Raw genomic sequence first — 144,179 nt, 5'->3', positions numbered from 1 at the left:
TACTTTTTTGTGACTATATTGAGCGCAATAGCAAAAGAGTGAAACATACAATTTAAGAATTTACAAGCTTTCAGTAAAGAAATGAAACAATTGTCTTTGAATGAGGTAGGGTTTTTGCTGTTTGACAATCACAACCATGGATGGTGGCTTTATACATGGAAAAAGATAAAGTACCTAGCGCTTGCTTTATATTGCCACCAGTTTTACAAGTACTACTGCTATCCTCTGATCAATGAAAGGGGCACTAGTTTGTTTTAATAAACTGTACTTTTATAAACTGTTATATACCTACCAGGGAGGGGCCATTTTGTGGTGGGTTAAAAGCATCAATTTGACCAAAGTGCTGGTGAATAAATAACTCCCAAGAACGTTATCTGACAAGATCTTGTATCCTCCGGCAGTTGTATTAAATTGTACAAATATAAATATGAGAGTACAGTACATGGGTTATTGTGTAAAAATAAATATTGCTTTATGTGGGTTAAGTGTGGTTATGCTTGGTCACAAATTTCTGCTATCTTCAAATGTCAGAACTAAATACCGCTGGTTTCTTTTATTAGGGGAAGAAGCTGTATTTCGTAGAACTTGCGGAAGTTTTGTGGCTAATGGTGGTTAGAAAATACCCGCCTTATCTTAAGAACACATCCTGTTAAAGGGTAAAATTCTTAGCTTTCTATATATGAACTTGGTGGGTAGAGGTGGTGATCATTAAAATTATTTCCTATGATGACACTTTGTATTGCTTGTGTGTAGCTATTTTTACAATAAATGGAAAGTCTAAAATGAGAAAATATATGTTCTTAAGAAATATCTAGCCACATCATAGGTTATATAAATAGAATTATGTCATTTCTATATGTAATGTTCTTGTTTTAATGATAACTCCGCTCAATGATTTTGTCTAATTAAAGAAAAAGCTACGCTTGTTATTATTATTATTATTATTATTATTATTATTATTATTATTATAATGTATATATTAATAGCAGTAGGATGACATTTATGAGTGACATTATTATATGATTCCATTATCTGAGGGTATAGCAATACGAACTTAAAGGTCTTGGTTCGTACATTTGCAGACAAATATTGACATTGTCATTGGTTGCTTTGTTTTGGAATTATGTAGCAAAATGTCCACTTGATGGACTCCACCTGCTGAGTGACCTGGAACATGTGACCTACTGGGTGGTCTGGAAAATGTCACAGTTATGTGCAGCCACCCACTAAGCAGGGATTTAAAAAAAAAAAAAAATTACTCATTAGTGGGTGAAAATTAGTCATTAGCCTAGAAAAACTTAGTCATGTTGAAACTGGGCATTTCAGGTGGTTATTATTATTTTCTGAGGCATGATAAACAAAGTAACATAAATATATATATATATATATATATATATATATATATATATATATATATATATGAGCACTTACCCCCTCTGTGTAGAAGGAATTGAAGCCAGCACTCAGCGACGTAAGTTAAAAAACATAATAGCTTTTATTGCAAACACATCATTGCAAAAAATGACAGCTGTAGAGACCTGACAGCCGTTTCAACTGCTACCAGGCAGTTTTCATCAGTCTAATGAAAACTGCCTGGGAGCAGTTGAAACGGCTGTCAGGTCTCTACAGCTGTCATTTTTTGCAATGATGTGTTTGCAATAAAAGCTATTATGTTTTTTCACTTACATCGCTGAGTGCTGGCTTCAATTCCTTCTACACAGAGGGGGTAAGTGCTTTTGTTCATGTACCTATGTGCCCTGCACCAGCTCAGTTATTTCTTGAACATTTAGGAGTGCCTAACCTGCAAAAACCTGCTATATATATATATATATATATATATATGCAGTGCTTAAAGTGGTCCTGGAGAGGTGGTGGAACTCACTTCATCCGCCTCCGCCCCCCCCCCCCCCCACCAGGGTGGGTGCTCTGGTGTTCGGCGCCCCCTTGCAAGTTTTACATTTCAGGCCTATCCCACACACCAATGAAAAGAATAGTGCGGGACACACACATAATACCACCCCTTATTCAAATTAAGCCCCATAGTGCAAAACAACCCAACCCCACCCTAAATAAAGTAGCCGTGCGCGCCGAAGGCGCGCTGCAAAAATTTAGGGCATGGCTTTATGGGATGAGATTGTGCAAACTGTAATGCCCATTACACATTATGCCACACACCTTAATGTCCATTACACAATATGCCACACATAGTAATGCTCATTACATATTATGCCACATAAGTGCCGCATACCTACATTGCTAGGGTTTTCTTGCTTGATGCCAGGGGTTACATGATCAGGGCCAGGGGTTACATGATCAGGGCCAGGGGTTACATGATCAGGGCCAGGGGTTACATGATCAGGGCCAGGGGTTACATGATCAGGGCCAGGGGTTACATGCGCAGGGCCAGGGGTTACATGCGCAGGGCCAGGGGTTACATGCGCAGGGCCAGGGGTTACATGCGCAGGGCCAGGGGTTACATGCTCAGGCCCAGGGGTTACATGCTCAGGCCCAGGGGTTACATGCTCAGGCCCAGGGGTTACGTGCTCAGGCCCAGGGGTTACATGATCAGGGCCAAGGATTACATACCAAGGGCCAGGGGTTACATGCTCAGTATCAGAGGGAGCAAGGAGACAGGGGGAAAGGATCACAGATCACCGCAGCAGGTAACCACAGCAGCAGCTACAGTATCACCCCTCACCCATAGCATTACTCATAAACAGAGCCATAAGTAGACATTTTGGTGGTCTGTGCCAGGAAGAGTATCAGCACCCCCATCCCGAATATTTTAAATATAGACAAAAATTAACATTGCATTGCTTGGAAGTGGTGTGGCCAAACAATAGTATCCCAAGTCAAATTATTCCAAACAACAGTTTCCTTTATACACATTATATGGATTCATTCAGGGTATTGGGTTAGGATATTAGGTTTGATAAGTGTGTGCAAGCTCATTAGCTTAATGTTATGACAGTGGAGTGTTATAGTGTTTTTAATAGGTGTTAAGAAAACATATGCTCAGCACCTATGTGTCAGTGTTAAGTGGGGAGAGGATTAGGTTTAGGCACTACTAGGGGGAAGTTAGTGTTTGGGGGGGTAAGGTTAGGCTGAGGGGGGAGTTAGGGTTAGACACTAAAATTGGGGGTATGATGAAGTTGCAGGTAGGAAAAGGGTTAGAAAATAATGGGGGAGAGGGTATGTATAGGGTAAAGTGAGTGCACATAAGTAGATATACACACCTGTATACCCATTACTGGCAGCATTTACAAAGTCAATAATAGAACAGCCACAGCATACTCACATACTGTATACTGGCCGCCTCTCCCAATGGTAAGATTCCTCCCCAGCTTCTGAATAACTCCCCAGCGGCTGCACTCGTGCGGAGGTCCTGCGGCTTCCATATCTCCTGGAAGTCCGACTCCACAGCCACTTGCAGCCCCACCTCCTCCCATGGGGAAAGGTCGTCAGCACCCTCATCATCGCTGCTACCCACTGACAAGGTAGCCGGGACCTGTCTCCTTGTCAACTGCGGACCGGGCCATCATCCTTCCGCATTAGGAGCTGCCGAGCTGGTCCCGTGAGGCTGAAAGCAGCGGCTTGTGGTCACAGTCGCAGCCGCGGAAGGGGGGGGCGCCCTGTTTTCACCCTGCACAGTGGGGAGCCGGGAGCGGGCGGTGAGCAGGCAGGGCTGGCGGTGCAGGGCTGGCAGGCGATGCAGACACAGCTCCGGCGCCATTTGATCTTCCCGCGCGCCGGAGGTGGTGCTCCGCCAGCGCCACCCTCGCTACGCCCCTGGCGTCCCCCCGTCCCCGCATTGAGAGTTCCAGATACAGGATTCTCGGCGGGGAGGCAGCAGCAGCAGGCTGGCTGAAGGAGGCGGAACTGAGTTCCGGCTTCAATTTGAACTGCCGGAACTCAGTTCCGGCGCGTTCCGGCCCACTTTAACCCCTGTATATATGTATATATATATAAATCATTGATGGTCTGTGACCAATGTCAATCAAAGCTTCCGGCCTGGCAGGGAATCAGGAGCCATCTTTGCCACTCCTGATTGGCTGCCGGATCGCAAGCTTCTATTGGCGGATGAGGCAACACTAAATTTCAAAATAGCCATGGAGCAGACCTGATCTGCTCCGAGTCTAACAGCCAGGCAGCACACAGCTCTCTGCCTGGCTGTCACCAAGCAGGATTTCAGTCCCCCATGGCAATGAGTGTTTAAGTCCCCCTTGGCAACAAATATGTAGTCCCCCTTAGCAATGAGCATGAAACTGATTGACAAAGGGCACGAAACTCCCTTGGCATCGAGTATGAAGCCACTGGCATCAAGCATGAAGCCCCTGGTATCAAACCTGTAACTCCTGGCATTGGGCATGTAGGTAAGTGGCACTTATGTGACATATGTAATGGGCATCACAGTATGTGGCATAATGTGTAATGGACATCACTGTGTGTGGCACAATGTGTAATGGGCATTACAGCTTGCGGAATAATGTGTAACAGGCATTATGGCATGCAGAATAATGTGTAACAGACATTACTGCATGCAGAAAAATGTGTAACGGGCATAATGGAGTGCGATATAATGTGTAATGGGCATTACAGCTTGCGTAATAATTTGTAACGGGCATTACAGCATGCAGAATAATGTTTAACAGGCATTATGGCATGCAGAATGTTTAAGGGGCATTATGAAGTGTGATATAATGTGTAATGGGCACTACGGCATTTGCTATAATGGAGAAAGCAGCAGCATTAATTCTACAGAATAATGTGTAACAGACATTACTGCATGCAGAAAAATGTGTAACGGGCATAATGGAGTGCGATATAATGTGTAATGGGCATTACAGCTTGCGTAATAATTTGTAACGGGCATTACAGCATGCAGAATAATGTTTAACAGGCATTATGGCATGCAGAATGTTTAAGGGGCATTATGAAGTGTGATATAATGTGTAATGGGCACTACGGCATTTGCTATAATGGAGAAAGCAGCAGCATTAATTCTACAGGTATTATCAGAGAACACTGGACAGGGCAGCAATCAGGGTGGTACTGTGGGAACTCCAGTCCTGGGCCCAGACAGAAAGGGGGCCCAGGACTGAAGCAGCATTAATTCTACAGGTATTATCAGAGAACACTGGACAGGGCAGCAATCAGGGTGGTACTGTGGGAACTCCAGTCCTGGGCCCAGACAGAAAGGGGGCCCAGGACTGACGTTTATAAAGTATCATTTACTTTAAATATAAAGTATCATTTACTTTATGCCCACAATTTCTGATGGCTGCCCTGACACTGGAGACAGTACACAGCCAGCCTCCAGACACAGAGGGACCCGATTCCTGACTGCTCACTTCCACTCTACTCGTAAGTACTGTCGATATTTAAAATTTAAAAGAGAGGATATCATAAATTAAAAGCCTAATCAAGGGGTATGGCAGAGAAAACAGTTTGGGAGCAGCTACTCTAAGTCATAGAATCGGAGGGGGGCCTGGGGCAATTAAGATAGGGGTGTGGGGAGGGGGTAGGGCTAAATGATGTGATTTGCATCTTTAGCCCTCCCCTCCCCCGTAAAGCCATGAATCATGGTAATTTACTGATTACCGATTCGGGGGGTTCCGGCGGTATCCGGGAGGGTTGATCAACTTTCCGGGAGCCTCCCGGACATTCAAGGAGGGTAGGTAATCCTGTGTCACAAACAAGAATAGCAGCAGTCTCTTTACTACTTACACATTGGATCAGGAATTAGGAGAGGTGATGTCAATGCACTCTGGCCAGGAGGCTCCCTGAGAGAGGGATCCAGGGAGCAGTAACCCCTGCGTCCCTGTTCCCCCCCAATTTGGCTATGATCACACCTACAGTATATTATACATCAGGACTTTAGAGTGCATCATGACATCACACACAGTATAGTGAGGCGATGTTTATAATTATAGAGAGCGCGAGTACAGCAATCAACGGACAGCAGCACTCTGAGACAAATGAAATGAGAAATCTGCATTCCCGATGGGGCAGAGGAGAATCCAGGGTTTAGTTTCAGCTTTGCCAGCAGCGGGAGACTCCACAGCCTGTGGGAGTATAAGCAACTATGCAATATACTAAATATCTATTAAGGTGAACCCAGCACACTTCATGAGTTTGTATACCTGTGGGGAAGGGGGGGGGGGGGGTTTGGGGAAAGGGATAGAACCTGAGCACAAGCGACACTGTAAGATTGTAAGGATTAGTCTAAAGTCAAGTTATAAGAATAGGTAATTTACCACAGTGTTTTTGTAGTCAAACAACCAATTGTCTGGTGTGTGGTGACGTGGCGGTGCTCCCCTGAGAGTAAGAATCATGTACCGAAGATTGAGAAGAAAAAGTACTCTCTTTTGTTTGGGGGCACTCTTTTAATTAAGTGTCTAGATATTTCGTGAAAAATAAAATTTAGCTTTTAATAGTTTTGTTAAAATATTTTGGTCAGACCGACACACAAACAAACAACACAAAACATAGAAAATACAGTTGAATGGTATTAACACTTTTATAGAATAAATTTGTAATCAACTGTTTGTAAGGTCCACATTTGTTTATCAGATAGCAATTTACACAGTGATCAGACAGTACAGCTTATTTTTGTATATCAGCCTATGTCTGAGTCAAGGTACACTGTGTCTATCTTTGTGGTAAGGAAGTAAAAAATTAGCGAAATATTACACAAAGATAATGACCAGGCAGAAATTGTTCTGCACTGGTGCAGTCCGGATATTTACACATATATCATTTGCAGTACTGCTCAATAAATATATATAATTGATCTATCAATTTTTGCAAATGCTGCTATTCAAAAATATATGCAGAGCCGTGCCTGGATACTGTTTTGCGAGGGTAATCGCTAAGATAGAGGGTGTCAAATATAGATTTGATATGAGAGAAAGTGACACTCACAGTTGAAAAGATTGCGGAGGCTGCTGCTGAGTCTCTCAACCGTCCTGGTATATTGAGAGTCAGTGAGCGTTCGGCAAATTTATGACTGTATGAACAGAGTGTCGGAAATCAGGGAATGGGGCATCTGCTTTCTCCAGTTAGTTGTACAAGTACCTTGATGTATTAAATACAGTGCAGGGTTAAATGTTATCGATACTGATTTGGAGATGAGAGTACCCCTAAAGGTAACGGTAGTATAAGTGGGGTATAGTAAATCAAACGTCTTACTTATGGGAGCAGGTGTGCTGCTTTCTGCTATGTGCTTATAGGGTAAAGCATTGATAGCCGATGAGCGGCACCTGCTTCCTGTCAGCGTGAAGGAGTATGTCAGTTTAGAAAAATGGAAAATATAGCCTGGCAGGCAGGAGAGAAGAGGCTGCTGTTAGAAATATACCATTTGTAAATTGCAGCAGTAATGAAAATAAAGGTAGCGATTACCGCCGCTTACCAAACAGATCCTGCTGGGTCTCTTGTAAGGATAGATCCGGATCTGCTGCAGCCGCAAGTGCGGCGGGGAGTAGGGGGGAGCCGCTAATACGGCTGGATCAGACGGCCGTTTTGCTGGGGGTGGAGCTTCCTCAGTGTCCGTGACCATGGTGGTCACAGGCAGGTTTATATAGGCTTATAATTGGCTCATTTGAAACAGTGCGTGTGCACGTAGGAATGGCTAATTAGTAGTAATAGCATTACTTATTTCAGCTGTGATCGGGAAAAGGTTTCTTGCCGGTAATTAGGAAACATTTTGTGTTATCTCTATTTCTGTAGGAAAATATGGTAGTTATACATTTCAATATTATCATTGCTAAATGGTGTTTTGAAGATTTAAGTATTGATTTATTCACAGGTATTAATTGTATGGTAAACATTGTATTTAACCGTATGTTTAAGGAGAGAGCCTGTTAACACCTATTAAAATATATATCTCCGGACTGCACCAGTGCAGAACAATTTCTGCCTGGTCATTATCTTTGTGTAATATTTCGCTAATTTTTTACTTCCTTACCACAAAGATAGACACAGTGTACCTTGACTCAGACATAGGCTGATATACAAAAATAAGCTGTACTGTCTGATCACTGTGTAAATTGCTATCTGATAAACAAATGTGGACCTTACAAACAGTTGATTACAAATTTATTCTATAAAAGTGTTAATACCATTCAACTGTATTTTCTATGTTTTGTGTTGTTTGTTTGTGTGTCGGTCTGACCAAAATATTTTAACAAAACTATTAAAAGCTAAATTTTATTTTTCACGAAATATCTAGACACTTAATTAAAAGAGTGCCCCCAAACAAAAGAGAGTACTTTTTCTTCTCAATCTTCGGTACACTTCATGAGTTGTTTGGTTCTGCTAGTTCTTATTGTTCATTGTCAGAAAGTTGCTCCTCTAAACTATGCTCTGAACAAGTGTTTAATCCAGTAATTTCTCTTGCTTTTCTGTAGTATACTAATGTGCCTTCATAGTATTTAATAACACACGACTGGCTTATGATTTCTGTATGAGTCATCACATGTCAAGAGATCTAAGCAAAGCTGTGCAGGTGAGTAACACAGGGCAACAAGAAAAAAGGATATAAAATATCCAAAAAAGGCGCTGGTGTATGAGTCTGTTTGGCTAATGGAGCAGCAGTCTAAAAAAGGGGGAGTCAGCCCCAATACAATGGTAGAAAAGAAAGTATGTAAATTGTTAACTATACACAATGAATAAAAAAAGGTCAGGTGTATGATGAAAAAAGGTTATACAATTTATTAAAATTTATCACATGTAATAAGACAATAAATAAAATAAAGGTAAAAAGTGACACTGATAGTTATATTCACCCTTCGGTCGGTCATAAGAGTCCAATCCAGTTGGTAAATTTGGTGATTTGTAATCCGTTTGGAAAATTGGATGGATGGATCCACACCTGGCAATTTCTTAAGGTGATGTAGCAAAGTGAGGGGCCAGTTCACTTTGTTTGTAGACCGCAGAATTGATAATTTTACCAGATGGATAGGGAGACACCGGATTTTGTGGGAAATGGTGGAACCTCTGCATTCAAACCGGGCTTTATTAAGGGGGTGGCGTACCTCCAGATGTTGTAGAGCCACGGATAGAAGTCCAGGGAACTAAGATGTTACATCCACTGTTGGTGCAAAGCGGTGGTATTAAAATGAACAGTTCTGCTGGGAGTAGAAATCTCCTATTGCAGGTGCTGGATCCAGAAAAGGTTGACACAGACCATGGGTGTCGATTGCTGAAGTGGTATCAGGTCACTGATGCTGCACCTACGCGTTTCACTGCTCTTGGCAGCTTTTTCAAGGAGGAGGAGTAACACAGGGCAGTGCAATATTTATTGTTGTTGCCAACCTTATTTAAATTATATTGCTTAATATATAGAGAAGCAAGAATAAAGCAGGGTTGCCCACCCCCCTGATCGCTGCTCCCCCCCCCCCCACACACACACCGACGCACTATTTAAATAACCTGATATGCTTATCTCTGATGAGGGGGCGGGGGCTAAAGTGTCATAATCGCGTCATTTTAGCCCCCCCACGGAGATATGCAAAATGGATAATTTTCAAGCATGGGGGCGGGGCTTAATGACGTCACGTTCAAGCCCCCCCCCCCCCCCGGATGACATGTCATGTCCGGATCCGCCCTCTACCCATTGCTCCCTGCGCCTGTCAGCTGTTAATCAAATGACGAACAGGCAGCAGCACCGCCTCCCCTTCCTTCCCTCTTCTCAGTGTGCTGTGCCAGTGCCGCTGCCAGTCCTCAACACTCGCCCCCTCTATCTCCTCCCCTCTTCTTCCATCTCCTCCTTCTCTCCCCTCCTTTCCCCCTCAGTCACGAGTGCTGCACATACTTTTTGTACTGCTTTCGGATCGCACACACATTGCATGCATGCCGTGCGATGGGATCTAGCCCATAATGTATGCGATTCTCGCAGCGTGTATGGGCACCTTTAGTGCCTGCAACATTTTGCGGACACAGCACTGCGATGGTGTATGCATACATGTACATGCACCCGAGATCCTCCATAGGATCGCATCTTGCATACACTCCCACAATCGAGCTGCAGCTTGTAATGGCAATGGCAATGTGAAAGGGCACAAAATGTATGGTTTGCAGGAGGGTGCCGGACACCCTAGCACCGGCCCTGCATGGGATGTTGCTATGGGCAACCAATCAGAATCTTCTTATTAATTTAGCACCCACTAGAAGATAATAGACAGGATCTGATTGGTTTCCCATAGCAACATCTCATGTGATATACAATTCCCATCTTAGTAAATTTCCCCCATAGTGCAAAATGTAATAATTAAAATTAAATAATTAAAAATGCATACAATCATTTGATTTATCGGGCAGATGTGGTCAAAATCAAATGATTGCATTCAATATCTCACAAGTGTATGGGCAGCATTACACTGGCTTGCCTTTCCTTTCAGAATATAGCCACATTAAGGTTGACATTTCTGAAAGGTGTGAGTAGTGATGTGGAGGAATGACCAGTGAATCTCTCTGATTGCCTGATCCCTCCATACTGTATGATCCTGAATGCCCCCTCAAAAGCTCACAGTCCCATAACACCTCACTGCTCCTCCTGCTCCTCAAACCATCCCCACAGTTTACAGTGATCCCCTCACACCGCACTGCTCACACTGCACGCAGCTCATACTGTATCATCACTCCTAGCCACACAGCTCATTTCACCCCATAGCTCAGCCACAGCTTATTCTCCCCTATAGCTCACAGTGCTCCCATCACACCTCAATGGTTCCCCTGCAACTCCCTTCCATCTACACCACCCTTCCTCCACAGCTCCCATATCACAACTCACCACAGAGCTGACTTCTCCCCATAGTGTCACACCTGTGGGTTGAGGCTGACCCAGACAAGCCTCTGGCATTGGGGCAGCATCGTAAATAAATCCTGGTACTCGCAGGGGAGATTACTGCATTACACCTCTGCTTCATGCCACAAATGAATCATACTTGCCTACTTCTGAAAACTAGTTTCAGGGATATTATAGTTGGTAGCAGAATATTGCACAGCACCCATTGAGGGGGCGTGTCATGCTCCAGCTAAAGGGCGTGTCTAGTTCCATATATGGAGAGATTGTGAAAAGAGATTGTGAACGTGGCACTTACAAGCGTGGGTGTGTACTGCTACATCTGAGAGGAATCTTTTAAACAGACTTATATACAAATGTAGATGAGCCCAATGCCGTTAGTAAGAGCTACTATACTTGGTAAAGTGCTGGGAAATGGTGCTGATTATTCAATGTAAATGTATCTATCTCTATCTATCAGTGTAATGTGGGCTAGGTGAACTGAAGGCGATTGCTAGACTAATGATGGAGAGTCTCCTGCAGAAGGCAGGAGGGAAGGAAACTATGAAATGAATGCTTCCTCCCACTCTCGCCTATCAGACTCTCCACCTGTAAAAAAAAAAACGTCAAATGGGCTTTGAAGACCCACTTCTTTATCAATTGATGTTATGTCAACATGGTCATTATGGTCATAATTTCATTGTTATGCTTGTCGACAATCTGCTTTTCTACTGTTACAGCGCCATACCTACCCTAAATGCTTACTTCTGCCCAACCCTAAACCTGTAATGCTGACATAATATAGCAGGGTTGCCTACCCTCCCAGAATGACCGGGAGGGTCCCGGAAATCGGGTCCCCCTCCCGGCCCCCCGAAAAGGAGGGCAACCCTCCTGCATTGCCCTGCAAGGCAAGCTGCAACCACTAGCAGACCTCCCCTCGGCGGGGGGGTCCGTGGGTCAAATGACGCGATCGCGTCATTTTAACCCTGCCGCCTGCAGTGCAATACATAATATACCGGCATTGCACGGGGGGGCGGGGCTAAAGACGCGATCACTCTACCCACGTCCCCAAACCAGGTCAGCCTGGCCGTGGCTCCGCCCCAGCACCGCCCCTATTTGCTCCCGATTTTGCCCCCCCGACCCCTGTCATGCTGAGCTGGCTGTCGGCAAGAAAGTCGGCAACCATGTAATATAGACATAATGACCATGTTGAAGTTTAGATTGACATACCGCTGAATCAGAATGCTTATTACATACTCTCTGTATACCAGTCTGTAAAATAATTAGCACCTCATAAACTATAGATAATAAGCTAGCAATAAACATAAAGTAGAAATTCAGACTGATTCAGACACAGTATATAGATGATGTAATGCCATATAAAACAGATTGCCTCCAGGCATAAAATAAATCTTAAATCGCAAGTATTAATGTTAAGAATACTTAATCCTATTGGGAACAGAATCAAATATGTAACATGAGCGGCTGGATGGCTTTATTTGTGCATTATTGTATTATTGTGGTTTATTTACAGTAGACTTACCAACAATGACTAAAACTAGTGACAATTAAATGTGAAGATTAAAGTTATAGAGTTGGCAAATTAAATGTAAAATAAAGCAGGCAAGGCCTTTATATCTGCTATTCATTGGTTGTACTGTTGTTATCCTACATCAGTATATTTGCCTGTAGAAGAACAGACTTTTTTATTTTAGCTAACACTGCCATCGCATGGTCATCAAAAACATTGCACCATGCTGATATAGTCACTTTTATCATATTGCTTGGTTAACAGTTGTTTGAGTTATTCATTACATTTAAAATGTATAATATAAGGATATTATTATAGAGCGATACAGCTGATTAAAGAATAAAAATGGTGTCTCAGAGTACTGGAATGCACCAAACGTGGTATTTCAATTCAGACAATTAGAAAAATTTACTAAAGATCTTATGGGTATGATACGATTCGAATGAATAGACCATCGATAGAACCAGTGGTGTAGCTATGTGCCATGGTGCCCGGAGCAAGGGCATATTTTGCGCCCTTGCTCATGGTGATGCCAGGCAGGGGCTGTGCCATGGAAACAGCTACAGGAGCAACAGACACTGCAACAGGGGCCATGGAGACTGGGGCAGGAGCCATTCCTGGAGCAATGGTTTGTGCCAGCGCAGCTGAAAGTGGAGATATTTCAGGATTTAAGGGAGAGAGGGAGAGAGAGAGAGAGAGAGAGAGAGAGGGGGAGAAGGAGAGGGAGAGGGGGAGAGAGAGAGGGAGAGGGGAGAGAGAGAGGGGAGGGAGAGAGAGGGGGAGGGGAGAGAGAGGGGGAGGGGAGAGAGAGGGGGAGGGGAAAGAGAGGGGGAGGGAGAGAGAGGGGAGAGAGAGGGAGGGAGAGAGAGGGAGGGAGGGAGAGAGAGGGAGGGAGGGAGAGGGAGAGAGGGGGGAGAGTGAGGGGGGGAGAGAGAGGGGGGGGAGAGAAAGAGGGGGTGAGAGAGAGGGGGGGAGAGAGAGGGGGTGAGAGAGAGGGGGGAGAGAGAGGGGGGGAGAGAGAGGGGGGGAGAGAAAGAGGGGGTGAGAGAGAGGGGGGGAGAGAGAGGGGGGCAGAGAGGGGGGAGAGAGAGAGGGGGGGGAGAGAGAGGGGGGGAGAGAGAGAGGGAGGGAGAGGGGGGGAGAGAGAGAGGGAGGGAGAGGGGGGGAGAGAGAGGGAGGGAGAGGGGGGGAGAGAGAGAGGGGGGGAGAGGGGGGGAGAGAGAGGGCATTGAAAGTTTGTGACAGCCATCACTTTGTCCCATCTAATCCACCCCACCTATCCTAAGTACAGGGAGACCCCTCAGTTCAAGTGGGCAGTGCAGGGCTCCCTTTCACAGGCAGTGTGTTAACTGCTAGTACTTAACTGCTCACCATGCTTCCTTCTCCCGTCCCCAGTGCAGTCAGTGTTTCGCGTTCCTCTCCCCAGCGTGGTGTCTCCTGTGTCATACCGCTCACAGCTTCTCCCCATGCCGCAGTCTCCTGTTGTCACGGCGCCGGGTGTTCCTCTCCCCGGTGCGACTTTTCTGGTGTCATACCGCTCACAGCTTCTCCCTCAACAGTCTCCTGGTGTCAGTCACAGTGTCCCCGCTGCAGGGTGTTCCTCTCCCCAGCGCCTTACTCTCCAGAGTCCACAGCGCAGTCACCGCGTTGGGTGTTCCTCTTCCCAGCGCAGCTACCAATGACTGGCGGCTTAGGACAGTCAGCTGCGGTTCCAGAAGTCAGGACACCGGAGGTGGGGGCGCTGAGCGTGCGGGGGAGCGGGTGGGGGAGCAGGCGTGCTTGGCAGGCGGCAGAGTTTGTGGAGCACGGCTCCGGCGCCATGTGAACTTCCTGCGCCCGGAGCACTTGCTCCACCGGCTCCGCCCTCGCTACGCCGCTGGATAGAACTCTATGGCCATATGCAGCCGACTTCTATCAGATCGTCAAATTTCTGCAGCAAATTCAACTCAAAATATGAATAGAAAATACGGCACTGTTTCCATTTGTATTTTCAGAAGCATGAACTGATCTCTGGATAAACTAACAATGCACAAATATACAGTAACTTTTGAACCATTTTAAAAGCAGTAAACATTTTTCTTGGTAGTAATGGAAGTATATCTGCTGTCCAATGCAGATCGTATGCAGATCGTATAGGTTTTTTACCTTTCGATCCCGATGGGCGCTCCTGTGACAGCACAAATCGAAACCCATTTAGACAGGGCAACAATGACTATATAGTGCAAATCTTAAGGTGATTGTATGTAAAAAGTACAGAGATAGCAAAGATTGTATAGCACTTGAATCGCTGCGATACGGGAGCGCGCATCGGGATCGCAAGGGTTAAAACCCATACAATCTGCATGCGATCCAGATGAGATTTTTACTATATAGTCAAAATCTCATGCACATTGTACAAGTGTGTACGCACCATTAAGTCGAATAGCAAGGGGATCTCACTGTGTGTACAAACCATAAAACCTTCACTTTGAGGTGAAGCTTGTAGGTTGAGAAGCCAGGCGGGTAGTGGACTGCTTCATCCATTTGCATCACTGAGTCCATAGACCTGTACTCCATTTCTACCTGTGTCTGGGCAGTACAGCGCAGTGCTGCCCGGACCTGTGACCTCCTCCCTGCACTGATCCTCTTCCGGGTGCAGGGAGGAGGAGAGCCCGGCGCAGCAGCAGCAGCGCTGGGTGTGTGAGGGAGGGGGGGAGCAGTAGTTCACGCAGGGGGGGTTTCCGAGTACCCAGAAACCCCCCCAGGAGTCTAAGGGCCCAAGGCTGAAAGCTGATGGTCCCCTCTTTCCATGAGTACAAGAATTTTTTTAATCAGACCTTGGGAACCGGAGATATCTGACTTCAAAGCAGTGGTCCCCATCCAAGCCTGTTAATTACTTTTCCCAGTCAGATATTTCATTTTCTGTCTGACAGAGTTTTTCTGAGGGTATATTCCAAAAGCTGGGACTCTCCCCCTTTGAGCGACAATAGTAGCTTGTCTCTACTGTTCCCAGAACCAGAGATATCAGCCTTCCAGCTGCTGGTTACTGCTCCAGCTCCACACACCTGGTATGTAGTTTTATATACTCGTTGGCAGATTGCTCTGCCTCCTGAACTCTGATCCCCTAGTCCCCAATACCATTTGGTAGGTGGGATTCTCTAGTTTTTAATTCCATTAAAATCGAAGAAATCTATTTCTGGGAACTGGAGATATCTGCAGTCAAGCAAACTGTCCTCCCACCAGAAAATTATGAATAATAAGCCCACTCCACTATACACCCCTCCTCTGCGTATTAAACATCCTCTACCACACCGGAAGTTATGTATCAGGGCCCCTTCAGTATATATATATATATATTTTTATTATTATTATTTATATACATTTGGTCTATCTATAATACTTTAGCTGACCCGGCATATACTGGGTCACTTAAGTGTCCATCTCCGTGCTTTGCTCCGCCCCTCTGGAAACCCCCTTCTGAAAATCCTGCGTTTGCCCCTGGGGAGCCGCCGGGACCTGCTGGGACCCGGCGACTCTCACCGCAAAGGACAGCTCTTAACGCAAGACCTGTCCTTTGCCTTAATTATCGCATATGTTACAACATATGCGATATTTATAAATGCAATGGGCGGCGAAGGGGGGCGGAGATTCTTAGAGAATCTCCCCCTCAGGATGGTAGCCTTGTTGTTCTTGGGGGTCGGAATGATGGCATCACTAAATACAGATTTGACCATTTTGGGTTTGGTCAGGACAAAATCCTGAATTAAGTTTTTAGGTATGTGTGGGAAACCTTTGTAAACCCAAACCAAGTCAATATCTCATCCTTCTCAAAAGATATTGAGGTATCCACTAAAACACATTGGGGCCGAATGTAATGGGTTGGGATAATTTGTTCTACAGCATGATGGTCGACAGTCATTAGGGCGACACCATTAAATCGACATGGAAAAGGTCAACATGGTTATAGGTCGATAGGTCATTAGTTCGAAAATGTCTAGGTCGACAGTCAAAAGGTTGACATGGGGTTTTTCAGGGGGGGGTTTCCTGAATGTCAACACAGTCGACATTTAATTCCTAAGAGCCTTTGAAATTATAAGGCAAACAGAACCTAAAATCGTCACAGCACTTTTCTGGCCATCAAACAACCTGAGCCATGGGATGGTAATATATTCGTCAGCTTTCAATTTACCCCCATACGGGACTGTTGCTACTTATACCTCTAAAACAAGAGTTACATTATAGCCCAATGATTCACAAAATACGAGATAAATTTTTTACTGTTATTTTATTTTTTATATATGTGTAAATGTATGTATTTTATATTTATTTTATAATTAAAAAATTATTTTAGAGAACCGTGTAACGAATTATTTAAACAGCAGGCGCTGGCACAAACCCATTTCTTTTTTACACAGTCGACATTTACACAGTTTAAATTGCCCTGCATCCCCTCTTATCGCCCGCAGCGCTCGCAACTATTTTATTCTCTCACCACACCCTAGTGCAGTGGTCAGGGATCTCGGTCCTCATTATCCCACGCAGTGCATGTTTTGCAGGTCTCCTCACAGAATCACAAGTGAAATAATTAACTCCACCTGCCGACCTTATAAAATGTGTCTGAGTAATTAGTACACCTGTGCACCTGCTGGGTTACCAGCAAAACATGCACTGTGTCGGGTAATGAGGACCCAGTTCCCTGACCACTGCCCTAGTGGATGTTAGAGCATGAAATAACACCTGTCGGCACAAAAAAACAGTGAAAAAAACCCATGTCGACCTTTTGACTGTCGAGTCGAACTAATGACCTGTCGATCTAATAACCTTTTGACCTAGAACCATGTCAACCTAGACCCATGTCAACCTTTTCCCATGTTGACCTAATGGTGTCAACCATCATGCTGTAGACCAAATGACCGCATCCCAATGTAATATAGTGTGAGAATCAGAAATTCAGATATTTTGGGAAACTTTTGCCATTTTCTTTAAAGCAGCAATCATTTACATGGCAAAACCAGTTTGAATTTGCCATGCACTTGATTGCCGCTTTAAAAAAAATGGAAAACTCTCCCAAAATCTCTCACTTTCTGATACTCACACCCTATTACATTTGGCGGATGGTACCCCTTTTCACCCCCCTAGTGGTCAAATGGTTTTGGTATTTTAGATCTACAATGTCTATGTCTACAGTCAAAAAGTCGACCACTATTGGTCGACAATCAAAAGGTCAACAGGGTCATAAGGTCGACATGGTCAAAGGGTCGACATTCGAAAGGTCAACATGAATATTTCATGTTTTTGGTGTCTATGTAAACATAGGTCGGTATGGACACCGTAAAAGTGTCGGCACATGTCCGCTCCAAAAATATGCGAATTATACTCACCGATAATTCCTTTTCTTCCTAGAGATCCCATGGCAGCCATGACAGCGGGATATTCCCCTCCTCCTACCTCCTGGACTTTTTTGATTTCAAGCCGCTGAGCATGTTTCTTCTATGTTCCATGGCTCTGATGTGGACAGTACGAGTAGTCCTGCCCACATACTGTTTGCCACAGCCGCAAGTGAGCAGATAGATTGTGTAGGTTGATCCACAATTAATGAAGCTCTCTATTTTAAAGCATTCTCCATTTGTTGTGGAGTTAAAGCTCTCAGTTTTTCTTGGGGCCATCTTGCAAACCATACATCTATCTTTACCACAGCGATGGTACCCTTTTGGTCTTTTTGGGAGCCATTGGGTTTCCTGTTTTGTTGTTTTGTTTTCCTTCGTTTCCATAAGACCTGGAAAGTGGCTCTGAGTAAGTTTCATTTTTAAATTCTCAGCCCTTCTAAATATCATATTGCCGTCTAAATTTAAAGTTGATTTCAGGAGGGGGTCTTGGGTCAGTAGCATTGTATTCTTTTTAATAATACCACGTATTTCCTTGCACAGCCATTATACTGTGTAGTGAACATATCTGACCTATTCTTAGATTCTTTAGGATTATCTTGTTTTGATATGTCTTTAGTTTTTCCTCTTTGATTTTCTAGCAATGAAGACCTATACATTTCACTAACCTGCTTGAATGCTTCTTTTAAGATGTTCTCTGGGTATTTCTGTTCTCTGAAAGCTTCTAATAAAGTCCCCGCTTGTCTCGCAAAACCTTCCTCACTTGAACAGTTTCTTTTCACCCGCACCAGTTGGCCCTTGGGTATATTTTTCTTCCACCCTGTGGCGTGTGAACTTTCGTAATTGAGGTATCGGTTTTGGTCAACCGGTTTTACATATGTCTCGGTACAAATGGAACCGCCAACAATCCGAAGCGCAACATCCAAAAAATTAATAGAAGAAGTGCTATTTGTGCTTGTAAATTTCAAACCAAATTTATTTAAATTAAGATTGTCTGTGAATTCATGCAGTGAGTTCAAATCCCCATCCCAAATAATAAACAAATCATCAATAAATCGGCCATAGAGGACCAGGTTCCCACCGAACCTCTCTGCCCACACATGTTCATCTTCAACAATGCCCATGTAGAGGTTGGCGAAGCTCGGCGCGAACCTGGTCCCCATGGCAGTACCCCGTGTTTGTAGATAGAATTGTGCAACAAACAGAAAATAATTGTGCTCTAAAATAAATCTAATAGCTTGTAATAGAAAAGCACGTAGAGAGTCTGTCACTTCGGTATCGTTCCGAAGATACTGATCTATTGCCTCTATTCCTAGGTCATGTGGAATATTAGAGTATAAGGCCTCTACGTCACATGTGACCAGGTGGTAGCCTTCTCTTCATTCAACTCAATTTATTATATTCAAGAAGTGTTTAGTGTCTTTTATATGTGCTGCCTGGCACCCGGGGAGCCCACCTCCCCCCCACATACGCTCTGGGGCAGGCAGAGAGACTTCCATCTCCCTGCCTGCCACCTTCCTCAGGCTCCCTGCGGCGTTCGCCGCAGGAGCTCATATTCGCCGGTCAGGGGCAGCGAGCCCCTGACTCGTTGAATACCGGAGCCGGCGAGGCTCCGGAACGTGGCGAATGTGCAGCGAATCCTAAACAGGATTCGCTGCACCTCGCCGGTATTTACATTGAATACCGCCCTTTGAGTGACAGATGTAGCCAAATATATGAGATGACTGCATACTGGTCAAATTTGGTGGGCTAATTCATGTTTCTAGTTGCAGAAGCTTGTGCAGGATGTTGCTGTGTGAGTCAAAACAGTATGTTTGTGTATGTATACAGAAGGAGCAGGATGCAGTCAGTATCCCGGCAGTCGAAATCCGGACACTTTGTCCCTCTATGGGTGTCCACGACACCCATAGAGGGAGAATAAATTAGTGTGCCGAGCATAGCGATCGACATACCCCCCTTGTCAGGATTCCGACCACCGGGGTTTCATACCGATCCCAATGGAGCAGCTCCTGGGGATAGAATTGTCATCCACCAGCAGCTGATGGAAGGGGGCACTCACCCCGTTTTATCGGAGCCACTGGCCCTCTGCACCTCCCCACCTCTCCCATTCCCTGCCCATCTTCATGAAGTGGAGATGGGCAGGGAAACTGCTCCCCGCTGCCATGCTGACGGTGATGTGCGTGCGAAATGATTGTGTGTCCTCGTCAGATGGAGCATCTCTCCACCAGCCTGCACGATTCCCAAATCTCAATGGAGTGACTCTCATTGATTTGGGAAGTCTGTGGGTGCCTTCGATTGGAGTGAAATTGTATTACTGCTTGAGCACCACAGCAGATGAGAAGTTGTAATGAGGGTGCTTATCCACTGGAGTGAAATATATATATATGGGGAAACAATCATCTGTCAGATCAGACTTAGGTCAACCCCGGAAGGTCGACTGGCCCCAAGGTCGACAGGGTTAATGGTCAACATGGGTCAAGGTCGACATGAGTTTTTCACTGTTTTTGTGAGCCGACAGCCAGTATTTCATGCCCTACCATCCACTAGGGTGTGGTGGGAGAATAAAATAGTGCCCAAAGCATTGCGAGCGAAGAGAGGGGCTGCAGTTCAACTTCAACTGTATCCATGTCAACTGTGTCGACATTCGGGTAAAAAAAAAAAACAGTTGACCTAAACCCATGTCAACCTTGGCCCATGTCAACCTTAAGTCATGTTGACCATGTCCCATCTAGACCTTTACGGGGTCAACCTAATGACTGTAGACCTAAGTATGGTCTGACAGATGTACTGATTCCACTGGGGTTTTTTGTAACCTGTTCATCATTTGTTCTGTTATCCTGAACAGAGCAGCGACCCCGAAAGCGCTTGATGTGCCATGCCATATACATGTTGTTTGAATTGATGACTGGTGTCAGTGTGCCTCTTTCCATGGAAGATTGATTATATATATATACATACATACATACATACATACATACACACACATACATACATACACACACACACTGCTATGTATAGAGACTATCCGCCGATCGTCCACACAGCCGCGCCGGTGATCGACAACTTGTGATGTCAGTACCAATAGATCAGGATGCATGAATGGTGAATGCTTCCTGATCTAGCTGTAGATATATATTTGCAGATCAATTGATCTGCAGACAGGTCTACTAGGGTGTACAGTTTTAGTCCATGCTGAAAGCATCTGAATTTTAGTGGAGTGTCAAATGTCTGATGGTAGGGGGGCAGCAGTCTTTAATAATCCTTCACAATTGTTGCACCATATCAGCTGACCATTGGGCAAGTCAGTTGGATTTAACCAAATCAATCATGGTCCATGTTCCAGAGTTTGGCCTGTTTCACAAGCTCCAGCTGACGAAACGCCACACAGAAGAAGCCGTGCGCAGACATTTACAATGGTCAGGATCATCACAGCCTGGCAGCAGTTCTTTTCAGTGGTGACATCCAGCTGCAACCAGGCAGTGACTGTTCCATGTGAATGGACACAATCCTGTCCATTAACTACTTTGTACAGCACAGCTTTTGTCCATTGTGTGTTGCCGGCCAGAGCATGTGAAAAAGGCCTTTGGGTGCAAAACCATTGAGTACTTGTTTCCTAGCACGGCACCCATCACATACCTTAATTAGTGGTATGCAATGGTACCCGATTTTCGAGTCCCAAGATCCACACTGTACAATTTTAATATTGCATGCCATTACAATGGCATGCGATTTGTACAGGCACCCTGATGGGTGATTACTATGTTAAATGCACCCCCATTGTTAACAAAACCCCCACTATCAACGCCGAAGCGTTGATAGTAGGGCAGTGGTACGCATCCTCTGACCTTTTCATATCCCCACTATCCACATCGGCGTGGAGTTGATTTTAGAGACCGAAGCGTGCCGAGCCCTGCGAGGGGATGTGGAATACATGTGAAGTTATCCGCTACACTCACCGCGCTTCGGTGGCTCGCCACACTATATAAAATAATTTATGACTGATTATATAATTCATAGCGACTTAAACCCAGCAGATAAATATATCTATGCGCACCCAGCTTGCATGTGCCTTGGTGATATAGTTTAAAGAAATATGGATCACTTATACCAGCATCCACAACCGAAGTTATTTTAGGTCAGCTCTTGTAAACCATAATATATATATTTTAATAGATCATATATGCACATGTTTAGGAGTTAAGCCATTTATTGTTTTGAACTATACCAGGTATTTTACAAATAGAGCAAGTCCCTGGGGATGCACTGTGCTATGGAGCTGTTGAGAAACCTGTGTTTGTTGGTGGCCAAGTACCAGAATAATGGCAGGTGCTGATGATCCCCCTCCAACACCTATCTCACCAGCCACCACCTTATTTCTTTCATTTTTTTGCCCTCTACCTGTACACAAGGTCTATGCATTCAACAAACCTTGTGGAAAAGCTTAAGAGCCATTTGATAAATGCAACATTAAGACAGGCCTATGTTTAAGCCTGGTAAGCAGAAGATGTGAAGGAGCACAAGACAAACCATAACACTTTAAGAGCTGTAATCATTAGACTGTTCAGAAGGACTAGTGATTTAGATTTGTTTAGATGTAGTTGTATGAAGTTTCCATACAATACAGAATTTAAGTATCTGCATAATTGTAGCATCACTATGTTCACTTAGTGCAGGAGTGTTCAGAAATCTTCCAGAATGGCAATTAGCACTACAGATTGGTCCACATGAGTGAGGACAGTGATCTGAGATATACCCTTTCAGACAGAAAGTCTGCAAATCCCAGGAAATGCTGTGTCATTTTGCTGGGAGCGGCCTGACCTCCCCTTTACACAGAACGCATTAATACCCCATTCTCACTGCTGCAAAAACACTAGTTTTTGCCAGGGCAAGCAGCAATTTCCCAAGTCCTGTCTCAGTGTGAAAGGGACTCTGTGAAATTCCCAGGTGTTATGCCCTGGGAATCACACACTGTTTTTTTGCAGGGTTTTTACTGGGTAATACACGGGTGTATGGCAGTGTGTACAGGGTAGACCTGTTTTTTCTCACAAAAAAAAAAAAACACAAGTTCATTGCATTGCTCAAAGCTGCTTTTAAACAGCCAAAGATACTTTTTAAACATCCAATCAAAAGCTGCTCTTCGATGCCACACTTGATGGCAGGCATACCAGAGGAAGCAGTGTGAACTGGAATTTCCAGAGTCTAAGGTGCAGTACGAATGGGGTCTGTAGAGCTGCGATGCTCTCTGCCCCGCCAAAAACACAGGATTTTGCAGGGGCGGCAATGAGAACACAGCATAACAGGTTGAAAATTTCTACCAGGTAATTTGCTGAACACAGGTATTTCTTTTGTGTGAGAGAGTCAACTATGGTCATAAATCCAGTGTCATCGACCCTGCTCAATTCCAGGGTTAGAGACACGAGATTTGCGACACGGGTGTGCTCTTCACAAGATTACCGGGTAGAATTGCTTCACCCGGTAATTTCATTCTATACAAAACACTGAAAAAACTAAGCTTTCACATTAGTTTACACTAGTGTTTACTAAGGACTTCAACAGAGCATGTTTTCCAGGTCACCGAGCAGGTGCACACATTACTGAACACATACACTCCAGCAGCAGTCATGTAATGCCAGCCCCAATTCCAGAAATAGACATTGCTGAATACACAATTGGCATCAAACTTGCTGATCTATGTGGTTTCAGATTGAAGTCAAAATCTGCACAAGCAATGAAGAGGGCAAATCCAATTCACACTAAAACCATCTGAATTGCAGATTTATCCTCCCCCATCCAGAGACTAACTGGAGGATAATGTTGCTTAAGAAACTCAGGTAAGATATTTAATAGACAAATTTAATACAGCCTGAAACCACATATTTGCCCAATGGTCATAGTTGGGCTATACACTCACACGCTGTCTGGGACAAATCTCCAAATACATGAGTTATTGAGGAAACTGGTCTTCAGGCTGATGTCTGGGCTTGCTTTGCCTACCTGAAGCATAATCCATAACAAGCTTCAAAGGTAAAACAGAACTTACTGCAGCTCATTGGATATCGCCCTCAGGCATTGTGCCATAGGACACCTTTCGTTTACCCTTTATCTACAAGTCACCCATATTGACCATCAGTTAACCGAGCCAACATGGGTAGCATACTTAAAGGTTAATGTTAAACTATTGCAAAGTCTGCTCTGTACCAAGGAGAACTTCATATAAAAATCAAGACTAGAGTGGTCCAAAGAATATTTATTGGAGACTTTAAAAGTGCAACATAACCCAGATGGCAGATTGCTTTAGGCTTCTTCCTTTGGCAGACGGTCTTTCTTGAGTGGACCCTGTGGGAAACAAGTGTAAACACAAGCTTTATATGCAATGCAAGTTACCTGATCATTAAGAAACATAGCTTTATTTAATCCTATGCTAAAATTGAACACATTTCAGATTTCATAAGAAAACTTTGTTAACAGGCACATTTAAACATTCACACCCGTGAGGCATAGGTAAAGCACTCTGCAATTGCAACCATTTACACCTGGGTGCATATAACTGGTGCCACCATGCATGACCACATTGCAGTGACTGTTAGCTTTGCTACATCAGGGACTGGATGTTTTAAAGTACAAAAACTTTAAAATCTAGTACAGCTTTAGTATTTGATTCAGTTATCAATTGGCCCAGATGCGGTCATATTCTGCCAGCCTCTGGCAAGTGGGGAAAAAAAACCCACACAACTCTGTAGTCTACAAGTTCCATGACCCTTTTAAAAACAGGAAATGGAACTGAGGATTCCATGTTTTGACATACCTAGAGTTCATGCTAGGGTATTCTCGCAGTGCAAATTTGAAACAAGATACACCCTGCTCCTCTAGCAGCACCCTTCTAGAACAGCTTGGCCATCTGTCCCTGCAGATGTGAAATGCCACTGCTCCCCTGCGGGGACTTCAGCACTTCCTGCCCACCCCAATGGTGAAGTTGCAGGCTGTACTGCCCACATCATGTTGACTGCTGTCCCCTGATCCTAGAAGGATCACTAGATACCCGTTAACCGGTATGAACAAATGTCTTGGAGGAAGACTAATGGAATAGCCTTTCCAGCTCAATACCCATGGTTCCAGTAACGCCTTATTGTAGTGGTTCCCAAACTGTGCCGTGGCACCCTGGGGCGCCTCGGAACACTTGCAGGGGTTCCCTGGGATGGTGGCCCAGGACCAAATAAAATTTTGGGCGCTGTTATGAACAAAACGAGTGCTTGTGGCTGCCAATCATAGAAGGTATACAAAAAGAAGCAGTCCTGTCCAAATAACTAACCCCAAGGATTACATAAAAAAAATCCTCTTTTTTTTTAACTTAAGGGTGCCGTGAAATAATTCTGATACTCTAGGGTGCCGTAATTCAAAAAAAGTTTAGAAACCACTGCCTTATTAAAAAAAAGGCTGACACACACACACACACTATTCCTTACCATGAAAGCCTTCTTTTCCTCTGCAGTTTGGAAACGTCCATGTCCAAATTTGGAGGTGGTGTCAATGAATTTGAGGTCAATCTTCTCTAGAGCACGACGACTGGTCTGGACAAGGAGGGACTGGAAAGAGAAAATTGACAGTAAGATGCTTTAAGATCTATATCACTCAGGGAACTTATTTCACAAAGCCAGTGAGCAGGTACACACCTTGCGCAGAGTGAGCACTCTCTTCTTGGTCCCAATAACACAGCCCTTCAGCATGATGAAGTCATTTTTTACTTCTCCATAATGAACAAAGCCACCCTAAGGGAACATTATAAATCAGAGATAGCATATATTAAAGTCAGAACATTTAATTTAAATCACAAGTGTTAAGTGGAAATTACACATACAGATGCTAGTAAATTTTCAGCTACTGTGCAAAGCAAATCTAGGACAGCACCTACTTGCAGCTTTCACTACATCCATATACTAAGCTTGATATAATGCAGTTTAACCAAATACAGAAACATCCAAGTTAATTAAGGTGGACATTTGTTTTAGGGCCAACACCACTCAAGACATTTGTAGGTGAAGGTGCCCAAGCCAGCTTTGCATGACAGCTATTTTGAAGTTACTTGTACTACAACCTATATTTAATTTGTCTTAGCATATTGGTGCTACAATGTACATTTTAGACTAATCAAATTTGAAATTAAACTGATCATAAAGTCTAATGTAGGGTGCAAGCCAGAATGATTTGGCCCAAAATGACCCAATTTAGATACAATTTATACCGACTATGTAAATTGGCCATTTCAGATCCTGATCTGAGCCTCATGGGTAGTTATTCATACCCTACCCGCAGCAGGAAGGATCTTAAAAAAAAATAATAATAATAATTCAAGTGGGTACGCATTGCGATCAGAATCAGATCCAGTTTGTGAGCAGGCAGTAAGATAGTCTTATGACCCATTCACAATGTGCATGGTTCTGGTGTGTACTAGGCATAATGGTCACAATTTACCCTTAGCCATGCCACCCCAATGTTCAGTCACACTTGATATGGGACAAATGTATTAAGCCTTAGAACAAAGTGAAGTGTAAAAGATAGCCGGCTCCTGACGTTTATCAAACCCAGCCTGTAACCCTGTTTGGCTAGTCCTTCCCACTACACATCATCACTTAAGGCTTAATACATAGGGCAATATGTATCAACGCAACATCCATGTATAGCCAACTATCAAAAGACTCAACTGCAAAATCAGGAACTTACCAGAGGGTTGATACTCTTATCTGACAGATCATAGTCAGTTGAAGCATTGTTCTTTACAAGCTTGCCATCCTTTGAATGGTAGCCTTGCCCAATCTTGTATATCTGGGAGAAAAAAAGAAAAAAAAATTTTTTAGAACAGAAGCTGGCCATACATCAGAAATACTGGTCTTATGATGATTCAACTTCCCGGCAGTCCTTGGATTTTATGACATAGTATGTTCAAAAACCACCATCTGCTGCATTATTGTATGATCGAAGCTTCATTTAAATAGGGCTGGCCTACTAGGATCAAAGGGATAGGACTACCAAAAATCTATTTTATTTATTTAATTTACAGGTTGCCAGCAACTGCCAATCTGCGTTATGCCATTATTAAATAGCCCGAATGCAGCAATACTCTGAAAACAGAGTTCAGAGTAGTGACAGAATTGTGCAAAAGGGTCGTTCACCGCTCTCTTCAGCGGTTTCTAAACCTCTGTGGCTCCCAGTGTCTTCACTGCCATAGGCAATCTGTAAGCTGCACCTCTCTTCTCTGCTAGTCAGGGAGGGAGTGTCACATGACCCTGGTTGTATGAGCCATCTAATGACAGATTGAATGTGCTTAACAGCACATGCAATCTGCTCCCAATCCCAACTGATTGGACGTGCAGCATGTCAGAACAGAGGACCAATCCTCCAATCTCCAGGGGCCAGAATTGTACAATTGTGTGCACACAATCCATTAAGATTGTGTGAAAGGTCTTTCTGATGTATGGCCACCTTTACAATCACGAATGTGACCAATTTTCCCTTCAACTCCCCAGCAGTCGTTGATGGTTTTTGGACACAATCTGTCAACCAGTTGAGATTGTAGGGTTGGGTACAATATCCTTCTGATGTATGGGGGCCTTTAGTTAAGTACCAAGCAAACCAAGAGAATTCATGAACCTACCTTCTTATTGATCTCAGTGCGATGATGGTAACCTTTCTGGCCAGCACGAGCCACGGAGAAGGCCACACGGGCAGGATGCCATGCTCCAATACAGGCTACCTTTCGTAAACCTCTGTGAGTCTTACGTGGCAACTTCTTTGTGTGCCAACGGCTAGTCACACCTGGAAGGACAGAACAGTAGTCAAATAGGGAAAATACACATACTTCCATATACAGTTTACACACATGTTCTCAGAAGGAAGGCAGCATGGAATTAATCCTCACGGGTGATCGGGCACTGGAACCAGTGCTTATTCCATGTCCTCATCACTGAACAGATAGTCTAACTTGTCACATTTGAAATGTAGAAAACCTTTGATTAGGTGTATGCATTGGCCAATAAGGCTTGGTCTCTAATTCTTAAGTCTCACCTTTGTATCCTTTGCCCTTTGTGACACCAATGACATCAATCATTTCATCCTGGCCAAAGATTCCTGACACTGCAACCTGCTGCTCCAGCTTCTCACGGGCCCAGTCCACCTTCTCTGCCACTTTACCACCATTCACCTGAATCTCCATGAGATGGGACTTTTTCTGGCGCAAGGGGAGTAGGCGCATCTGGGGAAAAAAGGGATCATTTACAATAGCAGTAATTGTAATTCATGCCATACATTAAAGGTCAACTAGACGTTAACCTTCAATTCTCCTTAATTTTATAGACCAGCAAAGGATTGAGGCAGGTGGCCAAACCACTCAATCTACAGACTATCCATGTTTCCCAAATCACCTAGCTGGTGCACAGGTGTAGCAATTGCTAACTAGCACATTCTCATTTCTACTATAATGGTTTAGGACTTCTCATACAAAGTAAATCTAATCGATCTTCCAGTGTGGCCAACCCTGGACTAAAGTGTAGCATGACCAGGTATTATAGGGCACATTAGCACCAATACTACTTCTCCCTAATGTACAAAAGTGGATATTACCAGCAAAGGCTACAAGACAGCATGCTGATGTACCAGCGGCAACTGGTTCAATACCTGCTGCAGGTGTCATGACACAATAACATCCACTTCAGTGGCTGCTTGGCTCCATTGGAGATTTTTCACTGCTTGAGAGATCACATGCCAGGTTGATGCATGGTGGGATGAGTTTTCACTCCCCAATCCAGCAAACAGCATTAGGAACTAGCTTGTCAAAGCTCTTAACGGAACACTGTTTAACTTAAGTTGACCTTAAAATGAAGCCCACATTCTAAGATTTGTTGGGACTACAGTCATCCCAAAGTCTGTCCTTGACAGACACCAGTCCCTGACCACTTCCTTTGCTGTATACTCATTGCAGCCACCACTGCCCAGCATCGAAATACTCTCCACCCATATTCAGTAAGGTTATTAACAAGACTAAAGCAGCCCATACACGCGGCTATGAGGGCGTGCTTTCCGTGCTGTACTAGCACGGACCACATTGCATTGCCTGTGCATGCAATTCAATGAAACCCAAGTACAAAAAGTATGTGCAAACACACTTGTACTTGGGTTTCATCGCATTGCATGCACAACACATGCACAGGCAATGCGTGCTAGTACAGCACGGAAAGCACGCCCTCATAGCAGCGTGTATGGGCTGCTTAAAGGTGGTATTAATTGTGTGCCAATTTAATGACAGGGGAAAGCTCAGCACGCACACCTTTTAGTGCTGTTAAGTACCTTATTGAATAGGTAAGATCTTCATTTTTAAAAAGGTTGAATCATTTTGTTGGAGGCTGTACTGTTAAATCCAGATGTTCAAACTCTACAGCTGGAACATTGCATTCTGACAGTCGATGAGCTATTGGACTGGAGAAGAACGACCCCATCCTCTATGTACATTCAATAGAAATTCTGAAGCCAAACAGCTTATTTGACTGAACACATACCTGTGTATGGGCAATGACCCTGATGACCTGGCAGTATTTTTTCATGCTAGCGAAGTCTTTCTCCAGCTGCTTCTTGCCTTCTTCATCTTGCCACTTCTTGCAGTACTTGGTGAAAGCCTTCTTCTTAGATTTGTACCTTTAATGGCAGATCATGAGAGTTGGAGTGGACCTTCATCATGCCCCACACAAGGACATGAGAGGAAGGACCCAGACCATTAAGGGTTTGGCTCATTGCATGGCGTCAAAGGAGCTTTTCAGCCAGCAAGCGGAGCCTGGAGCTCATCAGACAGAGGCTTGCAAGGCCAAAGCTGAGAGGAGCTGCCAATGGTCATTCCAGGTGCATTTAATATCAGTACTTCCAGATTAGAATTATGCAGAATAGACAAGGTAACATTACAAAACTAATGTTGTGTATTCCTAATGCAATAAAGGCAAGATCACCATGCCATAAGTAATTATCGGACCACCACTATTCTTTACCCAAGAATGTGCACAGTAATACTCACCAGTTCTTATAGAAACGCCTCTTGCATTCGTCACTGACATGTTCAGCAAAGATGGTCTTGAAGCTACGGAGGCCACGTGGAGTCTGGACATAGCCTACAATGCCAACAATGACCATAGGTGGAGTTTCCACAACAGTCACCGCCTCCACAACTTCTTTCTTATTCACCTCTGAAAGATTGAGACATAACAAAAGGTTATCAAGCTTAAAGTTGACTTCAATTGGTACTCTACAAAAAGGATGAACCCTAACATTTATGGCAAGACTCACTGGCCAGGGACATAGGAGAATACCTAGAAAGTCACTGCAAAGCAATCTAGAGTGGCGAGTATTCAATATACCTGGCAACAACTAGCACACTGGACAAGCTAAGCCACTAACCTGAGGAGGTTATTGCACAACAAACTTTAAGGGAGATACAGGATTTGATGCAATGCTACATAATTATAGTTGGAAAAGTTTAACGCCAATACCCATTATAATCAGGGCCTTTCCTTCACTGGTAAGATGTAGGTCTTTCAGCCAACTGCTTCATTATTGCTATAGGGTCTCCTCTGCACTAAAGCCCCATGCACACTTGCCAATCAATCGATCATATCCAGTTTGCACACAATATATCTCAAACTACATGCACTCCTACAGGTAGTGCATGATATCTGTCTGTACATGCAGGTCAATGCTAACTATAGTCAATTACTGCATGTTCAAGAGGTGATGTCCCTGAACTATATTTGCCTTGGTGACATACCACTGACATTAACAAGATCTTTTGTTGATTATTTTGTCTGTATGGGCTTATCCTTTACTCTGGCACTTAATGCAACAGTTAAAGCCATCACAATTCAGGAGCTTACTAAATGCTACAGTCAGCACTCGACATTCAGCAGAGACAGCCATAGGCTGTCAATCAGTCCGCCCGTCGAAGACATTTCATCATGTGTAGCCTCCCTAAGTAGCAAATGCAAGACTATGGGCCTTAAACACAAGTTGTGATCAAGGCCTTGCTGTATAGCAATAGAAAGTTAGACCTTATAACCAATAGGATTCAGTTCACTTACTTGATCCAGGCCTGTCAACTTCTCTGACAATGTGTGTCATGCCAGCCTTGTAACCCAAGAAGGCAGTAAGATGGATTGGTTTGCTCGGGTCATCTTTGGGGAAGCTCTTAACCTTGCCCCTATGTCTCTTGCTGCGCTTGCGGGGCAGGAAGCCCAGGGAACCGTGCCTGGGAGCGGAGAACTTTCTGTGAGACTGTAGAACAAGATCAAATTAGAAGTTACAGGTTTGGTCTGAGCAGATACTTAAGAGCTGAACGTTTAACAAGCATGTTCAGGTATACAGTTTATGCCTCTAAAGTTGCACTGTTTCTGATGTAGTGTATAGGTAACACCTACAGCTGTCAATAGTAATATGCATTTCACACTGCTGTGAGCATGCCATATTGTGGCTCAAAACTCCCTTGTCAGCACTTAATACATACCACTTCCAACCCCTATATCTTCAAATCACACTTATCCCTTGGTATTGTTCCCGCTAAGCTTTTTTGCCCTACCCTGGCCATTGTTTTTAAAGCCTCAAAATGCACCCTGCCCTTTGTGTTGCACTGGCCGTCCTTACATTGCCACTGAGAACTTTGTGTGCCATGATGTGTAATGGGCATTATGGTGTGTGGTATAATGTGCAAGGCATTACAGAGGGTGCTATAATGTGTAATTGTCATTACAACAAATTATGTAACGGGCATAGCAGAGACAGGCAGTGTTAATGGTGTAATCCTAATTCAAGGTGACATATTTTATTTCGAATGTATAGTTTCTCATTTAAAAATATGCCCTCCCAATTGATGAAATTGCACAGCCCTAAAGAATTCCTAGAGTGGGACTGCCACTTCACATTAAAAACATTTCCTAAAAACCCAGCACATGTCAACATATACAACGTGAACTAGACAAAGATAATTACAAACTCTCAGCAACATTTTAAGTTAACTAAAAATAGCAAGTTCACTAAATGCTACAGTCAGTATTCGACATTCAGCAGAGACAACCATAGGATGCCAGTCAGTCCGCCCGTCGAAGACATTTCATCATGTGTAGCTTTCTCAATAGCAAATGCAAGAATCTGGGCCTTAAAAGTCATACAGTACTTGTTTTACAGCAAGTTAGTAAACAGCCCAATCTACTTAAACCTTAAAATAGACAGCCATGGCGTGTGCTAGATGGGCAAGCAGCTGATATTACCAATGGCTTTGCCTAAGACTACAAGCCTGCGAGGTGCCCGGCTATCAGCGACTATAGCCCGGGTGCCGGGTATAAACATAGCGGCCTAGCGGGGACAGCTGTAGACATGCTATCGGCCTACGTGAACGATGCAGACAGTTCCTTAACACCGGAGCGGGGTGATGGCCAAGCAACACGTTATGGGACAGCACCCCAAAGCGCAGCGACCTCGCACCATGCGTCCCGAATCCGATCCGCAACATTCCGGCCTACAGGGCAAGGCTGCGTTAAGACAAAGTTCCGTCACCAGCTAGTGCGGGCAGCAGCATGACCATATACCGGGCGTGATATCGCGGTCACTTAGCAGAGAGCAGGCGCGTATGTTGCAGGCTGATCCGGGACAGGATGGCTGTGCTAACCGATAGATCGCAATTCTAGGCCGAGGCGCTCACTCACCATGGCGTCCCCTCACTGAGCCGGAAAGAGAACGTCTTGTACACGTCTACAGCTTTTATACACACGCAAGGAAATCTCCGCCCATTTTTTTCTCCGTTCTGCACAGCTTTATCAATACCGCACAGTCGCACACTGCCTGACACTGTAATTTTTCATCAACGACTACTGTGTACAGCATGGTAATGGTTGCCTGCTTGACCCTCTCCTTCAGGGAGAAAATGCTCTGTTCCTGGGCTTCCCTGATAATGTATGATTGTCATCACCTGTGGTGAAACACCTTTCTTATCAATGACCTAGCTCCCCACATGTGCTGGCAATCCTACATTACCAGGGAAGTCCAGGAACAGAGCATTTTCTCCCTGAAGGAGACGGTCATAGGCAGCTGTGGTGTACTAATAGATAAAAGTCCTATACTGACAACAAGCCTTTCTTTATACTTGTGATGCTACATTCAGTATTTGCAGTTTTCTGGAAGACTAGACTAGAGACTGAATTCAAGGACTCCGTGCCCAGGAACTGTCTTTCATACCTTTTGGTATTGTATGGACTATTCCCGGGCACCCACACATATGGGGCGACCCAGGAAGCCTGGCGCCTTATAAACTGTGTTAAGGACGCTTTGCGGTTTGCCAGAAATCGACTCATATTGAGGAGGGAGAGAATGTCCGTTCAGGACTGCCGCAGGCTGGTTCACAGCCTGCTCAGAGACTATTCCATTCGGGATAGCCCTGAGGAGGAAGAGGACTAAACCCCTTTTCTTCTGGTCCTTTCCCCTTGTTTGGACTGTTTTATAAGACTTTGGGACCGTGGCCCCTTCCCCCTCACTTCACAATGTCTGTTGTTTTGTTGATGTATTTCTATTTATTGCCCTCCCCTTATATGTGTCTGTCTGGTCAATAAAGCTTCGGGCATGTGATTCCTCCTCCCTCACCCCCTACCCTCCACACCCATAGTCTTGTATACTGTTGTGTAAATGTTACCGTTAGAATGCATAGTGCATAGTATAGTCTATAGTGTAAGTTTATCTTGTACTGTATTTTATAATATGTACTATACTGTTTGCATGTGTACTGTGTTTTGGCTGTGCTGCGACACGGTATATGTGTGATATTTGTTATCGTCTGTTTTTGCATTCTTTATGTACAATAAAGACCTGCTTTTTCAATCAAAAATTTGCAGTTTTCTGGTCCTAACAATTTATTTTAAACAGAAGCGGTAGAATTGGTTGCCTACCTGACCCTCTCCTTCAGGGAGAAAATGTTCTTTTCCTGGACTTCCCTGGTAATGTACGATTGCCGTCCAGTGGCGTAGCTAAGTTTTGGGCGCCCCCCCGCCATTAGGGGGGGCACACCCCCCCCCCCCGCGCCGCCAAGCACCCCCTCGCCCCGCCGCCCATGCAAACCCCCCCCCCCCAATCCCCCGCAGCCTTACCTATCTCGCTGGTCCCGGCGGCTCCGTTCTTCTGCTGAGGACCACCACAAAATGGCCGCCCCCATACAGCAGACAGTTTCAGAGAACAGTGTGCTATATGGGGCGGCCATTTTGTGGTGGTCTCAGCAGAAGAACGGAGCCGCCGGGACCAGCGAGATAGGTAATGCTGTGTACACACAGGGGCGATAGGGGCTATAATCGCTGGGAATAAGGTCGCAGGTGACCATATTGCCAGTGATGGAAGTGTGCCCCGGCGATAAATCGCCGTGTGCGCGCTCCCGTTTTCTGCTCCATTGTAATAGCTGGTAATTACCTCTGCAACTCCCCCAGTAGAGGTTCCTTTTCATCAGCGACCATCTCTGGTCGCTGTTGAAAAGGAGACACTGAGCAATATATTGCTCAGCAATATATTGCAAGCAATATATTGCTAGCAATATAACTCCCCCCATTTGTACGCACCTTTACAAATGACATATGACATCGCCGGATGTCAGTTGCCCGCCCAGATCCCTGCTTTTGCACGGAGAAATGTCCGTGTGGTCTGAGGTTGCGGGAGCTGGTGGAGCACTCGGTCCTGCAGCCGATGGTCTGCGACCATCGAATGATGGGGGAGGTTCCCTTAGATGGAGGAGGCGTATTCCGTGTAAAATACACGTGCGGTCCGTTCGGCCAGCTTCTTGCCGCGTACGGACGGAGTTGGCGATCCGTATGGAAGGCGGGGTTTCGCACGCACGGTCCTGGCCGCATAATCGGATCCGGCCGCACCGACCAGAATAAGGCCCTTAGAGACAGAAAGGGCAGCACCAATAGTGAGCTTTTGTGGGAGCAGACAAAAATACAGACAATAAGTTAGGGCACCCCAAATTCTGATAAAAAATAGTCTCCTGCAGCGTCTCTATAACGGAATGCTCAAACCCCTATAACAACAGTATACAAAATAAACACATAAGAATCGCGCTAGAAACAAAATGACGACAAATTACATTTATTTAATCAAATTCATTAATAACACTGGCCAGAGAAAATATAAAAAAATCAAGTTTCACCGAAAAATATTTAATAACGAAATCAGGTACATATACAGACTGGCAAACTACGACCAATTATTATCTGATTAAAAATAGTCTGTGTTAAGGTGCCTTAGTTCAATGTTAGTAATCCATCATAATTTGTCCTGTTAGTAAAACAGATATGCCATGTATGGTGATTTATTAAAAAAGGTTCTTTAAGTAAAAAAAATATATATAAAAAAATAATAATTTTTAGTCTCTTACTGTGTCTGGCCAGACATAAAAAAGGTACCTCTCTAGGATATCAGCGGTGACCCACTGTTTAGAGTGCTGGGGTAGGCTTAGATTGCCTTAAGTGCAGGTTCCTGGCAGGAGCCTCCTTGTATTACAGTTAGGTATGGCCAGGGGCATAACTAACTATTTGGCGCCCCCCCGCCGCACGTTTATTCGGCGCCCACCACCCCCCACACACCCCCACACACCTAACCTGCCCCCCCTTCTTACCCGCGGTCTGCGTCTCGCCCGGCTCTCTGTCGGGACCTTCCTGACGTCACGGTCCCGGCCGGCTCCTGCTGCTACAATGAAAACGGACTCTTAGAAAATGGCTGCCCCCATACTGCAGACAGAAAACTGTCTGCAGTATGGGGGCAGCCATTTTCTAATTGTCAGTTTCATTGCAGCAGGAGCCGGCCGGGACCGTGACGTCAGGAAGGTCCCGACAGAGAGCCGGGCGAGACGCAGACCATGGGTAACTATAGCCCCGCAGCCCCCCCGGCGGCGCCCAGAATTTCTCTGCGCCCCCCCTGCCACCGCGGGGGCTGCGGAGCTATAGTTACGCCACTGGGTATGGCGATGGCACGTTTCCCTGCCTCCTCTACAGTATCAGCTGCTTCCTCAGATAAAAGAATTTGTTGCAATTTTGTTTCTAGCGCGATTCTTATGTGTTTGTTTTGTATACTTTTGCGGGAGCAGCTTGACAATATGGTATGCAAGAAGTGTTCATCAACCCAATCCAACATGTGGGAGGGGCTTCAGGAAGTGTGGCGTGAAATTTATTCAGATTACCTCAACAAATTAACAGCTAGAATGCCAAAGGTCTGCAATGCTGTAATTGTTGCAAAAGGAGCATTTTTTGATGAAAACAAAGTTTAAAGATTGATCATTTCAGATAAAAACCATTATTCATAACCTTGCCAATGTCTTGACTATACGTTCTATACATTTTGCAACTCATTTGATAAATAAAAGTCAGTCTTCATGTAAAACACAAAATTGTCTGGTTGACCCCAAACTTCTGAATGGCAGTGTAAGTATTGGAAAAATGGGTTCAGTGTGCGTGTTATGGGCCCCCTGGGACACACACAGCGCCCATTATAGATACGCCACTGGACTCCAACATTGTCACCTTGTCAACTTCCAGGCCAGTGGGGTCTGTATGTATGTAGGCCCCAAGCAGAGAGAGCAGTAAGAGAAGTGGTGCTAGAAGGAGAGATCCAGCTTTCTGTAATGGCTCAGAGATTCAGGGAGTTGGAGGTCGTGGGTAGGGACCAATTTGTTGCAAACAGATCTGGCATTCCCAAGAGCACAGAATAGAGGGAGAGCATTTTTTGGGAGAGATGTGGATGAGATTATCTGGGTTGCTGTATTGTTGAGGTGAGATTAACTTGGAGGGCAGGGATTATAAGAGAGTGATGAAATTTACTAAACTGCCATATTCTCCTGAGTCCCATGCCGAAGCCATTAATTTTTGGCTATATTTACGGCAGCCAAATAAGTAGAATCTGCCAGCATCGCATTGATCAGTCAGATCCGTGCAATGCTTCTCAGTGTAAAATTTTTTTAAAAATAAATGAATAACTATGCTTATAGAATGGAGACGAACGATGACACAGTAAACATCAAGACACTAAAAAAATGGGAAATATGGAAACAATATCTCGAATGTGAAGGAGACGCCTTCTGGGAGGCCATAGACACCTCAGATATAAAAGAAACAGAATAATATATTGTTGGAAAAACTGACCAAATAATGCTGGGGAAACCCCCCCGAAAATTAGCAAACCCTGAATCTTAAACCCTGGATCTTAAAGTATGAATGGAAGTAGAATGAGGAATATTAGTTATGTGAGCGATAACTATGCCCAGATGTAAATGTAAAAAGGTGGCGTTAGGTGAGAGATAACAAAACCTGAAATTGTATGTATGTAAGTTCTGATATATTGTATGGAATGTATTGTAAGTATTATATGTATTGTATGGCTTTTATGTAGACATGTATGATATATGATCATGTCTGATGTATGTTGTCTTGAAAAATGGTAAATAAATATAAAAAAAAATAAATAAAATGAATAAGTTACATTTAAAAAATGACTTGCTGTCCCCCACCTGGCAATTACCAGCCCTGAGCTCATTGAGCTGGTCCTGGTTGCAGAAATACAGGGGGGGGGGGGGGAAGCTGGGGTCCCCCTGTATGTTATAAACCAGCACCGGGCTCAAACAGCTAGTGCTGTCATATCATACACATTATATAAGGTCCCGTGGCCGTAACATGATCATTCTGACTGGTCAGTCCAGACCGGGTCCCTGGGGAGTGGAAACCCCCAATAAAGGCCCCCGTCCAGGGGAACCCCGGCCCAGGCTGAAGCGTGGGGCTGTCCCGGTGCCCCTGGGTGGTGGGCACCGGCTGATGACATAAAAGTGTAAAATAAAAGAAAAAACGATTGGGTTATGTTGTGGAACTACAAGTCCCAGCAAGCCTCCCCCTCATGCAGGGACTTGGAGAATCACAAAGTCCCAGCATGCGTGGCATTAATAAGCCCGCTGGTTCTTGTAGTTCTACAACATAACCAATAGCAAAATAAAACACAGACACACAAATAAAGTACAACTTTAATACATAATACAATTACACATACATACTTACCTATAGGGTCCACCGTAGACCTGTGCTCTTCTCGTCGAAATCCATAGGGGTCCCTGTAAAAGGAAATTATACTCACCAGCTCCTCCAGCATAGATCAGTCTGCTTTGTTCCCTGTAGGCAGCCACAAGTGTTCAAAAATACAAACCGAGTAGCCCGACACCATAGGAACATAAGGAGCAGCAAGCACAGAGGCAAAACTACCGGCAATGCAGCTGGTGCATTGCACCGGAGCCCGTGGCAATGGTAGGACCCACAACCGTAGACACTTCTAGTACAAATAATTGCACTGCCGCACTGCACTGCCGCTTTGCCATTGCATTTACTTGTTGACTTGAGGCTGCAGGCCAGCCCCTGCAACGATGTTCCTGCCCCGTATGTGGAGTGTATTCTGCGGCGTACGTGTATCACAGCAGGTGCAGGCCAGATCTTTAGTGTGACCCTTGCAAGTAACGCATAGAGGGGTAGATTTATTAATAGACGATCAGGGGAATCTGCGCTATCCCCGTGCGTTATAGCAGGGGATAGCGCTTCCCCTGATCTATCACACCCGCCGAGCGTTTACTCTAACGCTGGCGGTGTGGGAAAGGAGGCATAGCGCAGGGGCGATGTTTTGCACTGCGCCCCTGCCTCCTGCCAGATTTATGAACGATCAGCATCGCTGACCGTTCCGCCGCCTGCAGCTGTCGACTTCGCCAGTTGCAGGCGGCGATGCCCTATACCTAACAGCAGGGACAGCGCTGTCCCTGCTGCTGGAGCTGAGCTGCGCTGGGATCTCGCGAGACTAGCGAGATCCCGCGCATGCGCAGTCCAGCCGGCCGGGGGGAAAGGAGACGGCGCATCAGTATTAACTGATGCGCTGTCTCCAGGAGGGACATCGCTGGAGGGGGGAGTTAGCGCTCCCCCACTCCGGCGGCAAGATCTTAATAGATCTTGTCGGTGTCCCCTCCTGCTTCGCCTCGCTAATGAGGCGAAGCAGGAACTGTTATAGCGGCGCGATAGGCGCCGCTATAATAAATCTACCCCAGAAGACGCTGCCCTCTACTGTGTGTGAGAACTGAGGGGTAGATTTACGAAGTGGCGTTGATGTGTAAATGCGCTATCCCCGTGCGCTGAAGCAGGGGATAGCGCATCGCCTAATCTATGAAACCTGCGTTGCCGGTGTCCTAACGGCGGCGATGGGAGGGCGGGGACATAGCGCAAGTACTATTACAAGTACGGCGCTTAGCGGTCAAACCTGATTTACGATTCGCCGCTATCCTCCTCCCGGCGGCTTAGCGCTGCTGTCTGCTACGCCAGTCAGATCTGGCGTTGTTCACTTCATTTTTAACTTTTTTTTTTTTTTTCAATCCAAACAAGCTTTATTGGTCATAATGTTTTGGTCAGTCCGGCAGCAGCCGTGTCAGTTTCCTCGGCAGCACTACTCTTCACTGTCTCCTGTCATTGCAAAGTGTGTTGCCGGGGTTAAAGGGTTATGGTCATATTTATGTGTTTGTGTTTAATCTAATTTTCTTGTTGTATTATTTTTTATTTTTTTGGGGAATTTGTTTAATGTATATTATGGTGCACATACATATCTATATTATTGTTTATTTTAGAGTTTATTGTTTTTGTGTATGTAGGTGACGCGCGCGCACCACTGACTTCCCCACGTCTGCCTTTGTAAACTGCGCATGCGCCGGATACCAACGCGAGACCAAGATATCCGGCGCATGCGCAGAAGACGCCGCCGGATGCCTGCGCGTCATTCGTTATGGGAGGGAGCGTATCCCCGGCAGGAGGGGATAACGCACTCCCATAACGTGCGGCCAGACAATAATGAATACGGGCGAAAGGCAGGTTCTCTTCACCACGATAAAGTGGTGAAGCGAACCTGCGCCCTTAAGGAACGATACAGGACTATTAATAAATCTACCCCTGAGCGCTGTGTGTGAGCACACACACACACACATCCCGCCCTAGCCACACTGCTAGGTGTGTGCAGGATGGCAAACATGCACCAAGCGTCTGCACGTGCGCATAACTGTGCATGCACATGCGCAGATGCTAGAAATCGGTCCCACATGCGAAATTGGAATAACCCCCATAATTTCCTTTTTCCTACTATTCACTATTCACACTTTTCCTCCATGCTAGCCTGGACCAGGAACATTCAAATAGTTTCAGTAAAAGGCTCCATAATTGCAGACAGGTTTAAAAAAGAAAAGTATCATTTCTAAAGGAAAAAAAGTTAGGCTGCAAAAAAGAACATTTTATAAAGCAACTGACTGTAAAGGCTGCAGCTCCCTGAATTCCCAAGATAAGAGTAATGGTGTGTACACACGGTACAATCCATAGTCAAAATCGCATTGGGATCGCATGCAGATCGCACAGGTTGTTTACCTTGCGATCCAGATGCGCGCTCCGGGGACAGCAAAAATCAAAACCCAGATAGACAGGGCAGCAATGACTATATAGCGCACTATGGGCCTTATTCAGATCTGAGCTCAGTACAAATTTGTTTGGAAAATGGGCAAAACCATGTGCACTGCAGGTGGGGAAGATGTAACCTGTGCAAAGAGAGTTAGATTTGTGTGAGTTATTTTGTTTCTGTGCAGGGTAAATATTGGCTGCATTATTTTTACACTGCAATTTAGATTTCAGGTTCAGCACACCCCACTCAAATTTAACTCTCTTTGCACAGGTTACATCTGCCCCACCTGCAGTGCACATGGTTTTGCCCATTCGCCAAACAAATTTGTTCTGAGTTCAGATCTAAATAAGGGCCTATATAATCAAAATCGCATACATGTCATGTGGCTTGCCGTGCGATTCAATCCCGATGTGATCTGATCGCATCGGGATCGAATAGCAAGCTGAATCAAAGGTGTGTACACACCCTAACAATTTCCTGCTAAAGGGGATCATTGGTAAAAAAAAAGTGTATAATCGTTAAATATAAATGCATGTCAGGATTGTATTTTTTCATTACTGTGTGTCAGAAAACCCCCTAGAGAAAATAAGCAATAACCTATAGTGCAGGTAATGAATAATAAGTATGCACACAGTTATTTTTACTTTTTACCACCTGAAAGTATGTAAAATGAAATGTGCAAAAAATAGGAGCCAAAAACTTTCCACAGATCTGCAATTGAATAGGTGACCCTTTTCAACTATTGTTGAATTTCAACTTGTGAAAACCTTATCACAAAAAACTTTACATTTACTGTCAAAAGGTTTTCATTAATAATTGAGCTCTGAAAAGTATTTTTTTCGGGGGGAGAAAGCTGGGGTTTTTTTTGGTGGTAATTCATTTCACCCCAAACACAAAGGCTGGGATGCCATCACCTGCTGCCTGGCCAAAGACCCAAACATTGAGGGCAAAGGGGACGAATCATGCTGCAACATTTAAATACCCCAGGAACTACAACCCCCTTAGAGTTTTCGTGCAGGATAATGTGAGAAATTGCCCCTGCTGTGAAGAGTATACACACATTGGGGTGTATTCAATGATTTTTGCAAGTTGTGACAACGAGCAGTGCTGCCTGCTCACTGTCACAGCTCGCAGGGTCAGTATTCAACTGACTCCCTGCACACGCAGTTTCCCCCTCACTAGGTTTTTGTAGCAAGGGGTAAACGGCGTATGCGGCCGCTAAAACAGCGAGGCTTGCAGCTAAATGCAGCGGTCTCCCTGCATTAGCCACAAGCCTTACTGTTTGGGGGAATCCTCGCCGTCCTCTGACAGCGAGGATTTCCCTGGTACATTGAATAGGGTGAGCGGCCGGCGCGGTGGCCGGCCGCATTGAATATGGCACAATATTTAACAATCTAAAGCCATGTACATACTGGCTCTTATTCTGGTTGACTCACTCTGCCGTGAATTCGCAAGGGGGACCAATGTCTTGCGCATGTACATGCGCAGAAGCATTTCTGCGCATGTGTATACACTGGGTGCATGTGAACTCTGTGAAAAATCGCTTTGCTGGGCGCGTGGGGTGCCGGGCAGGGCCATTAGCATATGTGAACATCCATTCACATGCTGGGCAAATTAACCCAGCGTTCGAAGGGGGGTGGGCATACCACCATTTGCAGGGCGGGTTCTGGTTGACTCACAAGGGTGCGAATTCGTGCCCGAGCAAGTCAACCAGAATAGAGGCCACAGTGCGATTTGGCCAGGCAATTTTGACTAGATATTCAAAATCGCCTAGAATGTTAGCCAAAATAACCCAATCCAACTTGTGGGAGGGGCATCAGGAAGTGTGGCGTGAAAGTTCTGCAGCTCGCGGCCGCAGCCTGGACACATAGAAGGGCAGCATAGCCCAAAATAAATATGGCCGCCGCATATAGGATGACGCCAGCACCGGCACTGATAGCACCGGCCCTGGCAGCATGGTCGGCGGCCCAGGCAGGTCAAAATCTCGACCAGCCCACCGGGTAATGGCCTGGTTTCCCGGTAGGCCAATCAGCCCCTGCCCATGCGTACACCTCTTAAGAGGGGCAAAGACCAAGCCATCTGTCTCCTGGCTCAGACCTTTCATAATTATCTGTCAGCCAACTCTTCTGCTATGGACTGCATTCAACAAACTAGGAGCAGGGGAAGGGAGCTATGCCGTGACTCGTGTGGAGAAGGCGGAGGGAGCTGGGCAGCGGTAGCATGATCCATAGTGAGCAGGGCGGGGGAGCAGGGGGAGGCAGTGGGGCGGTCTGGGCTGAAAGTGGTTAATCTTTCAGCCCGGCGGCTCATACACTGAGCGATGATGGATGGAAACCATCGGTACTTGTGTATTATCACGGTGCCCGACTACGCTACACTGACAACGTAGCCTAAGCTACATTGTCAGCGTAGCCGACGCTGTGATAATACAGTTGTTGATTGTGTGTGTGTGTGTTGTTGTGCTTTATACTTCCCCTCCTCCGGGCCAGCCACTGCGTCCATCGTCCATCACGATCGCTGCTGACTACCCGCGATCCAACGATGCACGGCCACTCCCCGGCGGCAGCGTTCAGTCCCCCTCCTCTGGCAGTCACTCTCCAGCGCCAGCAATGTACGTAATGTACAATGTACGTAATTCAGCGTAGTGCCACTGGGGGAGCATCACATGGTTTCCCTGCTCCCCCAGTGGCAATACGCTAATTGCGTACATTGGGCCTTATTCAGATCTGAGCTCAGTACAAATTTGTTTGGAAAATGGGCAAAACCATGTGCACTGCAGGTGTGGCAGATGTAACATGTCTAACGCAGAGTTAGATTTGGGTGAGTTATTTTTTTTCTGTGCAGGGTAAATACTGGCTGCATTACTTTTACACTGCAATTTAGATTTCAGTTTCAGCGCACCCCACCCAAATGTAACTCTATTACATCTGCCCCACCTGCAGTGCACATGGTTTTGCCCATTTTCCAAACAAATTTGTACTGAGCTGAAATCTGAATAAGGCCCATTGTCCGCTGCGAGTGCCGGAGAAGGGGGACTGAATGCTGGCGCCGGGGAGTGACTGCCGGAGGAGGGGGACTGAACGCTGCTGCTGGTGAGTGACAGCGCATCTGTGGATCGCGGGGAGTCAGCGGGGATCGCGATGGACGCAGTGGCCGGGCTGGAGGATTGTAAGTATAAAGCACAACACACACACACACAACATGCATTTCCCCCTCTAACAACGCCATATCCCTACTATCCACGTCATACCCCCAGTATCCAGGTGCAGGGAGCACAGCGCTCCATGCACCTCCCCGCCTGCCCAGTCTCCTCAGGGAGGCAGCTTCTGCTGCCTGTGTCCCCGCTGCCCCTCCTTCCCCGCTAGCCCTCCTTCTCCCCCCTGCTGCTGTGTGCAGTGTGCGCTGCAGGCAGGGAGACTTCCATCTCCCTGCCTTCCACGGTTCTCCCGGCTCCCTGCGGCAGTGAGCCCCCGACGCATTGAATAGGGGGGTAGGGGTGGCTGGCTGGGAATCCTCCAGCCCTCCGAATGCCGGCAAATGTGCAGTGAATCCCAAACAGGATTCGCTGCACAGGGTGAATACTAGCATTGAATGCTAGCCTATGTTAGAAAAATGTCAGGCAGGAGCTGAATGGTTGTTTATCATTCTCCATTTTATCACTTTTGAAGCTTAGTGCATCTGGCCCCCTGTGTGATCCAGAGGTGTTTTTTTTTTGCAGACTGAACGGCTCTGGAATCGTATGTAAGACCCAGCCAATAGTGAGCACAAGCCGGATCTCGTTCTGTGCATATCTAACCCCGCTCATTCCATATGCAGGGGGCGGGGACCTGTTCATTAAATATTCACTCCGCTGGGTTCCGCTCATTAGATATGAAAAGAGCGGGACCTCAGTGGCAGTGCTCAACATGCGATGTGAAAGGGGTTTGCTTTCACACCGCAAAACCTGCTTAGACCCGGTATAATATCGGGTAATATGTGCGGTCTGAAAGGGGCATAACCTGCTTTGACCCGTTTTAAGAAACGTTTTTAAATACCGGGTCTAAGCAGGTTTTGTGGTGAGAAAACAGAATTAGTGCACCAGATGACCAGAGCTCATAGTTTACTCAGTTATGTGTGTTTTCCAAGTGTCATAGCACCAGATTGAGGCTGAGTTTATGTAGATTATTGCTCCAGAATGAATTATAAATACTTGGCACAGCAATGTATCATATTAAATAGGGAATACCGCCAAGTCACACTGCCTAAGGAGCTAACCTGAGAGAAACACCATTCCTTGTCAATTGCATGACTTGGCAGTTTACATTTTGTTTTTGGGTTAGGGCTGGACAGGGCAGGTTTTATTAATGTTTTATTATTATTACTAGTTGTCCAAAACTGCAGGATTTCCAGATCTTTTGCTCACTGTTTTTGTTAATATGTGCCACCTTCTGCTCCAGATGGCATCAGCTCTCTGTTCCTGTCACAGTGTACACAAATCTGTTAAAAGACAAATACTGAACTTGTGCGTGATCAAATAATATTTAGTGTTGTTTATGACTTGGTTGCTGATACTTCAATAAGTGCAGCGCACGTGTGGTCACACAGTTTCTGGTTAAAAGTGCTGCCTTGTACTACATATAGAGTGAGATTTGAACAAAATGCCTGATGCAGATCTGATGGGACCGGTGCTTATTTTCAGAGGGGTGCATTTATCATTAAGAAGTGATGGTGGAATGGTGACATTGCCGCCAATCGCATTGCGGTATTTTGCTGGGATGTATCTAAGCAGGGGGTGCCAGGACAGCGGGTGCGAAAAAAGTCTGTCCCGGCGATTAGCAGCTACAGTAGGAGAAGCGACTTCTCACATTGACACTCCCCTAAATTCAGCCGGCCAATCAGTGTTTTGAAGATGGGCAAATGCAAGTGCTTCTCCGCTGATCTGGAGTACAGGGGTGAGAGAATTTATTTATTTACAGTTTCTTATATAGCGCAGCATATTCTGTTGCACTTTACAATTGGAAACAACAGTGATTATACAAACTGGGTAGATACAAACCGACATGGAGGTAGGAGGGCCCTGCTCGCAAGTTTACAATCTATAGGGATAATAGGAGGGATACATAAGGATAGAATTCCATAGCATGGCAATCCCATCAGATTACAAATCAGTCCTTATGGGATGCAATTAGATAAGAATGCTACTGTAGGTTGTGTGGGAGTCCTGAATAGGATAAGCTTGCCTGCAGAGGTGAGTTTTCAGAGAGAAGCAACAATAACCAGCCCGAAGACGTGCATCATTTTGCTTTCTGAAAAATATTTTTGCAATTCCCCTCTCCAAGTTATTATTTCAAATAATTGTTACATTTAAAGATTTTTTTTTTTTTTAATATGCAAGGGCAGGGGAGTCCGTGCAGCCAGTGCAGTGGTTGTCGGTGTCCAGCTCCACTGGTTGTGAGCGATGGCATGGCATCAATGTGCCAGGAGAAGAGACAGCAGTGCAGGGGAGGGATCGGCAACTTTTTTATGTTAACGCGGCCTCAGCATTGCGATACCTTTGATGTACAGGATCCGAAAGTAAAATACTTATGGATCTTGATACATTTGCAAAGATCACAGTTCCCATAATTAACCTGGTAATGGCGGAAACAGAGTTGAGGCGAAAGCAGTCACGATGATTTATGCGGTAGTATCTTGATACATTTCAAGCATACTGTACCTAAAAATGTTGATAACGGACAGTTATCGCATTTTTAAGGCATGTTACTCCTGAGAAATGGGCGATCATATAGCCGCCTCCCTGCGAGAGTGAAATCCTGCCCTCTGCATAGCTGCAAATTGTTCAGCAGGACTTAGAAATTAAAATTAAAATATTAAAGTTAAAATATTGCATTCATGCAATTTGATGCAAATCCATTCACAAGACACTCACCAGTTAATGATTTTTCAACTATGTGCAGTCTGTGCATAGCCCAGGGACTTACCCTGCGGCTGCGATAAAAACAGGCTGATAGGGGTCTGAGCCTGCATCACACCACTTCCCCTCAAACACCGGGGCACGTCTGCGTTTTCCCTGACACTCCAAGAAAATGGCCACCCATAAATGCTGACCGATAAGTGTGCCTCCCAAAAAAGTGTGTAAGCAGGATAAAATGGACAAAAAAAGGCCATTAAATATAATTGCAAAAGTGACAATAGAGTGAAACTAGCACAAAAGTGCTTCATTGACAGGAGCTGGATAGCAGATCCAGCTGCTATCCAATCACAGCAGCCCATGTCGAATTAAGCTTCTGTAAGTGCCGCTGCTGTGCCCTGTCCCCATGTCCTGGCTTCCTGTCCTCTGCACCAAGGATCTCACTCTCTTGAGTTTTGGAGTATTTTTTTTTTTCAGCGGTGGAGGGCGTGTGGTTGGGGAGCGGATTGCGGCGGCGGCCGGAGGGGGGATGGAAGTTGGCGGCGGCTGCCGAGTGGAGGGGGTGGCAGTGCCAGTTCTTCTCTGTGCTCAGCCGCCACCGCATGTCACTGATAGAGATACAATTCATTACTGGTCATGTGGAGGTCGCAGCAATGCCTTGCTGTTTTCACTTTATAATTTTCCCCTTTTTTTTTACATCATTGTTCTGCTTTCTCAAGACATAATGAAGAATGAGTTATCCCCTCAATCTTCTTTACTGTGCTGCTTGCCGTCTGCACTGCGATGCCTCAAAGCCAGCATAGCTGCACTGACCCACAAATGGAGTACTGATTAGCTGCTATGGAAACAGACCCCAGGGTACCAACATCAGAGAGGGAAGGTAAGGGGAAAGAGTACATTCAAAAATAAAACTAAACATTTGGAAAATGTTGAACATATGTGGAATCTCTTTCTAAAATATATTATTTCTTCTAGATAATGTGTCATGAATAATACCTATTTTTGAATTGTTTTACAGTTCTCCCATTTGCTGCTCTAAAGCAGTGGAGTATTTGTTGGCTTGTGTCTGTTTCTGTTGGTTAGCTGGTATGTACAGTATGCGTGGTCACACTAGGGGTCTTTATACTTATTTAGAAGAGATAATTGCGTATCGTGGCAAAAACTAATTATCTATCGGGGTTATTTAGGAATACTTTCATTTTCATGGCTAAACGGCCATATTTAGACCTTATGGCTGCTGTGCAAATTTGCAAATCCCTGCAATTATATAATCACCACCCAAACAGAGTAAAAAAACGACCCTGTGCAAGTCTGCGAATGACAAATCCATACGCACCTCACTCACCATCAAATGATTATCACAGTCTGTGCAGCTGTGTGTAGCTTTGACCCTTCCCCAACTCTGTGACAGAAACATCGACCTTGTGTCAGTCAAATTGTGAGGGGATTGGGAAAAAAGTAATCACTGATTTTTGGTGCTGTTTTGCCTGACGCATGCATGCTAAGATCCGTAAGCATGAGCACTCATTCAATAATTGAATACCTTGCGCGAAATCACACAACAGCTATCAGCTTCAAACAACCCCCAAAGCAGGGTACACACTAAACAATGTGTGTGTCCAGCGACCTCATTATTGGCGGGACCTGATGGGGGGGAGGGGGGCCTGCATGGCTCTCTCTAACAATATCCTCTATTGTCCTGCACGTCCAGATGACGAGGATGTTGCTGACAACGGGCTGGAGCACGCATCATCAGCGACATTGTGACTCCAAACTGGACGATATTTCGATTTTGATGACCCAACCCACCGGAATTGGCAAAATTGTTTAAAATGTTGTCCAGTGTGTATCCAGCGCAAGACACAATATCTTTACTTCCAGATTTGGACCAAGCTAAGTACTGGAGAGAGGAGATTCAATAGTTTCCAAAGATTTGTAAAGACCTTCAGAGCCAGATCCGAATCGGTCTAGGCTGCTAGGCATGACTCCATAGCTATTACCTACAGTGGCGTGTGGTGAGCGACATTTACACCCTATGGCCCTGGTTCTGGTTGACTTGTTAAGCTGCAAAGCTCGCCGCTTACCGAGACCCAGAGGGCCTGTCCCATCGCCCGCCAAATCGCCGACCAAGTATCCCTCGCAACCATTTAAGGGGATGTGTCACGGAGACACATCACCTCACATGTGCCTGCAGTAGAAGAAATCATTCAATTGTTACCCACCATTGAATGATTTCTCCAGGGCAGGCAAATATGAGTCAGTGGAGACTGACTTATATTTGCAGGCTTCCGGCTGAAGACAGCGCGGGCGGCTGATGTCATGTGACATTAGTCTCCCGCCCACTGCACACCTCCTCCCGCTCAGCATTCCCATGGGCGACACCCGACTCCATTGCCCCACATCGGTCCATGCAAGTCGCCAAGTCCTTTCTCCCAGGGACCCTGCACATGCGCATAAATCATTATGCACTGATAAAAAACATTGGTCCCCTGTGCAAACATTGGTCCCCTTGATGTGATCAAGCCGTAGGAAGGCGAAACGCGCGTCATCCAATCATACTACCCGCCGGCGGTGTAGTAGCACATTGACTGCACAGCAATCCTAGCTGTACACGGACGGCTCCAATAGCAGGGACTCCTGGACACCACTCAGACTGGCAAACCTTTTTCCCTACCCGAGCAGCCTCTCCAGGACAGGTATTTCCAACCGCCCCCTCACTGCTGATTTATACAGACTGTGCATGCTCTGTTCCATACGAACATCATGACAGCTGTTATCTAACGGCAGCAATAGGAGCGGTTCTCTTCCCCTTTCTTACTGCCACAACTGCGAATCTGTGCTCCACTCTCATTTCTGAAGTCCTCTGTAGGAACATGACTTTCTAAAAGCAGAAGGTAACACAGATTTTGCGTGTGCTTCCTTAACCCTTTCAATTTAACTTGAGTGACAATACGCTCTCTTTATCTCTCTCTTTCTGACACTCTCTCATTGCGGACATCAGGCAAACCCGTTGTATTGCAATGCTGGCATAGCACCAATGCAAATGGGCCACCAGGTCCCCCAATAGCAGAAGTGACACTATCTCTCTCTGACCCTACAGCACAGGATAAGGCTCTCTCATCCTGAGTCCTATACACGTTTGCAAGACTCGGTGAAAGCAGCAGGTCTTCCCCGTCTTGCTGAAAGGTCACCTTAACCTCAGCTAGAACAACATAGAAACAGTGCTACCTAAACAGTAACCATATGGTACAATTGTCTTGTTTTTGCATAAAGTGAATGGACACAAAGTGAACTTTGACACAATCAACTGTTAAGTAGCTCTTTCTTTGGACATAAATCACTGGCAAACCTAATTATAATCTTCCAGTGTCAACTGAGACAATCTATCTGACACAAATTGACACTACTCATGTATTCTTCAAATTGATCCAATCAATGGTGTGTACGGCGCAAGTCGGCGCAATCTACTGTTAAATCAATCTGACCAAACAAGGTGACACATTTTATTTTTTATTGTTGAACCAATCTGACCTACCATCTAACATATATTTCGTATTTGTATTTCATGATTGTTGAATCCTCTGAGTTGAGTCAGACGACGAACCTCCTCAAACCAGCAGTGATTTTGATTTAAATTTTGTACACCCATTTTTGACCGTTGAAGACAATTGGATGCAACCTGTCTTTCTCTTTTATACTCCTCTCTCTGACCTCTGGCAGCGCTGATTCTTGTGCTACCGAGGACGTTAATGTTTGTGTCTGCATAGAGCTTATGAGTGAATTAATCCACTGTACAACTCTTGTCCAATTTGATTGGTGTCAGTATGTGGCCATCATACCTGCATAGAGCCACAAGTTACACAATCCACTGTTTATCCTCTGTTTATTCTCTGTCTAGCCAAAAAATTGTGTCAGCAAGCAAACATACGGTGAATTTTTATGCAATCCATTGCACAACCATCTGAGATACAGTAATTGATACACAAATCAAAATATTGGTACAAGTCACTGTTCAAACCCTCTGTCTTGCACAGAGGAGTTATTGGTAGCACAGTTAAAACGGGGGCATAATATACTGTATATGTTATTTGAACATAATTTTTGTTCACTCACAATCCACGTTAAGATTATATATTAATACCTGTCCTAGGTGTCTTTAATACACCGCAGTCAAATAAGGGAACACCACCCTTTTACCATTATATTTCCCTTCAAACGATCCCTAGTCAAAAGAGCTAACTGCCAGACTAGGCACATCCTTATAATTTGAGTTCTAGTGGAAAAAAAACTCTATATCAAATATATTGAACCCCACGAGTCAGTTCCACTTTACTAGAACTCATCCTTTTTATTCGCATTGCATAGCATATATTTTGCCAAGCTCACTGCAATCTATGTTTGTTTTGTTTTGTTTGTATCTGTCTTCATTGTTTGTTGGACATCCACCTGTGTGTCAGTCCAAGAATATCTTATGGAATAAAGTTAATAAAAGTTAAGTTTTAATAATTTATCATATCTCAAAGAGTGCCCCACAAAAAGAGTCCACTTTCCCTCTCCTCCCTTTTTTTCTAAGTGAAAGGCTCTCTACAGGACAGATGTATTAAGCCTGGTAAAGAGATAAAGCACAAGCCAATCAACTCCCAACTGTAATTTTTCAAACACAGTTGATCGGCTGGTAAGTTATCTCCTTCCTCTTTATCTCTTCACCAGGCTTAATACATCTGTCCCAGTGTGTGGCTAATACTACTGGCACTTCTGCCAGTAGCATGTTCAGGTTTGGAATGGTCAGCAGCACAGATATGAATCACAAATGATATACCCCTTTATTTACATATATCAATAATTATTATTAATAATAATAATAATAATAATAACAACAACACTTTGAGGCATGCTACCACTGGACCCTGTTTAATGCAGAGTTTCTAGAAGAGGAATAATGTCTCTGTGTGGTACACTTTATTGGGTATGGGTAAAAACTGGACCCGGACAAGACCCTAGGTCACTGGACCGGACATCAAACTCTTCATTCCTGAGCTTGTGACGTCCGGTCCGGGGGGTGCTTCATTTGACAGCTGTCACCAAGGAGAGGTGTGAAAGCCTCTCTGTATGGACCGGACCACATGGGGAGGCTGTAATCTCCCCTTCCCCATGTCCCTGGTGAAAGATATCACAGGCATCCCCCCCAGACCAGACACTACATGCTTCGGAATGCAGATTTTTACGTCTGGTCCGGGGTCTTGTCCGTGTCCGGTTTTTACAGTCCCCACTTTATTAACTTTTATTGGAAATTACTGTATTAAAAAACTGCAATATGTGAAATAGACAGACTGTGTTTGACTAGTGCTAGTGTTCTAAAAAACACAGGGCGTGATCCCAGTGTGTGTTACACCCCTTTCACACTGCAGCTCTTAAACGGTATATTGCCGATTTTTTAGCCTTTTAAAACGGTTAGAGCTGCAGTGTGAAAACACCAGTCTGCATTTACCGGTTACAAATAACCAGTATTTGCAATCGGGTAAAAAGCAGAGTCCTACATGGTTCAGGGTAGATTTTTCTGCAGTGTGAACGGCTCTGAACCAGTATATAGGACTCAGTCAGTAGCTATGAGCCGATCATTACATATGCGCATATGTAATGAATGCAGTGCATATGTAATGAGCGGCTCATTACATATGCACTACGCTGTCTTATAGCTACTGTCTGTCCTGCTTTCACACTGCAAACCTGCTTGAGACCTGGGGCCAAATGTAATAGGGTGAAAGTTTCAGAAAGTTTGAGATCTTGGGAGTTTTCCCATTTTTTTTAAAGCAGCAATCAATCACATGGCAAAATCAACCTGGTTAATTGATTGCTGCTTTAAAAAAAAAAAAGTGAAAACTCTCCCAAAATCTCTCACCCTATTACATTTGGCCCCGGTATTTATGTGCGGTGTGAAAGGGGTTTAAAATGGTAAATACCATTTCAAAATACCGGGTCTCAGACGTTTAGGCAATGTGAGAGCAGCATTACTATATATTCAAATACAATATAGTATTGTATGTAAACACACGTTGTGGTCTGGTGCATACACCCATACACCAGACCACAACGTGTAGATATATCTGTGATAAGCTAGTGCAGCTCTGCTGTCAACAAAGTTGCTAAAATGTTACTGGATGGAATTTTGGTGAGGGGGGGGGGGGAGGGGGGCCGGTGCAAATTTGCATCCACGGGTGATAAAGGGGGAGCCGGGAGCAGCCACGGGAAATAACGGGGAGGGGGCGGTGTAGCTGTCGGGTGGGTGAGATGTGTACCATTATCATATCACCGGGGCACACTGGCAGCTGGCTCTGCAGCAGGATAGTGAAACTGCTGTGCTGTGGTCGGTGACTCCTCCCCCTGATGTGGGTTTCAGGTCACATGGAGGATGACATCATCAAAGGTCCTTACCACGAAGGGGAAATAGCTGCTACTGTGCAGGTAGTTGCCTGTAGCTGTCGCACTGGATCCATCTGATCAAGGGGTTGGCTGCTTCTTATCACATCAGCTGCTTCCAACCCCTCTCATACACACTGAGCCGCTTCCCCGCCTCTCCCCAGAGATCCGAATCTGTACGCCAGTACACAGCCCCTGTCGGTACCGGCTGTCACCCCCTCTCTAGTATATATATATAGATGTATGCTGCCTAGTTGCACCCTTATTCTGATCTTCCCGGCTCACCAGCAGAGAGCCTTCCCATGCCCTTGAGCTGTGTAGCCATTATTTGATCTCTCTCTCGTTCCTCAATCAGCATCCCTGCAAGGACATCTGTGCTGGGCTGGAGATTTGCACCTACAGATAAAGGGTTTTTTGGAGGCTTTCAGTATGGAGGGAGGTGCTTATGGAGCTGGTAAGGCTGGTGGAGCCTTTGACCCCCAGACTTTCATCAGACAACCTCACACTGTCCTTCGGATGGTGTCCTGGGTAAGTGCTGCTTTTGTATATTTGTGGAGCATCTTCATAATTCCAAATGATTTCTGATAGAGGTATCTCCTAGCTCTCCTGCTTTATTATAATTCTGTATAATCCTTCTGTCTGCGTCTTTGGGATTCCAGTCGTGATCTTGCTGCAAGTAGGCTGGATTGGCTGCACCACGACATTTAACCAAGAGGTTCCTTGCAGGAGCTAATACTGAGCCTTCTCAGTGTGTGTGTTGCGTGCACTTCCATGTTGTCACAAGCATCAGGGTTACAATGTAATGAATCTGTCATGGTGTCACCTTTCACCAGTTTTTAGTTACAATTACAAGTAAATAAACAAAAGTGCTTACATATTCCCTATATCCTAACTGCAAATATCTTATTTATGGTTGGTAATGTGCTCTTTCCTTCACATCTGGGAAGTATATTGTAGCATATTATTGTGTTTTTTGCAATTAGCCATCCAATGGAGAAGAAATGTTTTCCTGAACACTATTGTACGGTTTGTGTAATTGCTTCAACTTCTAAATAACTGTCCACATGAATAGTTAGCATTTGCTCTAACAGAATATGGCACAGCACGTGCAAGTGTACATTCACATCATTCTTTACTTTGGCCTTTAACAAATTGTGTTGCATGCTAAAAATAACAGCCCTTAAGCTATGTTGCAGTGTATCACAGTACAACTTTTGTTTTAAGTAGGATGCAAATGAAGAAAAGACTATATGTCCTATTAAAGCGCAAAACATCCAGTCCTCTATATGCAAGCAAACAGATCGAGCGTAACGTATGTGTGGCAATTTTAGTTTATTCTTTAACGGATAAAGAATCTGGCAAGTCCATCATGCTGCACATTACTGTTATCAGGCCTTACTGATCAAGTGACTGGTCATGTGAGGCAGAAATATGGCAGCAGTCAGTGAGTAGCTTCTGGCATAGGGCCTGATCGCTGTTGTAAGAATTTGCAGAGGGCGGCTGACAGATAGCCGCCACCCAGAGTGAAATCCCGCCTTGTGCGAGTCTGCGAATGACTTGCTAATGGATCGCTGAGCTACAAATCAATTTGCGACTCATTCACCATCAAATGATTTTCTTAGCCTGTGGAGATGGACGTAACTGACCATTCCACAAATCTGCCCGAGGCAGGCTGATTACACACACTCCCTGAAAACACATAAGCATGTCTGTGTTTTTTCCTGACACTCCTAGAAAATGGCCAGTTACCACCAACAAACAGCGACTTCCTATCAATCAAACAGTTTGGGGTCGCACATGTGCAATCATTCGATAATCAATTGGCATGCAAATTTGTGCAACAGTAATCGGGTCTGAATAACCCCCATAGTATGGTGTGTATATTTTGTTGACGTTCAGCATGCCCATGTGTTCATAATGTTGACATTAACCATGTCAGCAATGGGCTATTAGTCTATTTCAATGACTAACCCTAATAAAATGTTGACATTAATCATGTAAACACTTAAGATATGTTGACATCATCAATGTCAACCTATTGCTGTTGACATTGTAGTAGGATACATGTTGGTAGTGAGATAATTGCAGATCCATGCTCAGTGTGCAACTGCCATTTGGATGTTCGTGTGACTGCACCCTTTCCCATGTGAGGATGAATTGGATTTGCCCAGTTGCTGGCCGGCCTGCTACAGTCACACTGCAATCAGTCCCTTCACGCTTTTTTTTTTTTTTTTTGCTGATATCTCGGGAGGATGGGAGCAGAAATTTGCAATACATTTGTTCTAGTCATGCAAGCCTCAGAATAGCTCACAGGGTGTTTATACGGGAGCTACAAACAATTGAATCGCCCACTCTGACTGCATGCTGATAGTACAACTACCCGTCTTCTGGAACATATCAAACTTTCTTTTTGTTTTAAAATGTAAAACATGTAGCATGTACGAGATTGGGGATACTTGCTAGAACATTATGGGGCACATATCTAATGGGCCCCATACAATAAGCGATTTGTATGCATGTTTTAAGGTGCATACACACGGGGGATATATATTGCTCAGCATCTCCCTTTCATCAGCGACCAGAGACGCTGATGAAAAGGAACCTCTGCCAGCGTTGCCGCAGAGGTAATCAGCTGGTCGCATCGATTTGAACGGGTCTGAAAACGGGAGTGCGCACCCGGCGATTTATCGCTTGGGCACACTCCTATCACTGGCAATATGGTCGCCAGATTTCAGCCCCTATTGCGGCCACGTGTACACGGCTTTAGGGCCTGACTATCCCTTAATATAACTGCTGCTTGATTTGAAAAGGGCCCTTTGCAGTGCCTGGCTGATACCCCAATACAATAAGTGAAAAGCGCAGGTTACGTAATGTGTCCGCAACCTGCTTACCCTTTATACCTAACTACGTGCGAACAAAACGTAGCGCAGCGTAGCGTACCTTTTATTGTATATTAAACACCAAGAACCAATACCTTAATCAGAGATTCCTTCGCAGTACTTTGTCTCTAATCTGCGAATATACCTTAAAGGACAGTGTCCGTAATATACCTTATCGCTATTATGCGAATAAAACAGACACGACCACTGTATAGAAATAAGGAGATAAGAACTCCGTAAAAAGGTTGTATTTAAGTCCCTAATGGACAAAAGGGGGTTACAGAAATAAGAAAATGCAGGTATAACAAGTAATACAAGATGCTAACAATGAATACTAAACAGGTTCTGCTAAGGGGAAAGAATACAGATACAAGACACAACCAGCCAACTATACAATAAGTATAAATACCGTTAATGCAACTGTTACCGTTCTCATCAAATATGCGAAGCGCAGTCCGGTCAGAGCTCACTATCGTTCAGGGATGAACTATAGTCCGGTGGTAAGTCAGGGAAAGGTAGATGTGCCGAAGAGACTTTGGCTGCTCTGCGTCGCCTATCTTATAGGGTCAGAAAGGGGAGGTCAGAGGCCGTTCTCATTGGTCAGAGGTCGAATGTCAGGTCAGCTGTGATTGGGGGGTTAGATGATACACCTGGTTTGGCTAGGTCCAGGGGAGTGAACTTTAAGAGTCCTTTGTTTGGTGGTTTCGGCGTCAGCAGTGATAAGAACTGGTTTCATCTAGTTTCCTTTGTTACCTACTTTCAACAGAAACTGTCTCTGGAATATGGATTATGTCCATAACTATCGGGCAGTGTATATTGCGAAATATTCGCAATGACCGGAATACTTCGCATAATGAACTGAACGGAACGGTACTAAACACGATACAGACAGGTGGGTGCAGGGCTAACTAAGCTATGTGTGGCGTTCTAAACCTTTAACTATATTTCATTTCGTGTAAGTGTGTTATTATGAATTTATGTGTGATAGTATGTCTACTCTTCTGGTCCACTTTGTCACACATACTCGGGTATGGAAACTTTATTTGCGCAACTCTGCGAACCAAAATGGCGGCCATACTATCACAAAATGGCGTGTGTGCACCTAGACTTCCACAGTTCATGTGTGTGACATCTGATTCGATGCATGGTCCCATGCATATCGGCTTGGAGCCAGAGATCATACGTGCTACACGTAAAGGACCCCATACACCAATCCCCTTTGTGCCGCCCAGGACCTTCCCAGGTGGCAGGATAGCATGCTGTACTTCTGCATGTGATGTATCTCATTCAATCCACATTCCCTGCAGCCACGAGGGGGTCTGACCGGCTATCTTATGTGCAGCACATATGATCTCCATCTCTGATGTGCACAGGACACACACATGCTATTTGGACCGATTTCACCTGATTTCTCTGCCCGATCCACCAGAGTCTTGTAAAATCCGGCCCATATTGCATAGTGTCTGGTGGTCTTAAGGTCTCCTCCCAGTGGCAGGGGACGGGGATCGTATGCGATACATCACCTGCAGAGGTACAGCATGCGATCCTGCCATAGGTGAAGGTCCCGGGCGGCTATAGGGGGATTGTATGCAACTTATCTGAGGGGAGAAGTCTCATAGTGTATGGGCACCATAAGGGTTGGTGTATGGAGAAATAAGTGTACACATGCCTTACTCCTATGGTAATAAGGCCTTTATGTAGGATTAAGTCACTGCTGCTGATTATTTATATAAATCAAACATCTGTGACTGGATGAATGCCATTTATACCCCTTTTACACCCATTTGAAACACGGTTCCAAGCCAGGTCGGATCCAGGATTTGCACCGTTCACACTGTGGTGCCAACCCAGTGTAAATGGGGGGCAGTGCTTCCAGTTGACATAAGGTAAGCTGCTGGGGTACACACAGGGCCGGCACCACCACTACGCAGCTCTAGGCATTTGCCTAGGGCGCCAGCCACTGGAGGGCGGCACTTTGCAGCCTGGAAGTGGCAGCCACTGTAATCTGCAGCCCCCGTGGAGCCAGGTAAGCATAGCCCGCTCCCGCGTCCCCCCTCCCCCTCCAGGGTTTGTGGATGAATTAAGATGTTTGTGCTACGGGGAGGAGGGGGGATGTCAGGACTCGTGTGAAGCTTCTCAGTGCTGCCGGGGGGAGGATGGCTGTCCGCCACCACTGCAGTGCTGTGGGGAGGAGGGGGGGTGTCGGGAGTAGCTGCCCAGTGCCGCCCCCCCTCCCCCATGGATCGCGGTAAATGGCTGCAGGATTCTGCAGTCCAGAGGTTGGGCTTCCCCAACTGCTGTAAACGGGAGCCAGGTGGAATAACCCGGCGTACCATTTTACACTGCCATCTACCCAGGTCCTGCCCATGTTCCTCCCTGGCCAGGACCTGGGTAGAAGTCCTGTGTAAATGGACACGGTTAACCCCTTTTACACTGATGCTGACCCGGGTCCACGAGGGAAAACCCTGTGTTTTTGTGGCGGTGTAAAAGGGGCATTAGTGAGTGATAGAGATGCGTGTATCTCTATCAAAATAATTACTGATTTACAAATCTTTCCATTATTTTTCTGTGCAAAAGAAGTTTAACAAAAAAAAAATACAAATCTTCCTGACTGTGGAATTGGAATGCCAATGTCCCCACATATTGGCCCTATAAGGGTGAATGGCCTCGGGAGTCCTCCTATAAAAGTTGCCTTGATATACAGTATATTGAATACTATTTTGTACAAATTAAAGTTTATATTATCTGTAGAATGAAAACTATATCGGTGCAACCTTCATTGGTGTGTGTGTGTGTGTGTGTGTGTGTGTGTGTGTGTGTGTGCTCCATACATACATACATACATAGCACAGGTTTTTAAGTGTTGTATAAGCTAAATGGAGCCATATCATGAAACAAAACACCATTGACTGATTGGACGCAAACAAAGGATCATCTGGATTATAATAACCACAAGTGCGGATGCTAGGCCTGGAACGTGATTAACTTAGTAAATGTCATGTATTTCTACACAATGCATTCATTCCCATACTATTACCAGCATGCTACAGGCCAATGGGAGGAAATCATGTGCTTTGGAGGCAATGACTTAATGTAGATCTTCTGTTTCACATACGCCAGAAAGAAAGATCATTGTAATTACATGTGGTGGGAAGTCAAGGTCACCTACAGCATGAGGCAATAGAATGACTGAGCTTCTTCAGGCATGTGCTTGGATTTACTAAATATCCTTTCAGCTTTACAGTCCTGCCTTTTTTTTGTTAGTATTTTTTTGTTGTTTGTAAGTTTCTTTAACATATAATTTCCCCTCCTGTTTATGCATGCTTTTATTTTTGCCATCAGTTAGAATTTGTACCATTTACTGTTTCCCCTGTTATACATACAGTAAGAGCAGTATAGAATTATCAGTATCATTTATGCTCCGTCATACCTAAAAGTTGTAATGCCCTTTCTTGGAGATATGTTATTCATTTGTAGGTCAAATACACAATTTAATTCTGTAAATGGAGGATCACTGCTCAGTACATGAAAAATTCATTGACTTAATGTAGGGGTGCACTCACAGGGGCCCACCAAGGGGCATGGTCTTTTTGAAGGGGTGTGGCCACCCGACCAGAGATGAGTGGCTATACACTATGCCAGAGGTTCCCAAACGCGGTCCTCAAGGCACCCCAACGGTCCAGGTATTAAGTATATCCATGCTTGGCCACAGGTGACTTAATTAGTAACTCAGTTAGTCTGATTAAACCAAGTCACCTGTGGCCAAGCATGGATATACTTAATACCTGGACCGTTGGGTTGCCCTGAGGGACCGCATTTGGGAACCTATGCACTATGCAATTTTGGACCAATTTTATCTGATTTCGGTACTTTGGGCTGATAATCGGGCGAAATCGGCCCAAAATCTAATTTGTGTGACATCTGATCCGTAAATCCCCCACCCTGATTATAATGCACATAGGTCCCCCATACAGCAAATAGCCCCCCCATAGATAGATGGATGGGTGGGGGTTATAGACAGATGGGGGCAGAGCACTGTATATAGAAAGATGGATCGGTGGTGGAAATAGACCACATGTTCTCAAACTCGGTCCTCAGGACCCCACACAGTGCATGTTTTGCAGGTCTCCTCACAGAATCACGAGTGAAATAATTAGCTCCACCTGTGGATCTTTTAAAATGTCAGTGAGTAATGAGTGCACCTGGGCACCTGCTGGGTGACCTGGAAAACGTGAACTGTGTGGGGTCCTGAGGACCGAGTTTGAGAACCCCTGGCATAGACAGAGTACCATAGACAGAAAAATAGATGGGTGTGTATAGGGGGGGGGGGGGGGGGGGGTGCCGACACATGGATGGGAGGCATAGACAGATGGGGGCAGAGCACCATAGATAAAAAAAATGTTTTGTGGGCACAGATAGATGAGCAGGGGGCATAGATGTAGGGCATAGACATAGGGTAGGATGGGGGCAAAGATAGACAGGGAGGACAGTCTGACAAACAGACTGAAGGATGCTCACGATCAAACGGACTGCTTCAGCTGGCTACATCTTCCCCCATGCTGCGGCTCCAGTCAGCGGCTCTTCCTGTACCTGCAGAGCAGCGGCAGAAGTGGATCCTCTTCTCCCCCTCCTCATGGTGCAGCTCATGTCAGCGGCGGCTTCTGTCAGCGGCAGCAGCGGGCCCTCGCTCTCTCTGCCTACCCCCTATGCTGCTGCTCCAGGCATCAGCGGCTCCTCATCCTTTCCTCTGCCCCCCCCCCTGCTGTGGCGCGTCTTGGGCATCAGCGGGCCCTCATCCTCACTATGTAGTACGTATGAGATAGTATAGTCTGAACTTGCATTTACTGGGCATTGTTCCACATCCACCCTTTCATTCATATTTATATTTCTTTAGCTTCTACACCTTGCTTCTTGGGTAAATGCAGCATACCCAACACGTTTCATCACAAAGACTTCATCAGGGGTAAACGATCTCTTGGAACCATCTATTTTAAGTAGCAAGAGAAATCCTCTATAACAATGGGAGGACTGTGTCCTGAAGGCTCCCTTATTAGATTGGTGAGGGAGTTGTCTCGGGTGTCACATCAATAGTATAGAGATAATTTCATTAGGTGGATATTCTTTTAAGACCTCTAACAAATTTTGTACCAGATGACCATATAATTTGGGTAGAGTAAAATAAGATATTCAGACTTGGTAATTTATTAACAATTCAAGGCCTTATAGTTACCATTTTAGAGGAAACACTGCATATATACCACCAATCCTCTTATTCCATAAAAAGAGATGGGATGAGGGTAGTTCCTATTCCTAGGTGCAAAACTTGTGTGTGTCCTCTAGTGAATCCAGCTCTTCAGTCTTTGTTCAGCATATTAAAAACTTTGAGGCTTGTTTTCTGTTGTATGATAGATCTATCATTTGAAAAACTGAAGTATTTTCATTTGATAAATATTCTCTAGTACTTCTATTTCCATATGGACTGTAATTTTGCAGCAGGGTCCTTCTGTTTCATACTGCTTTAAGTTTTTAAAATACAGGTATGGGTAAAAACCGGGGGGGGCGGCGGGGAGTTGCCTCTGGCACCGCTCACCTCCATCCGGGGGGTCCTGCTCCCAACTGCCATGCTCCAGTGGCTGGCACCCCAGGCAAATGCCTAAAGCTGCCAAGTGGTGGCGCCGGCCCTGACTATAGTATATGTTCACGCAATTGTGCATCTTAATTGGGATGAGAAAAAAACCTCTTCACCGCACTGCACTGATTAAATTGATCAGTGACACCTGTATTACTGTGTATGTCTGAATACAAAGCACAATGGAACTTGGCATTAAAAACCTGTGGCCGCTGCTTGGTAGCACATCGTATACAGATATACACTCTGTCGCACAGTACAGAATCATGAAGTTGGTTTGTCCTATTGTGATTAATAGAGACAGGATTATATATATTTGCATATTTTGCCCATTCTCACTGGTTATTGCATATTTTACCTAAAATCTAGTGATGGTGCATATTTTAGGCTTAGCCCTTTTCCCACCCGCCAGTCACAGCACTGCTTTGCCCTTTTGCTGCTGGCCAGGTAGTGGTAGAGTGTGCAGCCTGGGGAAATATGTGCGCAGAGTGGGGAACCTTGGATGTACGCTATGTCTGATCCATGTATGCTGCCAATCCATGTTGATAAAAGGCAGTCGGGGCAGATGCCATTACGAAGCTTGTGAAACTTTGCCTGCCCCTGGCCTGGGACTTTACACTAAGAGACAGACTTCTGCAGCAGAGGAGGCGGGCAGAAGGGTTGTGACATCACGCAGCGTGGAGAAAATGCTGTGTCACAGTAAGTATGCGGTGCAGGGAGGAAGCCTTCTACTGCGCCGCCCTCACACGCTATGCTGACATTTGATCCATCTGCGCTGGAGATGAGGGTCCGTGTAGTTGATGCAAGAAGAGCTGCGGACGCTGCAGTATGCTGTAGCAGCCAGCATACTGACATCTGCAGATGCCGTGGGCCTATTTTTGAGGATTATTTGCAACTAATTGTATGCTGATTTTTAAAATAAATAAGTTAAAATTTACTTTGTTTTATTATTTAATGTAGCATATTTTAACACTTTTCATGCATATTTTAAGTATTTTTCATGCATATTGGCATGCATATTTCAAGCTTTTTTTGTTGCATATAATCCTGTCTCTAGTGATTAAAATGCAGATTTGGGAGAAATCAAGTTGCCAAGACCTAATGTGTGACGCGCTCAGTGATAATGAGGACACAACTACATGGTTAATATCGGTCCACAAGTAAAGCAGTGGGTTAATTTTCATCTAGGGCTCTCTCTACATGTAGATGGTTTTATTGTCCCAGTTTTTAAAAGCGGTTCCTTAGGTTCTTACGTTTTTTTGTTCCCACATTACAGACCTACTGGTAGGTTAAACTGTGAGCAAAAGTCACTGCTATATGTACTGTTGTGGGTTATGCAATACACGGTCAGGTCCAAAGTATGGCCCTCCAGCTGTTGTGAAACTACAAGTCCCATCAGGCCTTTCCGCAGTTTTGCTATTAGAGAATGTAATGGCAAGGCATGCTGGGATGTGTGGTTTCACAACAGCTGGAGGGCCCCAGTTTGGACTTGCCTGCAATACGGGTGTAGTATAGGGTTCTGTCAGTCGTTATCCCGAGTGGCCGGACAAAGACAGCATGGTGAGCGCAACAAAGCCCCTTGCAGGCTCGCCACGCTGCGGGCACGGTGGCTCGCTATGCTCGCCACGAGGGAGAATAGACGGTGGCTGTCCAGCCCCCGTGTGTCTGGGTTTTGACTGTCAGGATCCCGACGTCAGGTAAATTACTGTCGGGACCCCGTCCGACACCCTTGCAAAACACGGTCAGGCCGACATCATAAAAAGGGGCGTGCCTGGGCCGCCGCCATCATCAAAGGGGGCGAGCCCGACCACCACCGTCAAAGGGGGCGGGCCCGGCCCCTCCGAAGCCACTGTTCTGCCGGGGAAGCGCCGGGCGGCGATGCTGGGCTTCCCCGTGAGGCTTTTTTAGCGGGGCGCTGCGAGAGGGGCAGGGTGCAGCACCCCGCTAAAACAGCCTAGCGGGAACAAAATATATACACATATACACATACACACATACACACACACACACACACACACACACACACACACACACACACACACACATTTATGCAAGATAGCCGGCACTCAGCTCCAATGCTTTGTTAATGGCCCCGTGCCTTCAGTTACCGGCTCAGCCTTAGCTGACCGGGCAACACATACACCAACTGGACTGCGGCACTTGGGACTTGCTGCGGGAAAGTAACCACACGTAGCCTCTCGAGGACATTTCAGCCGCAGGACGGCTTTTATCAAAAAACAGCTTACATGAAATAACAAGGTGTGCTTACCTCTATAAGTAGTGCAGAACCATTGTGTGTGTGCAGAGACTGCAGTCACGTGCCGACGCCGTGGGCGCTGGGATAGTGACGTCATCGTCATAGGGACCGTTGCCGCGGCAACCTGTCATTGTGTGTGTTTATCTATAAAGTTTTGTTGAGGAGAAAAAAAATACAAAGTGAGTGGTTTGCGTGATTTGAATGCTAAAACGACTGCTGCCACTGTAACAACCAATGGTGCCACTGCAAACAAAATACATACATACTTGGTGAATAAAGCAATGATAAAACATAATGGCGGCAGTAGATATGTGACAATGAATAATTGAAAAAACAAGACGAAAATGGAGAAGCATATATACAAAAATTAATTAAAGACTATAAATAATATTCAATAAATGCTGCAGCTCGAGTTAATCCAACCGACATATTGGTAAGCTAATGTCTTAATTGTCTGTATATGGCCGAAGCTCTATAGTGCACATAACAACATGATGACGGCTACACTTCTTATTGGTGATGCATGAGCTCTCCTTGAAACTGTATTAACTGAATATTTTATATTTAAGACCCCCCAAAAAACTGCAACTTAGAACGGGGGCTCCTCATTCCAGTTATTTGCGGTCAAGACTGGCCTGTGGAAATGCTGACATTACCAAAAATTATTCTAAATTTGGCGATCACAAGAACCAATTCAGGCCCAACTGTTCGTTGAGACCTTTAGGTGAAAGGGTCCCGCTTGTAGATCCACCTAGTCTCAAGCTGGATAAGCTTTCTACCTCTATCTCCACCTCTTGCCAGTGGAGGAACATGGTCCAAAATCATATATTTTTAGAGGACAGGGGATGTCGGGCTTGGGCATAATGACGGGCAAGTGGTTGATCACTTGTGCCCTTTGTTATGGCAGCCCGTATGGCTGAGCCATCCACTCTTTAAATTGCCTCTCAGTTTTGCCTACGTAGGCCAAGGAGCAGGGGCAAAAAATAATATATACCACAAATTTTGTTGTGCAGGTAAGGAAATGGTTCATTGGGATTTTCTTGCCAGTGTAGGGATGAGATATAAAAGACCCTGTTTGCATGAAACTGCATGATGTACAATTAGGACAACGAAAACACCCTTTCCTGGTTTTACCCAAAAAGGTGGTTGTGGGTGTCTTGCCCATTTTGGTGATATCAGTTTTTACAAGGAAATCCCTAAGGTCTTTCCCTTTTGCGATAGGCAGGCATCAGGGTTTTGTTACCTAAGTTTAACTCAGGGTCTGTCTTAACGATAGGCCAGAGTTTCTTAATTTCATGTACCTGTCCATATTAAGTGCACAGGAGTGCTTATACAATGAAATATTGTATAGGATCGCATGGCACCAAATGTGATTCAATGCGATATTTCATTGTATAAGCACCCATGCCATGTGTTGTGATTGGTGCTTACTATGCCATTGCATTACCCCCAGTATCTACGCCACCCCGAAGCGTGGCGAGGGGCGGCGGAACGCGTCCTCCGACCTTTTCATACCCCCACTATCCAGGTCGGCGTCTAATTGATTTTATATAGTGTGGCGAGCCACCGAGCCCAAAGTGTGGCGAGCGGACGTGGAATACATGTAAAGTAATGCGTGGGGCTCGCTGCTCTTGCCACGCTTCGGGGTCGGTGGCTCACTGCACTCGCCACACTATATAAAATCAACTCCACGCTGACGTGGATAGTGGGGGGTATGAAAAGGTTGGAGGACGTGTTCGCATGCGGTTTTGCGGGACATGCGATGCGATATTGTGGTGTAAAATAAAAAAAATACATTAAAAAAATCGGTACTTGTGAGTTATCCGGGCTGCCGATTTTGTCCTTAAGTTTGGTTAACTTAAGGACACCCGACCGACGCGATGCCCACGATTTAGCTCCAAATCGGGGGCATCGCGTCGGTCGTGGCCGTTATAAGGGGCCGCGACGCGATGCCCCCGATTTCCCATAGACAGTAATGTTAAAAGACACGATATCGGGGGCATCGCGTCGGTCGTGGCCGTTATAAGGGGCCGCGACGCGATGCCCACGATTTCCCATAGACAGTAATGTTAAAATAAAATTACAATGTGAAATTGGGCAATATGTTTTTAAATAAAATGTTTCATGGCCCCCCACCACCGTTAACGCCACCCCGCTATTGACGCCAACCCGAAGCGTGGCGAGCGCAGCGAGCCCGCGAGGGGCGGCGGTACGCGTCCTCCGACCTTTTCATGCCCTACTATCCACTAGGGCGTGGAGTGAGAATAGAATAGTGTGGCGAGCGCAGCGAGCCCGAAGCGTGGCGAGCGCAGCGGACACCTGTGAAGCCCGCAAGGGCACGCGGATACCTGTGAAGGTGTCCGCGTCCCCTCGCGGGGCTCGCCACGCTTCGGGCTCGGTGGCTCGCTGCGCTCGCCACACTATTCTATTCTCACTCCACGCCCTAGTGGATAGTAGGGCATGAAAAGGTCGGAGGACGCGTATCGCCGCCCCTCGCGGGCTCGCTGCGCTCGCCACGCTTCGGGTTGGCGTCAATAGCGGGGTGGCGTTAACGGTGGTGGGGGGCCATGAAACATTTTTTTTAAAAACATATTGGCCAATTTCACATTGTAATTTTATTTTAACATTGCTGTCTATGGGAAATCGGGTCCATCGCGTCTTTTAACATTACTGTCTATGGGAAATCGTGTCGGAAATCGGGTCCATCGTGTCTTTTAACATTACTGTCTATGGGAAATCGTGGGCATCGCGTCGCGGCTCCTTATAACGGCCACGACCGACGCGATGCCCACGATTTCGGGCGCGATGAAAAAATCGGCAGCCCGGATAACTCACAAGTACCAAAAAATCGCATCGCATGCCGCTATAATGGCCCATGCGATGCGATTTCCCAATGGTGCTGTACGTAGAAAATATGGGCGCCGTGCTAGGAAACAAGGACCAAACAAGTTTCTAGCCCCCCCCCCCACCCCAAAAAATATATTGCACACACCAGAGATGTTCGCTGATGAAAGGGAACCTCTACCGGCGGTGCCGCAGAGGTAATCAGCTGGTCGCAGGAGCAAGCTCCTGCGACCAGCGATTTAGCATGGGGCTGAAAACGGGAGCGCGCACACTCCCATCACTGGCAATATGGTCGCTGGCGACCATATTCCCAGCAATTTCAGCCCCTATCGCCCCCGTGTGTACCCAGCTTTATGCTGGGTACACACCAGGACGACTAGGGCCCAATCCCCACAATCTAGATCCAATTCCGATCAATTGGATGTAGATTGTGTGCTGATTGGGCCCTTTTCTGACCTGGTATATACCGATCCGATGCGCAGTCCCGCGGGTCGGTCGTTATTGAGATCCTACCTGCTGCAGGTAGGATCTCAATGACGACCATACAGCCGGGTGCGGGTTGCCATCGGATCGGACCCGCTCACGGTGCACATCGTGAGCGGGTCGTGCCCCCCCGCGTCACCGTGAGCGGGTCGGACGAGACACTGACGACCCGCTCACGATGTGCATCGTGAGCGGGTCGTCCTGGTGTGTACCCTACATTAGAGTTGAAGTCGGAGCACTGTGCGGGCCAGACAAGTTATTCTACACTGAAATCCTAAAAACCAAAGGCCAAATGTAATAGCTTCCAAGTTCAACGGCCATGTGGGATCCCGGACAATCTCTGAGATTTTTAAAGAGGCAATCATTTACAAGGCAAAAACCATACCTTGTAAATGATTGCCCCTTTAAAAAATCTCAGATTTTGTCCGACATCCTGCACGGCCGCCGAACTCGCAAGCCATTACATTTGGCCTATGGTTTGAGGATTTCAATGTAGAAGAACTTGTCATCCATTTTTGTATTATGGGTGGTGCTTGGAGCTATTTAGTTGGTTGCATCATGTCTGGCACTTAACCCAGAAGGTGTACCTTAAGGCCCATACACACTAGAAGATTTTCATTTCAAAAGACTTTGGCAAAATCTTTGATAGATATATCTTTCACCAAAGTAGTGTGTACACACTGAGCTATTTTCCCAAAGAGCAAAAGATTTTCAGGATGCGAAAGACTTTGCTGAAAATCTTTCATTAAAAGGCGATTTACATAATGGGCTGGGTTTGAATTCCAAGGGCGGGAGCAGGGGGACATTGTATTTAATGCATTTCTGTTTTTGGGGCCTGATTCAGAACTAATGTAAACCCCACCCTATGCTGCTAACTAGGGCTTTCTTTATCTTTGCCAAGGGTTACATGCTCTTTGCAAGGGGTTTCATGCTCTTTGCCAGGGGAAGTTACTCTGTGCACTGCACTCCGTGTTAAAGGAATAAGACGGGGCAGAGCGGTGGAAAACCCAGATGTCTCAGAACAGGTCTATCTGTCCATGGCGCAGCTATTTGAAATGATGTGCCGGCTCGTGACTCACAAGCTAATCGAAGCTCACAGCGTGGCAGCGCCTGATTGGTTGCCTGGCCGCTAGCTCCGATTGGCTAAGGAGTCGCGAGCCGGTGCGTCATTTGAAATAGCCGTGCCACAGATGGATGGACCTGCTCTGAGACAGCCGGGTATATATTACTGGCTAATAAATTCAGTAAATAATCATTGGTGGGTAGTGGTGCCAGTAGTATATACATTGCTGACATGTGCCAGCAATCTATATATTACTGGCTTAAGAATGTCATTGGTGCCCAGTGGTGCCAGTGATATATAGATTGCTAGCACGTGCCAGCAATCTATAGATTACTGGCTTATGAAACTCATTGGTGCCCAGCGGTGCCAGTAATATATAGATTGCTGGCACGTGCCAGCAATCTATATATTACTGGCACCGCTGGGCACCAATGAAAAAAAAACCACGTGGACTTGACGATGATCTGATGCGGGTACCCCCAGTTTGATCATTGAGCCCGCTGATCCCTCCAGCAGGTGGAAAGATGAATGTTCCATCTTGCAGGATCATAGCCACATTGTTTCATGTGTAGGCATGATAAAAGATGTGGCCATGTCATGGAAACACCCCCCCCCCCCCCCACCTCGCTGAACACTAGAAATCGTACTGTGTGTGGCCATGATTTGTGGTGTTCTGGATTTCAAAGAAAGTTGGATAGATATCGGATTGGATCCAATATCTATCCTTGTGTGGGCACCTTAAGATAAGCTTTGCTGTCTGCTTTTTATAATTTGCTCTAAAAGTTTATGATCTTGGATCTCCTACAGACTGTTTGTACATGTACAGAAACCGGGGCGGATCCATAAATAAAAATGACCGCGGTGGGGTAGGTGCCCACTACTTCAACCCAATGCAGTTTGGCATATTGTGATGTTGGGTTGAAGTGGAGAAGGTGGACATAAATTATATTTTATATGTATTGAAACTCCTTAGAGGGCCAGAAATAATAACTGTCCCTACTTGTTAGAAATACTGACTGCCCCTACAAATAGTACTGTATGTGGCTGCATGTCTTGCTTAATTTCCGATGTCTTGAAAATGAAGTGTCAACACTGCAATTATTGACATGTAATGGTCCATAAAAGCTGTTGTTGTTTTTTTCGATATTTTTTTTTTTACATTTATGAAAAGCTTGTAATTTTACTTCAGGATATCATAGTAACGTCTGACAAAAGGTCTTTAAAATGCTGAAGCAGCAAACTTTGTGAAAACCAATACTAACATCATTCTCAAAACTTTTGGCCATGGCTGTACAGCTCTGTAAAGATAGTAAGTCATTGATGTCAACACTCAGAACAGCATTTGCGTGAAGCCGAAGCTGCCAACCTGTGAGTGTCAACATTTTATTGTTGAACTGCATACCCTGCTAGATAATTCATGCAATGTCTTCGTCTAGAGGCCCTCATCCAGGGGCAGATCCAGGAGAAAATGATAGGGGGGGGGGGGCACCATGATAAGAGAGGGTTTGGGAGGGGGAAGGGGGTGTTAGTGGTGCCAGTGTACATGCTAAGAGAGAGAGGAGAGCAGAGAGAGGGCTGGAATGGGCTTAGAAATAGGCCCTGGCATTTAAAGTACACAGGCCCACCTTAGTGACAAAAGTGAAGGATGTAGTTGTGTGCGCGCCCTGTAAAAAAGGGAGTGGCCACTCAAAAGTGGGTGTGGCATTGAGTGTAGTGTACCACACCATATACAACTTCTACACATTATGCAACAAAATACTAGATCCCATTATACATGCCCCTTACGCATGATGCCACATGGATTTAGCCAAAATTCACATAATGCCACATGGATTGAGCCAAAATTCACATAATGCCACATGGATTGTGTCAAAATTCACATAATGCCACATGGATTGAGCCAAATTTCATAAAATGCCACATGGATTGAGCCAAAATTCACATAATGCCACATGGATTGTGTCAAAATTCACATAATGCCACATGGATTGTGTCAAAATTCACATAATGCCACATGGATTGTGTCAAAATTCACATAATGCCACATGGCTTGTGTCAAAATTCACATAATGCCACATGGATTGAGACAAATTTCATAAAATGCCACATGGATTGAGCCAAAATTCACAATATGCTTCATAGGCATTACAAATTTACACCATAATGTCCATTACATGTTAAGATACACGCCATTATGTCCATTACATATTATGTCAAACACCATACCCTCCAACTGTACCGGATTTGCCGGTACAGTACCGTTTTTTAACGGTCTGTACCGGCAAATGAAGACCCTACCGAATGTACCGATTTTTCAGTCAGGGAGTATCTTCTCCATTCCGGACACCAGTAGCCACCGCAAATCACCATCATAGTGACACCTTACACTTGCAAAAGGTCAAATATGCACAGCTGCAGGACGCCCCAGTACTGATAGCGTGTATGTGGCTCGGCGATTGTTTGCTTTAGCCTGGCGACAGCAGCCTGCATGCCGGATCTTGCTACTCAGAGTGCATTGCGAGGCAGCTTTCACAGCTATGGCCGGCGTACTGAAAAAGGTGAGATGGTGGAGGTACCGTGCCTCTGCCCCTGATGACAACAATGTCCTGCCCCCGGTCTTGACTATGGTGTTATCAGTGTTTAGACCACAAACAAAAAACCCGACATGACCCAGGAGGGACACATGAAGCTCTGAAGGTTGGCTTCACTTTTTATTTTATTTTAAATGCCAAGCGCACATTCGGAAAGGGGATGCCACGCCCCCTTTACCAGTGGTCACGCCCCTTTCTGGAAGTGTACCGATTTTTACCCTTGAAATGTTGGAGGGTATGAAACACCATAATGCCTATTAAAAATTGTGCTGCTTATCTACATGCTCATTGCCAGGAGTTCCATGCTTATTGCCAAGGGGGAATACATGCTCGCGGTAAACGGGGGACAGCCACCACCAGGCGGGCAGAGAATGGGAGGCTGCTCGGCTGTATTCAGAGTACTGCAGCTATTTGAAATAATACCCCTTTCACCCCAGAAAATGCATTCCCGGGTTGGCCCCTTTTACACCAGCCTAGTCCCTGTGTTTTCTTGTGTGAGGGGGAAAGAGGCATTGAGCCAATTAATCTGATGAAAAGGGCCCAAATTGAATGCATTTAACCTCCAATTCTGATCCAATACGCGGTCAAGTGCACATTGGATCGGAGCCGGAGATTGTGACTGCTGCACCAAGTATCCATTGGATCCCGCAGCCAGGAAAAGTTTGTATATATCGTATGCAAAATTACTACATGCAATATATTGCATGCAAGGTACGGCATGGGATGCCTCGCTGTAGTGGATGGGGGCCTTAACCAGGTTTGATATAACTAGCTAGCTACTGTCCTTTTTTTAAAAAAAAATGTTTTCATTTTGGTGCATATTTAGTTTATGTTCATTCATTCTTTGAAGCTCTGAATGCCTGCTTTAAAAACTGCCTTTACTTAATTATAGTTTTCATGTATCTACGAAGATAGTTTGATTACTAGTAATGTGCATTTTAGCTAACTGGAACAGAGGCCCTAGCACATAATATATTTCTATATAGCTTTATGTACTTTTCCGCACATTTCCATTGGCTATTGTTTGCATTTCACTCCTCCTGATATTATAATACAAAAAAGGTCAGGCTAGTGGGCAGCAAAAGATGTCAAATGAAGAACAGGACGGAGATTAAGACGAAAGGGTAATGAGAGGGAAGGATTAGCACAGCAGAGGAGAGCAGCGTCCATCTGTCCCTCTCGCCAGCCTGCTGTGAAACTGGACTGCGGGTGTGATATTTCCTTATTATTTTATTAAGGTTTATGACTGTTGATATGCATTGTGTTAATTTGGAAGGATAGTAAATCATTTCCATATTTGAGTCCTATTGAATTCTCGGTACTTGTAAATCTGGGAATCTCTATCTAACGTTTATGAGCATTTTAGGTTTGATTTGAGCAGCGGTTTCAAATAAAATTCCAGTCTCTCCCATGCCTCATTTACGACACAAATTCTTAGGGGGTTATTCAATTATTGCCGGATTGTTCACCTGGTGAAAACGTAGCAATTTTTTGCTGTTTTTTAGGCTGAATTCGATTCGCCTATTCAATGGCTATTTCTCTGTAGGTAAATACCATTATGACAGTTCTTCATATGTGTCTGTAGGAAGCTATGCTAGAGTCTTAAGGTGCCCACACACAGAAAGATTTTTTTTCTTTTTAAATGCAATAAAATGTTTTATTTGTTTTCTTTCAAAAGTACAGATGGAGCTTCCCTCTTCCAGCCTGCCAGCGTCTCATTCCTGGCGGTTGCAAATGGGGAGCGTGTGAGGGGAAGGCTGAATAAAAAAAGAGGCTCAATCTGTAGTTTACATACAAAACCTTACACCGTAGTAGTGTGTGAATTTGTCATGTTCATCAGTAAATATGAAATCATACCTTGGTGCAATATTGCGTAACACAGGGGTTCCCAATCTTTTTTGAATCACGGCACCCTAGAGTATCAGAATTTTTTTGCACGGCACCCCTAGGCCCAAAAAACTATATAGAAAATTAAGTAGATTGTGTTTATGTGCTTCTTATGGTCAGTTATATGTTTAAAGGTCATGATTTGCTTCTGTGTGTACACCTATTTTATGATTGGCAGCAACCAGCACTGGTTTTGTCCATAAATAATGATCATAAATAATTTGATTTGGTACTGGACCACCAACCCTTGGCACCCCTGCAAGTGTCCCGAGGCACACCAGGGAGCTAGGGCACATAGTTTGGGAACCACTGGCATAATATATCAGCAGTATTTATTAGTCATTGCAATAGATTAGGCACAATTTCACAAACAGCGGCAATTGTGGTCTTCGGCAGGTACTAAAGCAATATTCAAAAGGTACAGAGCAGGAAAATTGCTGTCACTGTGGTTGGTGTGCAAGTAAAACAATATACAATATACCATCTGTATACGTAGTGAGTAGGGCTATTTAAGACCATCCTCTGCACAAGGTTACTATAATAGGCTAGTGGGTCAAAGAACCCTTTATTGTATACAGCAGGACTCCATTAGCTCCCCATACATTTTGTAGTAGGTTAATTGTAGCCATCTGTCCCAGACCTTGAGGAATTTGGCATTCCTGGACAGATTTTTTCGTACCCAACAGTTTAGTTGACCATTGTTGCCCAAGCCTCAACAGTAGGGCCAAGAGGTGTCAACCAGAGCCTAGCCATGCATACCTTGGCCAGGGTGCAAAGATTAATAACCTACCATTGTGTGGAGGAATCAATAGCCTCCACGTCAAAGGCTGCCAAAGTGCAGACCAAAGGAGAGCTGGCATCTATGGGAATCCCGGTCAGTGAAATAGTTACAATAATGTCATCTCGGCATTCTGGAGGGACAGGGCAAGACCAGAGCATATGACAGAATGTGCCATCAAGAATCACATTTTGGACATTCTGCAGTCTGCCTGGCCCCTATTCTAACCAGGCACTCCAGTGTAATATATATACACTATGTAGCACAAATCGCTGGATCTGTTGAAGCTGCACTGTGATGGTAGATATGCGAGGGCTATTCAAGGCTGCTGACCATACATCATCAGACAAGGGACCCAAGTTCATCTTCCTTGTCCGTTTAAGGAGCGTCAAGTCAGTACCGTGGTGTGCTTTAAGAAGTGTAGAATAAATCATGGAAATCCAACGTCTAAGACCGAGAGAGGTAATAAGTGTCTTAACAGCGGAGTTTTGTCTGCTTATAGAAGCCAACTGAAATTGGGACCAGTTGTGTGTGTGTGTGTATGTATGTGTGTATATATGTATATGTGTGTGTGTGTGTGTGTATATATATATATATATATATATATATATATATATATATATATATATATATATATATATCTCAATCTCCGGTGTCCGGCACTCCGTGTTGCTGATGAATGATACTTTAGGGTGCCTTCCTCTGGTGTAGGATGACTCCTGCCCAATATTATATACAGAAACGGGGCGGCACTCCAATAGATGCAATAAACCAAAAAACTTTTTAGTTTTTAATGGTGCAGGTGATGCCATCACCTGCACCATTAAAAACTAAAAAGTTTTTGGGTTTATTGCATCTATTGGAGTGCCGCCCCGTCTCTGTATGTATGTATGTATGTATGTATGTATGTATGTATGTATGTATTGTAAGACAGTGGCAGGGAAAGTCATAGACGGCAGGTACTTTTCCCCTAGAATCCTGTCTTATGGCATATAGACTGCAGGCTATTTCAATCTGTGTGGTAAGCTCCAGCTTACAAAGGGTGTTCTGTCCTGGGCTGGTAATCAGGAGAACACCTGATTCTTTAAAAAGGAGTCAGCCCTCTCCTTAGTGCTCTCTCTCTCTCCCTGGGTGTTGGAGGCAGTAAGCTGCTGCTAGAGAGAGACAAGGCTGTAAGTACTGCATTACTTGGTCTATATCTGCTGTGTGTGTCCAGTGTCACATAGTGTGGCCCTGGTATAGAGAGGGATGTTAATTCTGTTTAGTTAGAGCTCAGACGAGCAGGTTTTTGTTTTCTGTTTTGCCTGAAGTGTAAAGGCTGTTGTTAGTTTCTGGCTCTGAGTGCTGCAATAAAACTCAGGCAAGCCCTGTTTTGGACCCAAGCCGTGATGTCACTGTCTAAGTCTGTGCCAAATCCTCACCTGTGCCTACCCGTTTGATGCTAAAACCCCACATATGGTGGAGAATGCGAGCAAGCATCTCACTTAAAGAGACATACATCGAACTATAGGACTTTTGCTACAGCAAGCTGGAAGTTGTTTCTAAAGGCAACCAGCCACAAGTGAGTGTCTGGAGTGCACTGATACTTGCATGTCCTGGCTGAAGGCTGCTGTAACACTGCAACAGGAGACTGTTAAAATGGAGGACCTTTTAAAACACTTGGTGCAGGCAAACGCATGTCAGCAAAAGGTGCATGAGGAGGCCATGCGTGCCCAGGCTGAAACCAATGTTTTGCTGCTTGAATCCAACAGACTAGCCTTAAAGGAACAGCAGCAAATTAATCTGCAATTACAAGAGCAAATACAGAATGTGGCTAAGAGTGTGGCGCAGAGTGTGCAAACACCCCAACCCTTGCTTCCAACCACACGGGCTGCAGTACAGAAATCTCTGCAAAAGATGACTCTCACGGATGATGTAGAGGCCTTTCTTGCGGTGTTTGAACGTGTAGCAGAGCGTGAACAGTTACCCGTGGATCAATGGGCAGGTGTGGTAGCACCTTTTCTAACTGGAGAACCACAAAAGGCGTATTTTGATCTGAGTGAGCAGGATGCTAACGACTACGCGAAACTCAAGGGAGAGATCCTTGCTCGCTTAGGCGTAAACATGAGTGTGCGTGCCCGGAAGGTGCATAACTGGACTTTTTCTGAACAGTTACCTGCGCGGTCCCAAATGTATGACCTGGTCCACCTGGTAAAGAAATGGCTACAGCCAGAGGAGTCTACACCAGCGCAGATCGTGGAGAGAGTCGTGCTGGACAAGTATCGTTGTTCCTTACCTCCAAAGGTTCAGCGCTGGGTCGGTCAGGGCGACCCTAATGATGCCGAGGGGCTTGTCAACTTGGTTGAGAGGTACAGAGCTACTGAAAATCTACTCCAAGAAGTGCCTCCTGGACATTCCACCCTCAAGAACAGCAAAGCGGCCGGATCATCTGGTAAGACTGTTCCGTTTACTAGAGGGGTGAATAATGTTGTAAAGGAAGGTGGCCTAGATGGGGAACAAACAGTGGAGAGGCGTTCCCAAGGGACAGTGGGGTCCAAACCTGGGTCGCAAAAAGACTGGGGCCGCATACAGTGTTGGCGTTGTCATGGACCTGGGCATATTGCTGCCAATTGTCCTCTTACTTCTGAGCCAATGGAGTGTGATACAGCCTGGCGAAGCTCCTTATATGCACGTTCTGTTTTCTCTGCTGAGACTGTGTCAGAAACTGGACAGCAAATATGTCATGTAAAGGTGGATGGTTATCCCGGGAGGGCTCTACTGGACTCTGGGAGTTTAGTTACTCTCATCCATGCCAGCTTGGTAGACCCTGGGACACTCACAGGACGTTACATAGGGGTCTTCTGCATACATGGGGACACCAAGGAGTATCCCACAGCTTTAGTCCAGCTAAAGAGTACTTGTGGAACTGTGTCCCATGAAGTGGGCGTGGTAGAGACCCTGATGCATAGTGTGATCCTGGGAAGAGACTTCCCATTGTTCTGGGACTTGTGGAAACAGAATGTACACTGCACTAGAAATGCTGTTAATAATGAGAATGTGTGCCCTGTGATTAGTCCTGAGCCTTTTGATCAGGATACTGAGGTTCAAACGGTAGGGGTGACCACTATTGAATCTGACCGTTTTCCCCTAGCTGTTCTTGCAGGTGAAGCTGAGGAGCAGGAAGAAGCGTGTGACATGCCTGAGCTAGAGATGTCACGTGATCATTTTGGGACTGCTCAACTTAGAGATCCCACCTTATTAAGAGCAAGGGAAAATCCTAAAGTCATAAATGGTGAGCCCCAATACCCCAATGCTGACAAAGAGTTCCCAAATATGGCCATTAACCAGGATCTACGGTATCGGGTAGATAAAAAAGTGGGAAGTGTAAATTATAAAGTGTATCAACCAGGTAAACGGAAGCCAGAACAGTTGTACTTTGTGAACTTAATTAAACCCTGGAAAGACAGAGAGACTCTGACAGCTGTAAGTGCCCCCTCTAGTGATAGCCCAGAGGTGCGGGTGTCAGAGACCCTGTACAAATCCCAGAAGCAGGAAACTAAAGAGTTAGTACAAAGGAATTATGATGTGTTCTCAGAACTTCCAGGGCGCACCACAGCCATAAAACATGACATTGTCACCGAACCTGGAGTTCGGGTACGCTTAAAACCCTATAGAGTACCAGAAGCGCGTAGACAGGCCATATCTGGGGAGGTCCAAAAACGTTACCTGGGGTATGTTATCGGGAGAGGTATAATAAAGCCACAAATAAATAAAGTGGAGGCTATTCAAGACTGGCCTCGTCCTTCGACAAAAAAACAAGTCAGGGCTTTTTTGGGAATTCTGGGGTATTACCGTAGGTTCATTCCCCAGTTTGCAACCATAGCAGCGCCCCTAACCGATCTTACCAAAGGAGGTAGGGCAGTTAGGGTCAGCTGGAACCCAGAGGCTGAAAGGGCATTCCAAGAATTAAAAGTGGCCCTTTGTAATCAACCAGTCCTGATCACTCCAGATTTTAAAAAAGAGTTTGTCGTACAGACTGATGCTTCTGATGTGGGACTAGGTGCTGTCCTCTCCCAAGAAGTTGGTGGAGAGGAACACCCGGTAACATATTTGAGCAGGAAGCTCACACCTACGGAGAGAAACTACAGTATAGTCGAGCGGGAGTGCTTAGCAATCAAGTGGGCCCTTGAATCCCTAAAGTACTATCTCTTAGGACGCTCCTTTAGATTAATCACTGACCACTCCCCTCTTACATGGATGTACCAAGCCAAAGAGAGAAATGCAAGGGTCATGAGATGGTTTCTCAATTTGCAAAATTTCAAATTTACAGTGGAACACAGAGCAGGAAGGCTTCAGGGTAATGCCGATGCCCTATCCCGAACATACTGCCAGTTGGCAGACAGTGTCCGACCCCACAGGTTCGAACAGAGGGGGAGGGTATGTAAGACAGTGGCAGGGAAAGTCATAGACGGCAGGTACTTTTCCCCTAGAATCCTGTCTTATGGCATATAGACTGCAGGCTATTTCAATCTGTGTGGTAAGCTCCAGCTTACAAAGGGTGTTCTGTCCTGGGCTGGTAATCAGGAGAACACCTGATTCTTTAAAAAGGAGTCAGCCCTCTCCTTAGTGCTCTCTCTCTCTCCCTGGGTGTTGGAGGCAGTAAGCTGCTGCTAGAGAGAGACAAGGCTGTAAGTACTGCATTACTTGGTCTATATCTGCTGTGTGTGTCCAGTGTCACATAGTGTGGCCCTGGTATAGAGAGGGATGTTTATTCTGTTTAGTTAGAGCTCAGACGAGCAGGTTTTTGTTTTCTGTTTTGCCTGAAGTGTAAAGGCTGTTGTTAGTTTCTGGCTCTGAGTGCTGCAATAAAACTCAGGCAAGCCCTGTTTTGGACCCAAGCCGTGATGTCACTGTCTAAGTCTGTGCCAAATCCTCACCTGTGCCTACCCGTTTGATGCTAAAACCCCACAGTATATATATATATATATATATTATTTTTTTTTTTTTTTTTTTTAGGGAGACACAAATCTCCATCACAAGCAGCAGCTGGGATGAACATACATTTTGTATAAAGAACCCCTTCACCCTCCCTCCTCATTAAAAAAAAGTCTTCTTTTGTGTGGCATAATATGATTTTTGTCTCATTCTGGGCAGCATAGTGTTATTTTTGGCTCATACCGTGTGACATGATGTATAAAGGACATATTGCACTGGGAGGGGAATATTTGGTACTTGTTTCCTAGCACGGCCACAATCGCGGGCATCGTGTGCCTTAACTTTAAGGCACACGATGCCCGCGATTTCCATTGAAAAAAGCACAACTCAGATACATTGCGTCGGTCGTGTGCCTTAAGAAGGCACACGACGCGATGCCCACGATTTTCCCATAGGCTTCAATGTTAAAATATTTAACATTGAAGCCTATGTGCGCCCGACGCGATGCCCCCGATTTCTCCATAGGCTTCAATGTTAAAATATTTAACATTGAAGCCTATGCGATGGACCCGATTTTGTCCATAGGCTTCAATGTTAAATTATTTTAACATTGAAACTGAGTCCATTTAACATAGTTAAAAATGGGAAAAGGCCAAATATGGGCCATTTCTCATTGGGTATGGCCCCGTCATGTGTGTAAAAAATAATGGCCCCCCATTGTGGCCGCCACCCCCACGATTGCCGCGAACCCGTGGCGAGCGAAGCGAGTCCGCGAGGGGCGGCGGTGCGCGTCCTCCGACCTTTTCATTCCCCTACTATCCACGTCGGCGTGAAGTTGAGAATAGATTAGTGTGGCGAGCGCATGACGGGGCCATACCCAATGAGAAAATGGCCCATATTGGCCCTTTTCCCATTTTTAACTATGTTAAATGGACTCAGTTTCAATGTTAAAATAATTTAACATTGAAGCCTATGGACACGATGGACCCGATTTTCTCCATAGGCTTCAATGTTAAATTATTTTAACATTGAAGCCTATGGAGAAATCGGGTACATCGCGTCGGTCGCGTCGTGTGCGTTTTGGTATGCACCCGACGCGACCGACACGATCACCACGATAGAAATCGTGGTGGCCGTGCTAGGAAACAAGTACCGAATATTTTTTGCACAGGAGGAAACGCCAGTAGATTGCTTGTCAGTAAGTGTACAAAAAGTAGATCCCAGATTACAAAAGTCCCTTCTATACTCTGCGGTTTGCAATACTTTATCTGCTTTGTTCCACTTATTAAATAATAAAAAAAAAAATTCCAGCTATTCTTTATACTTGGAATCCAAAGCACTGCATATTATGTGTTTACAGTCTAAGCTCAAGGCAACAGCCATATTATGTGGGAGATATGCCTGGTGTAACATCATTTCCTGCAGGTCACATGCCAAATTAATGCAGTTTTCTTCAATTGAGTTATAACCGGCAACGTGACTGATGCCTTGTGATACTCAGGAGATCCTGAGTTCTGTGCCGAATATCTCCATTTTAACCCTCGCTTGCTAGAACGCTGCAAGCTACCTTTGTGTTAAACAAGTGTCCATACTTCTGATTTCAATATTTGCATTCCGGATCTAACTAGAGAAACATCTGGCAAGTTCATCAATTATTCTATAGTCCCTTAAAAATAAGTATAGTGGTGGATACTATTCATGTCTCTTATCATGTATTTAAAGTACAGAGAAGTGAATGAATATTTTACAGTCTTGTGTAAAGAAATTCTATGCCAAGCTTTTTACACATCTAATACTTGCCGCTTGCTTCCCTTTAGTACGGGTGAGGTGGAGGTATTTGCGGAATACACAACACATTTTCTGGATTAAAATTGGAATTTTCAACATTTCGTCATTACCCGCAAACCGTGTTCATTGTTCTATTGACCTCTTAAGGTTTTTTTTCTTTTTTTTTTTTTTCTTCCTAATATTTTTTTCTCCTCAAATAAGAACAGAAGTTGACGGTTTATGAATTAGGTCAAAAACTTTTATATATAAAACTTATCCAAATTATTTTATTTAAAACTCGTTTTGTAAAATACCAATTTTTTTTTCAAGCATGGGACATTGTGGCCATTATCTGAGCAGCTGTCAAGAATACACTGGGGAGCGCTACGTAAAAGGCTGACAAGAGAGCGGGGGCGACCCAGTCGGCATCATTCTTGGGGGGCATCCCTAGCCGTTACGGAGGGGCTGGGCTTCCTTAAGCTCTCCCCTCAGTGTGAATGCACATGGCAATATGCAGGGTGCCACAATAAGGAAATAGTGCATTTTGCCACTTTAGATCAAGCAGGACGCAATGCCCAGCTAAAACCGCATAGTATAAACTCTACATATATATGGCCATATAACACCTCAGTGACTTATAACTGCCATATAATTTACATTAGGAAATTCTTCATCCGATACTGAACGGAAGGTGTCTGCTTCACTATTGCTTTTTTCTTTCCACTTGCCACATGGGCAGTGACATAACTTGTCCGGGTGGGCAGGTCAGGTCATCATGATGTCCCTTCTGTAGTGAGCAATAAAGGCATCATGAAACGTTGGCAGCAACTGTTTTTTTTTCCCCCATATTGCACAGAGTTCCCTAGTGTGAGATATGAAAAGTGAGGGAGTAGGACTGCAATCATGGGTCCAGGACACATAACACAATGTACCTTAGGCAAGCCACAAAACAGATACATATATTTCTGTCCGGAGGCTTTTATTTTTCATGGGTGTTCACCAGTGCATGGCTCTCCTGCAGCTGGCTTTCTTGTGTCCCTGCGAGTCTCCATCTCCAAGCGCCGGGTACCGCTGTAGGTGTCCCTCTCTCCGGTGTCGTTGCAGGTTTCCGCCACTGTAGTTGTGCTCTCCCCATCTGCCCCTGAAGTTTTTCTCTCCCTGATGCTGCTACAGGTGTCCCGGCAGCCGCTGAAGTTCTCCCTCAACCCGATGCTGCTGCAGTTTTAGCTCTAATTACACATAACACAGCAGTTGTCAACCGTAGTAGCGCTGCGTACACCAAATGCCCATGCCAGTTGCCAACACTAGTAGCACTAATTACTCAGAATGCACACGCCAGTTGCTGACAGTAGTAGCACTGCTTACACGTAAAGCCCAAGCCAGTTTCTGACAGTAGTTGCGCTGCATACATGTAACGCCCACGCCAGTTGCTGACCGTATTTTAGTCACCCCCTTCTTTACATCAGTCCTGTGCAGCTCCGCCCCTCATGCACATTTAGCTCCGATATTGACATGTTTAGTTCCACCCATATATCCCTGTCCCCTGCTGTCCATGTAGCCCTATCCCCTCCCATGAGTGAGATTGAGCTGCATGTCCGGAAGATACCAATGGTCGTTAACTATGCACATTGTCAACGATATAAGGCATACGCACCAGAAGATAGTTGCATCAATATCGTTCAGAAGCATCTTTTCATGAAAGATATTGATGCCAATATCTTCTAATGTGTATGGGCCTTAATAAGTTACAGCTTTCTTACTGTATGGTTGATGCTCCAGTTCCACATCTCCCTGGTCTGTACAAGATGTAACCGCACAGCACCATGTACAGTTATGCGTTGTACACATACAGTAGGATAAAATAAAAAAATTGACTCCAATATTGTAATATCTGCTTTCTCATGTGTACTTTCAATGGTTATTAAATTAGGGATCTACCCTCTACATTGCAGTCTATCAATTCATTCAGTACCTGTCACAAAGCTGTGTGTTTTTTTTTTCCTGTGTGTGTGTGGCAGGGAAGAAGAGTCCCACAGCATTTTCATGTTAATATCCTCTCCCACATGATGATTATACAGTGTTCCCTGGCACCAGACATCTTCTGCTAATCACAAGCAAGCTTTCTCATTCCTAAACTTACTTCAAGAGTATCAGGATTGGGGTGGAGGCTTGTAGCTGGTGCTATTTCCCTTTGATATAATCTCTGTGTGACCAGAGCATGACTGAAAGCACCTCTTACAAGGATCCGATTCAATACTTGCTAATGAGTATGAAAGAGGAAGCATACTGTCAAAGCAACATGGTGATTATTTATATAGATATATATATATATATATATATATATATATATATATATATATATATATATATATATATATATATATATATATCATTTACGTTAGATTCCATGGAGTTGGACAGTCGCTTTAACAACTTAATGACAGAAGACTTTAAACATTTTCTCTTTTTTTAGGGGATATATTTATCACAATCCACGTTTTTAATGCAGAAGGGCTGTGATACTTGGACTAAATTTGCAAAATGAAAATTTTTACACAAATTTAGCAAAATTCTTTCCAAAAGAGCCTGTCTAAGCAAAGAGCTAGAAGCAGAGTGTTGGCTTAAGACAGCGGTTCCAAACATTTCTCGCCCATATCCCTTAATTGGGCTTTTCATTTTGGGAGTTACTCCCTCCTCACAATTTGAAATATCCACAGTACATACGAGTGGAGTCTAAGTTGGCCTTTTGCGTGGCCTTATGCGCGGCCTTATATTTAGGAGTAGCAGAGGAGTAGTGTGCGGTCAGGAATTTTGTCTGGCTGCTGGTTGTGCACTGTTTCCAGGGTTCCTGCTAATGCCTGTAGGATTCATTCTGCTGCTTCCTCCACCCGTATCAGCGCAGGGCAGATGATCGCTGAAGTCTGAGGGCAGCACGGGTAGCTCCCAGTGGATTGCTGGTTGGGTAAAAAGCACAAGATGACGCTGCTGGCGAAACCGGAAGTGATGCAGCATGGTTAGTTTTCATGGCAATGTGAGACTTCTCCCATTGGTAGATTTCTTCTTCCGCCATTACCAATATTATTTCCAAGTACCCCCAACTGACCTGCAGAGTACCTCGGGGCTTACATGATCACTCTGCTTACTGCTTTGGATCTCGTGTGATTTACTGCTTGTGCTTGTAGCCTTTATCCTTTGCATACATCAGTGGTGGCAAACAGAAGAAATATTTGTTCAATAAGTAGATCCCGCATAGCAACCTTACCCCATCTTCACATTGCGGAGAGTTTTAAAAACAGATATTATTAACACTGTGGAGCTGCTTTTGCAGTTGGAAATGGAGGTGCCACAGAGGTTTCATTGGCTGTCCCTCTTATATGATGGGGATTCTTAAGGCCCCCATACACTATGCGATTTTGGGCCGATTTCATCCGATTTCGGCACTTTGGTCCGATAACCGTGTGAAATCGGCTAAAAATCGCAGGTGTGTGACATCTGATCCGATGCTCGGTCCCGTGCGAATCAGACTGGATCAGGGAGGTCTGACGGTCAGCACATAAGATCACATCCGACCTCCATGCATATATGCCTGACCGGGGGAGCAGTGGGGTGGGCGGGTGGTCGGGCGGCCATTATCTGCAGGACACCAGGGCGGGCGGCGAGTCCTGACCTGGCCAGGTGGTGAAGGCAGATATCATCAGAGGGACGGGCAGTGCAGTGGCGGGCATTAGATTTTTAAAATAACCTGTCAAATGACTGACCGTTTTTCTGATTGGCTGAGAGAGATCAGAGATTAGCTGCCCTTAGCAACATCACATGTGAAGTAGAATTCACATCTTAGTAAATTTTCCACTGTATGTCTTATTGGAAGAAACTGCTAATTTGGGTAGAACTTCAAATTGTAAACTTTTTTTTTTTTTTTTTTTTAGATTACATTTTTATTAGAATTTCCAAAATTTTATTGGGAGGGGGTACAGAAAAGAAATAGAGGGGGAAGGGCAGAAGGGGAACTGAGGAAAACCAACAGCAAGTTAGTTGAAATGATAGTTAAAACCAGTGGTTCTCGACTCCGGTCCTAAAGTACCCCAACAGTGCATGTTTTCCATGTCTCCACACAGAATCACAGGTGAAATAATTAGCTCCACCTGTGATCTTTTAAAATGTGTCAGTGCGTAATGACTGCACCTGCCAGGTGATCTGGAAAACGTGCACGGTTGGGGGTACTTGAGGACCGAGGTTGAGAACCACTGGTTTAAACCAACAATGGGGAAAGTGTACAGGTAGAACTCTTCTTTTTGTTCTCTGTGACAGGTGGATTAATGCCAAACCAAGAACAGCTGTGTGTAGTGCCACGTGAATTTGTAAAAACGTGTGTGAAAATTGTCAAGCAAACATTTTTGTTCATCCCAATGACCTCTACTGTTTTTTTTTCCGGCGGGGGTTTTTTTTATTTTTTTACACAACATTTTTTGTATTTAAATGTGAGCGACACTGGCATTTTTAGCCGCTATTTTGCAAAATCTCTCACAGATGTTGGCACTCAAAGGGTTAAGTGGACAAAACCTCCAGCTTTAAGGGAAGTACAGATGTGTCCTCATACATTATTGCTGCAGTCACATCAAACCTCTCTTATCGGCGCACCAGATACTGTGCAACTCGACGATCTTTTGTGACAACCACTATGAAGGAAGGCACCAATTTAATGTGTAATCTTGTTATGCCCTTGGAAGTTATTTATTTCTGTTGTGATTGCAAAATAAATGAATATATTTTGTTTGTATAATATACAGTATTGCTGGGCTGGCCAAACCAGTCCTCAAGCTCTACCCACACTTCACGTTTTCTAAACCACCTAGCTGGATCACATGTGCAGTGATTTCTAACTGGCACATTTTCAAACGTGCTACATTCATTCCTAATGGGCCCCATACATCAGCAATCACAATTTATGGATTTCCAGATACAGGGATTTTTTGGCCAGATAAATGGATTTTACAATCTATCTGACTTTGCCCACACAATACAGATTTATTTCCGTGATCGGCAGATTTTTCCATCTAAAGATTGCATCTTCATATCTGGAAATTGCCCCATCGATTGTCATTTCAGCTGTTCATAATGTAAATAGATTAAGACGACGAATTGGGAATGCCCACACATATAAAAAAGATCCGCAGATAATACCAGATCATTAAACATGTTTAAAAACCTGATTAAGCAATCGATTGGCGATTTTGATTGGGATTGCCAAAAGGGGGAGCCCACACATCTAAAATTAATTGTGGCAATCATCTCCATATCTGAAAATTGTCACAATTATTTGCTGATGTATAGGGCCCTTAACAGACACATTTTACAGATCCACTGGCGGTCTGGAGAACATGAAATTTTGAGGATCAGTTAGCTACCCCTGCTGTACTGCATCTGATTGTATTGAACATTTTTATTGATTTTTAAATCCTAAGAATTTTAAGGACCCAAGCTACAAATATATTTGGTAATTTTAAGTTCCAATCACTGACTTAATTTTCTGTTCTTTCAGGTCTTTTCCATTGTGGTTTTTGGGTGTATAGTTAATGAGGGATACATTAATCTCCCAAATGAGGAAGAGGAGCATTGCATTTTCAACAAAAACCGAAGTGCCTGCACCTATGGAGTGACTGTAGGAGTGCTGGCGTTCCTCACTTGCCTTCTGTACCTGGCAGTTGATGTCCACTTTCCGCAGATCAGCAGTGTTAAAGACCGCAAGAAAACTGTAATATGTGATATTGCCGTGTCTGGTAAGCTTAGGTCTTATACCAACTGCCTGTCACATCTAGCAACTGTTTATCTGTATGTGTACACACACACACACACACACACACACACACACACACTCAGGTGTTTTCTTTTGAAGTGACTAATAAAACCATAGAAAACTGTTTGAGTCAAAATTAGACCAAGACCGCCAAAAGGCGGGCATTTGCCCCGATAACTGCCCTGCGGGCCAACGATATCACCTACCGCTGGGGATTCCCAGTGAAGCTAATTGTGTCATATGAAGATTCCTCCTTTACCATCTCGTCACTAGACGCCGGAATTAAGATGCTGATGGACTGGGATATTACGGTCAAGCCTCCTCCAGGCCCCAAACGGCCTACTATTCCATCTTCCGATTGGTCAACCACCTGAAGACTTTACGGCACAATATATTCCTTCTCTTCATGGCCAGGTGCCGAACTAAACTGTGTCACATGCTTCCAGTCACCACATACTGGACAAGCGGATAAGTATTCACAGTTATGTTCCCCCATGGCCTCGATTCTAAAATGTTAGAGTTCTTATTAGGGTTTTTTTACACTATAGCTTATAAGCTATTATTATATTTCAATGTTTCAATTAATCTCATATTTTTTGTTTGCAATATACTATTACATGTTTTCCTGTGCCTAATATACTGAGGTATAGGTTTGGTTTCAATTTATACTGTTTACTGTTATTGGAGCGTTCCTGCTACGTGGGTGGTGGCGCCAAGCCACATACAACCCCACTCCCCTTTCAGATACTACTGCATAGTAGTTTAATCTTTGCAGTAGTTATGCAGGCCCGATACACTGGGCTGTTTTGTTTTTTTCCCTTCCTTTGGTTTCCCCTTTTTCCTATCACCTTCCTTTCTAAACCTGCTCACTCCCTCCCTTTACTGTCCATGTTTTGTTATTTCATGTTGTGTTCTTTCGCTAGAAGATATATACCCACTGACTCCCTCCCTGAAATGTATAGTCTACATTGGTTATCGTCTAACCCCACCGATACACTATGGCAAAGGTCCTATCACTGAATGTTAAAGGTCTTAATTCACCAAATAAGCGTAGACTGGCTCTCTCCTTCTTTGCTAAGCAGAAAGCTGGGGTCGTGATGCTACAGGAAACACACTTCTCTTCCCTACGGCCCCCTATGTTAAAAGACAACAAGTATCCCCTTGGATACTTCGCTAATGGCCCTTTCAAACGCAACGGAGTGGCTATTCTTTTTCACAGAGATACGTCATTTGTTCTCCATTCCCAGGTTTCAGACAAAAATGGCCGCTACTTGATCCTAACAGGTCTCTTAAATGACAAACTGGTCACTTTGGTATCCGTTTACGCCCCAAATTCGAACCAAATCCCCTTCCTCCGTAAACTTTTCCTATTGATCCGGAAGTCCGCCAGGGGCTCACTAATGGTCCTGGGTGATTTTAACTTAGTCTTGAATCCCAAAATTGACAAGTCCCTTAAAACAACTTCGTCGAAACCCTCTACTACCACCACTAACTCTGGCCCTTCCGCCGCATTTCGTAATCTACTGACGGAATTCGATTTATATGATGTCTGGCGAATACAAAATCCATCTGGACTAGATTACACATACTACTCACCAGTACACAATACATATTCTAGGATAGACCTGATACTTAGTGACAAATGGACGCTACAACACTCAAAATCCCTCGATATCCTCCCTATAACATGGTCTGACCATGCACCATTACTGTGGTATTGGGATCCTAACCCTCGCCATATCCCTCAGAGACCGTGGCGCCTATCCCCTCACCTATTATCTGATGCCATGACGAAAAAAATTATCTCAGATAGTATCGACTCTTACATAGCCACAAATGCCCCTCATGACACATCAGTATTGAACCATTGGTGCGCATTTAAATCGGTGACCCGTGGTGCCGCTATCCAAGCGGGGGCCACCCTTAAAAAACTAAATATGGAGCGCCAACGCGATCTAGAGTCTAAGCTGACTGAACTTGAAGACAGAAACAAAGCCTCCCCTAGCACACTTTTGCGCAAAGAACTGTCCAACATCCGTAGCCAACTTCAAAAACTCCTTGTGGCCCAAACCCAAACAGCATTAAACAAATTACGCCAGAAATTTTACTTATTTGGTAATAAGTCAGGAAAGATGCTTGCCCGCAAACTTAGAATGCAACAAGCTAGGAATAGAATAAAGCATATCTACTCTAATAATAATGCTAAGATTTTAAATCCCAAAGATATCTCGAACCATTTTGCTAAATACTATGCACAACTATACAACCTCTCCCAGGATTCCTCAACCTTTCAACCATCCAACGCATCTATCACCTCCTTTTTAAATGACTTAAATTTACCGTCCCTTACTGATGAGCATCTAGCCTCATTAAATGCCCCATGGACTACTTCGGAGGTCGATGCTGCTATAAAATCCTTGCCCAAAGGTAAAGCCCCTGGCCCTGATGGCTTCATCAATGACTTCTACATTTCATTCCGAGAAATTTAAACTCCTACATTGACGGAACAATTTAACACGATCTCTACACTGGGATCTCCCCCTTCAGAAATGTTAGAGTCTCAAATAATAACCCTCCCAAAACCTGGCAAGGACCCCGCATACTGCCAGAACTATCGCCCCATCGCTTTATTAAATGGGGACATTAAACTATATGCAAAACTTATAGCTACCCGTATAAACTCGTTCTTGCCATTGTTGGTTCACGCGGACCAAGCGGGGTTTGTCCCTGGCAGACAAGCTTCGGACAACACCCGGAGAGTTTTTAATTTACTGGACTCCTTGTCCAGCGACCAGGACCTACTCCTGCTGTCACTCGACGCAGAGAAAGCCTTTGACCGCCTAAACTGGTCATATATGAAGGAAGTTCTGTGTAGATTTGGCTTCCGCGGTCAAATTCTACAGTCAATTCTCTCTCTGTACTCAGCTCCATCGGCCCGCGTGTTCAGCAATGGCTTTCTATCCGACACTTTTCCAATTTCTAACGGAACTAGGCAGGGTTGCCCCCTGTCCCCTTTGATCTTTGTTTTGGCCATTGAACCCCTAGCAATAAAGATCTGCAATGACGACAACTTTCCAGGAATGAAAGTAGGGGATCTAAACCATAAACTTTGCCTATTTGCTGATGATGTTCTTGTGTTTGTCTCGAACCCCTCTTCTACCCTCCCACATCTCCACGCGATCCTAGACTCTTACAGTAGGGCCTCCTACTAACTAAATACAACAAAGACGGACGCCCTCCCTATAAAGGGCACCAACATCCCAACATCCCTTAAGACTTGCTACCCCTACAACTGGCAATCAGAATTCATAAAATATCTTGGTGTTAACATCCCGGCATATACATCAAAAACTTTTGAGGTTAATTTTCCACCCCTGATCATGACCCTCTCTTCCCTCACTAAATCCTGGGTTAACTATGAGATATCCTGGCTGGGCCGCATAGCTGCATTCAAAATGACTCTGTTACCCAAGTTAATGTATATATTCCGCACTATCCCCTACTCTGTCCCAACTAAATACTTAAATGAATGTAATCGCATCTTGACCAAATATGTCTGGCCAACTGGACCCCCAAAAATCGCAAAATAAAAAATGACCCCACCTAAAGCTAAGGGAGGTCTAGGTCTCCCCGATCTGACAATGTACCATGAAGCCTGTGTTTTAGCCCAAATTAAACATATCATATCTGCGCTACAGACTCAGTTACAGAATGGGCTATCCTAGAGAGAGCAGCCTGTACCGACTTCCCGCTTGCAGATGCAGTGTTCGTACCTAAGCCTCTAAGACCAGCCCTTCCTTCTTTATTACCGTCTACCCAGTCTTCATTGAAAATATGGGACAAACTCGCTGATAAACTACATACCTCTTCCACTCTCCCCCACATCACATTAAAATCCCTTGCCAAACTTATACCTAACCTGAATCTTGTAAAGTGGGTCTCCTGCGGTGCGAAAACATTTGGCGATCTGTTAAATGGCACACTACTACTACCATTCCCTATATTACAAAATAAATATCAAATCCCTGACTCAGAATTACTAGGGTACTTCCAAATTCAACATTGGTGGAAAAAAACTGCTAAGTCGCTAAGTTCTAGTAACCCCCTCATACCTACAGTTCTATCTAGAATCTCCCACCCCATACCTAGAGGAGAAATCTCATTTTGGTACAGGATCCTTCTAGATCTAGCCCCAGCCCCAGAATATAAATCTCGGAAAAAATGGGAAAAAGACTTACAGATAAACTTGTCCGAATCCCAATGGAACAACATTTTAGCCACCTCATTTAAAATCTCAAGATGTTTGAACCACACCGAGATGCATGTGAAATTGTTACACAGGCTATACTTAACTCCCGACAGATTACACACCATTTGGCCCTCCTCCTCTAAATATTGCTGGCGCCAATGCGGTGAGATTGGCCATGTTTTCCATGTTTTTTGGTCGTGTAAGGCTCTACGTCAGTTCTGGCTGGATGTATTTAACCTAATCAATGATGTGCTACTTTTAAAGCTTTCTCCCTCCCCTTCCATTGCATTATTACATTTATTCCCAGATGACATCTTAACTCATAAACGATATGTCCTTGGACAAATCCTCATAGCAGCAAGAGCCGCACTAGCACAACTATGGAAGCAACCGTCCCCTCCCACCTTACTAAAGGTCATTCACAAAATTCAATTTCATTTTGCTATGGAGACAGAATACATGCCGTACTCCTACAAAGCCTCATCGCCACTAGTACTTTGGTCGCCTTGGAGTGAATTTATTACAGATGGAGCTGGGGCGTCAATCTTCCCTAAACCATCCAATTCTGACCCCATGCAATTTAGCCTCATCGAGAATGCTCTCGACTCCCCTTAGCAATGATAGGCCCCCCTGCCTGTTAGACCCTACGGTTTATCTTTCAACACCATAAATGTATAAGTTACTGTAAATGTACGCTACTTTTAAATACACTATTGGAGTACTATACTGTATACTATATGTTCACCTTGATTCATGTACAACCCCCCTCCCCCTCCCCTCTCCCCCTATAACGCCTTTTTTGCTTTTTTTGTGTTTTTGGTCCCCTTTACCCCTTTACCCCCCTTCGCATATTGTAACATCTCGATGAAAATGTATGTTCTTTTTCTTCTTTATTTCAATAAAAATCAATGATGTTAAAAAAAAAAAAATTAGACCAAGACCAACTGGTAGATTCCCATTCAACCTAGAAATAGAAGAGCAAGGGAGTGTCTATTGTGCATGATACTTGTGTAGATTAAACACAAAAAAAACACTCCCTTTCAGTAAAAAAAAAGCAAAGAACCAGCAGCTTCTATTTAAAAAACAAAAAACAAAAAAACACGGAGTCCTTGAAAAGTCCAGAGATCAGCAACAGCCCGTCTGATGATTGTTTAAACCTACTGTTGACACACCTCTAAGGAAAACAAACAGCAAGGTGGTTGAAACAATCGTTTCAACCAACAATAGGAATAGCATACAGGTAGAATCCTGCTTTTAGTTCTCTGACAGGTGGTTTAATGCCAAACCAAGAACCGCGTAATATTTCTTCTTCGTAGGCGCCCACGATTTTAATCTTATTACATCGTTTTGATCGCATCGCATGCGATGCAATCAAAACGATGATTTCATTGTACAATCACCCTGATGGGTGATTAGTATGTTATATGCACCCCCATTGTTACCGCCACTATTAACGCCAACCCGAAGCGTGTCGAGCCCGCGAGGGGCGGCTACGCGTCCTCCAACCTTTTCATACCCCCACTATCCACGTCGGCATGGAGTTGATTTTATATAGTGTAGCGAGCCACCGAGCCCGAAGCGTGGCGAGCGGATGTGGATAACTTCACATGTATTCTGCGTCCCCTCGCGGTGCTCACTGCGCTCGCCACGCTTCGGGCTCGGTGGCTCGCTGCGCTCGCCACACTATATAAAATCAACTCCATGCCGACGTGGATAGTAGAGGTATGAAAAGGTCGGAGGACGCGTACCGCCGCCCCTCACAGGCTCGATGCGCTCGCCACGGGTTGGCGTTAATAGTGGCGGTGGCGTTAACGATAGGGGTCCATATAACATACTAATCACCCATCAGGGTGCATGTACAATTAAATCATCGTTTCGATCGCATCGCATGCGATTTTAATTGCATGCATCGCAATTTTAAAGTGGTACAGTGCGGCTCTTAGGACCCGAAAATCTGGTCCCATTGCATACCACTAATTAAGGCATGCGATGGGCGCCATGCTAGGAAACAAATACCAAAAGTTCTACCAAAATACATCTGTGAAATTGATGTTGGAATGTGATGAGCAAAAACAGTGAAAAATAGCTTCAGCACAAGTGTGGGAAATCCCTCCAGAGTGATAGCATTGATGTACTGAAGAGAGATCAATGTGTACTCCTGCTGAGAACGATTGATGAGAAATCCCTGTGTTCACAAGGATATTTGAAAGGAACAAAGTGGCTTCAAGTGTATGTCATCAAATGGGGGTTGTATATTCTGAGAAGATGTACCGTGAAATGTTGACATAATCAGATTAGCGACAAAACGTCCCTGGTGATCTAGTGGTGACATTCTGTACAAGGTGCTGCAGCTTCAGTTAAATTTACCAGGTTCATATCTGTTAACATTTTGACTACATCACTCAATAAAGAACACCAGTGATGAGTACTAAACTGTAGCCACAGTAATGGCTGCCACACTTTTCCAAAAGTCCTTATTCTTATATAGGGGGTTATTCAGACCTGATCACTGGGCTTCTCATTTGTAGAGCCCTGTGATCCTCTAATTGCCGCCCAGCCAGAGTGAAATCCCTAACTGTGCAGCCCTGTGATTAGCTGAAAATCTATTCCCAAGTGCACACCATCAAATCATTTTCCCAGTATGTGCAGTCTGTGCATAACCCAGAACCTACTTGGCCAATGCAATAGAATCTGGCTGATCGGGCCCGGAGCAGACTTCGCACACCCCCTCTGAAAATGCCTGCATTTCCCAGACACTCCCAGAAAATGGCTTGGTGACACCAATAAACACTGGCTTCCTGTCAATCAACTTGTGTATGACCAGAGATGAAAAAAAAGACTTTGGATGGCCTCAGCCATGCATACTGGGAGCTGTAGGCTTGCGAAGTCAGTGGATTATCACTCGGCCTGCGAATTTGCAGGTGTGCAATCAGGTCTGAACAACCCCAATAGCATCTTAAGCTTGGCAAAAGGAAGGTTCTCTTGTTTTTAATCTCTTCACATATTTGTTTCTACTTTTTTAAGCTTGGTTATTAAATATTTTTTATTTTTTTTATCTTTATCCTTGTTCTAGGTGTGTGGGCCTTCTTTTGGTTTGTCGGCTTCTGCTTTTTAGCCAACCAATGGCAGGTGTCTGACCTTGAGGACAACCCACTGAACGAGGGTGCAGATGCTGCCCGGGCAGCCATAGCCTTCTCATTTTTCTCCATTTTCACCTGGGTGAGTAGCACTCTTGCATATCCTTGTCTACATTTTGTATATCAAGCTAGTAGAGTTACAACTCTCTAAAGGTAGTTCTTCAAATGCTTCTAGTTGTGGTAATTAAAATCACTTGACACTAGTATGTGTAAAATACACTTTGAAGAATTGTAGGATAACACCTATGGGTGGTAATGTTGCACATATGCCAAGTGGATAAAGGTTGGAAATGTAGTGTTCGATATGTCAATGAGAAGTACTAATGTTATTGAATATTAAAAAAAATCATTTATTGATGATTCATGCACTAATACAATCCATTAATGAAGCAAGTACTGTAGACAAATAAACATAGTTATTTGCATTGTTAACACAATGGCAGGTATTCAATTACATTTCTCACTATGTGGAGCGAATCCTGTTTAGGATTTGCTGCGTATTCACAGGGTTCCGTAGGGCTGGAGCACTCCCTCTCACACTATTCAACTCCTCAGGGGCTCGCTGAAAGCACATAAATAAAAATAGCATGCCCCTTCACAAAATAAAATTACTGATTTTTTTTTTTTTATTTTTTTTTTATTTTATTACACTTTTATTTTAAAAGAACGCATTCCACTTTTTAAACAGAGGTCAAAGGCAAAATGGTGAATCATGGCGAAAATCATGCTGAAAGCGGTTCGCCATCCTAGCATTAAATACACTCTCGGCGAATCACAGTGAAAACCCCATTGAAATACACCAGCGAATTGCAGCAAGCATGAAACAGGGAACTGGCCGGCATTCACTGTTCGCTTTTGTCAAACAGTGAACATTTGAATACGGTGAATCAGATTTTCAGTGAAAAATATTCACCGCAGGCCAGCGGCGTAATTACGTTTTGGGCGCCCCCCCGCTGTTAGGGGGGGGGGGGCTCCCCCCGCCGCCCATGCAAACCCCCCTAATCCCCCGCAGCCTTACCTTTCGCGCTGGTCCCGGCGTCTCCGTTCTTCTGCTGAGGACCACCACAAAATGGCCACCCCCATACAACAGACAGTTTCTGGTAAGCCTGCTGGGGATTGGGGGGAGGTGTAACTATAGCACCGCATCCCCCGGTGCCTCCATATGCACAGCGCCCCCTCGCGGTGGCGGGGGCTGCGGTGCTATAGTTACGCCACTGCCGCAGGCAGTGAAAACTGCCCGATTCACCGACATAAACGGTGAATCAGGAGCATTGAATACTGCCCTATGAATGACTAACAATCGGGTCACCCATATCCTGTGGTGAGCAATAGAACTCCTACACCAACATACATAAATCATAACTGTATGTTAATTTGCTTCATTATTGGATTGTATTAGTGCTTAAATCCTCAAATGTATTTTTGTACAGGTTGAGTATACCTTATCTAAAATGCTCGGGATCAGGGGAATTTTGGATAACGGATTATTCTGTATTTTGGAATATTTTAATATTTCAATTATATATTTTGAAGTATCTTGCATTTCTGCTGTATAAACACATCAACCACATGAAATACACACAAATATATTTCATTTGTTCAGCTGTCAGGCCGCAAACAGGCCAGGATCACAGCTATCGGCAGGGATTGACAGCTGGGACCCTAGATTGAATACCCCCCATAGGTGTTATCCTACAATTCTTCCGAGTATCAGCAAGGTGGGCACCTTGACAGCTAGCTGCAGCCACCCATAGGCCCTACTACCCTTAGTCCACAGGTTACAGGTGAAAATTACTTATTGGCATCAAATTCCCCATTAAAATACACGATCTGCACCCAAAAGCACTCCAATTCATTTTTTGGGCAAAAATATTAAACCCCACAAATCAAAATAATGACACTTCCTTTGTATGTGTTTTTAAATATGCTGCGCCCATCTGATGATTTGCACTGGGTTTATTTTATGGCTTTCCTGCCTTGCAGTGTTAGATAAATCTCTTTTCAGATTCACGACGGCTGTAAAGTATGTATTAAAACCACAAGAAATCTCCCTGGAAATCGTAAATAGAGTGACTCCTCTTTCCCTTTGGTGACCTTATGCTGTCTATAGCCAGGTGGCTTATCTCTTCCCAATAAACCTGGATGGTCCTTGTCCCATAAAGAAATGCAAGCTGTGGTAGAAGTGGCAACAGACTTTTTGACTTTAGCATGCGAGTCTGCCAATACAGAGCCTGAGGTTCAAGGCCATCAGCATGCACGTAATGTCAATATTCACAAAGTTGAGTGAATTTTGCTACTGTACCTGCACAAAACTCCCTAAAAACCTCTTGTTACATCGTTTGTACATACAGAGGCGCGATTGAGATGGAGATGTGTGTTAGAAACCTATTGGAAACACTAGGTGGTGACTATTTACGTGCTTGACGATGGTCTGTCTTATGGGCGTGATATGTTTGGGCATTTCTGCCTGCAGTCAGATGCTTAGTTGCTCAAATTGGAGACCATACTCTGATGGAACATCTGGACCTGGCATAGGGCAGGTGCAAGTTTTTATTGTGCGTCTTTAGAAGCCACCATCGATCACATTAAGAGGTATTGCAATGTTTAAAGACACAGTAGGCGCCATGGTCCTTGCACATTCAAAAGCACTCTTATGCATCACTGAAAGAGCTGATGCTGGCATAGGCATAAAGTTGTAGATGGTAAAGCGGTCACAACCGTATGCAACTCTGATATAGATAGATAGAATTCCTTTATTCGTTGCACAATGTAGAAATTTACAATTGTTACAGCAAGGTTCAAGTACAGATAAGGGTGAAAATAGCAAATAAGATAAGAAGTCCAAACAATATAAATCTAGAATCTAAGAACATGTAGGTCTCTACAGACCATGACAGTTGTACATTCTGATTGCAGCAGGTAGAAAAGACCTGCGGTACCTCTCCGTTGTGCATCGAGGGTGAAGCAACCGATCACTGAAAGTGCTACACAGATCCGTCAAAATATTTTTGAGAGGGTGTGAAGCATTATCCAATAATGATGTTATCTTGCTGATCATTCTCCTCTCACCCACAATCTCTACAGAATCCAAAGGCATTCCTAGGACAGAACTGGCCTTCCTTACCAGCCTGTTAAGTCTCTTATTGTTGGCTGTTGAAACACTGTTGCCCCAGCAGACCACTCCGTAGAATATGGCTGATGCCACTACACAGTCAAAGAAGGTCTTCAGGAGCGCTCCCTGCACTCCAAAGGACCTCGGTCTCCTCAACAGATAAAGTCTACTCTGCCCTTTCCTATACAAAGCAGCAGAATTATCAGTCCAGTCCAATTTATTGTTCAGATGAAAACCCAGATACTTGTAAGTTCTTTCGATCTCAATATCCATTCCCTGAATACTCACAGGAGTTGGGGGGTATGCTGACGTTTCCTGAAATCAACTACCAACTCCCTAGTCTTCCTCGTATTGAGTTGAAGATGGTTCCCCTGACACCAAGTAGCAAAGTTCTGCACAAGTTCTCTGTACTCCCTATCTTCGTCATCTACAATAAGGCCCACAATAGCAGAGTCATCAGATAACTTTTGTAGATGACAGGTTGATGAATTATATGTGAAATCTGCAGTGTAGAGGGTAAAGAGAAATGGTGCCAAAACCGTTCCTTGTGGTGCCCCTGTACTACAAATAGTATCAGAATGGCACTCGCTGGTCCTCACATACTGTGGGCGGTTAGTAAGGTAATCCAGGATCCAGGTGATTAGATGATGATCCACCCCAGAGTTGACCAGTTTTTCCCCCAGAAGCATGGGCTGGATGGTGTTAAAAGCACTGGAGAAGTCAAAGAACATTATTCTCACGGTGGCCCCAGCCCTCTCCAGATGAGGTAGGGATCTCTGCATTAAATATATGACAGCGTCATCCACACCAATTCCCGGCTGATAAGCAAACTGCAATGGGTCCATAGAAGTTCTCACCAGGGGTCGAAGATAGCCTAGGACCAACCTCTCCAGGGACTTCATCAGCTGAGATGTCAGCGCAACCGGCCTATAGTCATTGAAGTCCTTGGGATGTGTTGACTTTGGCACAGGTACCACACATGAGGTTTTCCACAGCTTTGGTACTCTCCTTTGCTTCAGACTTAGATTAAAGAGGGTTGCCACTATCCCACACAGCTGCCCAGCACAGGACTTAAGTGCTCGTGAACTGATACCATCTGGACCCTCAGCCTTCCTTACATTACACCTACTTAGTTCTCTCCTCACCTGATTTGTTGTAAAGGACAGGGTGGAGGCGATAGGGATAGTAGAGCTATGCCCTGGCTTGGGTGATTGAGGACACCGCTGTTGATGATGACAGTTTACCGGGGGTGAAGTGACAGCCTGATCAAATCTGTTGAAAAAATTGTTCAGATCATTCACCCACTTGAAATCCTCCTTAGGCTGGGATACCACATCTTTGAACCCGGAAATGTTTTTTAGATCACTCCAGACTCCCCTAACATTCTTAAGCTGGAGCTGCTCCTCCATCCTCCTTCTATAGCTCACTAATCTTCCCCCTCAATTCCCTCTGCACAGATCTCAGCTCCTCCTTATTGCCTGACTTAAAAGCCCTCTTTTTATCTTTGAGAAGAGCCTTTATACCAGGGTTAATCCAGGGTTTATTATTAGAGAAGCACCGTACTGTTTTTACCGGCACAGTGTTTTCCACGCAAAAGTTAATCTAGTCTGTAACACAATCCATTAGACAATCGATGTCCTCCCCATGAGAGTCTATGAATACATCCCACGCAGTAGAATCAAAACAGTCCTTCAGGGCCTCCTCTGACTCCTCAGACCATCTTTTCACAGTATGTGTAGACACTGGCTGCCTGTTAACAATAGGCACATACACCGGTTGGATGTGTACCATGTTGTGATCAGATCTACCCAGTGGAGGAAGAGATGATGAACTGTATGCCTCCTTAATGTTGGCATATAGGAAGTCCAAAATTTTATTGTCCCTGGTGTTACAAGTGACGTACTGAGTAAATGTTGGCAAAGTGGCGGCAAGAGAGGCATGATTAAAGTCCCCCGAGATCAGAAGAAGGGCATTTGGGTACTGATTCTGCAACTTGCTTACAGTAGTATTAATCACGTCACATGCCACTTCAGCGTTAGCAGATGGGGGATGTACACAGCTACCGTAATAACATGCGAGAATTCCCGAGGCAGATAGAACGGCCTCATGCCAACAGCTAATAGCTCAATATCCTTACTACAGATCTGATCCTTAATAGTGATGTGCCCAGGGTTACACCATCTATTATTCACAAATACAGCCAGCCCTCCTCCCTTCCTCTTACCACTCTCTTTTGTCCTTTCCGCCCTCAGCAAGTAAAAGCCATCCAAGGAAGCATTTGTATCTGGTATTATCTCAGTTAGCCATGTCTCAGTAAATAACATAATGCTACATTCCCGATACACACGCTGGTGCCAGGTCATCGCTGTTAGCTCCTCCATCTTATTGGGAAGAGAATGAACGTTCCCCATGATGACGGATGGGAGGACTGGTCTATATATATAGGAACTCAGAATGGATGTAATATAACACACCGACAGTTGGGATTCCGATAGTCATTAGCCCAACATCGGAATCCTGACTGCCCGGACTCCTGACAGCGGGGGTAGCTCAACTAAGCCCCTTTCCCCTATTTTATTCTCCCTCTATTGGGGTCGTGGACCCCCACGAGGGAGAATACCCACTGACATCGGGGTAATGACTGTCAGAATCCCGACTGCCAGTGAGTCCTTCGGCACCCACTCAGAAAGCCTTTCTTTTCTGTATGGTGGTGGTGGTGGTGGTGGTGGTGGTGGTGGTTGTTGTTGGGTTTTTTTTTCATTAAGGAGAGTTTAAATGAAGTATAGGGACAGAAAAGATTACGGAATAGTGTAGACATAGCTGATGTACAGTCTGGCCCTTAGGTTCTATAATTAAGCTTGAGTGCCTATCATAGATTAGTCAGTAGAGATTGAGAAAGAGGCAAGTTCCTTTTTATCCTGATATTGCAAATGTACTCCTTTAAACTTATCAAAACCATATGGAAACATGCTACCCCAAACCATGGTCTTTTTCAAGAGTCCATCATTGGGCATCATCAAAGGAAACGCCAGTTATTAAATGATGTCTGTTTAATCTCAAGAAACATAACTGTATTTACAACTTCAGGATGAGTAATCGTCTGAATGTTATGCAGTTTAACACTGTTGCAGTGGTGGCCAGTCTGTCTACAGGGACAACTATTCCAAGATGGAGGCCCGTACGTAACAGTACTTAAGTCTATTGTACCTATAGCTTCAGTGTCTATGGTGCTTACAGTTTGGGCAGAGACTCTTTATGGATCTGGAACAGAAAATAATTGCCAGGAGAGCCTTGTGACTAGCAGCACTTCTACTTGTTGGAGATTTTCCGATCTGGGTAGATCTTGTCAAGAATTCAGGAGTTCTGGAGCGTAAAGTTGACCACTTGCTGCAGGATAAGGGGTTTAGATCGTTTCCTACATCTTTCTGTTACCAACATTTAAAAAAAAAAAATGCAAAAAACGATCGCTCAGAGAAGTGATTTGTTTTGGAAATTTTCTGATACTGCTTAACATTTAGTTTTTTTTCTTCAAGAATTAAGAAGAATGGTAGTAGTAACTTTTTTTTTTTTTAGTCAGCCTTTACAGAGTGCTGTTGGGTACCAGCGCTCAAGATTAGTTGGCTTGCAACATAATTAAGGGTACAAAATAGAATTCCAGGCTATATCAACATGGAATATTTTGGAAAAACAGCATTTTACTTTCTCCAGTTGAAAATGGACATTGCAGAGCAATTCATAGACTGTGTTAAAGGAAAAGATAAAACTGCTTATTTATCCAAAAGAAGAAGACTGGCTTCTTTTCCATGCTTCCTTGTGCTTCTGAAAAATCCTCAATCTGAGGCTGCTTGATCTAGTCATTTAATAAAGACCTTTACAAACAGTCTGTTCAGGCTAAAAGAGGATAATTTCTTACCTCGAGTAGATCTACAAGATGTGTATTTCCATATTTTTTTTTCACTATATATTGTTACTCAACATCATCAGTTTCTCATTCTTAGTGCTTGGACAGCATTTCCAGTTACCATGTAGCCTGTCCTATTCTTCAAGAACCTTGCAAAGTTTTCCTATTTCTTGTGGCCACTGCTGGTCCATCTCCGATGCATTCAGTAGCACTGGCCATATACAATAAGAGATTGTCCAACTGTTAATACAGAATTGACAGATTTGATGGCAAAATTCTCAAATGGTATGGTAACTCCATTGTATTCATATCGTAGGGTCATCAGGATGAAGGAAATATATTAATTTAACTTTTAACTAGAGTATCTGTTCCCTTATTGCTTGTGGTTCACATAAAAATAAAAAAAGAATCAAGAGGGGTTACAGCAGTGCTTTCATTTGGTCACAATGTCTGTGATTTCCAGTCACTGGTACGCTTCTGAAAACCTTGTCCTCTGCCACTATAATCCATTCTGTATGCCAAGCATGTTGGTTTCAAGATTGATTGGTCATCACTAAGGTACAATGGAATATCTGACGCCATTTTTGAGGGACTATTTATTATTTATGTATTTATTATTGGATCCGGAAGACCTTTTGTTCTCTAGTGCAAACATAAACTTTGGCCCTCCTCCTATCGCCATAAATTATGGCTTTTCTTCAGGAGTTTTTTTTTTAGACCAGCTGCATACAGTATCCTGAAAGTGCAGTCTGCAATTTTTTGTGTTTCTGAACACCAGATAAACCTATTTATATATTTTTTTTTAATTTGTTGACGCAGTCATGAGAAATATATCCCTGCATCAAATCATTCATATTATGTTGGACATCTGATTCCATTGAGCCTTTGCAAGAGGTTTCCCTCAGGTGGGGTACACTTAACGTGTTTCTTGTAGTAATTGTGATTTATCATTGAGTGGGAGAACAATGTTATGAATCCTTTAATCAATGTACGTTGGTGTTGCAAACAGATCCTACTTTTTACAAAGGTAGTTTCTACCTTTCATATCAATCAGGAAATAATACTTCCTACAATGAACATGCCTTGTAACTTGCCTGGAGAACTTCTGCATACCTTTCCAGAATAAAAAGCATTTAGGAAAACTGATCCTGTTTGTCCTTCTTATGGGACAAAACAGGTGTCAATTATGTAATTTTTCTGAAAAACAGAATGGTAAAATGGGCAGAAGTAATAAAGGTGTGTTTCCCAGTATTCCTTTTAACCAACATTATCTTCTGCTGCTCCATTTGGAAGGACAACCCTTTGGTAATTCAATAAGAAGTTACTTTCATTTTATAGGTGATACCTTTTTCTGATTTTTATATTTTTCTTGGGCACATCACACGCAATATGGCTGCCTTGGAGTTGAAAAGGAAATAGACAAATTAATAATTTTTTTATTTCTTTGATCTACTCCATGGCAGCTGGATATTGCCACTCCTGTCATGTGTCTGTGTGTGTTCCATAGGGCAGTTTGGCGATACTCTCAGCTCACCAAAGGGAAGTGGTTTTCGCACTATAAGGGAAATTCAAATGTTGGACGCCTGTCACCTCACCCGTGTGCTTGCGTTTGCAGTATTCAAATGTGACTTTTTAGCATGCAACCTCCAGGGATTTTGAGTTAAAAGATGAGAAAAGGCACCCAAACAGGACCTTTCTCATCTCACCCATTCGTTTGGTTGGGTTTAGGCACTTTTCACACCTAAACCCGACTTTGGTGATCGCGATAGCCGTGATGTAAATCACCATTTGAATATCACTTTGTGACCTTCCATCACTTTAGACGAGAGACCGGGCTCAATAAAACAATTGAATTCCCCACTATATGTTTCTGGGGAGGTTTTATTTTTTCCTGCCTCTCCTTTGCTCAAAGAAGTTACCCATACATTTTGACTTCCATGAATTGTTTCAAGGAAATTTAAATTTAATAATAATAATTAGTTTATTTTGATTTAACAACATCATTTTATTTACCAAAGAGGAGTGCCATTGTTTTCCAACACAGAAATGAGCACGCAATATATTTTAATACAGAACTAACTGTAGTAATATAATTGAACTCAAAGATGTTTAATTTGGTAAATACTTTTTTTTCCCTCCTATTTGAAATGTAGTATATTCTGCATTGATAAGTGAGGAACTGTAATGTTATTTGCTATAAAATCTATTTTCTATTGCTATAAGTTTGATTTTTGTGAACCTTCTCTACCATGTTCAGGATTTGACCGCTAGATTCAGATCAACCTACTTGGTGGTTAGTTTTCTACTTAATATGTTAATTTGAAACCTTATTTTACAACTGCACTATTTTTGCTTTCTTCGTTAACTGAATATGATGTTCTGCAGTTAAGCTATAGTGCTAAAGAATAATTTGATTTCACCGCATTCTGCAGAATTATAATTTGCATTCTTAGGTGGGAATTCATTTAGCACCAATAGTTTACCGGGAGTGAAACAACCATTTAATTAGGGCCCCCTTTTCTCGTCCGGTAAATGAAAACCTAGGTCTGAGAACTTATTCTGGATTCTTTGTGTGAACATGGCCACGGCACCTGAAAATAGGCTATTTATCAGGGATTTTTTTGCAAGCCTTCTCTGGCTTGAAAAATAAATCCCCATCAACTGTAGGCTACCTTCTGGGCTAATTGAATAGCCCCGCTGCTACAATTATCCTGTGGTAAACTATGAAGGCTAATTGAATTCCCCTTTAGACTGAGATGGAAATGCAGATTTAGATTTTTTTACCACTGAAACTGGGATCCTGCTGGCTGTCTACTTAAAGCAGAGGGATCTCACATCTTGTAACTTTATCCATTCCACAGGGCATCCTAGCAGTATTGAGACTCCAGCATCTGAAGGAAATTACCTTCCAGGAGGAATACAGCAGGCTTTTCCCTCCTAACCCCCAACCCTTTCCCTAACTTATTAACAAAGCAAGATAAATGTGCAGTGCCTTAAAGTATTCCATCCTACATGTGCGAGTGTATACAAGTTGTTTACTTCTAGATGTCATTTAGGTCTATATGTCTGTGTTTAATGCGTTAGGGCTTGTTCATACATGTGCAATTTAGGGTTCTTTAATAATATTCTATGCGCCATGTTGATTAAGTAGAGTATCTTGGGGCAATGCTACTTTCAGTATTATACAATCCAGCATACTGTATATTAAACCGATGTTCATCTGAATTGCACTTTTGTAAACAAGCTCTTAAAGATCTATGCAACATAAGTGCCAGTTCATGTGATGCCAAAACCTTAAACTGGCAAAAGAAGTGTCATTCTTACAACAATGCTTTTTGGGTTATGAAAACCTCAGTTGTACCAATTTTATATTTTGTCTCAGAGTACTGTTTACAAATATGTAATAGGCCAACAAACTACTAGTATGTCTTTCACCGCCATCATTTTTGATCCCAGAAAATGGTTTCTGTTTACCTCATTGTCGCTAGACTGCAAATATTAGTCAAGACACTGTTCTACGTTAATCAAAATATAAATCTCACTTTCAAAGCTGTTAATATTGCATTCTCAGTATGTGCTGCTTAATATGTGTTTGCTCTGTATCCTATTTCTCATTACCTGTAAGGCGTTATTTGTATTGTTATTTGAAAATATAGTCCCCAATATGTACACTGTAGTTTTCGTTGTAATTGCAAAAAAATAGACACAAATTGGCCACTCAGCAATGAAATTATGTTGTTTGGCTCAATAAGTGACACTGGTAGTGTTTAATAAGAATTTTTTTTTTATAAATGGGAATTTAGTGGGCCTACATCAAAGGAGGTGGGGGATCCTTATGTTGTGTACTGCTGCTTTAACAATTACTAACCACGGTGCTGGGTGTCTGTCTTTCTCCCCTTCATTTTTCTCACCTCTCTGTTGCCCCCCCCCCCCCCCCCTTACTGCCCCTATTCCTTAACCCTTTATTTACCCTTCATTAATCCAAGGCGGGACAAGCGGTGCTGGCCTTCAAACGCTACAGTCTGGGCTCCGACTCTGCGCTGTTCTCTCAGGACTACATGGACCCAAGCCAAGATCAAGGGCCTCCTTATCCCCCCTATGCCAGCAATGATGACTTAGATCCTTCTGCAGGCTATCAGCAACCTCCCGCAGATGCCTTTGAGGCCGGCACACAGGGCTACCAGGCCCAGGATTACTAAAACAGCTCTTTTAAAGGACTTTCATTGTCTGACAGGCTAGCCGTTCCTCACTTTGAAATTTGTTGCTGCCTCTCTGATAGTGAAAGAAACAGTAAAACAATTCGTCCTTATTTTTTATGACCTGGTTCAGGGCAGGATTTCTTTTTTTATGTTGATTTATGAATACAGTTTACGTTGTTTTTGTTTGTATGTTCATTGCGTTCATTATTGTTTAGCTGTTTGCAGTTTTGCCAGGTTTGCACCATGTCATTTTTAGAGTCCATTTGAGCTTGTATTTCTTAGGGCTGTTATGGAAAACCATTGGCTCCCCAAACATCACTGAATCGTCATATTTCAAATAATACTCTGTACTTAACTGGCTGAGGATTTTATAACCGGTTTAACAGCACATTTAGAGAGAAGGTTTCAGCGACTGTGTTGAATCTTCAGAGCATTCCAGGTGTTAGGGAAATGTAGAGTACAGTTAGTTCATTAAAAAAAACAAAACATTCCTACATTAATATTTTGTGGGTAAATTGTAATCTAGTCAGGTGGCATATTACAGTTATGTATGATCCTTGCATTTACGACTATATGCATCATACAGTAGCTGCTAACCAAAGCCTGGTAAGATATAAAATACACCATACATTGTGGTATTCCTGATTCCCATGCTTACTAAAAAGAGCATTGCCTAAAAAAAATTAAATATTTATTGCAACGTTTATCTCTTGTGGACACCCATTGTCCTTTATTGCACCAAGCTGAGTTCAGTCACAGCAGCTACGTAGTGGCAAATGCACATTTCCTTTTCACCTGAATATGGGGAATTAGTGGATCCTTCGGTTCTCCCCTTCCTTAAGGGCTTTCGTGGTTTATAAAAAAAGGCAAAAATCTGCATGCATAAATCTGTAATCGTTAAGATAAAAATAAATGTGATGGCACTTGATTAATATTTTTATGTCTTGTACAAGACTTATTGTCCTTGAATTCTGGATAAGCTGCCCCTATCCCAGGAGGTGGGAGTCTTACTCCAAGCCTGTTGCTCACAATGTGTAGTGTCCTTTAACATTTAATTGCCCTATAAAAGGCAGGTCTGAATAAATCACCTCATAGGTCTATTTCTGTCCGTTGAAGTAACAATAAATTGGTGAGATGCTTTTTTGGCAGAATGGATGTGCTGCTGTTTCTTGATAAGCGAGTGCCTACATCTTTTGAGAGAGAACATCTTATGGTGACATGGATTTCATCTGGCAAAACTGTTACTTGTAGCAAACAAAAAACACTCCTATTTAGAAGGAAAGAAACGTGAAGCAAAATTGACCATTGCAAGGAATAATGAGCAACCATGTGACTATTCAGTTTATTTAACGTACTGTAAAATTCTAAAGGTTCTTGGATATGTCATTTGCCAAATCTAACTTGCATCCACCTAAGTATTAAATAAAATGTTATTCTATAGGAAGAGAGTCTGGTTTCAATAGTGGCATGTGAAAAGGAGATTGCAGAGAAGTTAAATCATTCTTTTTACTATTAGCTGTGAAGTACCAGTAAAAATGATTCGTAAGCTTTGTCAACTTCCTATTGGTGCTTTTCACTGCTTCTGACAGTTCTCTTCATAAACTTGAGATAAACATATTCTGTATTGTCACTATGCACTGTACTCTTTATTTAAAATAATTTTGGTTGGTCATTGCAAAATTTTAATCTATTTTATCGACTACGAACTGGAGTAACTAGCCAAGTTATCCCGAACCCGCATGTGAAATGGTATTTTTGGGCAAGTTGATAGTCCTGGAATACATAACTGCAGAGTTTCCTAAATGTGTTTCTGAATGCACTTTTACTGTCCAGGTTTTAAAAACTATCCATGGTTGTAGCAGAGGGTGTAATCAAACTGACTGAGGTACCAGTTATCACCTGTGCTTAAGCATGGAAATTCTTAGAACCGTGTTACGGTGCCTTGAGAACTGAGCTTGGGAACTTCTGCATTAATCAATTACCATGTCAAAAGTCTATGGTGATTTTGGATAGCTAAATGAAGACCGTGAACTTATTTAATCTTTTAGTTAATATGCGTCATGTCTCAATGAAATAGCAATAAGAAGGGCACATTTTCCCTTAAGAGTGATGTCACGAGATATTAAACCGCCAGCTTTTTGGGAGTGTCCCAATCTCTAAAGCACTAATGAATCACACTGGGGCAGATGTATTAAGCCTTTGCAAGAGATAAATGCCAGGGTGAAAAGAGAGATAAACGTCCAGCCAATCCACCTCCCAACTGACTTTTTTCAAACACAGCCTTTAACATGGCAGTTAGCAAGTGATTGGCTGGACGTTTATCTCTCTATCACCCTGGCATTGATCTCTTGTTAAGGCTTAATACATCTGCCCCATTGTTTGGAATATCTGGTCTATTATAGATAGATTTGAGACCATTTTCAACTCCTCACTATATATTAGTACCAGAGGAGGCTCCTGCTATAGGGCTGCAGCCCCTCCAGTCAAAATCCCAACACCAGAAACACAGACAGACAGCACCAGAGCTCCGGTGCTTTCCTCTGCAGGCACCTTCCACCTCTGGAGCTCTGGTTCTTGCTGGCTGTGTCTCTGACATGCTGGTAACCTCCTCTTACCAGGCTCCATGAAGCAGCTGTGCAGACACAGCAACAGCCCAACCCTGTGGGGAGGAGTTCAGCATGTAGTAGACTCCTACTATTGGAAGCTGCTACTGCTCATCATACACAGAGCTGTAAACTGCTCCCCTTCTTGGGCTGTCAGTACATGGAGTGATGACAGCAATATCTTTCCAGCAGGAAGCCATTCTGTGCAAATCTTCAGAGCTACAGTGCTTCTATGGGCTGCTGTCTGTGCAGCCCAGCAGAAGCAAATCCTCTGCAGTGAGCATGCCCAGACTTCAGTGAGTCAGTGTGATGCAACTGAAGGAAGGTATGCATTGCACCAGAGCGGTGCATGGAAGTTTTATTTTATTTTAATAATATTTGTGTGTAGATCTTTATTAAGAGTATCATTTTGTGTACTTTAATTAATGTTAAAGTTATTAAAAGTGTGTATTTTGCTCTGTACCTGTGTTTATGTGCATATGAGTACATCATTTATTTACAGTAATTGCATACAAACACTTGTACAGTGCAAGTTAAACGAATAACCTGCAAAATAATGACTGTTTGCATTTAGCAGTACCCAGGAAATTGCAGCCCCCCTTAAGTCTAAAGGCAGGAGCCGCCACTGATTAGTACTTATGTGCAACTCTTTTTTATGCAAGCTTAGAATTTTGTTTACTCCTGACTTTGCAATGAAGAATACAATGGCTTTTTCATAAATTATTTTTGTAATAATGATCCCTTCATCCAAATAGTAAAAACATTTTTATTCCTTTTTGCTTCTGCTTGTGTCTACATAGGGCAGTATTCAATGAGGTTGATTCGCCATGTTCTACGGCGAATGTGTGCTATTTTCATGCTCTTAGGCGAATCTTTTTACTGAAAAAGTGAATCGCCCTATTCAACGTGCACTATTTGCCGACTGCGAATAGTGAATGAAGGAAAATTTGCCGTCTGATAGTTGCCGTAATTCGCTGTGGTTTTTCAATGTAATTTGCCGTGAGCAAATTAAATGATCAGATGGCGAATTGCTTTCTAAGTGATTTTCACCGTGTGTCACCATGTAGCAATAGCCACCCCTACCCGCGTCCCCTGCCAGCTCTCCGGGGAGGCAGCTGCCCTCCTTCTCCCCCACAAGTGTCCAGCTCAGGCAGGGAGGCTTCCATCTCCCTGCCTGCCGCCGTCCCCCGGCTCCCTGTGGCGTTCGCCGCAGGGGTTAAGAATCGCCGTCAGGGGCAGTGAGCCCCTGTGGCGTTGAATAAGGTGACAGGGACGGCTGGCAGCAAATGCTCCAGCCCTCCAGAACAAGGCATCTGTGCAGCGAATCCTAAACAGGATTTGCTGCACATCGCGATAATTCACATTGAATACTGCCCATAGTGCTGGTTTGACTGCAATCTAAACCATCGTCAATGTGTCTTCATCAGCAAGAGGTTTTGAGCACCAAGAAACCGCATGTGCTGTTTGAGGCAGATTATTAATTGTTTGTCTCCTGTTTTGAAAACTCTGTGTTCTGCTAAGGAAATTAAGTAAATACTTTATGCAAAGTTCCAAAATAATTGTCTAGAAAATATGGTCATTTTTTCTATAACCTGTGAAAACAGATCTCTAATTGAGGTTTCCAATATATTCCGGGGCTCGCCATGCTTTGGTTATGGTGGCTCGCTGCACTCGCCACACTGTATAAATTCGACTCTATGCATAGTGGATAGTGGGGTTATGAACAGGTAAAAAATCACAAAGGATTGCATCTGATATATCGGCCGATATCGCATCAGATATATCGGGAGCCGTGAAACTAGACAAGTACCTAAAATTTTCAAATTTAAGCCACGAAGCTTAAATAAAATTTGCAGTTAATATGACTGCAGTCATTTTAGCTGCTGGAATATTTTGGTTTGTGCGAATAGTTAGGTTGAGGTTGGCGTCCTATATCTGCACAGAATAGTCAAAAACCCCTACCCATTTCTGTGATATTAGACTGTCTAATAAAAATTATTTTAACCTGGTTTGTATATCCTCTAATATACATTTATATAGGTTCCCAAATGCATTCCTCATGGCGTGGTCGAGTGTTAACCCTTTGCGTGCCAACATCTCTGAGCGATATGCAAAATATCCGCTAACAATGTCAGCATCGCTCATATTTGTTATAGAAGTTCAAATAAAATGTGTGCAAATTTTCACCCATTCACTTGGTACTCAAAGGGTTAAGTATATCCATGCTCGGCCAAGAGAGGACTTCATTAGTAATTCAATCAATTTGCTTTAACCATCTGTACTGATCCATGGATTTATTTAGAAAACCTGGACCATTGGGGTGCCTTGAAGGTCACAATTGAAAACCTTGTATCTAGTATATTGTCCAGACCTGCAAGAAGGAGAAATGATTCAGCTATTGGGGCACTGAAGAAATTTGTATGAATCAATCAACACAATGGGTTTTGCAGAACAAAATTGTCTTTCAGTTAGCCACCATGTACTTGTTCTTAAATTATTATTTATTAACAATTTTTTATATAGCACAGCTCCATCGCGCTTTACAAATACTTTCCTTCTGATATGACAACCCGCTGTACATAAATAAAACCGCTTCCGTTATTTATGGCCTGTTACACAGCAACTTTCTGTCAAATAGTCACATGATTTTGTAGATGTGAAACGATCACAATTTAGGATCGGATGTATCAATTTATTTGGTTTAGGACCCATTTCCAGTATTTTTTGGAAAATGTTGCTGAAGTGGCTAGGGTGTTTGCAGCAGAGGCCAAATAAATTGGACTGTTTCACAGCTACTGTCATATATAGAGGAACTGCAATCCCATCTTACTTCTTTCGGGTTTCACTTAATATTTGTGGGTGTTTGCAGAAAATGCATGGTTTGGGGGATATGCCACAAATATTGAATGAAAAATCATCCCATTAATGTGGATAAGTTTGTATACATTTTTCATTTGGTTGCAATTCTAGAATGATAATAAGCCAATTAGTGTGGGTAATTTTGTATAATCATTAATTTTTTGAGTTAGTGTAAAAAAAACACGCCAAGTATTTCTTTGGCATTTCCTTTTGAGCAAAATGTTTTAATGCACCCATATACCATTTGAAGTTCACTGTTTAAAGGCTTATTTAAATATTGCGTATGGAAGGCTGACCAGGTTCATTCATTTACTTTACATTTCAAACATAGTTGGTGTTTGCCACAATCCACTAACTAGCACTAGGTTGCTGAAACCTATTATCCAATTAACCAATCCTTTTATTGCAACAAACGTATCTGCATTTAGGCCAGGGCTTATACCAACAGAAGTTGGAGGTGGTTTGTTTAAGGAGCAAAGCAGTCACTAACCAGCTGTCTGGGTACAGACATTCCTCACTTAGCAACCGGGTTCCGTTCTTATGACTTGGTTGTTAAACGAACGTGTATAAAAATACATAATACAAGTACAGTACAATTCTATATAAAGAAAAGTCATACTCCTCTAATCCTATTCTATTACATGTCGCGGAGATGCTGCATGAGGTGCGTGGGTCGTAAGTACGAATGGGTAGGCAGGACGCAAGGCAGGGTTGTAAGTCTGAGCAGTCGTTAAACAGGTAGGTCGTTAAGTGAGGAATGTCTGTATATTAAAGCACTACAGTATGTCACATTTACAATGGGCTACTTTTTTAACTCTCTGTGCAGTAAAATGATTCCCCTTTCTTTAGATCAAGTGTCTAAGAGCATAGTACGATCTCAGTAATTCTGCATAATGGTATTTTGACTTGTGTTGTTCAAAAATCAATATACTCGTACATGCAGGGCAGTATAGTTATAACCAATATTTTATATTCTATATTAAACTACAATGTGTCAATATAATATTTTTATGGATTATCTGAATAGAGAAAACACAAAACCGCAATCTACAGTATAAAAAAAAATTGCACTCTACAACATGGATGCACTTTAATCAAATTGTGAACGCACAAGTCCATCCTACTACAAGACCGTGTTCTTGGCACTTCTCTAGCTCCTTGTTTGGCGGGTCAGCTGTGTGCAGGTGCATGACGAGTCTGCTCATGGAAGTGGGTGCAATGCATTAGAGTTCTGTTTTTAAGCGATTAACCTTCTTGTAACTTGCTAAAACATCCACTTCAGTTTTGCACATATAAGCCTACCATGTATGGCCAGATCAGTACGATAAAAATAATACCATTGGCTAGTACCCTTCCCAATCTCCCATCACTTTAGATCAGAGATCTGGTGCACATAAACAATTTAATTGCCCCCACTAGCAGAATTTACCTACGCAAAACGATTAAAACCAATGAACCAATTAAAGTAACCAAATATTTCTTTACGCAAGGGATTAGGGAAATACAGATACATAGAATATAAACCTATACATCGTGTATGTAGGAGGATGCAATATAAATAGGTTTATTTTGTTTTGCTGTTTTTTGTTACCAATTTTTGTTTACTTGAAACCCTTTTGCATAGCAGTGTACTTTGCAAAGATTACAATTTTTATACATATTTACATCTGACTGCTATTAAATGTGATCTGTAGTTTCCCCAATGTTTTCATTTTGTGTATTCACAGATGACATGTTAAATCTATTTTATTTTTAACTTTGTGTGCATCATTGGAAAGAGATGTCTTGTATACTTTCATACAACTCCTATGTATAATTTCACACCATCTTCAGAACCTAGATATGGATTTCTTAAACTAGTTTTAAAAACTCTCCACCCCACCCCCAGTCCCTACCTGCTTCTACCTCTAATCTGTATTCACACTTCCCTATCTCCATTCCCAGCAAGTTTTAAACAGATAAGTGTGCCTGCAAAAATTGCTTTAACTTTGTTCCGTCGAGTGTCCTCTAGTGGTCACTGGGGGTACTTCACCTCATAAAGTTTAGGAGTAGTTGGCTACAGATGGAGCGCCTGCCGTTGTTGCGGGTTCTGATGATTCTATCGCCCATCGCCAGGTCCTGCCATCAGAAGACAGGGGGAGTGTGTGCGTGAGACGCTTGCACGCCCCGTTCCATCAGAGCCCACCACCGCCTCCCGTTGCTTCCTCACACCCCCTCCCCCTAACCCCGACCGTTTCCCTGAAGCGGAGATAGGAAGGGATTCCGCTCACCAACGCCGAGAGACGTGGACGCGCGTGCGTGTGAGGCCCCCGTCAGATGGAGTGCCTGTCCTCTGGCTCTTGCCAGCAGAGGGAATCTGGCGAGAGCTGGCGCTGAATGACAGGCGGGCCATCTGTCAATGTATAATATATATTGGCTCAAAATATAATGATGACTTACCACTTACAAGAAGCGGTTTGGCTAAAATACATTTCTATGCATGGACAACATAGCTTCATGTGCAACATTTCCCCAAGCTCATTGCAAGAGACCTTCTTATATGCATTTTATTGTATGGGGATAATTGGTGTCTGTAACCTTTTATGTATTTATTTTTTCTTTATAAAGCGATTGTCACCTGAGCTGTATTTGTATATATGTAGATGTGGTAAATGTGAGCGGTTGTTGTTCATATAAATTGTCTGGTCTTCGCCATTCATTGCTCACGATAGTAGGGCACCCTGACCAATGCACATGGATATGTACATACTCATCAGGACTAATAAATGAGGTTTACAAAAAATTGATTCTAGGAATCTGACCCAAGATATCAATAAATTGTGTTGTAAGTCAGGCAGTTACTCCTACCTTATGTTTTTACCATATTGCATTGTATTTATTTGGTGCAATACAAACAATTACATGGAAAGCAGAGGAAGTTGTAACTAAGGGTGCATACACACTATACAATTTTTTTGACCAATTTGGTTGAAAGACATTTCCATTGAACCCAGTGTCCTGGACTAAAGATGTTGACGAAAGATATGGACGACAGACGAAAGAAGAAAGATCTAGCTACAGTTTATAGGCTCTTTTTGAAAGATATTCAAATTGAGCTGCATGCACAGTTGACGAACAATCTTGATGAACAACTGGCGGGTATGCGCATCATCATTCATCGTTTGTTTGTTGACAATATCTTTTGTCAACATCTTCCGTCCAGGACAGTGGGTTCAATGGAAATGTCTTTCAACCAAATTGGTCAAAAAAATTGTACAGTGTGTATGCACCTTTAGACTTGCATGGAAGAATCTTCCATATTTGGTTCTCTGATATGGTATGTGTTCTTTTTCTATTGTGTAACAGACCACAGGGTATATTTAATAAAAAAAAAGGAGTTTGTAAAAGTCGAATTTACTAAACGAAAGACCACAAAAAAACTGCCAGAAATATAAAAGTTTTTAGAGACCCATGCAATACAGAACTGCAGGCAGATTTTTTCATCAGTAAAGAATAGAATCCACTGACGTAACCAATTAGGCAAAATGGCTCTGACAGGCAAGATAGTTCAAATACCGTGTTTCAGCTATATGGAGAACCGGAAGTTGAGGACTCCCAATACCCTCTTAATGAAGGCAGTCGTGTGAATGAAGGAGAAAATAATAACCCTATTATGGGTGGAAATAATGCATTGATTTATGTGGGTGCAAAACGATTATTTATTATAAAGAGTGCAACATTTTATATATTTTACATTATATTAAAATTGGAATTATATTAAAGGTACATATTGTTTTTTTATTAGTGTCAGAAAAACATGATTTGGTGTTTAAAAAAAGAAATTCTAAATGTGTTATTGGGGGAAGCATTCATAGAGCCATAAAATAATGTTGCACCCATCAATTATACATTTTGTTAATGGTACACTAATATATTTAATAATATTGCTATCTTTAATCAACTAAAAACTGTCTTGCACTTCGATCTACGAATACAATTTTATATTGCCCTTTAGAGTAATTTTAATGTTTACCCTTAAATGTACTGGGAGTCCTCGACTTCTGATTGCCCATATAGATTTTTTTTTATATATATCAACGGTTTAAAACATTGAGCATTCCCGAAGAGCAATTCACCCTCCAAAATGCTTAATTGCGATCCCAGTTGTTTTGAAGGTGACAATTGCTGGCAATGAGCAGTGGGATGAAAATGTTGACAAATCTGCTGTTTACTAAATATACTTCTGAGTGTGTTGCCATAGGGATCTATATATTTATATCTATATACTGTAGCATACGTGGTCCTTTTTCGTTTCCATGTTTGTGTGTATAATGTTTTATTCAGAAATTTAAATTTTAGTGGTACAGTATTTCTAATATATATATTAGCCTATTTTTTTATTTTATTTTTTTGAAAATCAATACAGGTTGAGTATCCCGTATCCAAAATGCTCGGGACCAGGAGAATTTTGGATAACGGATTATTCCGTATTTCGGAATATTTTAATATTTCAATGATGTATTTTGAAGTATCTTGCATGTATGCTGTATAAACACATAATATACACACAAATATATTTTATTACCACATAAAATACACACAAATATATTTTAATTGTTCAAAAAACAAGGTTTCAAAACGTGAAACAAAATGTGTGTACTATCTCAGCACTGAATTTGAATGCCAAGCAATCATTGTCTTGCACATATATAGTGCCAGTTACATATCATGTCCCCAGTGATGCTGTTACAAATGTCCCCAGTGAGTTTTTAGCAAAAAAAAAATTTTTTTTCACTTTCTGGAATGTCCGTATTTCGGAATAATTCGGATAACGGATACTCGGATACGGGATACTCGACCTGTACATTTAAAACATATATTTTTTGGTACTTGTTTCCTAGCACGGCGCCACCGATTTTAATTGTATTGATCGGGGCCGCAAAAATCGCGTCCATCGCATGCCAACCAAATCGCATGCGATCGACACAATTTTTACATTGGAATCAATGTAAAATGCTCCCTGAGACCCAATTTTACATTGATTTCAATGTAAAAAGCCCCAAAACCCCACCATTTTGATAGCAAACCCCCCCTGATGGGTGAAATGGCCCTCCATTGTTAACGCCACCCCACTATTGACGCCAACCCGAAGCGTGGCGAGCGCAGCAAGCCCGCGAGGGGCGGCGGTACGCGTCCTACGACCTTTTCATACCCCGACTTTCCACGTCGGCGTGGAGTTGATTTTATATAGTGTGGCGAGCGCACCGAGCCCGAAGCGTGGCGAGCGGATGCGCATAACTTCACAGGTATACGCGTGAGCTCGCCACGCTTCGGGCTCGGTGGTTCGCTGCGCTCGCCACACTATATAAAATCAACTCCACGCCGACGTGGATAGTGGGGGTATGAAAAGGTCGGTTGGCGTCAATAGTGGGGTCGCGTTAACAATGGGGGGGGGGGGCGGCATTAACCATACTTAATACCCATGAGGGGGCATATACAATGAGAAATTGGCCATATTGGCCCTTTTCCCATTGTTCCCTATGTAAAATCACGTTGATCGCATCGGATGCCATTATAATGGCATGCGACCGGCGCGATTTTAACTTTAAAACTAATTTAACATTGTTCTCTATGGGAAAATCGCGTTGATTTCGGCCCATTATAATGGGACGCTATCAATGCGATTTTGTCTTTACCGGCAATTAAAGCTGGTAATTGACAGAAAATCGCGTCGATCGCATGCCTTAAGTACTTTAACTTAAGGCATGCGATCAACCCCGACGGGCGCCGTGCTAGGAAACAAGTTCCTATTGTTTTTGTGACATCTTTTCGTTTTGGTCATAAAATATTAATTTCAATTAGAAACCTGTCACACCCCTTACAGAGGCATTGGTTGCAGTGGGTGTATGCTCCTTTTTGTTTGGAAATAATTCTCTCAACCTACGGTCCTAAAAACAAACCACTTATTTTCGGTGCACAAGTACACAAATCGGTACTAATGGAAGTTTGAACAGCTGCCAGGAAAGAGCCAGTGACCATACAATGCAGAGAGCAATGGTAGGTTATAATCCATGGCAACTAGTCAACCTTTGAAGTCTACTTTTGGCAGATTTATGAAAGTGTACAGCCGATTGGTCATTGATCAAGTGTTTTCCAACTCTAGTCCTCAGGGATACCAAACAGTATTTTATAAGCAAGACATTAAGGGGTATGGATCATAGGATAGACAGACATTATTAAGTGGCAGATCGACAGAACGGGCCCGACTCTGAAAGGGGTCAGCCCATTTTGCAGAGAATGCCTGTGAATTGATGCGATCGCTGTCGGATCTCGACAATCCACAGCCATTTACGCAGACACACACCCCTTTCCGCGTTCAGCAGATGGGACTTTGAATCCCACCTGGCAATATGCTTTCGAGCAAAATGAAAATGGGCCAGGGTCAACGCCTGTCAGAATGTACCTTCAGTGGTTGACCTAATGCTTGTCGACCTAGTGACCATATATCATGTTAAGGTCTTTGCGCTGAATGATTTGAGTTCCGTTAGCATGACACAATGAAATAAAATGAACTGTACTTTTAATGATGCTCAATGCTAAGCATATAAAATTAAATCATTATTGGGTGGTGTCTTTAAATCCACATTTTCCATCATCTAGTTCGGTAACCACCTGGAAAAGCTTCCGTTCCTAATGTTAGAAGTTGTGTCTAGACAAGCAAAGTTTGCACATTTTGAGTTGGTATGATTTTATGTGCTAGATCTACTCTAGCATGTGATTTGTTACCCTATGGGCGAGTATCCAGTTAGCCCTAAAAAAATCAGGAGCGATAAACTGTCATTTTCACAATTTCCCCCAAAACTTTTGGGCTATGCTTGTTTAATTTGGTCACAAAAAAAAAAAAAGTTCTCCTGAAATATATACAGTAGGTACAGTATAACCTGTGTTTTTACAATGGCCGCTGCAAAATTGGAGATGCTTCTGGTGATTTGGTTTTGCCTGCCTGAGGCATGTGAAAAAAAAATCCCTGATAAGCCACAGCCTACGCCACTGGCAAGACAATTGCCCCATTTATGCTATATACCTTTTGTATATGTTCTTTTCAGTTCAGCATACCATTCTCACCAAGAGTATATTGAAAAAAATTTAAAATTATATATTTAACTGTTAGAAGCCAGAGTTCTCCCAATGTTACTGCCTTTTAAAAGTATAAATTTCTATTCATCTATAAAAATAAAATGAAAAAATACAGTGTATGATATTGTTTATGTACACATTATATAATGAGTATATTCTGCCTTTACTTACATGTACAATGTGAGATTGGTTACTCTGATGGTGTATAATCTCAATAAAGATATAACCGGTGAAATTATTTGTTGTGTTTTATTATATATCTCCAGCTGCGGTTGTCCTACTACACATCCCAGAATGCCCTCCCATATTTTTGCTTTTAGGGCATGCTGGCATATGACTTCCCACAGCAGCTGAAGTGCCTATATCAGTCATGTCCAAAATGGCGACCTCAAGCTGTTGTGAAACTACACATCCCTGCATGCCTTGCCAGTTTTAACATTCCCTAATCGCAAAACGGTGGCAAGGCATGATGGGACTTTTAGTTTCACAACAGCTGGAGGACCATAGTTTGGACATGCCTGGCCTAAACTGACTACCCTGCCTTTTGAGCATGACTTGTCCTTGCATCCACATTTTGGCTTCTAAAACATAGTGCCCCTCCAACCACATCATAGAATTCTAAATTGGGTAAGAAGGTGACGTAGTAGCTCACAACTATATTTATATACATTAGGACGGGGTAGCCAACTCCAGTCCGAGAGCTACCAGCAGTTTATGTTTTGCAGACCATCTAGGAGAAGCACAGGTGTGTTCATTAGTCACTGACACATTTTGATACATAAGGTGTGAATGGAACCTTACAGAAAAAAAAATAATTCTTGTGGTTTTGTTCGAACAGGGGGATTCAACCGGGGCTGGTGATAGAATTGCCAATCCCTGCCATCCGCCGGAAGGGGGCGCACAAGACACTCGCGTGCCCTGTTCCGACGGAGCTCCCCACCAGTCCCCTGACCCTGCCAGTCTCCCTGAAGCGGATATGGGTAGGATTTCTGCTCCCCACTGCTGAGTGACAGGGATGCGTGTGAGATGCTTACGTGTCCCAGGTAGATGGAGTGCCTCTCCGCCAGCGATCACCAGCGGGGGTAATCTCGCGCTTCTCTGCGCTGCATGAGAGGCACTCCATCTGTATAGCTGCACATACAGAAGTGACTCTCACGCTTAATTTAATGAATTCCATAATCTAAAGAAGATGGACACATGCCAGCCCTAACCTAGTCAACCTTTAGTAAATATATTGCCTAGTCTGGCACTTATTTGTGAGGGTATGGGGTCAAGAGAAGAGGTATCTGGAAGAGAAAAGTGTAGATACTTAATCTTTATTTGTGGGATCAAATGAGGACAATGCGCCAAAGGGCTAATGTAGGCAATTGAGAAGGTCACTGAATGAGGAGGAGCATTTTATCTCATATCTTATGAATACTGTCCTTGAAGTAGAAAGCTCTTACTACACTTATGGGGTGATTCAGGTTGGTTTGCAACAGCAAACTTCTTCTTTAATGGACAAAACCATGTGCACTGCAGGTGGAGCTGCTGTAACATGTGCAGAGAGAGTTACATTTGGGTGAGTTATTTTGTTTCTGTGCATCGTAAATACTGGCTATTTTTTACACTGTAATCTAGATTTCTGTTTCAACACACCCACCCAAATCTAACACTCTGCACGTTACATGCCCCATCTGCAGTGCACATGGTTTGGTTTTGTCCATTAAAGAAGGAGTTTGCTTTTGCGAATTAACCTGAATTAAACCCTTAGAACAGGGGTCCTCAAAGTATTTTGCTCTGGGACCCTATCAGACAATAAAAATAATGACAGCACCTTACTGCAGAAGGTCATCCCACCACATGTGTAGTCAGCAGACGGCACAAAATTATGTGAGGAGTCTGAAGTAACCGACAATTCAACAGATGTTTCAGACTCCTTGAATCACTGACTGAGATCAGAAAAGTCATCAGCCTGATGGTCAGCAACATGGAGTTGCGACCCCATGCTGAAAAGGTCGGGACCCACTTTGGGGTCAGGACCCACAGTTTGAGAACCACTTCCTTAGAACAATGACTGGATCCCAGTAATACATAGTTTTGTACAGAAATTTTCTTATATACAAATAAACCTAGACATACACATAAGTAACATTAATACATAGTTATACTCCATTATGGGGACCATTTATCAATGATCGCATTTACCATGCAATCTGGGTGGAATATTACTGCTCAGGATCGCATTGTAAAATGCAATCCTAACAGTGGGATGCATCATCCCCCACTCGTAGGGACAGGGCTCCTAGAACTCCGTCGGGAGTTGGCAACCCCCGCTCCCAGGACACCGTCGGACACTGGTCACCCCCTGCATCCAGGGCTGCAGCGCATCACAGGAGCCATCACAGCGCAGCATCATTTAGCATCCATTGAGGTGAGGCCTGAAATTGAGGTTATTACATTGCATTTTTGGCCACACTGCATGGTTTGCCTACTACATGGAAGGTTTATGTAGGGGACTTGATAAAATGATTTGACTCCTACACGTGGAGAGTATGTTCTTAATGCTAAGTGGCACAGGGTCTCCCCTGGTGCTCACTGCTCATAGGCACCACTGTTATATTTAAAAAAATCTGTCAAACAAATATTTTGCACCACCAGTCTGTTTATTAGCTTTCTTTACTAGGGGTGCAGCAGATGGAGGCACTCCACACTGTAGGGCTGCAGGATTCACCCCAAAATACCCCTTCCATTTTGCATTACAATCCAGGCACCCCAATAGGGAGCACACACCCATGTTTTACTCAGTGTTCCCCCGGCTGTCTGTTCTGTGCCCCCTGCCAACTGGCTGCACTGTCCCCACAGATGCCTTGACGGTTCTATGTGGAAGAGCGCAGGCTTCTCCCACCACTCTGCCACCCAGCATCCATTTCAAATGCGGTGCCGGCCAACAAACAGAGCACGTGTACCGACAGCCAAGGTAATTGGTTGCTGGGCTGCGAGCTCTGATTGGCTCACCAGCCGGTGCAATATCTGTAAAACAGTAGCTGCCAGAGCAGATGGAAAAAGCCTGTTATCTGATGTTCTTTCTTCACAGTGACCAGCAGCATCGGTGGAGCCCAGCCAGAGTGGTGAGTGAGCACTACAGGTGCAATTATATGTTAGCAGGGGGTGGGGGCTCCCAGAAATATCAGTGTACAGGGCCTAAAGATTTATGTTGCCAGCCCTGCTCCCACGCCTCCAGCGGTTGCCGCTGCTGAGAGGTGAGTGCAGAGCAGTGCCACAGGCTTCCCCACCCCTCCGGTGCCTCCACCACTGCCACTGAGAGACTAGAACAGTGGAGCACAGCGCAGCAGGCTTCCCTCACCCCTCCAGCAGCTCTTGGCCATTTCAAATACGGCACTGCTCCTGAGCCAATAAGAGCTTGCGTACAAGGAGCCACATGATTGGCTGCCTGGCCATGAGCTCCAATTGGCTTATGATTAGGCCCATATTTAAAATGGCCAAGAGCCGCCGGAGAGGGGGGGGGGGAAGCTTGCAGTGCTGCGCAGCCTGAGGTCGGGGCCCGGGAGTCACTGCCAGTGGGATCTGCACATGAACGTGCTGCTGTGTGGGGGAGGGGCATGAGCTAGCATGGTCGGAAGGGAGCCTCTTGGCAATGAGCATGTAATCCCCCCCTTGGGCAGCAAGCATGTAAACTCTTCCCATCCACATGGCACACTGAGCACATTTGACACTTACAACGTCCTCCATATGCCACTATTATGCCATCGAACCTCTTTTACGCCTTTCGACTCCTCTGCATGCAACTATTATTCCAATAGAATCCACACACCACTATTATGTCATAGGACTTCTCCAAGTAATATGCCATCAGATTGCTCAGCATGTCACTACTATGCCATCAGAGTCCTCCAAGAGGTACTATTATACCATCAGACTCATCTGCATGCCAGCACTCACTGATGATGACACACAGACAGTTGCTGATACTGACACATATATATTGACACAAAGCTGCTGACACACAGATGCAGGGGGTAAACCACAACCACTGGGTGGGAAAGTGGAAATGGCAAAAAAAACAATATGTTACTGTGGTAGTAGGTGCAGGGGTACAGCTGAATGCAAAAAATTGTATTGCGATCAGATCTGAGTAAGAGCCATTATACCAGTCACCATAATGCCTATTTCACACTATGTCACACACCATAATGCCCTATACACATTATGCCACACAAGATAATGTCTATTATACATTTATACACATCATAATGCCCATTACAAATAATGCCACATACGATAATGCCCATTAAACATAATGGCACACACCGTAATGCTTACACACTATGCCACACAGCATAGTTCTTGGCTATCAATTCTTACCCCCTTCAGTAGGTTCAGTTCTTTGCAACCTCAGTGAGCTGAGGGTTTGGTAGTCAGTCTGGATGATGGGGCCACTGCAGGGGGGTGCTGCGGCCCTCAGAAGACCAGATGTCTCTTCCCCCAAGTTTGCACTCGTGCCTGGCCTGCCTCCACACCCAGGAGAGAAAATATAAATTTAATAACAGCGCCTCTTTACTACAAGGAATAACACACAATCAATTGTTTTTTCAAATACGAATGTAAATCGCAATAGAACACACGTGTACGAGTCAATAGACTTTCTATAGGCACCCACGATATATCAGTGGCATAACTATAGAGGGTGCATGAGATGCGACTGCTATGGGCAGTGGTGTAACCAGTGGCGTAACAATGGAGGGTGCAGGGGATGCAGTTGCTATGGGGCCTGACGGGTGATGGGGCCCGAGACCAAGCTAGCAATCCCCTGCACCCTTTTAATTTCCTTAAATAGCCCTGCTGTCCCAGTGTCCATGCCCCCAGGGAAAGTCTTCTTTGTATAATGGATTGAAGGGGCTGGCAGCAGAATTAAAACGCAGCGCTGGAGGAAGTGGTCCACACTTTAGTGACCAGCCAGCGTCGGTGAGAAATAGAAGAGCGCCTGACCTGCCTATCCAGGCTGCCGGCGCAGATTACACCAGAACAAGCACGGTGGGATGCAAGTGGAGACCCGGCGGTGTGCAGAGGAGACCGGCACAGCAGTGCGGGGACCCGGTGTTGTGCGGAGACCAGGTGGTGCGGGGACCCTCCTGTGTGGACCGGCGACCTGGCAGTTTCCGGAGGTACACGGTGGCACCTTTACTAGGGTGGGGGGGCTGTTGAGGAAGTACACAGCGGCAGGACTATGTAAACCACAGCGGCACCTTTGCAAGAAGGGAGGGTGAAGTGGAAGGTGCATAGCGCCATCTACATACATAGCGTGTCTATCCTGCCGTCTCTCTTTTCTCCCCTGCCACTGCTCTTTCTCTCAACCCAATCTCTCACTCCAACTCTATCTCACCTCTTTATCTGTCTCTGCCCCTAGTCTTTATCCCTACTGCTTTCCCCACAGACCCCCTCTTTCCTCCCTCTCTGACAGTTTTCCACCCCTCTCTATACCTGTGCTCTCTCTCTTCCCCATCCCTCGCAGACACTCTCTCCCCCTGTCTCTCACTGACACTCTCACTCCAACTCACGGTCTTTCATTCTCTCTCTTTCTTTTTCCAAAAAGCCCTCTCCCCCTTTCTCTCTCCCCCCAACACCCTTTGTCTCTTACTCGATTACTCTTTCTTCTGCACCCCCCTTCCCATATATGGACATTATAGTGACATTGAGGGGGGGGGGGGGGCCCTTCCAAGATTTTGCTATGGGACCCACATCCTTCTTGTTATGCCCCTGGGTGTAACTATAAATTTGCTCCCCCTGCCAAAAAGTTTGTGGCGCCCCCCCCCCCCCCAGGCTCCTCTCCAGCATGTTTCACCAGCGTGTGATTCTGATGACATCACATGCATAACGGAGTAGCTGTAGCAAAAAAGAGACCAGTATACATTGCTGCTTCCCTTGGCTCCGACGCATCCCAGGCGACCCTAGCACGCCCATCCGCCTGCCCATCCTGTACACACTAGCCAATAGCCGACTCTGTGTACAGTCAATGAATCAGTGGGGGAATTTGTCATCTCTGCCATGGCCCCACCCAGGCTGACTTGCCTCCAGTGCTCAGTCAGTGGGCAGCGGAATGCAGCCCACTGCATCAGTGTGCCGAGCGGGTGCCGGCGCCCACACAGACCCTGCTGCTGCTTGCTCCCCCAAGCGTCTGCTGGGGCTGCCTTACAGTAGTTACGCCACTGGCTATGGGGCCCGGGGCTTGGGGGGGGGGCTCAAAATCCTAGCAGGCTATCCCCTACACCCTCTATAATTGTGTTATTTTTATTTCCCCCTAAAGATAGCAGTGCAGGGGGAGATTCACAGCCGCTACCCGGAAGCCGCTAGTGCAGAAGCAGTCCCACTGCTTGCTGCACCTACACGTAGCCTGGCTTCTGTGATGGCAGTGGCGGGGGGAAAGAGAACAGGACCCACTGTTTGTTGCCCGGAGCGAAGGAGGGGACCCACTGCTGTTGACGCCCGGAGCAGCTCCCTTACGCAAGAGACCCACTCCCTGGCGGAGGAGACCGGCTACCATTGCCTCCCATAGCCGCTCCCTGGTGGAGGAGGGGTCCCGGCATCCCGCTGCTGATGCCTCCCAGAGTAGCACTACCCAGAGCCACCTCGTGTGTGTGTGTGGGGGGGAGATGGGACCTGCTGCTGCCCGACGACGCTCCATGATGGACCCGCTGCAAGGAGCCGCTTCCGCTGCTGCCACTGCCCCAAGCCATACCATTGAGAAGAGGAAGTGGGCATGCTGGGGATGGCGAGAACAACCCCCCCCCCCCGTCTGTCTGTTTGTGAGTCCGTACCACCATGGTGCTCTGTCCATGCCTGCCCCCCCTCCATCTGTCTTACTTTTCCTCCATGTGGTGCTCTGTCTGACCGTCTATTCTCACCACCTTTCTGTCTGTCTATGCTGCACCCTCCTACTATCTGTCATTCTGTCTCCCTAAATGGTGCTTTCATCTTATATTAGCTAAACTAGCCTAAAAAACTACACCCCCCCCCCCCCCCCGTCAGAACAAAGGACTGACAGGGGCAATAAAAAGCAGGTACAAATTACTTTAAGACCTAAGGGCAGGGTATTTAGCAATTGAACATCCTATCCCAACAGAGAGAGAGATAAAGCAATAAGCAGTATACAGGAAACATATATGCTCTCACACAAACACATATATAACCCCAAGAATGTTGCCAACAGGATATTTAAAGGTACATTTACAAAGCAGAAAGGGGTAACAAGAGACCAAAAAAGGATTATAGAATAATAGGAATGTCATCCAAAATAGCAAGGCATCATAGAGTATCCTCCATTATTCTAGCCAGTACAATATGGAGAAAAGTCCGAGTTTTGCTGAAGAAAACATTAAACAATACAGAATGTGATCACTTTGTCCTATCATATAAAAGGATCATTATACCATTAGAGCAACAAATACAGGAGCTGAGAAAATGATTCTGGCCAGGCCTCCGTGTACAACAGAGACATATATAAAACAATACTTTCCTCCTCAGAGACCCAGGAACATACACAAAAAAATGGAGATACTGAGACAGTAGTACTGAGGTCATGGCAGGAACCCAAAAGAGGGTATAACTAAATTCTGGATACAGGCAATAAAGAAGTTCCATAAAGCTTAATGTTCCGGTATAGGTACATAGCAGTTATCCAGATGGAATAGTAAGCAATACTTCAGTTTTGACAGTAGGAGATGATACTCCTCGGCAGAGTAATATCAGAGGAGTTGCGAAATCAACTTCGAAGACACCAGGCAACGTCTCATTCCAGCTGGATAGGTCCAAGAGAGCTGAAGACTCAGATAGTGTATAAGCCACGTTAAGAGGACGTGATAGTTCAGCAGCCACATATCCAAGTTTGGCGACAATCCTCTGGGTAGAAGCAGCAATTGCAATGAGCAGCAAATTTAGGTGATCAGCCAGAACAGCGGTGGTAGGCAGTATAATACTCCAGTAATAAGGTGGTGGCTAGCACGCCACCAGGGCTCTCCAGCTGTTAGGTATAGAGGATGGGACAGCAAGTTATCAAGCCCCCAGTATATTGTGGTGCAAGGGTTAAAAAAATCCCAGCACAGTCACTAGAAGGGCACAGACAATGTTGAACACCTTACAGGAGAACCACAGATGCCTAAATTGGTATCTCCAATGAGGATGGAGCTTAGGCCAGACACCCCCTCCCCGAGGTACTCACACTCGTTGCCAGCAGCGATAGCGGAGCAGCGGCTACTGGGGTGCACCCGATATAGGGGGATATTCAATCACCGGCGAGGCCCTATTCAATGCTGTCTTCCCCGACAGCATTGAGCAGGGTATCTCAGCAGAACGAGCCCGACATCACAAGCTGTCGGGCTTGTTCTGCCGAGAACGTCCGGCTGCAGCTCGCCTCTTGGCCATCTGTCGGAGGGCTTTAGACAAAAGGAGTTCCCACTGAGATTCAGGGACGTGCAAGTAGGGGAAGCAGTGCTTCACCAGTTATAAATTATAAAAATGTGAATTCCTTTGCTCAGGGGCCAGCGCTGATGATCAGATGGCCCTGCTGGGAGGGGGCCACCCCCAGTTAAAGACACTGAAGAAGAAAGAAGATGCAGTTTATTAAAATATTTTAAAAAACAGTGTTTGTGTTTTTATTTTAATGTTTCCTTTACAGAGGGGCTATAGGTGCCAGCAGGCCTTTAATGCCCCACATGCTGGTACCTGTTGTCCTTCCAAGTACCAGCATGTGGTGCAAGCTTGCTGGGACCTGTAGTCCCCCTTTAAAGGACAATGTAACTTTTTTTTAAAACCAGCTATTAACCCCCGCACCCACCGCCTAGGGGTGCAGGGGATAGCCCTGGGCTTCAGCCCAATCCTAGGGTGCCCTGGAGAGGGAGGATCCCTTTATTTGGGGGTTCCCACCTCCTCATGAACGTCCAGCCTGACTAGTTAGGGTGGGTAATGTTTTGGCCATGGGACTCCGTCACGCGTGTACCCTGGCTATGGCATTACGCCCCCTGCTAGTTGGGCCTGGTGCTAGTTGCTTAAATACGGGGGAAACCTACTCATTTTGTCCCCGTATTTTGGGAACCAGGGCTGGCTCAAGAGCCCGATCTTAAAATACGTGGGACCCCTACTCATTTTGTCCCCTTTTATTTTGGGCACCAGGGCCAGCTCAGGAGTCCAGTTCTGTTACCTAAATTACGGGGGACGTATTTTGGGAACCGGGGCTGGCTCCAAAAGTGTGTGTGTGGGGGGGGGGGGGGGGTGGGGGGGGGGTGGATGCAGGTGCTTGGTAGGCTGTTATCAAAAGTTTAATAACAATTTTGCGATCAGAGCTGTGGCTTTAACATAATGCCTAAGAAGCACAGCCCAGACAAGATTATTTGTAACAGTAGAAGGATTTGGGAGAATCCTTGTGTTAAACCCATTTTTAAGCCCTGCACATGTTACATCTGCCCCACCTGCAGTGCACATGGTTTTGCCCATTTTCCAAACAAATTTGTACTGCACAAGAAAAAAGGTTTCACAGTCACCTCTGCGCCTTTGTGCAGCGGTCACAAATATTCCAAAGGAGGAATAGTTCAAAAAGCCTCCAAAGATATACAATTCAAACAAAGAGATGGAACATCATAACTGCGCTCAAATTTAAACAATTTATATGTATATAATTACGTATCACCATGAAGTTGGTCAAAGCATGGAAGTGGATTCTTATGTTCGTTTCTGGCTTATCCTCCGATGCGTTTATACATAAAAAAGGAAAAGATGATACATATGGTGTGATACCGTTTACAAGCCAAATAATAAAAAAAAGGTCTCTGGGTATCTCTTCAGATATGACACTTCTTCCCGAAGTTTTCTGTGCTATATAGTTTTACGGGGTCACCACCTGTGATTATTTCATAAGCCAATGCTTACAGTATCTTACACTTTAAGGTAGGTGTGAAAACATATAAAGGTATCTTTAAAAGTGTGCTCACGTGTTCTTACTTCTCATACGCTATGTATCCTCCTATCACGGTTTCACAGAGGTTCCACTGTATGAGGAGAGGTTCCTTCCTCTGAGAACAACACCAACGCGTTTCAACAAAAAGTCTTTTTACACCTTGAAAAAGACTTTTTGTTGAAACGCGTTGGTGTTGTTCTCAGAGGAAGGAACCTCTCCTCATACAGTGGAACCTCTGTGAAACCGTGATAGGAGGATACATAGCGTATGAGAAGTAAGAACACGTGAGCACACTTTTAAAGATACCTTTATATGTTTTCACACCTACCTTAAAGTGTAAGATACTGTAAGCATTGGCTTATGAAATAATCACAGGTGGTGACCCCGTAAAACTATATAGCACAGAAAACTTCGGGAAGAAGTGTCATATCTGAAGAAATTTGTACTGCAATCAGATCTGAATAAGGGCCAATGTGCGGGGATTGTTTAATTAAGGTTTTTAAGGTCCCTTAAATGTTATATATTGTACAATATGCATTTTTGTCTGGCTCCAAGTAGCAACACCTCACGCTCTTAATGGACTTTAGTCAGCAATCTGGAGGACTGAAACTATCTCAATCAGAGAGAACCCAACTCAATTTTACTTATATCTTTGAGATTTCTTATATTCAAATGTATCCCTATATCTATTTTAATTTTTAACTAATTTTTATTTAAAACTCAATGTTTATCCACAAGTAATACTTAATATGTACACTATATAACACTAGGTGATTCATCGCGCCCTATGGGTGCTCTTCACACCAGCGTAAGGGGCTGCGCCCCCTTAATTTGTGAACATTTGTATTGTGTGAAATATGGTTAGAATTGTATGAAAGATGCCTGTATTGCAACTTGAGTTATAGGTGAAATGTGTTAAATAGAGAGCATATGATTTGGAAGGGGGTGTGTATTGTTTTGTTTAATTAAAAAGCGATTACAGAGTAAGATGTACATTGATAGTGTGGATGGTACAGTGACATTTGTGAGCGTGTGTGTGTGCAATAGTATAGTAGGGTGTTTTTGAGTCAGCGGCTCCCCACTGGCAGAGGTCACGACACAGGAAAACAAGAGGCTGGGTAGTGATAGGGGTGTGTGGGCATAAGGGGGACTAAAGAGGAGGGTGGGGGACACTGTGCAGCTTCTGCCAGTGGGTGAGGGTCCAACGTGGCAGCACAGGAGTACAGGACGGTGGCCAGTGCCAGATTAAGCCTTCGGGGAGCCCGGGGTACTTTAGACAGGGGGGCCCCCTTGCACCTGTCATTATTGGCTGCAAACTGCATGGGAGAATATTACACTGTCAAAACACAGAGTAAAGGCAGAATAAACTTGGTCAATGGGTAACTGCAGGGGGAGACCTCACAGTCCTAGTGCTGCCTCTGATTAAAAACCCTCCCATGACTAAGCTGCTGCTGCTGTTCTCCATGGGCCTGAAAAGCATGTAATGAGCTCTACCAATCAGAGCTCAGCACAAACCTCTCAGCCTCTACCTTCTGGTGCAAAGTGTCATGGGACTAAGTCAACTCCCAGTAATGCACAGCACACTTGTGCAGTCAGTGTGCATTGGCTCCCGATGCTCAGCACCATTAATCATTGTCTTATTGGCAGATAGGTGAAGCTGCAGCACTACCCCACTCCCATGCACAAAACCATTAGCTGAAATTTTTTTTTTTTTTTTGCAAAATACATGCCAACCACAGGGGGCCCCTAGCTAGAGGGGGGCCCAGGGGTACTGACCCCTTGTGCCTCCATTATAATCCGGCCCTGACGGTGGTCCTGAGTCAGTGACTCTTCCTACTGGGTGGGAGTTAGGGTGCATGAGAGCAGGAGGCTGGGCTATAAGGCATGATAGGGGTATGTGGGCAACACAGCGTCAGCGACTCCCCAGTGGTGGAAGTTACGGTTCAGGAAAGCAGGAAGCTGGTAGTGATAGGGGTGTGTGGGCATACGGGGGACTAAAGAGGAGGGTGGGGGACAATGTGCAGCTTCTGCCAGTGGGTGAGGGTCCAGCGTGGCAGCACAGGACGGTGCCCCTGAGTCAGTGTCTCCTTCTACTGGAAACCAAAACAAGTATAACCAAGCGCAGGGTACTAGTGATGGTCCCAGCTTCCGTTTATAAGGGATACTCAGTCCTCAGAAACGCAAAAAACATATACACACCAAGTAAAACGGCGCTAATGGACCACACTATTTAGTATTCCAAAACGTATAAATTTATTAAAAATATATGATACAATTTTAACAATACCACCGGCCGGTAGAGCTACCAAAAAATGTGCACAATAATTTCTGACCATAAAAATGATAAAAATACAGAAGAAAAAAGGAAATAAGACTTCTTTCTTTATGCTGCAGCGTGTAGTCAAATATCAATGTTCCATTATCATTAATCTAGGGATGCCTATTTAGGCTAAGGCATATAATAGATTTAAGGCTTGATGGCTTTGGTTTTCTCCTATTATGTCCACTTAGCAGTTTACACAGTCCCAGAAAACTTATGAAACACCTTGGTGATCTTTAGTGTTAGATATATTTGGCAAGCGTGTTAGTCATTCACACGTACAGGCTTATTAGCCCTTTGGAATTGCTCCAAACTGCAGGTGCTCAGCCAATCAAGCAAAGCAGCGTTTTTTTGAAGAATAAAAATAATTGATACTTAGGCTTCCAAGCGAGTGCTTCCAAGCGAGTGCAGCGCTTCAATGCCCACTATGGGGTGGGAGTTCGCTGACCTGAAGCGGGTCCCCAGCTGTTGGTCTTCCCTATGTTACAGCTCCTCTCTGGGACTCACAGCTCCGGCAGTTCTCCCCGGCTCACGTGGTGATACTTGTTTGCGGAAGTCGAAGTGACGCTCGATGACGCGTTTCCCCGCCTGTTCCTAGTCAGCGGCTTCATCAGATGATCCGTCACAGTACATCTCCGTCTATTTGTACGTGCTCGCGCCGCCCAGATGGGCGTGGATTTTGCTGTCATCAGATTCTTAGCGCGGCAACTCCGTATGTTATTAACTAAGCCTCGTTTTGACACGCTATTTGATTATTAGAAAGAGCCAAGCCTCGTTGTGGATGTTACAACAAACTTTACTACTTTTGTATGGCAACCAAGCCTCTCTTTCAAGCCCGGTCTCCATTTTTATTTATATACGTGACTTCATTACTTGGTGTAGAATAGTAGTTCAGTAGGTTTTTTATAAAAAGGAAAAATAGAATAATAAATAAAAAACATATTATAAACATACGGAATAATACTAGAATTTGCTTAATCGCCATGTTTCTTTATGTAAAATATTATTATTTATGTACACATATAGTTACATCTTAGTTTTGTTCCTAGAACAAGGGGAGGAGGGAAGAAATGGGAAAAATGGGCAGGAGTATGATAAGGAAAGAAAAAGGGGAAAACAATATATATATACTTATTTGGGAGAGATAGAATATATATGAAAGAGAGACACAATTTCCAAACTATCGAATAGATATATATGCACCATATGTGTTAATAAGGTTAGGAAATAAACAAAAAATACAGGAACAGGCGGGGAAACGCGTCATCGAGCGCCACTTCGACTTCCGCAAACAAGTATCACCACGTGAGCCGGGGAGAACTGCCGGAGCTGTGAGTCCCAGAGAGGAGCTGTAACATAGGGAAGACCAACAGCTGGGGACCCGCTTCAGGTCAGCGAACTCCCACCCCATAGTGGGCATTGAAGCGCTGCACTCGCTTGGAAGCACTCGCTTGGAAGCCTAAGTATCAATTATTTTTATTCTTCAAAAAAACGCTGCTTTGCTTGATTGGCTGAGCACCTGCAGTTTGGAGCAATTCCAAAGGGCTAATAAGCCTGTACGTGTGAATGACTAACACGCTTGCCAAATATATCTAACACTAAAGATCACCAAGGTGTTTCATAAGTTTTCTGGGACTGTGTAAACTGCTAAGTGGACATAATAGGAGAAAACCAAAGCCATCAAGCCTTAAATCTATTATATGCCTTAGCCTAAATAGGCATCCCTAGATTAATGATAATGGAACATTGATATTTGACTACACGCTGCAGCATAAAGAAAGAAGTCTCCTTCTACTGGGTGGGAGTTAGGGTGCATGAGAGCAGGAGGCTGGGTGGTAAAGCATGATAGGGGAATGTGGGCAACACAGGGTGAGCGGGTCCCCACTGGCGGAAGTTACGGGAGAACAGGAGGCAGGGCAGTGATAGAGGTGTGTGCGCAAGAGGGGTAGTAAAGGTTTTTGGCTGTTGCTGAGTAGGGATAGGCATTGGTGCAGACGCCATCGATGGTTGGCATTGATGGCGATTTTGCACCCTGCCATCGATAGTAGTAACATATTACTTGGATAACCATCGATTATTGTAGCTATCGATGGTCATCCATTATATCTGACTGAATAGGCCATGGGTCAATCAGAACTTGGTGGCGGGACTTCCGGGTGTGGGGGGCGGAGCTATGCGCCATGTCCTGGCACCTTAAAAAAAATTGAAACTTGATTGGTTCTCCTTTGCCATTAATGTAGGGAAACCATCTGGACCTCACACATCGATGGCAAAAGTATTAAACATCGGCCATAAACCATTGCTTATTTGAAATCATTGATGGTCGATGGGCATCCCTAGAACTGGAGGAGGGTGGGGGACAGTATGCAGCTCCCGGCAGTGGGTGAGCGTCTCCTCCCACTGGGCGGGAGTGAGCGTGCATGAGAGCAGGAGGCTGTATAATAGTGGTTTGTGGGCAAGACATTGATAAAAGTTGTGGCGCTGGTGCAGAGGACCGGATTTTCCACCTAGGGGCGGCACCTGCTTGTGGCGGTACAGGATCCCTGATTGTCACGGGGGTACGTGAAATGCGGGAGCGGGGTCGCGGGGGTCCGCTGGGGGGGTGGAATTGCCGGAAGGGGGTCAGAGGGGGTTGCAAATTGCGGGAGGGGGGGTGTGCGGGATCCGCGATTAGCGGGAGGGGGTCCGCAAAACGTGGGAGGGGGCACGGGGGGCTTGAATCGCGGGAAGGGGGGTCCGCAAATTGCGTGAGGGGGGTTGTCGGGGTCAGTGAATTGCGGGAGGGGGGGTTGTGGAGGTCCGTGAATCATGGGAGGGGCGCGGGGGTGCCGTGAATCAAGGGAGGGGTTGGCGCAGGGGGGGTGGCGCGGGGGTCTGTGAATCGCAGGAGGTGGTATGAATCGCGGGAGGGGGGTCTGCGAATCACAGGAGGGGGGGTGCCGTTAATTGCGTGAGGGGGGCATGAATCGCAGGAGGGGGGGTCCACGAATCATGGGAGGGGTCTGCAAATTGTGGGAGGGGGCGCTGGAGGGGGGTGTGAATCGTGGGGGGTCCGCGAATCGCGGGAGGTGCTGAGGGGGTCCGCAAATCGCGGGAGGGGGCCGCTACGGGGGATTCCGTGAATTGCCGGAGGGGTCGGGGGTCCGCAAATTGCACGGGGGGGGGCTGGAATTGTGGGGGGTCGCAAATCGCAGAAGGGGGGGTGCCGTGAATCATGGGAGGGGGCAGTGGTCCGCAAATGGCAGGAGGTTGGGTCGCAGGGGGGTGGCGAATCGTGGGAGGGGGGGTCGCGGGGGTCCTGTGAATTGCGGGGGGGTTGCACGGGTCCCGCAGATCGCGGGGTACCCGCGAATTCGAATCCCATGAAACACGAGAGGGGGGGGTCGAGGGGGTCACGCGAATCACGGGAGGGGGGCTCGCGGGAATCTCGGGAATCACGGGAGGGGGTCGCAGGGGTCCCAAGAATCGCGGGAGGGGGGGTCGCGGGGGGCCCGCGAATCGTGGCAGGCGCGGGAGTCCCGCGAATCGCGGAAGGGGGGGTCGCGGAGGGCCTGCAAATCGCGGGAGGGGGGTCTGCGAATCACAGGAGGGGGGTACCGTTAATTGCGTGAGGGGGGCATGAATCGCAGGAGGGGGGGTCCGCGAATCGCGGGAGTGGTCTGCAAATTGTGGGAGGGGGGCGCTGGAGGGGGGTGTGAATCGTGGGGGGTCCGCGAATCGCGGGAGGTGCTGAGGGGGTCCGCAAATCGTGGGAGGGGGCCGCTACGGGGGATTCCGTGAATTGCGGGAGGGGTCGGGGGTCCGCAAATTGCGCGGGGGAGGCTGGAATTGTGGGGGGGTCGCAAATTGCAGAAGGGGGGGGTGCCGTGAATCATGGGAGGGGCAGTGGTCCGCAAATGGCAGGAGGTTGGGTCGCAGGGGGGTGGCGAATCGTGGGAGGGGGGGTCGCGGGGGTCCTGTGAATTGCGGGGGGGGTTGCGCGGGTCCCGCAGATCGCGGGGTACCCGCGAATTCGAATCCCGTGAAACACGAGAGGGGGGTCGAGGGGGTCACGCGAATCACGGGAGGGGGGGCTCGCGGGAATCACGGGAGGGGGTCGCAGGGGTCCCGCGAATCGCGGGAGGGGGGGTCGCGGGGGGCCCGCGAATCATGGCAGGCTCGGGAGTCCCTCGAATCGCGGAAGGGGGGGTCGCGGAGGGCCTGCGAATCGCGGGAGGGGGGTGTCGCAGGGGGGCCGTGAATCTCGGGAGAGGGTCATGGGGGGTCCCGCGAATCGTGGGAGGGGGGGTCGCAGGGGTCCCGTGAATCACGGAAGGGGGGGTTGCGGGGGTCCCGCGAATCGCAGGAGGGGGGTCGCGGGGGTCCGGGGGGTGCTGGCAGAGGGGGGGGGGGGGGTGCAGGAGTGATGGTGGATGGTGGCTGAGGAGTAATGATGGATGGTGGGGGTGTACTGTAGCCCTGGCTGGGCGGGGGGAGGTGATGTCAAGGAGGTGGAACGTTATACACATGAAAACATTATACACATAAAACATTGGTCGTGTATGCCGCTGGGCAGGAACGTTAGCTACACAGGGGATGAGTGACAGATCTGTCTAAATATATAAGAGATTTAGGGGAACATAAAATCCTCCTTCTTAAACAATTAATTGATTATATTACCTACAAAGGACCTGGACAGTTCAACAATGACTTCTTTCTGTTTATACATATTGTGGCAGGGACAGCATGCTTCCACCTGAGGGTAATGCGGCAGATCCAGTCCAGGATTTAGAACAGCAGCAGAAGCAGGGCTCGGGAGATCCGGGAAACCCGGGGTTTTATGTATTGGGACTCACTGTCTGATTAGCAGCACCTGGTGCTTCCTGTTATGTATGTGTTTAAGACTTGGTGTTCACAATTGCAGGCTTGCAGGGGTCCGGGGATTACGTTACGGATTCTCTGGAAGTACCCTCATTGTGAGAACTGCCATTGCTGTAACTTGAGTAATGCCAACCTGTTATCCTGGAATGCTGTCTACCTGCTGAGAATAAAGAACCAGACTTCATCTTTAACCAGTGTATGTGATTCCTTGTCAAAATATGTACTGCAAATTTAATTTTCAGTCTTATTTCTGACACTTTGTTTTCAATTTATTACTGCCACTATTATAATTAACACAGATTCTTAAAAAAAAAAGCTAAATTATTTATTTTCTTGCTAATAATTGGTAACACCACACATGCCATTATCATAATAGAGAGCACTAAGCATGACAAGTTGTTACATCAAGTTAAAGGTGGTCCCGATCCTGGAAGAAAACATTGTTTCAGGCTTACAACCTGGGCATAGTCTGGAATCCGAGATTTCCAGGGAGCAGAGTATGATCTCCACCTCACTACTCCAGGAGATGACTTTTCTATTTAGCCGGGTTTTGATTTTGTTGTCAATGCTCATGATGCCAGCAAGTGTCAAGGTGATAGGCAGGATTGTAGAAAGAGAATGACTGGGCCAGAGTATTGTATAGATATGTCCTCATACATCTATCACAAGTTATAAAGTATGTTAGGTCCTGTGCAACTCTGCTAGCGTTTGAGCATCTTTTTTTTGCTGAAGATGCATCTTAGGATGCACCCGGAGACTGTGCTGATAAATATGACATTCAACCTGTCAGACAATGGATTGGATGGATTTGTGCTAGATGCAGAGACTAGAATGCTTGAAGCAAATATTCAAAGAAATGAAAATAAGAAGAATTGCGGTCTCAGAGGAGATATTAAAATAAAAGAATGCTGTTTGAAGAAAGTCCAGGAAGGAACTGGATTGCTGAAATGAAGAATGGGGCATAGCCCAAAAAGTGGGAACTGTACAATTATGTCCCGACTGGGTGGCTCATGGGGGAAAAACAGAGATGGGAATAGCGTCAAATGTGGGAATAGCATTGCATAGAAGAGGTCCAGTTAGGCTGTGTCTACACATTGCGCTTTGCCAGGACCCTTTTAAAGGGACGTGTTTGGCAGATTTATATATATGGCTGCATCTACATATTGCATTTTTTTGCACAATGCAGTCGAACAGAGGCTGTTTAGCAGGATGCATGCTCAAGAGGATATATATATATATATATATATATATATATATATATACATACATACATACACACATAAGCCTACTGCATCCTGCTAAAACACAATGTGTAGACACAAGAAGCTGTATCCAGCTAAACAGGATCCTGTTCAACTGCATCTTGCTAAAAGGCAATGTGTAGATGTAGCCTTAACAGGTAAACTGGATCAGCCAGGGGTACAGTAGGCACCTGAGGTACTGCTAGAATGGCAAGGAGATGAGCAGAACTGCCAAACTACTTAATGAACCCAAAGTAGCCCCTCTATATACCCTGAGGGTGGATACTATTGGATGTCACAAATTAGGAAACAGGAACATAATTCTTGCTGGCAAATCACAAGCCTTCCAAAAACCAAAATGGTGGTGCCGGCCTCCTGGCACAGTCAGAACAAACCTGAATCTGAATCCTCTGGTCACCCGCACAAAGAGAGAGAGACCCCCAGGAACCAGCTACCTACCGGCCACCCATCCCAGCTGCCAGCACGGAGACAAGTAACTATCAGACCCACCACGCACTAGGGCAGTGAAACGTGACACCTGTTTTTATATTGTTGTGCGACTGAGTCTGTTTAAGAAGCACAACAGAACTTGGCATGGAGATAAAGCCATGGCCACTGGTTCATAGCCCTTTATATGCATACTCAGAGACTCTGACACATACAGATAAACAAGTGTCATACTGTGCTGATTAATTTGATATATGACACTTGTGTATCTGTATGTGATTGAGTCTACATACAGTTATATGCACTAACACATAAGCATATACAGGACATAAAATTCGACAATATTAAATTATTTTACAGAATAATCCATAATTATATGCAGCAACAAACAATTACAGCAATGTGCAGTCATAATCATTAATACATATACTGTATATATATTTATATATAATACATAGGTTGCATTCAAGTCAGAACACAACACACAGTTTTCAGTGCGCAAGTATTTAATGTCATACAAGCAACAAACCAACTTTACAGCAAACAAACTTCATATGGACAGCCAAAAAACCATATACTTCCGCCAAGCGCTCCTTGCGTGCGGTATCTCAGTGCCCACCGGGCAGTGACAGTCCAAGACCCTGGCGTTACATTACTTGGCCTACCAGTTTGCCACTTTTTGGCTTCAGTGCCCTGCCAACAGACTGAGAAAGATGTAAATCCCTATAACTGTAGTCATCCCACTTCCCAGTGGCTGTGCAGGCCTGAAAACTTGGACCGTAGCCATGTGCTTGAGAGCCCACCCGTCTCACCCACCTCAGAGACCCAATCCTGGCTGTGCAGTGAACCAGATTCTGCTACTTGGCTGCAATGCACTCTCTGAGGCTGGACGGCTCCTACTTAACCTTTTACAAGGCAGTTGGGACCAGAGCTTCACCACAATAGTCCTACACTGTAATCTATACATATTATAAATGAAAACATCTGTTTGTTGGCTTGTCTAACTTTGAAACCACTAAACCAATTGTTTCTTGCAGTTTTCACCATTGTGTAGGTAATTTTCCCAGGCAGGTTTTAAGCTAGGTATCATTAAGATCGGCCATCAAGGATTCTGGGCGGGGCACTGCTGAGAGTGGTCCTATACACTGCTCTCAGCAAATCAGCAGCAACAGGCGCATGCACGTCATTAGCACACGATCAGTCATTAGGGCCTTATTCTGGTTATTGCGGTCCGTTCCGAATTCTTTCGGAAATGACCGAACACACGCCCACAGGTTGTCCGCATCCCTTCGTACGGACTCTCTAAGAAGAGGGAGTGTCTTCGGACTACATCCAAACGTGCGTGTGCGGTGGGAACACAAAGATTCTGCACGGTCTTACAGCGTCCGAACGGACGGGAAGCTGGCCGTACGCACCGAGTTGGTGAATTTCCTCAAACATCATTACTCTATTCGGAACTCATGGTTCTGCAACATGACACACTTATGCAATTAGCCAACCTCATAACAAATTGTTCATTTTTAAATTTAATCAATTAATTCCTAATTGATACTTAAACACATTACTAGCACTTTGGATTAACCCTTACATCATTTTAAGTGGTATTACTTCATTGTTGCCCCTTTACCTGTCTTAGTAGTTCCAATTGAACCTGTGAAAAGAGTGTAATTAATCACTAATGAGTAGAGGAGTGGATTGTATTGTGGTCAGCTGAGAGCGCTTCAGGTGCGGGCATACTAATTGGGCGAACCGAATGCCTAGCGCATGAACAAGTGCTCTCCGCAAACTGAAACTTGCTTATGGACACCGCATATTTCATGCGTGTTGGTTCGCTTGCAGTTGGTGTCCTGTCCGAATGCACGCCTACCACAGTTCGTGCACTCCCACGTGTACGCCCAGATTTACGCCCAGTTTTGCCCACTTTGAAACCGCTCCCTTGTGTACGCCCACATGACGCCCATGTTACGCCCATATTTCCTGAGCCACTTTGGTGCACATTTCTGGACGGTATTGGCGAGAACGAGTGCGGAGACACTACATTGCACATGCGCATTGCATTGCCTACGCATGCGCAGACGGCTAAAAAGCGCCCTCCAAAAGAATTCGGAACGGACCGCACCAAGCAGAATAAGGCCCATAGTGACATCATAAAGAGGACTTTATTGGACAATCATGTGGCCCTCCATGGTGGTTAGGTATTCTTAATATAGTTATTTTAATTCCCTCCATCTTACTGATAGCATCACTAGAATCCTGATGAGTCAGCACCAATATACAGCGCACTATCGTAGCAGGGCTTCAATCATTATTTTAGATATTTTCTGTGTCTAAATATTTATTATTAAGCACTACCTTTTTTTCTCCTCTCTTTTTCTAAAGCTAAAGATCAGGGACGGTTCTGGCTGGAGGGAGTCCACTATGTTAATAAGAATCACAAAGCACATGTCAATAGACAGGAACAGGAACAGATGGCGTGACTTGGTGATATAAAGAAGCAGTTAAACAACAGGTACACAGAATAGTAAGAAGCAATCATATTAACAATTATTAACAGTAACCAAAACAACACAAAAGAACGGCAAAATCCTATTGGTTCCTAACTTTAAATGAATCTATATACAAACAGTATTTCAGAAATTTTATTTAAACCTTCTGGCAATTACTAAATACAACAATGTTCCCATAAAATAAAAGCATATAACTCATCATAAAAAAAATGCATCTAATAATGAAAAAGTATCAACTGAATTAGTTACAGATGGAGTTATCCATTCTAGCCAAACAGCCATGTTAGCCAAACAGATTTGTAATAAATCGGCAAAGGAAATGTGTAATCTGTAGAACGCAAAGCTCTGCATAACATGAGCATATCAGGATTTGTGCATTACAGTGAATCTCCTCTTAGAGGGACCTAAATGTTTCCAATTCAATTCACATTTGGGTTTTTTTACAAATATGTTTGGCTCACTTCACTCCATCTGTGACCAGTTATCAGCTCATCTTCTTTTCATTTTAGTATTTAGTATTATTTATGAACCCGGTTAATGTACAGTATGTCTTTCCCCATCAACCTTTTCTTCTCTCCATCAACCACTGCTTCCCCAATCACACACTGGATGGCAGGAGAGGCAGTGTGTGATTGGGGAAGCAGTGGGTGATGGAGAGAAGAAGAGGTTGATGGGGAAAGACATACTGTACATTAACCGGGGAAACAGTGGGTAGTGGGTGGTGCCTGGGGAGTCAGTGGGTGACAGAGAGGTTGATGGTGACAGGGAGAGACAATGGTATGTATTCAATGCTGTTTGCGAGTGGTGACAGCGAGCAGGGCTTCCTGCTCGCTGTCACCACTCACCCTGACAGCATTCAACACAGCCTCCGCATCCGCCAATTCCCCCTCGCTCCGTTTTTTGAGCGAGGGGGAATTGGCGGATGCGGCTCAAGAAGCAGCGAGACCCGTGGGTAAAAACTGTGAGTTTTCTGCAGCAGCCGCGGGTCTCGCTGTTTTGGGGAATTCTCGCCGTCCTGTGACAGCGAGGATTTCCCCAGAACGTTGCATAGTGCGAGCGGCCGGCGCGGGGTTATACAGCGAGGATCGCTAGTTTTCAGCAATCCTCGCTGTCTAACCCCCTCGCCGGCCGCTCGCAGCGGCATTGAATACATGCCAGTGAGTGTCAGGTAGAGGCAATGGGTGACAGGGATGAGACAGATATGGAGAGACCTAGGCAAAAAATGAACGTTTCTTCTACTTTTAGTGCAAATGCGGATTTGTCCTACTCAAATGGAGGGCTGATTTTTCACTTAGACAACTTAGCAGTAGGTTAGATAATTTGTTCTGGTTTTTTTTTAATACACAAATTAGTGTTTTTTCCCCAGTCTACCAGAGCTTTAGATAAGGCCATTTATGCCTGAAACATTGCTGATTCACAATAAACACACCTTGGGCCTGATTCTGGTTAGTTCGCTACTTTGCAAGCCATGTTACTCGGCCCGCCGCCCGTACAAATGTCCTCCCCTCCTGCTTGTCACCGAATTTCCCCACAGCACTGCGAATGTATGTTTTCCATAATCATCCATTCACAGGAGAACGGGGGGACCCGAAATCATTTGATGAACAGGGTGGGCAGCTGACCTAGAGTGACGTCACCCAATCATCCCTGGAAGGCAAGTAGCCACCCCCATTCGGCAGTTGACGCCCAGAGTTTTTCTGGGCGAACCCAGCATTTTCATGGGTACTCCCAGGAATAGCCTTGGATGCCTTCTGCATGCAAACTCCCCACCCGCTGGGCGCATCTTGGAGACTATGCAAGTAGTAGTAGTAGTACGTTTATTTATAAGGTGCCACAAAGTGTCCGCAGCGCCGTATATAGCAAACAAAAAACAAATTACAAGGTAACGTACAGGGTGTGTTGATAAAATACAGCATAAATAGGGGTATAGCTGGTAGAACTAAAATCAGCATCAGTTCAGAAGTAGGTGTCGAAATTGTCGAGGAGACTGAAGGTGAAGTAGAGCACAGGTGAGGTAAAGAGGTAGGGTGAGTACGTGAGGAAGGAGGGCCCTACTCATAAGAGTTAACATACTAAAAAGGAGGTGGGTGGATGAATGAAAAACAATAGGATAAGTAGGAACGGAGGGGAACGGAGGCAGGATAGGAGGATCAAAAGAGGTTAGGAGGAGGGACAGGCTAATCGAAAAAAGTGGGTTTTGAGGGAGCGCTTGAAGGAGGTAAGGGAATCAGAAAGCCTGATGGGTGGCGGGAGGTTGTTCCAGTGCAGGGGGGCAGCGCGAGAGAAGTCTTGGACACGGGAGTGGGAGGAGGTGATAAGGTGAGAGGTCAGTCGGCGGTCAGCGATGGAGCGAAGAGGATGGGTGGGAGTGTGGATAGAGATCAGTGAAGAGAGGTAAGGAGCAGTGGAGGAGGAGAGAGCCTTGTAGGTGGTGGTGAGGAGTTTAAAGAGAACTCGGAAAGGAATGGGGAGTCAGTGAAGAGATAGACAGAGGGGGAAGGCGGAGGTAGAGCGGCGGGAGAGGAAGATGAGCCTAGCAGCAGCATTAAGAATGGATTGGAGAGGTGCGAGGCGAGGCAAGTCTTCTAGGGCGCCCACAGTGAAGACCTGCACATGCGCATAAGCAATTGTGGGCATGCATAAGCCGTAAACATCGGTCCACGTAGCGAATTTGCAACGGGGCAGGTGAACCAGAATCACCCCTTTGTTTAATGCAACTGTTCAACTATGCCCGCTATATTTGCTCTTGCTCTTTTTTTTTTTAATCTAATGTACCAATAATCTAACATAGAGAAAGTGGAGGCTTCTTGCTGTCATTTTATAACACAGCTTCTCCACTTTAACTCTCTCCATGATTTGATTAATTTACCCCATCAGGGGCATTTTAAGGGAGGAGGATGCCTCTGTTCAGCCACCTCTGTTCAGCCCCCTTCTCTCTACCGTTACCTACGCGCCCAAAAATTGGGGGCATAACCTTGCAGTCAGGGGCCTACAATTGATGTACTCCCTTCCCTCGCTGTGACAATTTCCCAGTTAGCAGGGGGACTTCCAACTTCCCCCTCCCCCCCACAAGATACTAATTGCCCCGAGAGGGAAGCGGGACAGTGCCAAAAAAATGGAACAGTTAGGAGATATGTTTTTTGTGATAGGGTCTGAGCCATAGGCGCAGCACATTTAATTATGGGGCAGTGGCAAATGCAGGATTTCAGAAGGGGGTTTCCAGAGGGGCGGAGTAAAGCACGGAGATGGACACTTAGGTGACCCAGTATATGCCGGATCAGTTAAAGTATTATAGATAGACCAAATTTATAAAAATAATAATAATAATTACACACACACACACACACACACACACACACATATATATATATATATTATAAAAGCAGTGTAGACCCCTGGGCATAGCAATGTATTGGGGCCCCTACCGATCCTCCAGCGGTAGGGGTGGGGGAAGCTTTGCTGTCCCGCTAGTGGTAGGGGGTATTATATCAAACGCTCAGCATGTAGGGCCTGGATCAGTAATTTCCACTAATTACCCCTTTACTGCACAGATGGTGGGAGATGGGGTGGGAGAAGGGGCATTGGGCTGAATGAAGGGGCCCTGATACTGTACATAACTTCCAGGGTGGTAGTGGGCTTATTATTCATAATTTTCTGGTGGGAGGACAGCTTGCTTGACTGCAGATATCTCCAGTTCCCAGAAATAGATTTCTTAGATTTTAATGGAAATAAAACTAGATAATCCCACCTACCAAATGGTATTGGGGACTAGGGGATCAGAGTTCAGGAGGCAGAGCAATCCGCCAACAAGAATATAAAACTACATACCAGGTGTGTAGAGCTGGAGCAGTAACCAGCTGCTGGAAGGCTGATATCTCTGGTTCTGGGAACAGTAGAGACAAGCTTCTAGTGTCCATCAAAGGGGGAGAGTCCCAGCTTTTGGAATATACCCTCATCAAAACTCCAAGTCAGACAGAACCTGAAATATCTGACTGGGAAGAGCAATTAACAGGCTTGGATGGGGACCACTGCTTTGAAGTCAGATATCTCAGGTTCCCAAGGGCCGATTTTCAAAATTCTTGTACCAATGGAAAGAGGGGACCCTCAGCTTTCAGACTAGGGTCCTTACACTCCTGGAGGGGTTTCTGGGTACTCAGAAACCCCCCCTGCGTGCGCTACTGTGGGGGTACATTGTCAAAGGGGTGTGTCTAGCACCACCTATTGGGTGTGTCTAACACCCCCAATAAGGCATGTCTACAATCATCTATTGGCACTTGCTACAACATAAAACATCTCTCAGTCACACCCTAATCTCCTGCCTATTTCCTTTTTAATCTTCTAATTACTATGTGTAACAGTACATGCAAATAAAGTCAAAAGTATAAATGGATGGTGCTGGTATGTAGTTATATGACAATGTCTAGTACAATTAACAATGCAAAACACACAATTGATTGATGGGCGCTTCTTTTAATGGAATACAGTTCTAAAACTAAGTCATTGATAAAAGGGTATGCAGTCATTAGATCTATAATGTCTAGGTCGACAGTTAAAAGGTCAACATGGTCAAAGGGTCGACAGTGAAAAGGTCGACATGGTTTAACAAACATTGAGCCAATTTGGCGATAGGCGGTATTTCATACCCTACCATCCATTATGGCGTGGTAGGAGAATATAATAGTGTGCCGAACACAGCAAGGCTCCGTGCACGAAGCATGGCCAGCCATAGCCATACCAACATATGCGGCCAGCATCGGGCTGCGGTAACGGAGACCACCGCAATACCTGTGATGTGGTCTGCGGGGGTCTCCGTCACCTCCCGGCGGCTACCAGCGTCCCCCTGCGTCTCCTTCTCCCCCCTGAAGCCGGATGTCCTCCCGGCTGTGACACCAGGGGGAGGAGGAGGTTAAAGGAGGACGGGAGGGGGGGGGCGGCGCGCGGATGGCGTACGGCGGGTGGCGAAAGAAGCCCATAGGCTTCTATAGGGTATGGGTGGCGATACCCTGGCCAGCGAAAACGGGGCGAACCGGTGATGATACATAGGAAAATGCGGTAAAACTGGGGTTTTACCGCATTTTCCCTTTAGTACATCCCGCCCGGAATGTGGTACACAAATACCCCTTTCACATCGCAACTAATTACCGGGTACAAGCCGTTTTGACCCGGTAATTAGTGCAAAGGGGGTAGCAACACAGCAAAACGAACCAGTAAAAAGGCAGAGTCCTTACCGATTCATTGCCGTGTTGCTTGGCGATGTGAATGGGTTAAACGTGTCTAGCGACCAGTTTCCCGTTCACAATATGGAGGAGGCAGAGCTTGGAGCAGCGCTTAGTCTCTATGGACCTTATTCTAGTTCACTCTTTCAGATAAAATCCTTCTTAGATGGACAAAACCATGTGCACTGCAGGGGGGGGCAGATGTAAAATGTGCAGAGATAATTAGGGCCCTTATTCTAAATCGGACGGTACGGCCCGCGTGCGGCCGTACCGCCGATGTTTTTAGTCTGCACATGCGCAGAGGTCAATCTGCGCATGTGCAGCCCCATTCGCCGCAGACGTATTTCGTCCGCCGCAAAGGGGGCGTATAGGGGCGTGAGGGGCTTCATACCCTCATTTCCCTATGTATACGCCCCGCGTTTCATGGGCGTTCCCATGCAAACGCGGGGCGTATGCATGCTAATCAGGGCATGACGCCACTGATGGGGGCGGAAAGCTGACGTCGCCGGATGTCAGCTCTCAGCCCCCATACAAGCTATCACACGGACGATTGTCCGTGTGGTCTCAGCTTGCGGGAGCTGCTGTGGCGTGCGGCCCTGCCTTCGATGGTCGACGACCATTGAATGCAGGGGGCAGCTCCCACCATGGTGGAGGCGTACGCCCCACCATTTTTATGCGGATCGCCAGCCGTCCGTGTACGGACGGCCGTGGCGATCCGTCTCGTGGGCGGGGATTGGTTTGTGCGGCCGGAGCACCGTGTGCGGCTCCGGCCGCACCAACCAGAATAAGGGCCTAGATTACTTAGTTATTTTGTTTCTGTGCAGGGTAAATACTGACTGCTTTATTTTTTCACTGCAATATAGATCTTACTTTGAAGTAAAACCCCACCCAAATCTAATTCTCTCTGCACAAGTTACATCTGCCCCACCTGCAGTGCACATGGTTTTGTCCATCTAATGCTGTGTACACACAGGGTAATATGATTGCTGGGGATATATTGCTAGCAATATATCCCCAGCAATCATATTGCTCAGTGTCTCCTTTTCATCAGCGATGAAAAGGAGACACTGCTACGGGGCGGAGGGGGAGCGCA

The 144,179-nt window shown here is 44.7% G+C and overlaps 2 protein-coding genes and 1 non-coding gene across 5 annotated transcripts; 1 reads left to right on the top strand and 2 right to left on the bottom strand.

Moving 5' to 3' along the window:
- Positions 1-23,909: 23,909 nt before the first annotated feature.
- Positions 23,910-32,559, bottom strand: RPL3 (ribosomal protein L3). The gene is made up of 10 exons (XM_083156514.1): positions 32,404-32,559; positions 30,787-30,979; positions 29,730-29,898; positions 29,224-29,359; positions 27,737-27,923; positions 27,327-27,487; positions 26,396-26,497; positions 25,348-25,443; positions 25,141-25,260; positions 23,910-24,013 (listed from the first exon to the last, which is right to left on the bottom strand). Exons 1-10 carry the CDS (start codon positions 32,404-32,406, stop codon positions 23,972-23,974), a joined length of 1,209 nt encoding a protein of 402 aa, XP_083012640.1. The 5' UTR covers positions 32,407-32,559; the 3' UTR covers positions 23,910-23,971.
- On the bottom strand, positions 27,551-27,644 carry LOC146030144 (small nucleolar RNA U83B). Its single transcript, XR_014455647.1, has one exon. It is a non-coding gene; the product is annotated as a small nucleolar RNA U83B (small nucleolar RNA).
- Positions 32,560-52,410: 19,851 nt separating the features above from the next.
- SYNGR1 (synaptogyrin 1) lies at positions 52,411-115,828 on the top strand. Of its 3 annotated transcripts, XM_083156512.1 has the most exons (5): positions 52,411-52,532; positions 52,843-53,015; positions 85,119-85,356; positions 92,696-92,841; positions 103,759-115,828. In XM_083156512.1, exons 2-5 carry the CDS (start codon positions 52,917-52,919, stop codon positions 103,969-103,971), a joined length of 696 nt encoding a protein of 231 aa, XP_083012638.1. In that variant the 5' UTR covers positions 52,411-52,532; positions 52,843-52,916; the 3' UTR covers positions 103,972-115,828. The 3 variants fall into 3 exon arrangements, with proteins under 3 accessions (XP_083012638.1, XP_083012637.1, XP_083012639.1); XM_083156511.1 differs by lacking the exon at positions 52,411-52,532 and having other exon boundaries at positions 52,539-53,015; XM_083156513.1 differs by lacking the exons at positions 52,411-52,532; positions 103,759-115,828 and adding an exon at positions 102,634-103,736.
- Positions 115,829-144,179: the final 28,351 nt, after the last annotated feature.

The sequence above is a fragment of the Crinia signifera genome, chromosome 8 (genome assembly GCF_055691185.1).
Source record: "Crinia signifera chromosome 8, ASM5569118v1, whole genome shotgun sequence".
NCBI lineage: Eukaryota > Metazoa > Chordata > Amphibia > Anura > Myobatrachidae > Crinia > Crinia signifera.
The sequence above is the reverse complement of the archived record's forward strand: the minus strand, read 5'-3'. Positions and strand labels throughout refer to the sequence as shown.

What these genes read in the sequence shown, in the direction of transcription:
- RPL3 (XM_083156514.1), bottom strand. An exon ending in GGGTCATTGCCCATACACAG is followed by an intron (nt 27,924 to 29,223) that starts GTATGTGTTCAG and finishes TTTTTTCCCCAG; the next exon opens with ATGCGCCTACTCCCCTTGCG. An exon ending in GAGTGCTCACTCTGCGCAAG is followed by an intron (nt 25,261 to 25,347) that starts GTGTGTACCTGC and finishes TTCTCTTTCCAG; the next exon opens with TCCCTCCTTGTCCAGACCAG.
- SYNGR1 (XM_083156512.1), top strand. Translation starts at nt 52,917, where the DNA reads ATGGAGGGAGGTGCTTATGGAGCTGGTAAGGCTGGTGGAGCCTTTGAC. An exon ending in TCCTTCGGATGGTGTCCTGG is followed by an intron (nt 53,016 to 85,118) that starts GTAAGTGCTGCT and finishes CTGTTCTTTCAG; the next exon opens with GTCTTTTCCATTGTGGTTTT. An exon ending in ATGTGATATTGCCGTGTCTG is followed by an intron (nt 85,357 to 92,695) that starts GTAAGCTTAGGT and finishes TCCTTGTTCTAG; the next exon opens with GTGTGTGGGCCTTCTTTTGG.